Source organism: Chelon labrosus (genome assembly GCF_963514085.1).
Source record: "Chelon labrosus genome assembly, chromosome: 5".
In the NCBI taxonomy this organism is placed as follows: domain Eukaryota; kingdom Metazoa; phylum Chordata; class Actinopteri; order Mugiliformes; family Mugilidae; genus Chelon; species Chelon labrosus.
In genome coordinates this window covers 11,771,471-11,915,649 of record NC_140341.1, presented here as the reverse complement: position 1 = coordinate 11,915,649, position 144,179 = coordinate 11,771,471, and the positions used below count along the sequence as shown (strand labels likewise).

The 144,179-nt window shown below is 42.3% G+C and overlaps 7 protein-coding genes across 11 annotated transcripts; 5 read left to right on the top strand and 2 right to left on the bottom strand.

Annotated features, from left to right (window-relative positions):
- Nucleotides 1-40,940: 40,940 nt before the first annotated feature.
- Nucleotides 40,941-70,807, top strand: cmss1 (cms1 ribosomal small subunit homolog). Its single transcript, XM_084545029.1, has 10 exons — nt 40,941-41,329; nt 68,573-68,697; nt 68,931-69,002; nt 69,106-69,244; nt 69,343-69,402; nt 69,490-69,592; nt 69,682-69,742; nt 69,831-69,918; nt 69,998-70,086; nt 70,531-70,807. Exons 1-10 carry the CDS (start codon nt 41,281-41,283, stop codon nt 70,612-70,614), a joined length of 870 nt encoding a protein of 289 aa, XP_084401155.1. The 5' UTR covers nt 40,941-41,280; the 3' UTR covers nt 70,615-70,807.
- Nucleotides 44,331-56,636, bottom strand: LOC311488712 (filamin A-interacting protein 1-like; the record flags this gene model as incomplete). The annotated part of the gene is made up of 4 exons (XM_084545563.1): nt 44,331-47,353; nt 54,610-54,788; nt 56,213-56,383; nt 56,544-56,636. 4 exons carry the CDS (start codon nt 56,634-56,636, stop codon nt 44,800-44,802), a joined length of 2,997 nt encoding a protein of 998 aa, XP_084401689.1. The 3' UTR covers nt 44,331-44,799.
- Nucleotides 70,808-70,980: 173 nt separating the features above from the next.
- Nucleotides 70,981-76,133, top strand: tmem30c (transmembrane protein 30C). 2 transcript variants are annotated; one of them, XM_084544983.1, is made up of 7 exons: nt 70,981-71,625; nt 71,853-71,969; nt 72,219-72,326; nt 74,457-74,547; nt 74,631-74,771; nt 74,850-75,062; nt 75,233-76,133. In XM_084544983.1, exons 1-7 carry the CDS (start codon nt 71,428-71,430, stop codon nt 75,418-75,420), a joined length of 1,056 nt encoding a protein of 351 aa, XP_084401109.1. In that variant the 5' UTR covers nt 70,981-71,427; the 3' UTR covers nt 75,421-76,133. The 2 variants fall into 2 exon arrangements, with proteins under 2 accessions (XP_084401109.1, XP_084401108.1); XM_084544982.1 differs by having other exon boundaries at nt 74,631-75,062.
- A 121-nt stretch (nt 76,134-76,254) lies between these two features.
- dcbld2 (discoidin, CUB and LCCL domain containing 2) lies at nt 76,255-94,591 on the bottom strand. Of its 2 annotated transcripts, XM_084544981.1 has the most exons (15): nt 94,236-94,588; nt 90,970-91,194; nt 89,739-89,876; nt 85,030-85,081; nt 84,873-84,945; nt 82,739-82,872; nt 82,601-82,641; nt 81,579-81,794; nt 80,353-80,477; nt 79,657-79,804; nt 79,452-79,565; nt 79,269-79,362; nt 79,141-79,190; nt 78,907-79,041; nt 76,255-78,215 (listed from the first exon to the last, which is right to left on the bottom strand). In XM_084544981.1, exons 1-15 carry the CDS (start codon nt 94,585-94,587, stop codon nt 77,830-77,832), a joined length of 2,283 nt encoding a protein of 760 aa, XP_084401107.1. In that variant the 5' UTR covers nt 94,588; the 3' UTR covers nt 76,255-77,829. The 2 variants fall into 2 exon arrangements, with proteins under 2 accessions (XP_084401107.1, XP_084401106.1); XM_084544980.1 differs by having other exon boundaries at nt 78,907-79,190; nt 94,236-94,591.
- Nucleotides 94,592-124,205: 29,614 nt separating this feature from the next.
- Nucleotides 124,206-126,669, top strand: col8a1a (collagen, type VIII, alpha 1a; the record flags this gene model as incomplete). The annotated part of the gene is made up of 2 exons (XM_084544192.1): nt 124,206-124,494; nt 124,583-126,669. The coding sequence occupies 2 exons, from the start codon at nt 124,206-124,208 to the stop codon at nt 126,517-126,519; spliced, it is 2,226 nt and encodes a 741-aa protein (XP_084400318.1). The 3' UTR covers nt 126,520-126,669.
- A 2,898-nt stretch (nt 126,670-129,567) lies between these two features.
- Nucleotides 129,568-130,208, top strand: jagn1a (jagunal homolog 1a; the record flags this gene model as incomplete). Its single annotated transcript, XM_084543999.1, has 2 exons — nt 129,568-129,656; nt 129,746-130,208. The coding sequence occupies 2 exons, from the start codon at nt 129,568-129,570 to the stop codon at nt 130,206-130,208; spliced, it is 552 nt and encodes a 183-aa protein (XP_084400125.1).
- A 731-nt stretch (nt 130,209-130,939) lies between these two features.
- On the top strand, nt 130,940-143,856 carry tfg (trafficking from ER to golgi regulator). Of its 3 annotated transcripts, none has more exons than XM_084544587.1 (8): nt 130,940-131,092; nt 133,047-133,260; nt 133,372-133,455; nt 135,456-135,602; nt 136,860-137,027; nt 137,185-137,262; nt 142,405-142,497; nt 142,588-143,856. In XM_084544587.1, exons 2-8 carry the CDS (start codon nt 133,077-133,079, stop codon nt 143,016-143,018), a joined length of 1,185 nt encoding a protein of 394 aa, XP_084400713.1. In that variant the 5' UTR covers nt 130,940-131,092; nt 133,047-133,076; the 3' UTR covers nt 143,019-143,856. The 3 variants fall into 3 exon arrangements, with proteins under 3 accessions (XP_084400713.1, XP_084400712.1, XP_084400711.1); XM_084544586.1 differs by having other exon boundaries at nt 137,116-137,262; nt 142,591-143,856; XM_084544585.1 differs by having other exon boundaries at nt 137,116-137,262.
- The last annotated feature ends 323 nt before the right edge of the window (nt 143,857-144,179 follow it).

Below are 144,179 nucleotides of genomic sequence, written 5' to 3'. Positions count from 1 at the left end.
TATGCTCCGCTTTAGGATACCACGGATAAAGACGTCCGTGATTGCAAGAGATAAATGTTTGTTTATAGGGTCTTGTTTAACTGGACTAAAATCTTACAGTAATACCGCACACAGACATGAAAATGGGTCAGGGGTGAAAAAGGTGAGATGGATATTACCCCTCTAGGCAGGTCCGGGGGCATGCTCCCCCGGAAGAAAATTTTGAAAATTCCATATTTTAAAGCATCAATCTGATGCATTTTGAGATGCATTTTTTTGCCAACCTGGGGAGAGCATTAAGAGATGGTGGACATGCTGTCACTTAACTTGTCTACTCTTCCATCATGATTGACAGCCAATACAATGTTATGTAATTTTAATACATTTTATTGGCAAAGATATTATTTATACAATATTTAGCTAATGTTAGTCTAACGTAACAGTAGCGTAGCTAATAATTTTCCACCGGAGCTTTGGCTGGCTAACGTTGCATTCTCTCCTGCTGTGTTCAATGACTCAATTCATCAAGCTGTAGCTAACGTTAACTAAGCCTATGTCAACAGAGCTCCTGGGTAACTTAGATATAGGCCTACCAGAAAATATAAAAAAATATTGAAACCATCAATCACCAAATTCAGTCAGGTAAATCGCCGAGGCCTTCTGATGGTGGTCTGCACGGCACCCCTTGTGTGCACGCTCTGGTCAGCACGAAGTGAACTGCTTGTAAACCAATCGGTAACGGTATTCCATTCGCGCTAATATTTCCATGCGCAACGTGGCATCATGGTTTTGCGTAAATATACACGCCACTTTCAACTTAGCCAACTAGCGTGTTATCTGTAAACACGCCAAAATGCTATTAATGCATTGGATAGCACGCTAGTGGCCATTGGCGTGTCATACATACGCAGTTCATGAGATCAGTCTGCCATGCACTCGCCCCCCCCCCCAACCTTTTTCTCATCAAATCACTTATTTTGGTTTCAAAACAGCGAATTTCGCCGAAAGGTGAGTGATTTTCATGTCTGCGCACATCTAAGTGTAAAAAAGAATGACATTTTATTTCTCTATGAATAGAAATCACATTTGATGTTAAGGATTACCCAGTGTGGGCCTCTATCAAGACAGAAACCATTTAGGCGTCGTCGTGAAATCAGGAAGTAATGAAAAGATGAAAGGCAAACGATGCAATTGTCAGAAAAAAATATATTTTGAATGTATTGTTTTATGTTTTATCCGACAATATGGAGACCTATGGGTGTAATTGTTCACTTTGCACATATTCTTCAAGCTAGTAGTTTGGGTGGTTATATATAGTTTCCTTGCTCTTGTGGCTGACAATTTACTTTTTCAAAGTCACAAGAAAATGTATATGTTAGAAAACTATTCCTGAGTGTCATCAAAGACAACAGTGAAGCACGGTTACGCTGCCATTACCCTCTCTATGGGTTTTGTCACATGTATATATTAAAGTAAGGCTTTGAAATCTGCCAGCAGACACACTGCAGCAGGAGGCCTTTTTGGCTTTTTTTTGTAAAAGCTATACCACCGTGGATCAGTATCAGCTAGAGAGGAGTGAAATTTAAGACTTTTTGTAAAGCAAAGCTTGAATGTCACAGCGAAATGTTTTTTCCAGTGTCACACGTAATGCTGCTCTTTCCTCACTCCATCGGGCAGGCCACCAACAGAAAGCAGCACAGGATGGATAGACAGACTGCACAGTGATGTCAAGAGAGGACGGAGGCACGTGTGCTCCCGCAGATGTGCCGGTAATTATGGGGGGGGATGAATAGTGATGTTTTAAGGGGAGATCAAGGCCAATTACAGTGATTTAAAGCAATGGAGCCGGGGCCCTGAACACACACCTTCTAATTACGAGGCGAAATCTCACATCGAGCGCGACAGATTTGGCATGTTTGCACAATCAAACAAAGGCTGCTGCATGATGTTTATCTTTCAATATTTAAAGGTCCTGATTCTGCTTGTGCTCGATAGTGCGTTCGCTCCGTGATGTGTTTGTTTCTGCCGCCGCTGTTGTCGCTGTTAATGACTTTGAAGGAGCTTGGTGATATATTTAGCCACTAATCAGACAAAATTAATCTAAAGTCATTTGGAAATTTTGTTGCCTTCCAGTAGCTTGCGGGAATGCATTAGATAGGAGTGCGTGTGAGGGAGTATCCACAAGAGGCCACAACAGGGATATAATTTCATTTGATTGCCACACTCATCAAGACCAAATGAAGATTAATGAACACATGATGGAGGATTGAAAATAATAATATTCCCGTTGTCTTAAGGGCTCTAATTTGTTTGAGAACATGCTGTCACGCTACAGAGGGCTTATTGGCATTTGCTAATGGACTGCTCATTGCAATGGAGACAAGGCTGGGGGAGGGGGGGAGGGGTGCTTCTGTACACACTGGTGAGGCCACATTAAGTGTAAGAACAGTATGGCTATGGCTATGTATGTGTTTTTAAACACTATTTGAGGCATGAAGAAAAAACCTAACAAAAGACTGTGTGAGCAGGAAAGAGTTAGTGCATGAGGGGGGGGGGGTGGGGGGGCGGCCAATTCCCTAAATAACTTGTCCATTGATCGCAGCAAGTAGATGCAGTATTGATAGTGTTGTTCGCCCAAAGGACCCAGATCCACTAATAATTAATTGCAATAGAATAAGGAGGCAGGGCGTCTATACTGCATTGCAGCTCCACACAGTACACTGGAGATACTGTGTGTAACAGTCCATTCAACCCTTTGTTCAATACTACAATTTTTTTTTTTCTAACAATAAGGAAACAGCTTTATTAATCGTCTGCTAGGTCGCAAAACGATCATGTAGGATGCATCTGCAATATGTTCTGTCAGTGAGTTTTACTATTTTTTTAATTTTTCTGTATTTTATGATTATGTACAAACCTGCACTGCACAAAAACCATGCTGTTCAATATTTAAAAAGCAAACGATGAACTGGAGACTAAGATAGGATTTGAGTTTGTGTTTGAGACATTTAACCTAAATTACAGCCTCAGTTGAATCTTGCTTTGGTTTCTTTCTTTCTTTTTTTTTAATGAAACCTACACACCCACCATCAACCCCCGCATCCTCACTTGAGGCTGGCACCAAAAAGCAAACTGGTTTTTGTCCACAACAGGGATATAATTTCATTTGATTGCCACACTCATCAAGACCAAATGAAGATTAATGAACACATGATGGAGGATTGAAAACAATATTACTATTCCCGTTGTCCCGCTAAATGTCGCCACCCATGACAACTGTACACATTTTTATATAATAATCCTGTTTAGTCCTGTTTAAACTGTATTAAGGATTATTTTTAAGGAAGTGACTATTTTGAGTGAGTGGTGGGTGCCGTCACAGGTCATTGAGCGATCATTCGCCTGCCTGGGCTCCACTCACGTTCCACATCTTTGCTCATGTTTGGATTAGCCAGGAGTCAGGCACTGCTAAAATAACAACAGCCAGAGCCACCACACTAAGCCTCATAACTGCTCTTCAGGAAAAACCTGTGGGTGATGTCCATCTAAAAAAGTTCCAGTGTATTTTGCAAATATTAGATATACAGTCAACAATGAGGTTGGATACAGGTTACAGGTCCAGCAGTGAGTTTAAAATACAGTCCTAATTTAAATAATTTATTAAAGCAGTTTCTAGTTTAATTACTGTAATTAGATGGGGATATGGATATGTTATGCAGGCTGTAATATACAGTATTGACTGTTGTCCTATTTATTCTTTAATTACACTGTGAACCAGTTTGTGTGGTACAGTGTTACCTTTATTTTTCATTTCTGGTAATGACCCATTCATGTTGTGTACGTTTGGTTGCGTGATTCTCATTATGCGCTGGCACATGATGTGTGTTTTTGTTGTCGACCGCACGTGCTGCAACTTGCGGGAATATAAGGAAAGCAGAGGCCGACATTTTCTCTCTCTGACCACACAAGACGCGTGTGCCGTAGCGAAAACCTGCCATCTTAAAAAAACAAAAAAAAAACAAAAAGGTATATCCCACAGACATGCATAACACTCAAAAGCGCACAGAACGTCTACCAAACCACCAGTTACGGTGAAATATGTCCACCGCAAACTACAAATGGAACTGTGCCATTTTAAAAAAAGTAGTCTGCACTATGTGTCCTGTGTGTCTGACCGACTCCCCAAGGTGACATCACTTTAATCCAATCAACTAATGTCTTGACTTTATATCTAGTAGCATTAATTTCTGACACAGTGGCATGTTGATGCATATTCATACAATTGTCTGGCTGGTAAAAGTCAACAAAACACTGGTAAATATTAGCTTCATGTTAGCGTTAATCTTGTATTTCTACATTTATTAAGTGAGTATTCAGTTTCCGTAGACTCAGTCCTGCAAATGTTCTTCCTTGTCCCCCGCCCCCACACGGTGATAGGTTATCTATACTGGAGAAACTGGAGAGAGCAAACAGGAGCAGAATAGTGACTTCAGCATGACACTGGCATTCATAAACCTCTCTTCTGTTTGTGCGTGGAAACAAATATTGAATAAAGTCAATAATGCCAGAGAAAGTGCCCGGCTCTGCTGTACATCAGCAGTGCATGTGTATTCATTAGATGCAAATCTCCAGCATTTACCAGTACAAACTCTCATTACACAAAGTAATGCCCTACTGAGAGGACTAACCTGAGACCCTAAATGGTTATTCACAGAGATAAGGTTCTGTATAATGGGCTACAATCAGTGTCTCCCTCATCTCATCTGTTTAAAGCAAGATTCAGTGTTTGAAAGAGCCACAGCTCAATAACACCACGCTTGTGCATACGAGTTATTAATAACAGTGTGCTCATGCTTTCAGCTCTTGCCAGCTGACACCGCAGCTACACAATGTCTTATTCCAAGCAGCGCGGTCCAAATTGAAAGTACGGAGATGCCTGAGGTTTATGAGTTCTGTCGCAGCCGGGGCCGGGGGGATCACGTCCCGACACGCAGCTCAGATGAGATGTGAGATTCGAAAGGAAGGACATGACATACCTATTATTTCCTGAGTCATCAAGTATCCACTCTAATACCTTCCGTCTGTCTTTCATCCCATCCCTCCTTTCACCCTCGCTGTGTGTTTAAAAATGTAAGCCCGATTCAGCTGTCATTTTATTACCTTTTCAGCATAAAATAAGTTGGAAAAATGAGGAAGACGTAACAAAGTGCGCAGAGCTTATCTGCTGGGACCCGAGTGCTGCACACGGTACAGTATCTTGCGCTGTGTTTTCATCCTATCCCAGCGGTGGGTTTCGCACAGGTTGGCTTAACACTTAAGCGCATTCACATTTATGCACAAAAAGCAAGATTTTCTCCCGCTACACAGGGGGATGATGCGTAGGTGGACCCTCTGGGCAATTTCTGATCCCTTGCACTGCCCGAGACAGAAAGAAAAGGTGAGAGAAAACGAAAGAACGAAAGAAAAAAATTGTAAGGAAGGTGATAAAAATGTCAGCAGTTGACATCTTACATGACCTTTGGAAATTCAGCGCCGTTTTAAAATAGACCCCATTGCCTATAGAACAGAATAACATTAATTAAGCTGTGTAGAAATCTATGTTTGAGCTCTGGAGGAGATGGACAGAACATGTCAGCACACTGGGCTTTATGCTCAGGAAGGCATTAACAACAGGATTAGCAATTAAGATATGCACAAAACATACTAGGATGCAGATGAAAACGAAAAGCAAAACCGAGAGAATGATATATTATAAAATATGACAAAAAGCTTGCACAGTGTTCTAAACATTTTAATATTAGAATAACAGTAAAAAGTTTAATAATTACTCTTTCCATTCTTACGTGACAAATGGTCTGATCATCGCATCATATTCGTCAGGAGGCTGATTGCGCCCACACTTGTTTGAACCGAAACCTATTTGTTGCGTGGATATATAGTGCGTGGGCTGAACACCAACTGCTGTGTGGCCACATCTCAACAAAGCTGCAAAAATATCAACCCTAATATGCTGCAACAAGTTGGTGGATGTTAATTTTAGGGAATTCAATATTAAAAGAAGATTGTAAAGCGCGGGGGGGGGGGGGGGGGGGGGGGGGGGCTGTGTGCCTGGACAGCGGACATGTTGTAATATGGGGCCATAAATTAGTTCACTACTGACCTGATTACTCTCAATAGACATCGCTGTTGGGAAGATTACTGGGGGAAAAAAGTAATCAATTACTAATTACTTATAACAAATTATTACTACACTCTGGAAGTCTTGACCTAAAAAGGAAGCCGTGAGATTCACGCATCATTTAACTCTGAACAAAGCCAAGGTGATTCTTTAATGTCAGCTTACCTCAGTAAAGAGATTTATGTAAGCATATGTAGCCAAGAGATAATTTTTTTTTAAGCATTCTGGTTTCTGTTGGTGGTCAGAGCAGATTTGATCAACCTCCAACTCTATTCTCATGTCTCAAATTTCTAGTCGGACTGAAGAAGCTGCCTCTCTGAACCTTTAATCTAATGGCGCCAAGCTAGTGGCTAGTGGGCTAGCAGCAACTAACACGGATTAGTGATTAATGATACCTTTGGTAACACTCATCAGGCATAACATTATGACCGCCTTCCTAATATTGTGTAGGTCTCCCTTGTGCCTCCAAAACAGTTGTGACTCATCAGAGAATGGACATGAGCCTTCTGAGGGTGTCCTGTGGTGTCTTTCAACAGGATGCTATTAGTGGGGGGCCTTTGGGTCCTGTGGGTTGAGGGGAGGTGCCTCTGTGGATCATCCCACAGATTCATGATCAGTTTGGGATCTAGTGAATTTGGAGGCCAGGTCAACACCTTGTGCTGTTTTATCCATCCTGCTGGGGAGTGTCATTGCTATGGGGTGGGGGTGGCTAGTCTGGTCTAGGTGCGTGCTACATGTCTAAGTAACATGGACATGAATGCCAGGTCCAAAGGTTTCCCAGCAGAACATTAGATTGTCACAAGACAGTTATTTACTTCTCCTGTCGGTGGTCATAATGTTATGCCTGATTGGTGTATGGAGTGTGTTCAGGTATCACTGATTTGTTTATTTTTACATTGCATTGTCACAATACGGTCAACGTTATTTACATTCAGTGGTTTTAATGTTGCGGTTGATCGATGTAAGCATGAGAAGAGTTTGATGTTCTTTTAATGTAGCTTTGCAGTCCTTTTGCGAGTTGCATCTCTTCTGTACTTACTATCTGTGTACATGATAGTGAATAACCTCTCATGTATGAGGAACAAAGTCAAACTTTAGAGTCTGCGATGACCCACTGCCAGTGAACCAGCCAATATTCCCAACCATGCACAATTAATTCACACCATCACACCTCAGGACTGGTGACGTGTGCTCAACCCAGGACGGAACAACAAAATACATCAAACCTGCTAGCTCTGTCACCAACAACATGTTGATTTGGATCCATGCCAACTAAAATAAAGAAATGTGTCTGCTTGGTTTGGCTAACTGACAACTGTGATTTATTTATTTATTTTTAACTCCCGTCCATGCCATGCATCCTGTCTGTCGCCTCTCATCCATCTCAGAGTGTCTGTTCCGGTGTGAAGGGGGACCCGAGAGAGTGGCAGGGGCATCTGAGATGTGGCGCGAAGATAAGGGTTATAGTGCTCAACAGACAGTGTCTGTCTCTAAACCTTTCGGCCAGATGGCCACTGTCTGCCAGGGAGACGGCCAATCCCCCAGGCTGCCACGTGCAAATTCACACACACACAGGAACACAACGGAAACAAATATGCTGCTGTAATTTACCACGCTACTGTATTACATATTTTGATTCAAAAACTTGACTCGTTTCACCAATAAAACAAGAGTGGAATACACAAACACACACACGCATTGCCTAAATGTCTGCTAATTGGAGTTGCCACATCAGTTGAGCCAAAGTTGAGGTCAAAGGTAACGAAAGCTCTCTGCCAGTAAAAGGCATAAAGACGTTTGAGCCATATGTGTTTTCTAAGGCCATATGCGGTTTTGTTGTCCATCCCATCGTTGGCAAGCACCGGCTGTGACATGGCTGCCGTGGAGCGCAAGGCAAGTCTGTGTTTGATGATATCTGCCCAAGACTCCCTTCTCTTCCAGGGGGAGATGTAACGGTCTGTGAGCCCCCCACATCCAGAGACAGATGGAGACACTCATCTTTCCTCCTCCTCCTCTCTCTCTATTCTCCCAGGCGGAGCTGTTCATCCTGCCCCAGGGAACATATGTGCTGCTTCAAGGAGGAAGTGCAAAATCTCGTGCGAGGGCCAACTCGGAGATCTGGCATATTTCCCAAGGGTCTTTTTATTGTCCAGTTGGACCTTCTGTCTTGATGGACAGGCTTGGATTCAACGGCCATGTACACACAAGGCCCACTGTGACCTCTTTTCTGTTGGCCACCTTCAATATGTCGGCACAGTCCTACATCCCAAACTGAAGAATTACAGAGACATTAGGCGTTTTTCAAACCTGGTGAAGATGGTGCAGGTTGCTGGCCCTTTTTAGATTGCTGTTGAAAGCCAATTACCACATTCAATATTCCTTTGACTTTTACTACAGAAGAGGATAATTAAACGCAATTGTCACCCACGTAGTGGGCTATTAAATGGCCCCACCTCTGCCAGTCTACAATGAGCTCTTCATTTAATTTTCTAAAGAAGGACTGAAAAGTACTGAAAGTGCAGAGCTACTGTCAGGTCCCTGTAAAGGTAATGATGAAGTTAACCTAAGAGTGACAACTACGGTGTAGCTTTCATTGTAGCTTTATGTTTTGTTTCTTTTGGAAAGTTTCCTAAATTAATTGGCCTTGGACTTTTTTTTGTCTTCACCTAAGATGTAATAATAATATATTCAGTTTTCAGTATGCACACCACTAATGTACGCGGTGATGAGGTTACTATTCCAATTATATGGACAATTATTTAATTTAGTTAAGAAGTAGGCCAGCGGAGAGCGTACAATATAATTCTATGGGCAAGTGATTGCAATAACCTTCGTCCGTCTATCAAGAAGAGACCATCAGACCTCAGCATCACTGTTATTGGTACACCTGGACCTGGACATTTGCTGAAGTGCAGATGATAAAGTAAATATCCAGCAAGTTTTTGGTTTATATGTTGCAGCTTGTTTTAATCTCTTACACGTTCAAAGTTTGCTCCTCCATGAACTGGCACAAGTTCAAGTATTTTTGGATTCTGAAGCAAAACATCTTGACGCTCGTTACTTATGGTATAGGTGCCCTACGCTGTTCATTCTGCGGATGCTATTCTGGCACGTTTCCCTGGTGGTCATGACAAGTTGCAAATTCGTTTCACTGTAAGTGAAAATGCCAAAAAAAAAAAAAAAAAGTAATGCAATTTCCGAGCTGCTGAGAATACTTCATAAGGTCTGCAAATCAAGCAACCAATCGGGGAAAAGGACGCTCTGGGATATTTGCGATAAGTCTGAATAACTGTAGCTGAACTTTGCTTTAACTTTTCTCCTGTAAAGTTGGCTGTAATTATGAACTAAAGTGTCTACGTGAGCGATTTCATGTGGTGAAGAACAAATAAAGTCCCAGGCCAAGTGCCACATGAATGAATGTGAATTTTTGTTCCTTTTTTTAAATGTAGTCATCACTCGTTACTGAAAAGCCTTTTCAGACTCTACAAAGAATACCCTAAGACCGAGAAAGCCACTACTAACATTATAATTTAAACGTCTAGCTACAAAAAGTTTCTTGAACCTGCTGCATATTAATGAACTCTGACTGTGAACAGATTCTGACGTCTTCATTAACAAGAAGAAAAGCTGAATCCTTTCTAAGTTGGTGAAAAATGCGGTAGCTTTTACTAAATCTGCAGTACCTGCTCTTTTTAAACCTACACAGGCTTTACCCAAAGAGAGAGATATATAGGTCATGCAGTACAATCACAGGACAGTATATACGTATCTGAGCACAGTATGAATAAATTAAACCAAATGTAGTCTCAATGTGTACTGAGATAAATTTACACCAAAACACACGAAGGCCAACTGTGTCATCGCTTCACATCGTCTGTGCCAGGGTCAAAACTTTACACTTGAACACACTGCAAAGACTATAGTCAGTGATCAAAGACTACAGTCAGTGATCAAAGACTACAGTCAGTGGCCAGCTAGGACAAACGTCTTCGTCTACTTGAGAGGACATAACTCAGGTGGCGGTAGTCTGTACTCAAAAAGGGAAAGGGGTAGACGTTGGCTATAAAACCATAATACAGAACTGGTTTCTCCTGAATCATGCCGACCGGTTCTCAGTTTCTTGTTTCCAGAGAGCCATTTCACTATGAAACTATTCACGTATTGTTTACATGAAACGATTCTGCCACTTCATGTAAACTCTCAAGGCTCTGCGGAGCCGATACCACCATCTGGTACAGATGGTATTTATACAGTTGTTGTTCCTCTCACTCAAGATCGCGCTTTCAGATGCTGTCTTTATGTTTGAGGTTGTTGTCAAGCAGCAGAATGACGTTGAGACGGATCAGATGGCTCCTGATAGTATTGTGTGACGAGAAGAAGCACAGAAAGAAAGCTAAACAGCTGTCTGAAATATTTTGCAGAGCACTGTACAATAATACACAAACACATTGCACATTATGAGAAATACACCAATTCGGCATAACATTATGACCACGGACAGGAGAAGTAAATAACATTGACCTTCTTGTGGAAAAATTTGGAACTGGTATTCATGTGGATATTACTTGTCCTGCCCACCTTGACCAGACCTGTTGCTAGACACTACAGGACACCCTCAGAAGGCCCATGTCCATTCTCTGATGAGTCACAACTGTTTTTAGGCACAAGGGAGACCTGCACAACATTAGGAAGGTGGTCATAATGTTATGCCTGATCAGTGTGTGCCTTGAATGTATCTCTGATGCGTACTATTCGACTATAAGGAGCTACTACATGAGTCAACAGTGCTATAAAGTCAAATGAAACTGGTAATAAAAGAGCAAACATGATGATGGTAAACCGAGGACTGACATGTGTGACCACTGAGCAGATACTGAGCAGCGTTGCTAGAGAAACCCAGAGTGTGGACCCGGCCTGGGCCTGCGTCGAGTACAGATCATACTAGTCATCATGGTTCATGACTGAATGTGATGCTAAGAGGGAGCAAGGAAAATTACCACACAGCAAATTAACTCGGCCGAGTGTGATTAAAAATATTTTCTGTGAAACTAATTTGCACTTACTGTAGCATAAAATTGAGGTTGCATTGGAACAGTTGGTTCAATTTTCAGAGGACCATCAGGACTTTTGAAAATTTAATGAGGATCCAAATTGCCTCTTTCTCTCTCGCTCTCGTTCACGTCATGTATTTGTGACAACCCAATGCTGTCTCTGTCTGTTAAAAGACCAAAGAGCCTTAAAGCCGCTGCACATTTAGTAGGTCTAATAGGAATTTAGTAGGTTTATATTTGTTAGTTTATGTGTATCCTTTTATACCAATAAGGTTGTATAATAAATACCGTAATTTCCGGACTATAAGCCGCTACTTTTGTCACTTGCTTTGGACCCTGCGGCTTATACAACGGATATATGGATTTTTACAGCTAACGGTCACCAGGGGCGCACTATCATGGAAGCGCAAGAGCGAGACAGACAGTTTGCGCCAGGTAACGAGAGCAAAACAAACCAAGTGAGCCCAAATGCAGTACGAGAGCTGCTTTTAAGTTAAAGGCGATCGATCTGGCTGACATTTCTGGTATAGTAGGCTGGTTATTTTGATACAGTATACGGCCGTGTTACTGCACCTTTACTGCTGTGTTGGCTGTTTAAGAAAAATATGCTGGTTATTTTGTTGAGCAGCCGGGTTACTGCACTTTTGCTGCCGTGTTACAGGCAAGCACTTTTACAAACAAATTAAATTTAGCCATTTAACGTTATTGCCTCGTCAAGCGTTGTAAGCTTTGTTTTTTGTTATACTGCACTACTACGGTACTATGACTGCAGGAAGTGCGCTAGGAGCGCACCGTTGTATTACTTGTGCACTGCACGAATGCTGTTTAATGTCAAAGATGTGAAAGTTTGATCGATTGATTGATTGAAAGATTTATTGTGTTTCTCAAATGTAAATAAATGGGACGCTTTGCGTTTCCAAACAGTCATTTCTGTCCTGACAATCCCCTCCGTGGTAGAAGAAACCCTTATGGTAATTAAACATTAAAACACCAGCGGCTTATAGTCGGGTGCGGCTTATAGGCTGACCAGGGACTGGGGTTGAAAATTAGCCAACTGGCTAGAAACCTTTTATGTAACACATCTACAGACATTGTTATGGCATTGACTGTGATAGCTATGTATGTAATAATGTGTGCTGCATTGTCCCTGACAAATAAACTAATAATAATAATAAAAATATATGGAACAATCTGTATTTTCCCCAAAATTTAGCTGGTGCGGCTTATATTCAGGTGCGCCTTATAGTCCGGAAATTACGGTACACATTTTACGATCAAGACCAAAATATGCAGTAATCCATGCACGGGGTGCATCAGACAGAAATAATAAGAAGAAAACGATTAAAAATGCTACCATGTCACTCTGTTCATCAGTCTTGGGATGTCAATAGACTAGCTCTCTTAGAGGGCAAGGTTGATAGGTCAGCGAAGGGTTAAATGGTGACCTTTTAATGCCACAACCACAGATTGCAGGGGATAAATTTTGCCCCAGTTGCCATTTGTTTAGAAACTGAAACTGCTGCATCATCCATCCCACTCACTTAATCTTGCTCAGATGGCATTCAAAGGGGAGAGGAGTAAAAAATCCATATCAAATGTAATATAATCTTAATGAATATGCATGTAATGAAAAACTGCCCTTGGCGGTACAATTCCCAGCCATCACCGCGAAAGTTTTTTTGGGGGGTGAAACGCCAGTAAACGACATTTTATGTTTTGGTGATCCACCAGTGAGACTAGCACTTAGTGTCTGCGCTGTACCGTTTCCCCAGTTGTGGCTGACACAAAAATTGGCCTACTTGGAGGGAAGGGAGTGGATCTTTATGAGCTCCTCATGATATGGCAGGGAGACATTACGGTGACGGGTGTTCTAACCCATTCTCCTCATGGTCATTGTATGGAAGAGAAATGCTAGAAGATGACAGCAGAGAGAGCAAGCAGAATATAATCATCCTTTACCTCCGCGTGGCCTCAATCGAGCAGAGCGGCCCCGTTCTCGTCCTCCGCAGACATCCGTGGTCCGTCTGAAATGACAGAATGAGAAGCCATGACTGACTTTGATTTGTTGGAGGAGACGCGAGTGCTTGCCTGCTAGGCTGTCTGCTGGCTTAGTCTGTATATATATATATAGAAGTGCAGAAAATTCACCAGTGATTCTGCCTTCTGGGGGGGTATTGATAAAGGCTGGTGCAGGCCTATTTTGCAACGATTCTGCAGAAGTCTGGTGACTATGAAAAACAATCAACCAGACAGGCTTGAGACGTTATCTTCAAACATAGGTAGCTAGCAACCTAGCTGCATTTAAGAAACAGCGACAAGATTTTGCAAATGTCGTCATCATTATTCCAAAGCACAAAATGAATTATACAACTTTTATCTTTGTTTCCATCAAGAGAAACTTCTGTTTCTTTAAAATGTTCATCATCTAAACACAAACACTGTCTGTGAACAGGGAGCACTGTCAGCTTTTTTCACTGAAGAAGTCTCCTAATGTGGTCGGGGAAAAAAAAAAAAAGATGCTGATTAGAAATATAAGCGTGAACCACAACAGTAAAGTTGCAGACTATAAAACTAGAACAATGAGCTTGCAGAAATACTCCACGGAGCTTAGGGGAACTGCAGAATTGTGTGATCGTGTTCTGTTGCTTCTTCATTACAAATCTCCCTCGAACATGAAAGTAGGCAGACTGTCTAGTTACTTACTGGGGGGAAACAAAACAATACTAAATAAGAGCACTGCCAGAAAGTAATTATGCAACTAGACTTCAGTCTGATAAGTTAGTGCTGATAAAGAAGCACTCAGCTGAACCCCAAATCTCAATCCATCAAGATTGAAAGATTGTTTCATGCATTCTTTTAACTGCTTCTCCAGAAAACTTAACCTACATAGTGGCCTTCTCAGATGACAGATGCCAAATAGTTCAGGAGCGTTTCCCTGTGGTCCCAGGCCAATCAGAAGAAAAGTTAGGGGGGGGAGCAGAGAAGAAGAGAATAATAAAGAAAGAACAGGCCCTTGCAACACATGTATCTACAGTAAATGCAGCAAAATAGGCAACAGCAAGGGACGAGATCACTCCCATCACTTAGCCACTTGAGTGAGGGGAGGGGCCTCTGTGGATCATCCCACAGATGCTTGATCAGTTTGAGGTCAAGTGAATTTGGAGGCCAGATCAACACCTTGTGCTGTTTTTCATGTTGTTTGAGTTGCTCCTAAAGCGTACTTGTGTGTGTGCCTGTGTCAGGCTGCATCCTGCCCGGGGATGGCTGCTGCTGCCATCAAAGAGTGTCATTGCTATGGGGTGGGGGTGCCTGGTCTGGTCTAGATGGGTGGTACATGTCTAAGCAGCACCCACATGAATGCCAGGTCCAAAAGTTTCCCAGCCAAACCTTGTATTGTCACAAGATGGTCACGGATATTTACTTGACCTATCAGTGGTCATAATGTTATGCCTGATCGGTGTATGCAGTGTTTCCAGTTTTCACAGATTTGTTTTTTTTATGTTTATGATTTTTACTTTATGGATATTAGTGAGCATAGGTTATCGAGTGGAATGTTTTTTGGGCTTGTTATTTTGATATGATTGATACTTGATTATTAAAGGAACAGTATGTAGGATTGTGGCCAAAACTGGTACTGCAATCACTTTCAAACTACTGTAGAACGGTGTATCCCCTCCCCCCTCCCCCCTGACTCGAGGTTGCCAGCTAAGCTGCAGGATCCAGCAGGAACGTAGGCTGCTACAAGGAGCTTCCAATGGCAAGTGACGAGTCCTACACAGTAAGTTTTCTTTTCTGTTAATAAAGTTTATGCTTCATGAGAGATGTTTTGCGAAGTAATTATGTATCGCAAAAATTTACTAACGGCGATTAGCCAGATATTTCGTAAAGATGTACTGTAATACCACATTTCAGTCGGAACATAGATTGTTTTCATACCCTGCTAGTGGTGCGATATAAAGCTTTTTATGAACGCATTTAGCACGGGCGACCATGGAAAATCCACTGTCTATATGTACGGAAGCACGGGGCTTTTAGCCTATACCAACAAACATGGTAGAATATAGCATCCAAAAGTCGAGGGTCAATTCCACGCCATTCCGGACTTTGTCACGACGTAGTTCGGATTCATAACGAGGTCTTTTAGGTTTAGTAACGTTATACATGTTTTATCCGACACGTTCATAGCTGCAGCTGCGGTAACTAGAGCAGAGCTGGCAACCCGGAAGACGAAACTCTACTGACTTCGTGATTACTAGATAGCTTGAGGGTGGCGCCTCAGGACAAAACACAACATGACAACATCAACATCAGTTGAGGGCTGCAACTTTCACTTTTAAATGACAATATCCTGGCCGGACCACTGTTGTCAGTGATATAAGTATTTGAAATGAACATGATTTCTTCATGTCTAGTGACATATCAGGGCCATTTTATGATTAATTGAAATACATTTCTTACATACGGTTCCTTTAATTTTTATCTTTGTAATCACTCTGTACCTCAACCTATTTTTAAAATGTGTGGACTAATAGTTTTCTCGTGTTTACCCTTGTTCATTTGTATGATCTGTGTTTTCCTAGGTTTTAAGTGTCTAGTAGTGGCTATTCAGACTGGCTACTTGTTGGTTATTTCCATTTTTTTCATATTGTGTAATCAGAATAACTTTCCTCAAAAATTAACATAGTGGCCAAATGCTACTCAGGCACACATGACAGCCTCAGGAATGGGTGGTCTGGTGGTGTGCATGAACAGGGTGGCCTCGGATGGACTCAAATCCCCGGGATGAATTGTTGCAGTTTGTCCTTGGTTCAGGGTTAATGCACCAAAATTCAATACAAGACAGCTGATCGAAGTTCAGCTCTCCCCGTCAACTTTTCTCTTACACAGTCTGAAAACTGTGCAGCAGGATCAGAAACACCTGATGCCAGATATGTGGTTGTGGGGTAACCTTGTACCTACAGTGAATGGGCCACAGGAGGGCATGTTTCTGCCTCGGGCTGGACATCTGTAGTTGAAAGGGCTGTCTTAAAGTGATGGATATGAAAGGCCTGGGCTTCGATGAGAATGTGTAAAAGCAGCTGTATCAGAGGGAGCAGAGTGCAAGGAGGGGAAGGTGACTTCTAAAAACTTATTCTTGCAGTTTGTGCGGCTTGGCTGATGCCGGCTCTAACACACCTTTATATAAAATCATCCCGACCAACTTTAACAATGCATAAAAAAAACGCTTCCTTCTGATTCAGTTCACTTGAACTACAAAGTGCATTGGAAAAAGAAGAACCTAAAAATCTTCTCCTTTCAACTGTACTTTTTGGTTATTCCTTAATTAAAAGTTTGTGCCTGATTTGTTTCCCAGATGCTGTCATCTGCTGAGGGGTTCGCGCATTATTTTGTAAAGCGTTACCACAAAGGTGTATCTCAACCTCTACTTTCTGGCATTAAAGGAAAGTAAACATAGTCTAAGATATTCTTTATAAGTCCCATATTTGATGTTGTGCTCGTGTAGATCAAGTCTCTTAATTGGATCTGTGTATATGCAAAACTTTTGGTAGTTCCTGCTGTACAGCTGGATTCTCATTCACCTACTCATACACTAAATTCTGTGAACTACAGCACCACTGGAGACACTGGCCTACCAATCAAGAGTTGCTCAGGGACACTTTGACAAGACAGAAGCAACCAGGGATTGAGGCAGTAATGCTGCAATTAGTTGTTGCACCTAAAGCTGATCAATTATTCTTTTTGTTTATCCCCAAACTCTGTGCATAAACGCTCATTTATCTGATTTAGACAACGGCCACCTTTACTCCTCTTCATCCAGGTTCACCGAGGCGACAAGAAGTCCCGGGAGAGCATGTGCACCATAAACCTGGAGCTTTTGCCTCTGCCACAGTGCGGTGACTCCCCAGGCCTCAGAGCTTCAGGCCTGGCTGATCTGGCGCTCCTTCTCTCCTCTGTGACTAAGTCTCTTCCACCCAAAGTTAATTTTTAATGACACACTTTGTTATGTGGGTCCACGGGGGGCCCTTAGTGGCTGTGCTTTAATAAAGCGAGTCTCACTGCTCTCTCCCTTCTGAGAAGGCTTCATTAAAGCCGATGACGGAAAGAGGTCTTTGAAGTCCCAGATTTGAGCCTATCCAAACTTTATATTTCTCCATGCAGCTGTCTGTCTGGAATTTTATGACTTTATTTTCATTTTTACATCAACTGGTACCATAAACAAACAGGATGTTTTGAAGGACAGACGCTGTGGCCCCCTAAGGGCCACTAACTGCAGTTATTTGAGAAGGAAGAGATACAGCATTGATCCCAATCGATAATCCATCACTGTCAATGTGTAGGATGTTATGTTGCAAGATGACTTCACAAATATTCAACATTTGGTTATTTGGAACTATATATACGCTTCCAGCTTGGGGGGCTAAACATCGTCTTCGTTCACAGCACAGCAGTGAATATCACACTGTTAAACTTCAGTTTACCACGGCTGTTAAAGAGATGACAAGATGCCAAACACATCCGCTATGTGAGAGGCACTGACAGTATAGAAAGACGGACAAATCTTCTATGTCCTCGCTTGCTTAAGGGGTTTTGAAGCTCAGTGTTGTGGCTCCGGATGTCACCATATTGGCAGCGCCCGACTCATTCCAGGTGAAGCGTGAGCAGATCTGACTTGGGCAGCAAACTATGACAGCATACACCTGACACTCATAGCAACCACACCTTTAATTATGTTGTTCATTTTACCATGGAGGGCTAAGGAGGTTAAGTCACCTTTGGAACAAGTCTCAAGTGGACACTGGAGGAACAGCACTGTTTTTGGTACCTCTGCATTAGCTTAATTGTTCAGCTATGTAGGTTGATGCTTTCAATTACATGATAACAGTAGAAGACACCAAATAAGAAGCCTCCGGGGCTTTGGCTGATGTTGTGGAGGCTTTCCGCGTCGTGTCTTGACCTGACCTGAATTCCGAAAGTTTCCTCTTAAAAAACTTAGGTGGCTTACCGACATGACGTGTATGTTGTGTCCCGAGTTTCTCCCCGAGAAGAAAACACGATGCCGTGGGGTGGGTTTCAACTCGTTGACGTAAATCCCATCAAAACATATTCCTCTGAATACTGCCGGAATTTTGCCGGCTCTGGTTTCGCCTTCTTTGGCACTTGTGCATCCGTGTTTTCATGGTTTTCATTAGCATTGCTACTACGCTGTAACCAAGACTCCATTGTTTTTGTTGTCAAGGCAGCAGTGATTGACAGGTGTTGCCCGTTGGCCATGTGGCACGTGCCAGGTTGGGTCAAACCATCTGGGTATGAGGGACATGGGGGTTTTTTGAGGATAATGAAATTTAATAGCCTACTGAAAATAAATTTCATTTGAACTTTTTTGCCGGCTCTGGTTTCGCCTTTTTTAGCACTTGTGCGTCCGTGTTTTCATTAGCATTACTACTGCGCTGTAACCAAGACTCCATTGTTTTTGTTGTCAAGGCAGCAGTGATTGACAGGTGTTGCCCGTTAGCTACGTGGCACGTGCCAGGTTGGATCAAACCATCTGGTATAAGGGGCATGGTTTTTTTTAGGATAATGACATTTAATAGCCTACTGAAAATAAATGTAATTTTATGAACTTTTTTGATAATTTACAATTGGAATATTTACTAAATGAATATTTTAAAAGCTTTTTGAATTGATGTTATTTATTCATGTTTTATGTATTTATTACTTTTTTTTTGGAGTGCCTTCAAGTACCCCAATTTGAGAATCACTGATCTAGACGATAGACTGTATTTATAGTCCAGCGGTGTCAAACATACGTCCTGCGGGGCAAAACCGGCCCGCCAGAGGATGTAATCTGGCCCGCGGCATGAATTTGCAAACTGCAACATGCGGAAATTACATCGAAGATTACTGGTATTTGGGAAGGTTCATTAAATATCTGGAATGTCCTATGTTCAAGATGGTTCTCGAACGCACCATTTTCTCGGTGCGTTAATGGTATGGACAGGTGTCAATCTGCTTGATTAGCCAATTAGTGATGTTCAAGTTAACCTACCGGGTAACCAGGTGGGTGGGACCGAGAGGAAAGAGACGGAAGTCACCGTTAAAACTTATTTCAATAAGCTATGTTTATAAGTTTATAAGTGTGATTTAGTTACGTGTCTGCCTGCATGGACTCTCAATTCTCCTTAATTGATGCTCAACCGTGACCACACTGCAGACTGTTGCTAGCTAGCTCCTCGTGCTAGCACTATGATTGACTTGTTCTTGGGAAACACTTGTTGCACCAAGCTGCTAATGACCTACTGGATGCTTATGAACATGGACGGAGCCTGAGGACATGTTTCTACACCACAGTGACGGGACACTGCTGAAGGAGGTGTTTGCCAAACTATATCTAACAGCATTCTGCATCCCAGGAACAGTGAGTACTGTTTAGACGCTGTCAGCTGGATTCAAATGAGCTCCAACATGTGCGCCATCTATTGTAGAATCTATTCAAAATACTTTTATTTTTTTTGTTTTTTTTTGTGTTGATATTATGCAGGTACTTTTGTGATAATGTATTTCCTGGTAATGAGGTAGGGAACTGTGGGGCTACAATGGTTTTGTTAATGTATGGGAGGCTGAGCACTCATGTATAGCTTAACTGCAGCTATACACACATCTCAAATTTAATATTTTAGTAGACCCGTCATCTGTTCACCTCCCATGCAAAGAGTGATTACTCAGAATAGTTTTGAGGTGGTTTACCCACCCTCCTGTAAAATAAGAGAACAGAGTGCTATATAAGTTACTGCTATTCCTAATTTGTCCATTGTTATTCGTTGAGCTCATAGGACTTGATGTTACAATCCCCAAGAATAAGCGCTTGGCTGGTGTAGAAAGGGTGATGATTCCATACCTGTAGCTTATCTGTTAGATTTGCTCTTGTGACTACATCCCGGTATGAAACACAGAAACACTACTCTGGGTAGCTTGGTGTCTTCTATTCCTAATTTGTCCACTGTTATAGTAAGAGTAGCGAACATAACTAAATGGGAGACTGCACTTTAATTTTTTTAATGAAATTCCAGGTTGTTCATCCGTAATTCTAAATATTTTCATAATGTACTTGTTCTTCTTTGCACTAAAACAAAGGGAAACATTTGGAGTTGTCGTTATTATACTATTATGTTACTGGTCCGGCCCACTTGAGATCAAATTGGGCTGTATGTGGCCCCTGAACTAAAATGAGTTTGACACCCCTGGTCTAGACAAACATAGACGAGAGACAATGCAGCAAAACTGGGCTTGGCTGAGCGAACGCAGCCATCCTAACTGACAGGGCATGATGTTATGATTGGGGATTGGAGCAGCACAGCCAGCAAGCTGTGGAGAACTGATTTCTGAACAGTCGGGTTATCATCTGCATTACCCTGGACGCAAAATGTGAAATGAAAGCATTATGTCAAAGTGTATGACTTTCTGGTTTTGCATGTTTCAAATCTCAGTAAGAATTGGTCAGTGTCCTCTTTTAAAACGAAGTAAATGAGATAAGATTCACCATCAAATCCATCTCTCACCAATCTGGGTACCTTCTTTGCACAAAACCTTCTGTGTTTAAGCTACCAGGACTGAAGGCGGTACGTTTATATCCTCTGTAGATAAAAAAAGAATCTGGCTCATCCTCAGCTGGGTAGTTCACAGTATTAGATACAGGTTCCAGTACCTGTTTTTAATGATGCAGAAAGAACTTTAAAGTTAAGTGGAGCTGCTAGTAATTGTTTTCTATCGCTGAGAAGACTTGTACTTCTGTTCCCTGCCAAAATGAACACCTGGCTTGTTGCTATAATAATCAAGGAGGGGGGGGTGTGGAGACTGCAGCTGTGCTATAGTTGTATTTAGCACCTAAATTAATAAATATCTTCTACGGTTCTATGCTGGAATTGATTAGACAGTTTATCGGATGTGTCGCCTTTCTTTTCTCCCATCTGTGGAAAGATGTAATTTTCTTTTCCCACACTTCTTCATTGAGAAAATAATTACACAACGGAGTGATGAGACAACAAAACGAATCCTATCAGTGAGCCGGGGGAGAAAATGTCATTTAGGGATTGAACGACCGCGTGGTCTAAGATAGCCAGAGTGCGTGACGGTAAGAACGTGGCGGCAACAACGGCAACAACATCCCTGAGCAAGGTTAGCCCATTATTCTTCATCATAACTTGTCTTTTGGTCGACTCTTTATAATTTCATGTAAATGATAACCAACAAGGGAATTACAGTATAATGAAGGAAACAACAGAGGTTATTTTAGGCATCAGTTGCAGAGTCTTGCTACTTTCTCCTATGGTTTGAGCACATTGACAATAAAGGAGTACTGCAGTATTTGTTAAAAATGTAATTTGTGCATCCTTCACTTAGACTGTATGGATCTACAAGGGAGATTGCTTGGTCACACTAGATCAGTTGCACATAAAAAAAAAAAAAAACACTCATGAAAACCACTAGCAAAAAGAAAAACAGATGTAAGATAGTTAAAAATAAAATACAAAAAAAAATAAAATAAAACCGTATAAGCAAAAAATATACAAGATTTGTTATACATAAGCATCTGTGCCTACAGGAAGCGAAAAAGCCTCATGATGCTTTTGGCGTCTGCTCGGTTAAAGTGATCGCTCACTCAGCCACAGAGTTTCACTTCTTCAGAGGGGAAAATATCAAATATGGAAATTCAAGTCAGCACAACAACTGACAGCTCTTTAAGTATTTACACTGCGCTGTCTTTTGCAAAAGGAACTCTGCGGAAGAATGAGAGCCTTTTTTTTTTTTTTTTTTTAATGTCTGGTTTAGGGATTGGCGATATGGACTAAAAAGTTTATCCCGATAATTTCTGGTATTTATCACGGTAACAATAAACATGACGATAAGTAAACACCAATTCGGCCTAATCATTTTGACTATAATGCATCGACAAGTTTTATCTGAGTTGTTGTTTTTTTTAACCGGACTCTTTGGATGAAGTCGATGCTGCTTCTGCATCCTTGCGCATTTTCTGGCTTTCTTCATATTCTGGTTTGTGCTTGTGTTTGAGGTGGTGGAACAAATTAGTGGTGTTACTGTCCTTTTTATGCACTATTTGTTTGCAAACCTTGCATGTTGTAATTTGCTGCTCCGCATCAGACTTTTTAACCCCTTCATGCCAAGTGTCGCGAATTCGCGACGCACTGTTTCCGTTCAGACTGCATCCGAAATAACGCATGTAATACTCCAGTGTCGGTTTGTGCACATGCCAAAAATTTCTAGGAACCTTTTGCAAGCACTAGTTTCTCGTAGGACCGGCCGGAGTGGTAAGCAAAAATACAAATATTTCATTTCTTTATATAATTGAAAAATCAATTCAGGCGTTGAGGAGTTAAAACCAAACCGGTTCCAGATAACGGAGGTGGAGCCTCGTTTAGGAATGAGCCTCGTTGCCCAGCGTATCTGCTTCGCCTTCCGCCATTGTCAATTTGTCAATATTCCATACGTGTTGGGCTGCGAGTGTGTCGCGCACATATATACGTCATCAATGGGAATTTATCGTTTTTATCGTGGGATGACATATTCTCACCGTGGGGAATGTTTTTGACGATATATCGTAAACGATGAAATATCGCACATCCCTAGTCTGGTTCATTATGAACCTCAATTTAAGAGACAGAAAATTAACTTGAAGAAAAGGGTAATTTGATTTTGATTTTCCAGGTAGTAGCTCTTTAGGGGATGAAATTCAGTTGCTCATCTTCTGCGAAACGCCTTAAAATGGAAAAAATATGGGACTCGTTTATGTCAATGATAGTTACGAATGTTAAATTATCCTGCAGGAGAATTTCTTTTGCTCTTTAATTGGTTAGCCTTGTGCAGAAGCTAACTAACTAATATCAGTAAATCTCTTTTTAAAAGATAATATCAGAAAGGATTTAATAATCAAACCATGAAAAATTTAAACACCACTTACAACAGGCAGCATGTCTCGTGCCGGTGGTGGGCTGCAGAGGCGGCGTTTTGTGTACTCTCCATTTACTTTTTGCACTCCCTCCTCACAGGAGGGGAAGAGCTGATTGCAGTGTTCTCCCTGTCTTTTTCAATAAGCCCAGCACTGTCGCCTCCTCAATGACTCAAACACGTGTGTGGAGTGACTGTCAACCCGCCAAGGCCCATTTACTCCAGCACACACCACATCCAAAATCCCTGGGCTCAGTCTGCGTCACAGCTCCTCCCTCAGCTCTCTCTCAGCTCACAGTCACGTTCTTTGAACTTTTGAGTCTAGCTCATCTCCGGTCTCTACCCTACAGCCCCTTTCCACTTCCCCGTCTCCCCTCTCCTCCCATTCGTATTACCCTCCGTGCACACCTTCCCTCAAGCTCCACTTGGGGGTACGTGATAACACACTTTGGAGGGAACCGCATTCCCCGTGAGCAGCCCAAAACTGTGAGCATATTCACCCCCGTCATCACAGCACTGTAGCAAAACTGCTGTCAAGCCGAGTTTGCCATGCTAATGTGGCTGTGGGCGACACAAGGCTGCCATTAAAACACAGTGATGGAGGTGTGTGGCGCGCTTTGCGGATGATGGGAGTCGTTTCTCGAGGTTAAAACGTGTCGTGCAGATCTTCTGAAGGAGAGGTTATAAAGATAATGCACATCAGCAGAGCATTTTCTCTTCTAACCAACAGCAGTTTGACTCCCAGCAAAAGGTAAGCACTGCTCGGTGCAGTGGCGAAATGTGAAAACACTCCAGCGAGCTCCACGTATTCCCCCTCATCTACCCTTTGAGAGAGAGAGATATAGAGGAGAGGCTTCAAAGGGCTCGATTGACACCTGGTAAAGCTTTGAACTGTGTCCTTGGACTGTCATGTGGAAAGACAGACACTCCCTTTAATCACCCACTTACAAACAGCATGTATCAAGACAGACGTACTCAGATCGTTCGAATGTGTCGGCACTGCCTCACTCACGCAAACACACCTCCTTCTACGGCTGCAGCCAGGAATGATGCTAGTAGCAAGGATTTTACATCTTCTAAATGGAGTTACTTCCTGCTAGCAACATGTTTTTGTTGTCTGCGAAATTAGCCGGACACCAATCAGCCAATTACATTAGAGGCAGGTTAAAGTTGTTGTTCTTTTTTATTAAAAATTTATTTTAAATTACATGTGGAAGCATGAAAGTGATTCCTCCTGTGTCAGTTTGCTTCATCTTTAATGTTTCGCAATGCTCCGAGATGGACGGTAGCCACTCTGTTTCTCTAGTGTGGGGTTAAATAAGTCAAACAAGACTTTACTTTCCAGTGGCATACGTGGACATTTTGGGAATATGATCATTTGCTTTGTTGTCAAGTACTAGACAAGAACATTAATTGCCACATCCCTTGACAGAAATGGGAAATAAGGAGAAACCGCCAGCCAATAAGTTAGATGTAACAAAGTCAAATTGTGGCTTTACTGGTGGTAATGAACTGGATTATTTCTATTTTTTTGCAGCAACTTCCAGTCTCTGCTTGTTGCCTGGCAACCTCACAGTGACGACAAAGACTCCATGAAGTTCCTGCATCCATGACCAAGAAGTAATCTGACAAATGATCACCTGCAAAGCCATAAATTGACATTTCCGGTATGTTAAACAAATGCTGTGATTAATTTGCATTTGTACAGTTTGTCACCAGAGGACAAAGCCACATCAGCTGCCTTTCTGTCTCCAGTCTTTATGCTAAGCTAGGCTAAATGCGCAAGTGCTATTGAGCTACCTTTCTTTAATTCTGACTTATTTTTCTTAACCAAAATTAATTCTTCAACTACAGTCTGTGTGGGCTTTTTGAATAACGTGAAATTAGAAATCTAAGGTTCAGCCACCTTTTCCCAGTACTCCTTAGACAAACCCTATAATTTGACCACAGCCTTTATCTGTCTGGGGGGGGGGGGGGTTCTCATTCCTCTCATCACTCCCAGTGTTTCACCCTGTCATTGCAATTTTCTCTCATTCCTTGGTTATTGTTGATATCCAATCATTAAACCAATCAGTCAAATTTCTTCCACACCCAAAACAATCGCGCATCGCTTCTGTTGAATATACTGCAATCAGTGGTAAAAGAATTTAAGTAGTAGGTTCACTGGTTTTCTGAACTGTCCTAAAAAAAACAACGTACACCTGTCTGTATGAGCACTGTACCAGGTTTTCCCCTGCTCTTTCATCTTCTTGTGCTTATCATACATTAAAAGTTCCCTTCCTGTAGTCTTTTCAGCGTATTCGTTGGAGGGAAAGTCCTTCTTCCTTGCAAACTTTTGATCAACAATCATGTTCCCTCTTTTTGTTAATTTCTATTTACTGCAATTCAACAGAAACCCGGGGATTTTATGGGAAAAAAATAATTGATTTGCTTTAGTCAGACTACCACAGCCTCGAAGTAGATTAAAATAAACCTGAGAATATTTTTTATCGGCCAGGTTGAGGCCATGGTTTGGACATGGTCCGAGGGAAAGATAGTGAATATAATGGTTGAAGGATGCTGAGGTTAGGGCGAGATGGAAGCAGATGATTCTCTGTGGCAACCCCTGAAGGAAACAGCCGAAAGGAAAAGAAGAAGAAGAAGAATGACTATGGATTTTATCTTACTTCAACAAAATACACTTTAGAAAGGGACCTGATTGAACAAGAGGAACATTTCTAGCAAGAAAAGCATGTCCAAATATGGACTTACCAAATAATTATTTTGATTTCTTAAAAAGGGTTTACCCTGATGAAGCCTGTACATCGATGGAGAGAGGGGAACAATAACAGAGGTGGGATTTTGGACGAGCCTAGTAGAAGGAGCCTTTGGACAGCTGGCTCTGATAAAAACTGAAGGTGAACGGATCAATCCGACAGTGAAATGACAGCTGGCGGCAGCCAAACAAGGAACGGCTTTAATGATCGGCTCACAGAGGTTGTGGCGGCATCTGATCGAAGAGGAAATAACGCACACCTTCTGCCTGCCGATTGACTCGGAAAAGAGGAAAAACTGTGAAACAACTTTTTCTTGTGAAACATAAATGGTAATGATCCTCTTAAAGTCTCTCTCTTCTTTCCTCTGCATCTCTGACCTACTTCAACTTTTTGATCCAAGGCTGAGTCTAGTTGCTTTCCCCTTGTTGAAACTGTAGAAATAGTGCAACTGTATAAAGACTGTGTTGCGCATGTTGCAGTCTGGGCTGTGATTGTGTTGCCTGTTGATATCCCCCTTTCTCTTTATTCATGTTGACATGTTTGAGGCTTACATGCGGCGTCTGTGTGTTTGCGTGATGTACAAGCGAAACCAGAAGCAGGTCAGCAGTGAAATCAACCATCAGATTGTTAGTGCGATGGAAAATGTACAATTGTTAATTCATGTCGCTGATGAATAAGTGATCGGCTCCAGAGTTGGGGGCCAGGCTTAAAGGCACGGGGCATATGGGGAATGAGGAGGGGCACAGATGCTCCTCGGGGCCAGAGGGCTGATAGGCAAATTTAAGAGGGACAGAGAGAGGGGAGAGGAGGCACGGTGGCAGGCATAAGAGAGGGGAAAGCGGAATACGAGCAAAGGCAGACATGCTTGCCCCAGCTCGGGTCCCACTGTGCAGAACTAACTCCATAACTTTGCCCTCGATCCTGGCGTCTGAAGTGCCAGTTCACCGCAGGGCTCTGCAGAGATGCTGCTTGAAGAAGTCTGCCTCTGAGCATTAACTCTGACCTCCAACTAAAGTAAACACCTCAAAGGGTAAAAACTACTCCACCTGTATAAGTAACAAGACTTGGGACTCATGGGAGGGAAAACAGAAAACATCAATGAATACACACAGTTATTGGTATTAAAAAAAATTCCATATACCCCTCTAAAAAATACATACATATCACACACATGCAGCAGACATGCACACACGAATGTTCACACAATGCAGAACTACCCCTGGAGCATTGAGAGGATCTCAGCGCCATCTGCTGGTGGCAACATGAATAAGCTGCTCCAAGGTGGCTTAGGGGAAGTAAACAAATCAGTTCCTTAAAATCATTTTCTCCATCGTCTTTGCCAAGCCTTCCTCCTTATTTTTAAAAAAAAATTTTGCACCTCCTCGAAGCCAAGAAACTAATCTGACGTGATTAGTTACAGTCGAAGCAGTGTGATATCTTTTATCATTCATCAAGACCTTCTATGACTCCAAAGAAGGAAGAAGATAGTTCTGATCCAAAAACTGATATCAAATCTTGCATGCAGTAACACCTGTTTTGAAAGTTTGATTGAGAAGTGGCAAGAATAAATCCTGGGTCGACACAATTAGGAAGTTTTCTGTCTTGTAGAATTTCTTGTGCTTTAGAATCAGTCTAACTTTTAATATTGCACAAAGGATGTATCTTCTATTTATTTAAACGATAATCAATACTTGGTGCATGTTGTGTCCTTCACCTGGTTTGTCAGATTACATTTGATGTTGCATTTTCATGATATTCAAGGAGGGGAAAAAAAAAAAGACATAGCCACACTGCATGATGTGTGCTTTGCTCTGTAAGTGTATTTCATTGTTTCTGTTGTTTTTAAATAAATATCCCAGCTCGACTCGAGGCAAGTTCACAAGCGACTTAATTGGCAGAGGTTGGTGCAGATGCAGCATGCAGATTATACAAGAAGCAGAAGTACCTTCTTATTTTTTAAGCACCTTCACGGCCCTTTTTTTCTGCAACTGCCTCCTGTTGATATTTATTGTTATCTAGGACCCATACTGCCTTTGCAATAACATGAAAATATATAATCCTTGTAATTCCTGTTTACATTTGCACTTTATTCACTTTAGTCTTACAGTATGTGTTGACTAGTCGACTTGTGCCATGTCTCTTTAAGCAGGAGGATGGATAGATAGATAGATAGATAGATAGATAGGTTTTATTTGTCACGTGCACAGTTATACATAGTACAATGCACAGTGAAATGTATTCTTGTAGGGGGTAGTTTGTATATATACACATTTACAGTATTGAGCAGCTATATGTGAGTAAAGTGCAGTGCTGCAGTGGTATTTAAGTCCGGTTAAGGCTCAGAGTTGAGCAGGCGGATGGCATGTGGGTAGAAACTCTTCTTCAGCCTCTCAGTCTTTGTCCTCAGGCATCGGAAACGCCGACCTGATGGCAGTAGGGAGAAGAGAGAGTGTCCGGGTTTGACTGGGCTGTTTCAGGATCTTCTTGGCCCTTAACCTGCAACGTTTGGTTGCGACTAGTCGCCGATCACGTGGGAATAACAACACGAACGCTTCCGAGAAGACAGGTGAAGAGCCCTGTCAGTCATTGCAGCAAACTAGCAGTGGTTCATCAAGTGTGTGGGAAGACTTCACAAGCCCATTCTACCGTGACGTGCAGAATATGTAAGTCAGTCCTGAAATACAACAAATGTACTGCCGCAATACACACTCATGTGAAAAGATCCAAGAGAATGAGGCTGCATGAATTTCATCGTCTAAAGTTATTAGACCTTTAGCTGCTATACACAGAAAAGGCTTCCGAGATACATTTTTTTCATCCTGGCTACATTATCCCACCTACATTATCCTACTAAGTGCTGTTAAATGCTATTGCCGGTGCCTATTTATATTCTATACATATCTGCAACGCACAATATTGATAAGCGTGTTTATAGTGTTGACGTGGGCTACGGCCGACAGTAGCCCGTCTTCAAGCTTCACTAAACTTGCAGAAAAGCCTCCGAAGCTTCTTTTGTGTGACACCCAACAATATTCAGGTCAAGAGTATAGATTTCACTGATACAAACCATTACTTTGTACTGTGTTTTTATGTGTGACGTAGTCGACTAGACTCGACTTTCACCACATATTAGTCGACTTTAAAAAATCGGAAGTCATTCAGCCCCTATCTTGCAGTCATGTTTACATCCTCGATTAACAGTTTTTCCTATATACTGTGTATTGTTTTATTTTTTGTTGCTTAAAGGTGTCTTGTCATGCAACATGCTGCTCACGTGTGTCTTAAATTGACCCCGGGGGACAAATAAAGTTCTGAATCTGAATTAGACATGGGAGGTCAGAGCTAAATAAAAGGGAATATTACTTGCTCATTAAGTAAAAGTAAAAGTCTAGTGGTTCTAATAATAAATGGTGCAGAACGTGGTACACACTTCTTCATGTGATGAAAAAGCAATACATTCTTTTTCAGTCAGTCATCCGGCCTTCTGAAACTTCCCTCCAGAGCCACATCAGTACAAAAATACAGTTGTTTTCACTCACCAAGTGGTTTGCGTGTGTAAAATTGGCAGAATGAAATCAATAAACCAAAAAAAAAGACTTAAAATGTTTGTTGCTCTTGCATCTTGAATCATCTCATGATTGCTAACATGACTCACTATATTATATAATTGGCTCAGTACAACAATAAATATGCTCTTAATAGCGGGGCTTTCCACGGGGATACGTCATAACAGGAGATCTTCAAATGACATCTGAGGTTACATAAAGTAATTTCCCTCTTGCAGAAGATTAAATGAGGCAAACGTCATTAAAGAGCTAGTGTGGGAGGCTCCAAGCTGGCTTTATTTATTTTTTTTACAAAACTAGACGTTGCACTATTTCTGGTTAGATTCTGCTGGCGGTGTGCTTTTCATAGTCTTATCGCCACCGACAGCGGAACAGCAGAATAATAAAATCTTTTGTGTAGCTACTTGTAAAATTCCCCTCCCAACCGCAAGAGCTTGTGGGACTTTTCCAGAGAATTAGTTCATGTGGAAATACACGACACGCAACATTTCAATGCAGACGTTTCAGATAATACTCGCAGAATATTTTGCGCAGGTAAAGTGGAGAACTAGATAACTCCGAATTAGCATATTGCAGATATCTGTACATGTAAAGGTTCTCCCATCTTCCCACAATTATGGACAAATACATCAGTTTGTTATCAATGAAAGCAGCCGTGCAAGAACTGATTATAAAATGGTAATAGGCTGTGAGGACCTGCAGAGAACAGTGACAAGACAAATCTTCTTCTAGGTAACATCTTTTTAGAAACCACAGCGTGGTCTCTCACAGCCACTATCTCCACCTAGATCAGAAAATGAACCTCTGCTGTATGTATAAAGGAACCCCCCTCCCCTTTCTTTTGCTTACACTCGTTCACGCTGGGTTATTGAACTAAGTGTAAAGAAACACACTGGTCTCCACCACTCTATGCATGAACGCAGCAAGATCTAATAATAATATTTGTGCCAGTATTTTGTTTTTGCCAAGGAAATTAGTTCATTTGTGCACGTGCTGCCTATATGAGTGTCGGCTTTTTCCTTTTCTGATGAACAGAACATGATTTCCTTGTGGAGAAGAGATTCTCTTGATAATAATATCACACACCGGCATCACACGCACATTTACAGAAGGGAGGAAGCGAGGGGCTAATGGCTTCTCCAAGGATGCGATCCAACCTAATTTGCACCATGCAAATTCCCCATAGATGACTAGTAGTGACTGCACCTACAGTACAAGACAGCCGTATTAAAGCTCTGATCATGCTGTGATCTGTTGGAAAAATACTTATGTTGCTCTCAGCGACAGAAGGATGTGAATGAAGGGGGGAGGGGGCAAATAAAAAAGAGAAGGAAATGGAGAGGAGTAATTCAGTGGTAGTAATCTCTTTGAAACCTGCACTATGACGTCCTATACCAGGCAGAGAAACGCCCAAATTATTCTTTTTCGTCTTTTATTCATGACCTGCGGGACATCCTGACTTGCCCTCTCACTGCTTTGCTCGCAGTCAATCTCTCTCTCCTCCCTTCTCGGCTCGCTTGCCTTCTCCTCATTCTTTCATTCCCGGTCTTATCATTCCTTCTGCAGCAAACAACAATCACTCTGCAGAGCCCTGCGGAAAGGTTTTTATTCATACATCAAGCTTTTTCTCTTAATTTTTGCTTTTTGGTGCAATTGCATAATTTGACATTCGTAGACCTTGAATAATTGATTAAATGAAACTGCTAACCGCTCACAGATGATCTTTAATAATGCAATGCGCTGTATTTTATATGTTTACTTGTGTCAAACTTAGCTTCCCTCCAAAGAGGCACGGTTGAGAAATTAGATGTTGCACTTAACGATAATTTCCTGACTCTGTGTCACGTGACTAGTTGCAAACCATTGCAACTAGTCTGAAGGCTCTTCTCGTACACTTTCAAATACGCAAATATTCTCATAAGTTCATGATCATCCAGAATGAATAACCTGCAGAGCAAATGATGAGCATTATTCAGGAGATGCCAGTTCTGTGTGACTCTTTGCAGCTCTACCTAGCCGTCCAGTTTCCTTTTCTGAATGATGACTACAAACATACAGAGTTATCCCTTTCTCGCAGGTGCAGAGCGTCTGTACCAGCTGGTTGTTGGCTGTAACATTCGCGATGTGTCTGGACCAGACACTGGAGTCATATCACAGTCACCCTTTTGTTACTGATAGTTCTTTGTGTGACTGCACCTTTAGGATGCTAGCAGCCTAGCAGCCTATTCATTTTTGCACCATAGTCTAAACTAAATTTTGGACCTATTTGTTCGAGGCCACGTATCTTTCTTTAAGACCTGTCTTGAAATCTCTTCCAAAATGGAGCATTAAATTTGTACAGGTTCTACGGTTGTATAGTGTCGCCCAAGCTTTGTGAAGCAATGAACTGTGAAAACAAGAACTATTCTCTTCTAGAAAGAACTCACAAAGGTAATAAATGAACAAATTATATTTCTATCGCATTTTTGTAATCGCCTTGCAGCTCTCTTCCCAAGTTACGAAGTGATCGTTACACTTCCGACAGCACCCCCTTACGAGACAGGAAGAGTATACCATTTCATTCCATTAGCACAGCTTGTAGTGCATCATCTTCCTGTGTGCTACAACAACTCGTTCCAATATGTGGTGGAATAAAAGCAGCATGGTGGTATAAAATTCAACCACTGTTGACCTAAAGTTAGTTCAACTTGGAGAGCAGTCGCATCACAGTGTCCTCTGTATGGACCAACAAAGTTGATATTTCAGAGGAAAAGTTGAAGTTAAAATCCTTTGTCCATTAGTTGTGTGTTGAAGCAGCGCAAGCTAATACACTACATCCTAACTTTCCGACTACAATTCACGGGTGAAGAGTTCCACAACAAGGAACATGAATTCTGAAATCTGTAACAATGCAGCGAGTCAGATTTGTGTAAATGTCAACTCTCTATTGTTGACAAACGATCAATAGAAGCAGACATTTGAGGCATTTGGTCTTTTCAAGGCCTTAAGTTTAATTCAATAACATTCACACAGAGTTCCTGAGCAATTGCTATTGACGGCTACTGAGAGTCTGACAATGAGCTTTAACAGACTGCTCAGTGGATTTGTTGCTTCTGAAATGCATCGAGTAACACTGTTAGTGTTTATGGGTCTGGGTCTAATTCTTTTCAGCACAGCTTGACACCGCATCTGATTTGGGCGTGAAGGCGAGTGGGTTGTTGTTTTGTACATCAGACTTCATTAATGCAGTATAATAGTGGCCACTTCTACACAATTTTCATTACAGAAAAATGCACAAAAGCGTACTCAAGGTAATATTGAATGGTAAACAAAATATCCAAATAATAATCCCAAAAAATAGATATAGTATTTATTGAAAGTTTATGTCTTGTTTTGTTATTTTGCAAGAGGTAAATATAACGTTACATCCTTTGCAATCAGTGGTAACCAATTCATTAGGAGCCTGTCTCCTAGATCTCATTTAGCTAAGAACACAGGTGTTGGTTCATATTCCAACTGCCCCGGCCTTCCTCTGCGGGGTCACATAACGCCACGCAGGTAGCAAGGTCTTATTTGACAGGTGCATCACCCAGAAGTCCCCTCTCACCTTGTTCTGCTCCTCTGTGCCCCTTCGGTGATGTATGTGTTGAAGCAAAAATATGTATGTGTCACTAATCTCCCAGCTGTGCAGCTGGCCCTCAGCCCTTTCACGCCATCACTTCTGCAGCAAACAACAATCACTCTTACCATAATTAGAGCGGGGACAAGATGTCCTGTCATTCTTCCCACACTGTAGCCTCTGCTGTCTTAGGCATCAACAAGCTGCGTCCATACACTCAGAGGTCTCACACATGAGGACTGATACTCTGTTCCATCTGCTAGAAACAACAAAACAACACTTTTAAGCATTCAAATGCATCATTACTTGAGAACAAAGGCCTTTTTTTATATACTAATTATACTAGACGGCTGAAAGTTTTGATAGCACACTTTTATTCTCTTCCTCTAGAAAAACACGATATAATATATGATAAAATGTACTGCAATTTAACGGTTTTCTCTTTACTCACATAACGCTTCTGATCAGATGCACAGTATGTAATTTCAATTAGGGATGTGCTGAACATTGTGAGCCAGTTAAGCTGATTGTGGTTCAAACTGAGTTTTAAGAAACAAGGTTTTAGACTAAAGAAAAAATGAACAAATCAAGAGGTAATTCAACAAAATTACATACACAGGCGTAAAAGCATTGAAACAACAATGAAACTATAATATACAGGAAGATAACATTTGCCCAAAGTGTAAATGGTCCTGATGTTATGCTGTTAGCAGTTAATGTAGCTTCAATCTGTGATGAGGAATGGGCTAAAGAAGTTTGTACGCTTGCTTCTTTTTAATTCCGCACTTAATTTCTTTCATTTTCAAACTTTTAGACTTTTAAAGATGCACAAACCCTTCGTAACGTAACACACAGGATTTCTGAAGTGCAGTTTGGAAGCTCAGTACAGGTGGTACAGGAGGTCTAGCTGTCGCCATCTTGCCGGAATCTGACTCTGCCTAATAGGCGGTTTAGGCTTCTGCGTCAATTTGACGACATAGGCGATAACACAGAGTTTACGAGACTCTGATGACATAGCTGACGTGCACCTCTCCAGAAATGTGGCGTCACGCTTGGTAGTAACTTGTTTCTGCTTTAGTATTTCCGGCTGTTTCTCCATCTGGAACACATCGAGGAAAGGTTAACTGGGGAGGTTCGGAAATACAAACATTTGCAAACACTCGTCTTTGGCGAAATTTCGGTGGAAGTTTCTGTCGCCATTGCAGGAAGTGGAAACTAAACTCAACCCGACTGGCAAAAAAGATACAGCGCCGACTAGCATTGTTTTTACAGAGCGAGCCAGACTGATGAATGCACAAGTATAAATGGCTCGAACCGGCGTTGGCTACGTGCGTAGGTTACAGTGTCTATGTCCCGCAGTACCTCAAATGAGCCTTAATTAAAAACAATGGGCTAAACAAATCTTTGTCCCAGGCTGCAAACATGTTGTAAAGTTGAGCATTTTGACATAGAGGTGTATGGGCATTGACTCACTATTGGAGTTAGTCTCAAGTGGTCATTTTAGGCTCTGCAGTTTTTGACACTGTTCTGGCTTCGTTTTTTTGCCCTTGGAGTTGCGGCTTGCTTTCTACCCAAAAAATGCTGACTGAGACATTTTATCAGATAGATTAGACAATAATAGATTAGTGAAGTTTCAATTTTAAATCTCAAACAAAAGAATAGATACTTTTTACTTAGTTTAGCTTTCTATTGCAAAACATGGGGGCAGACGAACATCAATCTTTTTAAAGATCCCAGCCGCAGTTTTTTGCATTTGGTCACATGAGCAACACAAACACCTGACAGCTTGTCATCCGTGGTGATATCATTCGTCTGAAAAGGTCTACAAGTCCCTGTCTAACAACTCTGAACCTCTCATGTTTTGAAATCCCAGCACCTTCATTCGAAGATTCAGTTGGACAACATGTCATGCTGTAACCTCTAAGTCGTTGTGTCTTTCTCCGGCACACTTTGCGGAGTGTGCGTGGGCTTAAAACTCCCATCGGGCGCAGCAGCCGGATCCATGTGGTCAGACAGTTGGCGAGGTTGACAGAAACTGGGACCTTCGGGATAACGATGCCTGCTCTGAGATGCCTTCTGTCTTACCTCTCACCCCCCTGACACATCTACAGGAGAACATTCGCTTGTTTATCCCATCTGCGGCCACAAACACGTGATCAAACACGGACAGACCTCTTCTGTCATATAGAAATGTAATACACCGGCATAGGACGATTAGAGCACGTAGTGAACATGTGACGTTTGACATTGTGAAATGTGTCCAATGTCAGACAGATATCTATTTATCTAAAGGTCCTTCATCGTTTTCTATTTAAACAAACAGAATAACAGGAAGCGAAAGCAACAAATTAGTATTTGCCAAATGTTTAGAAAGCATTTCCATACGAGCCAGTCTCAGCCAGATGCTCATAAATACAGTTGTAGCTCTGCATGGGTTATGTGCGGGGGAAGTTTTGGAAAGCTCAAGGTCGCTCGCTGTTTGTTTTTACTTGGCTGCAAAATGGCTGTCAAGCCACCGACTAACTTGCTGACCCCCCTGTTCTGGCGGTGGCATGCGGACACGACAGTATTTGATTTTATATTCATTCGAGTCATCATTTTTGTTTTTTAAAAATGAAGAAGAGCTTCACTTAAATAAATTATTCTCCTCGGGTTTAATCAAGGTTATTGCACTATTAGGCAAATAATATATTCATTAAAAGCCACCATTATAGGCTACAAAAGACCATTACAATGAATCCCTTCTAACAATTGTAATCTATTAACTACTTTGGGTGGAGGGAAAGCTGATAATCTCAGTGGAAAAGTTAAGAAAAACTAAAGGAATGATTGTCAGTAGCCAAAACAAAGGGGAATCATTTAAAAGAGTCAGAGTGCAAATCTTAGGTAAAAAAGAGACGGTCTATTGTTATCACTGGAAATGTGCAGCATGAGAACAGGTAGGAAATAGATGCCTTTGTGGATGTGTGGTAATTAGCGCTGAACTTTTCAAAGCCATAATTAGTTTGCGTCCGTTCTCACTTGCTTTGTCCCTCCTCTCTTTCTCCGTTATCAGTAAAAGAGAAGGAGATGGCAACCAGAAATAACACTTCCTCTCCTTGTGATCATTAAAATGAGAAAGTGGAGGAACAGCTGCTTACAACAAAATAAACACATTAACACCAGTGCTCCACAGTGTGCAATCACAGAGGCCCGAAGAGACAGCTGCCTGCTTTTAATTACAGTAACGTTCATCTTTTTTTTTTTCCGGATTCTTACAACTTTTTACACTTTTGTTATCTTTACTTAGATATATATATTTTTTTCCATATTAAAATAATAAACATTTGTTCTGAAATAATGTTAGAAGAGATTGGGGGGGGAAAAAACCTATTTGAAAGTTTGTCAAACTCACTTATTTCCTGTCTTGGCAAGAGTTAACAGCTACAAGTGCGCTACGCAGGTGGAGACATTTATACTTGTGTGCTGGTGTGTCAGCATCATTCTGTAATCACCCGGTCAGAGCGCTAGTCTGCGGCCCGTCAGCTGTTTTGAGTTCATCTGTGCTTCTAATAATGATTACTGGAACAGAGCAGCTCATCTTGGAGATAAGTCAATAACATCTGAAGAACAGTTTAGTTCGCTTGTCCGGTCACTGAGAGACGTGAACAAGGAAATGCATTTCAGACCAAACGCAGCTGTTGTGGTATGCGTCATCTCGTCATCCAGTTACATTTCCAGGGAGGTGAATGTGAAGCCACAGTGTAGGCTGTCAAGCTAACTAAGCAATTGTTTGGGCCACGTTAAAAAAAAAATGAGAGAGGCCACATTTTGGCATATTTTGCAATGATAATCAAATGATACACATACAACACATTTCGCAAGTTTGGACTGGGCGGATAGCACACATCCTTGTCGCGGCCTCCCAGAACCTAGGATTGCACTGGCAAAGTATACGGATCTACCAAGCTACAGTTTACCAACAGCATAGATCTGATCGCAGAGCTATAAACCTGGCTTTTAATTAGAAGATTTACTTAACTTTCATTGCACGTTAAGTTAAGCATTAGCAGGTTAAAGGTCCCGTAGGCAGGATTGCGAAGATCCAGGACTTAGCCAAAAAATTTGAACATCGACAACTTCTCAGTCCCTCCCCCCTTTCCGCTAAAGCCCAAACGGTCTCGCAAGCCCCTCCCCCCACAAGGGAGAGCTGTGCACGATAGAGCGCGTGCATATTGGCCCTGGAAAACTGTGCACGAGCAGAGAACCGAGAGAGAGCGAGTAAACAAACTAGCATGGAACACGACGTAAGAACAACAAAATAGTTTTTATAATACCATTCGTTATTGCTAAATAATTTGACCTAAAGTACAACGATACGCTATGAAATGCGTGTGCGTGAGCAGTGATTGACACTCTGTTAGATACACCCCTGGGCTTGATTGGTGCATCTGAATATGGAGCGTTGGATGTCTTGCAAATCGCGCTACAGGCTCTAGGTGGGGCCAGAGGAGCCGAATTTTTTTTTAAATGACCTGCTTCATGCAATTATACTTGAACATAGGGTCAGTTTCAGCAAATATGACAGAAAGTTAGTTTTATAAGGCTTTCCTACTGCACCTTTAACACCTATCCTGTTTCTTAAAGCTACAGCACAAAACATCGTCTCCTCCTGATGACAGTGGAACTACATACACTAATACTGTCCATGCATACGTATAATGTACGCCTAAAGTCTAAAGGCCCTTCATCAGCCAGCATCCAATTAGGAAAAATCCATGTTTGCCTTCCCCCCTTTGATGGCTTCCTTGTTTAGACTGTAACGGCATAGTCTAACGTGTACCTCCCCAGAAATGTAACTATGCGTCACGCCGACACAGACCACAAGAGCTGTGCTTGGTCCACTTGGTAGTATCGTGTTTTGCGCTTTAGTATTTCCGGCTGCTTCGCCATCTCCACAATTTTCCAATTGATTGTTTCGGATCAATAAAGACGGAGCACATAGAGAAAAGGTTAACTGAGGAGGTTCGGAGATACACAGACTGGCAAAAAAGACACAGCTCCGACTAGGGTGGCGTTTTTACAGAGCGAGCCAGACTGACGAGTGCACCGGTGTAGTCTACGTGCGTAGGTTACGCCATCTATGTCCCGCAGAGGCATTAACCGCACTTAATCTTAACACAGAGCTCCGCCATTTCTGACTGATAGCTCTTTGAATTCATAGAACCGTAGTGACATTTTTAACTCCATCGCTACAGCTGCTCCTCTCTTCAGCTCAGGCAAACGGTTATTGCAGGTTAATGTAAAATGCATTGCTACCAGTGCGTCTACACAGGGATGTCTCCACAGAGACTCTTGTACACCGCAAAGGATGGAGAGATTTACCAGGCGCTGGATAATTAGCATAATCAGTTTTGTATGAAGTCCTTCGGGAAGGGTATGAACGTACACACTATAGCTATAGCCTCCAAAACTCATTTTGTCATTTTTTTTTTAGCTAGTTTGTTTGCTCCATTCAAAAATCAAAGTGCAAACGTTAACAATGTGTGGCTTTACTGGGAATATTTGGGATTATTTTGTTGCCAGACACATCTTCTGTGGTCACGTTAATATGCTCCTAGGGATTCCTTCATACTTAACAGGCAGATATAAGAGTCGTTTCCATCTCTGACTTTCAACAAGAAAGGAAACGCGAGCAGATTCCAAAACGAACTGCTGCTACTTTAATGTACAACCGAAGAAATAAAACAGCAGGACATTTTGCTTTTGAAAATTGGAAGCACAGTTGAGCACGGCCTAACTGAATTACTGCAGTTTCCTTTGACATTTTTCCACTGTATCCGTTGGACCTTTCCTTTATGTTCAAATGTCTGGCACACGCCGTTTTAAGGATTTTAACAATGTGAGTCCTCCCATGTATTCAGCGCTTGCCACAAAAGGCATTTTATATTTTAACATACAGGTAATCCCTCCAAGTTTCTCTGGGGTCTAGGAAAAAGGTTTGTGCTATTTTGCAGCACATTGTTCCTCCTGGAAATGCAGCCAAACAATGAACAGAGAGAATGATAAATGAGGAAGAGCCCAGTGTTTTACAGGAATGATTCTTAATTACACACAAAGCTGCCATTTAGAGTCCATTGTCCTCCCTGAAAGTTGGCAGACCTTAGTACGATGTGTTGACTGCGTCCTTCCTCTCTCCTTATTTGTTTTTCTTCCCCCTTTTTTGCGGGTTACACAGCATCACCCGTTCTCAATCCTTTATAATTTCCACAGTAATCAGTCTGTTCTTTTTTGTGGCAGAGCTTTAATCAAACATCTCATAGTCTCGAGCAGCCAGAAATGTGTTATTCTGACAGAAAAACAAAAAAGCATGCAATTACTCCCAGAGGACCTGTCCCTCCTCTCTGCTACAGCTGCAGGAAAGAGGGCACTATTCCAAACGCATCCTCCTCCCTCTTCTCTTTCTCCGTTTCTTCTCGGAATACAAGATCACCAGTCCAAACCGTAATGACGAATGAGGCACATAGACGTGTTTCGTAACGTGCACAATGCAGAAACACCGAATTGAACAGTAGGTCGCTGCTCTCTTCCTCTACAGAAACATCACCTTGTGATTAATAATGAGGGTTTATCCTGTAATTGCCTGTGTCGTTTGTGAAAAGGTTAGCATTCGACGTTTATAACCTAAATATAATGTATGGAGGCCTTTTATTTGGCATCTAATTAAATGTCAATGAGGACAAAAGTAACTCAAGCAAAGTGACGTGTCTTTTGTCATTTGATGGAAATCTTTTATGGTAGGATACTGTGCATAGAGGGGGAAGGGGAAGAAGTGGTGCTGTGTGCATGTAAAACTTGAATTATTTTTCAAACGTAGTAGTCATATTTAGCCTCAACCATCCCAACAGTGCTAATCCATGAAAATCTATTGAACGTGTACTGAATGGTAACTGTCAGAGCCTTCAGTGACAATAACGACACACAAAGATGCTTCCTACACAGTAAAACAACAAGGAAGACCGTCTGCAATTCTTATTTTGTGAGGAAGACAAAATTAAATAGAGAGTCAGATCAATATCTGCTGTCATCTCTGCGCAGGTTTACAACGTTCTTACCAGGTAGATTTTTCAGAGCATCCTTAAGAACTTGCCCCAGTCCAGATTTATGCTGCCTCAGCTGCTTCTCTTTGTGAATCAGAATCAGAAAAAACTTTATTGCCAACTATGTTAGTACATACAAGGTATTTGCCTTGGTGTTTGTTGCACACAGTATCCATAAATAAAACAAAATAGCAATAAAACTGGCAGTTTAGTCCTGGGTCTCATTGTTGTGGTCTGTCCACCTCTCTTACTAAAACAGCACCTTGCAAGTTCATGCTGGGGGCCCGATTAGACCCTCTGGCGTATGTTTGACACCTGTGATGTAAAATAAGATTAGGGTACAATGGTTTGGTGTTTATTTGCTGTGATAAAAAGTAAAAACTGTTTCACCTGAAGAGTTATTATTATCATTATTATGATAATATCAAAGGTACGCTGTTATTGATGCAAATAGTAACACTGCATAGACAGAGCTGCATCAAAGAGCTGCATTATAGAGCTGCATTATATTTATTCTATAATATAGTTTCTATATTTTATTTTATTTTATTTTATTTTATGCGTAACAACAACAAAGCAAATTCCTTGTATGTACAAACATGCTTGGCAATAAAGTCTTTTCTGATTCTGATTTCTGATTCTGAAGAGCTTCTATATTTTCACTTGATTGTCTATAAAAATGTGTTACTCCAAGATATGTTTTGAAAAAGCACTTTGAAATCCTGCGATGGTAGGTGCACTCTTTAGGACATTATCACAAATGGAAATACTACATTTTAATGAGAGTAGATAAGACCAAAGAAATATTGATGGGAGTAAGTTTGTAACGTTTACTGTCCTGATATCGGGAAGGTGAGGTTACTTGTCACAACATTGTGTGTATAAATAACTGTCTGTGATGGCATAACCACATATCTATACTATATTTAACTCCATCTCGTGCTTAAATTACGACAACAAGTCAACAAACCTCTGTGTTTAGTCTATTTTGTGCCACGGTGAAAACGGTTTAAACCCGTAAAGTGTTGTTTTGAACGAGCTGCCAGTGAACACACCGCCAGCACGCTGTCTTAGCGGTATATTTGGATTGGCCAGTTTACGTGCTCAGGAAAATGGGGGACGACTTGGGTGACGAGTGGTGGCAACACGAGGGCAATTCAGGTAACATGATGAACTTCTACGTGTTTGACTTCTGATATATCTAAAACGTTTGGATGTAACCTAATAAACCTTCAGGTTAGCGTGTCGATGTCGCGACACATGTCGGTGCGTTGACGGCAAGCTAACGTTAGCTAGCCAGCAGCGGTTTGTAAGCTGCTGGCTACTTTAGCTACAGCCTTGCAACATTAAATGACAAGTGGGGAAACTCTAAGTGCCTGTATGTTGTTTGTCTTACCTCTGATTTGTTAGAACACGTGAAGTAAAGCCATGTTAGCCTTGGTGGAGTTGTTACTAGCAGAAGTGCTGTGTGAACACGTGTGTGTTTATCATGTGTGTAGCTATATGATTTGTTCATAAACATTAGGGTCTAAGTAGTGGCTTAAACATCGCCCTCTGCCTTCCCTTGAACCACACAGTTAGCTGTCTTTTTGTACACATAACTTTCAGTATTCTTTCGACTGTGCCCATGTTTACCTCCATACATCAACAGAGGAAGCTCCCTGCGGCTACTTTCTTGCATATCCTCATGCACTTTGCATGCCAATAGAGGGCAGTCATGTCCTTTAAGGATTATTGACCTGATTGAGTTGGACAGCAAAGCGTTGCAAGCGGAGCAGGATTTCTGGAGGCATTTAAAAAAAGAAGTTTATTTTTGAGAGTATTCAGACATAAAGTCAAAATGTCACATTTCCTGTCTTCCTCAATCTCTCGTTTGGATGCACATGCACAACACAGTCATTTAACTACTTGTGCGTATAGACACTCACTTGCCAAAACATTAAGTACACTAGTGGACAAAAAAAATGCTAATATAACAGTCCTGCACAACATTGCTGTTGATAATGTTCAGTTAATGTTGAAAGTGGGTAATTTAATGATCATTTTTTTACAGGGTGTTGATTGTGGTGCTGTTAAACTGTGTTGAATTAAATACAAAAGTGATCCTGTTGTCGATAGTGCTAAGAAAACGCAGCCTCATAGATTCAGCTCAGGAGTGAGTGCATACATTTTTACTAATGTTCCTAATTAACTGGCAAGTAAGTGTATTTATCAAAGTAATGTAAGATATTGCACAGACTCCTGCTGCCTGAAACGTTTTCTATTTGTAAATGTCAGTAATACAAGTCCTCGTACTTTATATTAAAATTAGTTGTAAATATATGCATGTGTGTACAGCTGTTAAAACCTTACAGTTGTCTTTATTAGCGTTTGTTCATATTTCTCTTACAGAACCCTCATTTTCAAAAGTCATCTGCGCACACAAAAAAGTCACTGTCCTGTCATACACTTTTGCGTTTTCTCTTATTATTTTGCAGTACTGAACTTGTAGTTGCTGGCATCTTGGAGATTCTGAGGTCATGGGGTTTTCCCAGCAGGCACTCTGAGAAGTTTTCCATTTTTCAGTCCTGTATTAAGAGCTCTGCTTCTCCTGTTCGCACAATATCCTTTGGTCCTGGGAATCCTTGTTGGACCGGTCTGATTAGAGAAGAAAGAAATGACTGTCTGTTAGGAGGGGATTGCCTGATACTTTTACTATTCCAGATTTATTATGTGAAGCGTTTGTGTTACACTTTGGCAGACAAACATGTGACTTCTATTACAGGCTTGAGGTAACCAGGCACCATAGCCGCACCATGCCGTGCTTTAGCCATAAAATAGTTTATTTGCTGACAACATTGGCCCATCTTAGAAGAATTGTTCAACGCATTTTAAATTTGTACCTTTACGTGATCACTCCTTAAAACCCCTGCACTTTTTATAAAGAAGGATTTGTGCGGCTGATTTTGTAGGCTGGCCCCTTTTACCCTCACTGACATCTCATCTTACTCGCATTTGTATCGTGGAACAGCTCGACGGAAAAGGCTGAGAGGCTGACAGAAAATTGACATGGCAGAAAAGGAGAGCTGAAGTCTGTTAGATAGAGCATGGGATTGACTTTGAAGTCTTAAGAATGTTGCAGAGATTTGCAAGAACAAGTATGTCCTCTGTGGAGACGTGTCCCGTGGCCAAATGCTTACACTGATTCTCACGAGGACTTCTGTCAAGCCCAGATTGTCATCGGTCGCCTCATCCCACCTTGCCAACCGGTGATGTCAGGGCAGTTAATGCTCCTCCGCATTTGTCATCATATGCTCGTTATGTCGGCTCTCTGCCAGCCTCGCCTGCCACTAGAGACATTATGGCACATCTCCCAATAATGTCAGCTAGTTTCTTATCTCGGTGACACAATTCACTGTGACTTTCATAACTCTATCTAATTTATTGCAGCTATTTAACATCCAGTTGGGGTCTTGGGCCATTTATCTTTGCCACATTATATAACTGTACGTTTTATGAGGTGGCGCTTTAAAAAAAAAAAAAAAAAAAATGCATATAATGCTTGTCATGTTAGATTAAAACAACGAAGGCTGATAATATTCAATTAAAACCATGAATGGGTTGTGTCTGAATTAATTTTGTTAACATAGTTTACTTTATGTTTGGAGGTTATGCATTTTCTTTTGGAGGCTGAGACAATACACTCAATTTCTCCAAAATAAACTTTTCTTTTCTGTGTCTTTTCTGAGTCCAAGCATGCAGTGATGCACACTCATGTCCTTCGTTTGGAAATTATTTTATTTCCCAATATCTTTTGTAATTGCATCCTTGCCTTTTAATAGTCTGGATCGTTACCCTCATCTTGTAGTCCTTACAATGCAGTTTAAATGGTTAAAGTTAAATAACCATTATGACAAGAACATCATTAAAAAACGTTTTTGTTGGTGATACCCATACAGCTGACCGGTTTTGACGTTGGTACTTTCCTGTTCTTTTTACTGTTAGCGCACATTAAAATCTGCAGTTTTAACGACTTTTGCACAGTGTGTCCATGGATGTGTGAATTTGATGTAAGAGCATTTGATTTTACATCAGTTGTCAGGTTCAAATAAGTTATTCTCAAACGAGTGGGACTCTTACAAATTTCTACGTTCATAATTATTTACTGAAATTAGAAAATGTGTTTTGTGGTCCACTCACCATAAAACCTGAACAGCCCCATCACTTCTCTGGGTTTTAAGTTTTATTTTAATTAGACCATGCTCTGCAAAAATATAAACCTTTTCCTACCCCCGATAATTCATCAAACCAGGATTCAGTGTTAACTAACTTTCCTTATTCCAGCTATTTAGCATTTAAACAGCTCACCTCAAAAGAATACAAGATGAACGAATAAAAACAACACAAATGCTTTTAATGAACAGAAATAAAACAGAAATGAAACAGAAAATTATGAAAAGCACATCATACATTCGGTTGTGATGATGTTTTGCACAGACACATGTCAAACAGGTATTTAAAGACTGATAAATTCATCTAGAGACACATTACCTCGATCAAGTAGTAAGTGCGTCCAACTCTTGGTTCTTATCAGAATCAGAATCGTTTTTATTTGCCGTTTAGTCTGGAAATGTGACTGAGTATAATATCACCTAATCACAAAGGCCACTTACTGTAAAATTTGAGGAGTGTGATGCTCGAGAGTTAGCTGGCGATATAGTGATGCTACTTGTGATCTTTCCAACACCTTTTACGTGACAGCCATTTGCAACTACTTGAGTCCTTTGTTCATGTCTAAGATAGTACGGCCCAACGGGCTGTGGGGCGCCGTTGGTCACACCATTCAGAGACTGGATGTACGGGCTCCCCAGATGGATATGGATCTTATTGTCTTCTGTAGTGATTATACTGGGACTTGTGCTGGCGCTGTTGGACTTCTGATGTTGCCAGCTGTTCTGCCTCTCTGGAGTCTTGCAGAAGACGTCTTGGTTTGTGGCGTCTGTTGGTTCTGGGGAGCAGGTCCTGACTGTTACGATCTGAATGGGAGAGCTGGTGTGGTCAGGTGTGACAGAGCGTGATGAACTTGGACTTAAAACCCTAGGGATGGGTGTTCCGTTTGTTGGGGAGATGGTGCGGTCAGGGCTTGAAGAGGGACTCTTGGTATTTGGGGCAGACGGGCCGGAGTTCTGGATGATGGTAATTCTTTGCTTGGGCGACGCTCCACTCGTTGGGATAACTGCTGTGCTGGTGTAGGATGTGGTTGCGTCTCCGGTGGGGCTGCTAATCTCAAGTGTGGCTGTGTTGAGTATATGATGTGGCGTTACTTTGATGTGCAAGGGCTGCCCTGGAGGGTGTGTCAACATCATCACATCCCCGTTTACGGTTTGATGCATATCAACTCCTGAGTGGCTGCTGTACTGGCTTATGTTGTTATTTGCACTGTTCAAGCTGTTGACGAGAGAGCTTCTTCTATTTATGACTTCAGGGTTGTGGTTCAGGTCCTTGTCTCCATCTTCATCTCGTCTCTCACTACTGTGCCCGCTGTAGTCGAGTACCGCGCTCTCTGCAGGTTCAGTTTGAACCTCTTTGGTGGTCTGAAGATAGTTTGAAAAATGTTTGTTGGCACCGCTTGTCAGGTTCTTGATTTGTCTGTACCTGTCTAGCTCACTGGTCAGTTCCTTTATCTCCCTGGCCAGCTCTTTGTTCTTGGCTTCTTGCTGGGTCATGTTTCTCTGCAGTGTGGACTGATCCGACTGGACCCTGCAGATAGATTCCTCTGTCCCCATCAGCTTCTGGAGTTTTTCCTTCAGGGTCTCCACTTCTCTGGTTAAGAGTCTGGACTTAACCTGTTCCTTCTGAAGACGACAAAGGAGAAGGTGCTCCTGGTTGACCTCTTGCTTCTCTGCCTGCTCGTACTTGGAAAGCTCCCGCTTTGCCACCTCTAGCTCCTCCGATAGAACTCGGGACCTCCTCTGCTCGTCCTTGAACCTCCTTTCCAGGGACTCGAAGTCCTCTTCCACTTTCATCAGTTCTCCCTCCAGCGCCTCCTTGTCCTGGAGTCTTTTTCGCAGTTTATCTAGCTCCTGCGTCAGTTCTTTAACTTTGTTGTCCTCTGTTTGGAAGGGGTGGGCAGTTTTATTTGGAACAGAGTTGCATGTGTACTTCTCCTCTTTTTCTTTCCTGTTTTCCAAGACCTGTAACTTTTTCTTCATTATTGTTATTTTACTGTGTAGCTCTCTGTTCCTCCCCTCTTCTGCTTTCAGTCTGTCCTTAAGTTCATCCTTTTCCCTCGCTATGTCCTTAATCTGCTCCTCTAAATCTGCCTTTGACCTTAGTGTCTGCTGCCTCTCCTCTCTCAGTATCTCTGTCATTGTTGCCAAATTATCCTGCTCACTCCTTTTGCTCTCCTTCCTATTGAGTTTTTCCTCTGCCTGCCGGAGCTTCTCGCCCATGCTCTTTCTGTCGTCCACCAAAGCTACAGTCAGTGACCTGAGCTTTCCCAGGTCCTGTCTGATCACCATTTCGCTCTTTTCCAGTCGACTTTCAGCAGCCTCCAGCTCTCTCACCCTAACTCTTAGCGTGTCAAGCTCCCCAGACAGCATCCTGCTAACCTCTTTTTCTCGCTCCAAACTACCCTTCAGAATACTGCAATCCTGTTTGCTTTTGCCTAGAGCCTCCTCTATCCTGTCCAATTCACTGATTCTACAGTTGAGTTTGTCCACCTCAACCTTAAGGCTACGGCAGTGGCTAGTCTCCTTAGCCAGTCTGCGGTCAAGGTCTCGACACTGGTCTGCCATGCGTATCAGCTCCTCATCCTTCCCTTCCATTTCCACCACCCTTCTCCTCAGTACTTCCACCTCTGACAGCAGGCTCGGGGCAGTCATGATATTCTGGCTTTGGTGGAAGATGGAAACTTGACTGTGCTGCTCCACCCCGAGATGGAGGGATTTGAGCCCCTGCTCCACCCTTGCACTGGGCTTCTGAGCCCAGACCTCCTGCTGGATATGGTCAGTGATGGCAGTCAGTTCTTTGATACGAAGCCTCTGCTCCTCCAGAAGATTGCTCAAACACTGCTGCTCTTTTACAACGAGCGCCGCAAAGGCCTTCAGCTCGGACAGCTCCCCTTTCAGGATTGATGCTTCCCTTTCATTTTTTGCCTCCTTTATTTCGTGATATTCTCTCTCTTTGATAAGCAGGAGCTTGAGTCTGTGCAGAAAAAGACAAAAACACTTGTGTCAAACAGAGGCGATTGTATACTCGCTCTCATTTCAGATCCAAGTATATGTTTTGTGTTGATACTTAAACTTCTTGAACACAAATAATTTCTCAAGTTGTGTATTTCTTGTATAAACATTAAACTGAATTTGAATAACAGCCCACTCAGACTTATACAAAAGCTAGCATTACCCTTTTTTTTTTTTTTTCTTGTACACACTACATGTGTGTGAATGTAAAACACAAGATGCAAATATGTCCATATATTTCTTTGTTGTTGTGTGTCTCTCTCCAGACAGCAAACATGCTGTAGGATGTCTTGACTAACAGCAGATGGTCCCTTGGCAGGGAGCGTTTGTTAATTAAGGAGTTGTTCTACCCTTGAATACCCACAACACTGCACCCAATCACCCTCCTTCTGTGCACCTTCAGTGCTACCCGATTTCCAGCTATGAGAGGCAGGAATTCCCCCCACTCCCCCCGTTCTTAAAGTAATTACACACAGGCTACTTTTACCGAGTGTTCCCTCAGATGCATGCCGCCAACGTACAAAATTTAATTCATACTTTGTGTCATATCATTTTTTTGCATGATGCAAACTCTTCAAACTGATCTCTCATCAAGGCATTTTTACTATTTGAACTTGCTATTAGTTTCAAGGGAGTTGGTTTCCACAGTGTAGATATTAACTTTCACGTTTTATACTTTAGATTTTATTTAGTTGTTTTATTTAATGTTCAATGAATAGCCAGTGGGAAGTTGCTGTTGATATGTCAATAAGATCTGTGAGAAGATCATTTGTGAGTAGAGCATTTGAACTTTCTCTTACGGCTTTAATGTGTGTGTGTGGGTGGATTAAATTAGCAAAATGTTAATGGAGTGGGTGGTGGGTGGAAATTAAAGGAAAATATTTCAGTTTAACTTGTATTATTAGACTTTTCCGCTAAACCTCAAATTCTTATGTGTTTTTATTTTTAATTTTATGCAATGTCTTGTGAAAGCACAGTATTGCACAACCCAAAAGCTTAAAGTTTAGATGCAATCAGTCTTCAGAGTAAAGGTTCAGTGCGAGACCTGGTTTTCTACTTTTAAATCCAGTACTTTTTGAATTCCTCTTTTGGTTATTTGACGTTTGCTTAGCAGTAGAAAATATATATCTCAATCTAGTCCTGTAGAATTGACCTTGCCCACATCAGCTCATCTTGCAGTAAAAAGCTTTTAAGAGACAAATGCATTCCTCCGTGTCTCCGCTCTTTAACAGTGTTTTGGTCCTACCTGTGCAGTTCAGCTGACCCGTGTCCTTTCTTTAAAAAATCCTCAGAGAATAAGTTGTCTCTACTCCTTCACCTCTCCCTTTCCCGGAGACCCCAGTGATGTGGACATTCCATCAGGAAAACCAAACATTATGAGAAGTGCTCTGCACACCGAGTCTCACTCTCAGTCAGTGGCGCCCATTACATCATCAGCAAGTCCTTATATGGGACTGTACAGGCTCTACTGCCATGTGTGTGTGTGTCGGCTCATGTGTGTGTTTTCTGGAGTTCAGCCCATTGCAGATGAGGTCATTGTGTAGCCATGCCAAAGAGGCTAATGGGAAGGACAGAAATGTGTGTGTGTGTGTGTGTGTTTTTGTGTGCGTGCGAAGAAAACTCAATCTTTAATCACAATTCAAACTCCAAAGGGTGACTCTTCCAGTTTGCAGGATTAGTTTTAAGCAAACATGTTAACCATGGTACATAAGTGACTTGGAATGTCTCAGGAACTGCAGCTCTGCAGCTCTCCTACAAAGCGTGCATGCTGTCGTATATGCTGCGTGTGCATGCGGAGCCCCCATATGTTTTAAGAAGAGAGACATGTTTTGTGAGTTGTAGCTGCTTTGCCTGGGGCCTGATAACCTGACTGGGAGATGACATCATCAGTTCATCGGCTCTCAATTACATCCATATGCCTCTCTCTCTCCTCCCTACACCATTTCTACATCTCTCTCTTTGTCGTTCATTCCCTCGCCCTGCCTTTTTTTAATTTTAGTTTATGAAATTGCATATTTTCTTTTGCCATTTCTCATGCTGTCATCCGTGGCTTCTATTGCCATGTGTTGTTTGGTGGTGTTGACTGGAGTCGGGAATGAGGGGTTATACTCTCATTATTCTCGCTGCTAGCTGGTCTGGTCTGTCACAACAAGAATGACAAAAATCGCGACCGAAGCCCTGATGTTTTAGCTTGTCAGATGATCGTTCTAAAAATGCTGCAGGAGACGCACGGAGCCGAACGTATAAATATAGGTCTGGTCATGTTCCCCTCTGGGAGCACTTATTCGCACTATGGCTCCTAGTTCCAGCTTTCACAGGGAAATAAACCTCTAGTGGTATTTCTTTCTGTCAAGCAAACCCATGTAGGCCCCAAATAAAAGAAAACTATTCCCCCAGTGTCATGCTGCCATCACACAAGAATTTGCAAAACAGCCAAAAAGGTGCAATTAAACTTCACTTTTTAGACGGTTATTTTCACAAGCCTTTTCTCACCACGCGTAAATATCCAGACAGTTTGTTCATATTCATGATATGCAGTGAAGGATTGCGCAACAGTGCCAAACATGTGTGCAGCAGAGGAGACTAATGCTAATTGCTGTGCTGTGTCCTATGCTAAAAGAAAGGCTCGCCCGCTAAAAATCCTTCAGATGCACTTCGGAGACAGTAACAGGGAGTCGAGCACACGGTTTAAAAATGTGCAAACAATGTTTATGCAGCGTTTGAAAGTTTCTGTCAGCTCCGTCTTCAGCAGCTCCAGTCTAACGCTACACATTTTATGGCGGCACCATTTTGGTGTACAGCAAAATCAGTCATCCTTGATGAATAGTCGCTTACAGTGCCAGCTAGTGATGTAGAGTCTGTGTTCTGAGCCTGGTTGGCATTCACTTTAATCCCTTAATTGATACGGGACAACTCTGGGTGCAGGTTTCAAAGCCAGTGATTGCTGTTGTTGATAACATTTCATCTGTAGTTGTTTTTGGTATGAAACGGGGGTTTCTAATGTTGGCGCTGCCATTGTTGGGGAAGATTATGTCGTGTTGAAATTGTGTGAGAGCATTGCTAATGCATTATCCTGAGAGGCCTGTCTAATATCACTAGTTTACCCACATTAAAATAAAGTGTAGTCTTTGTGAATGCAGGGTTAATGCAGGTCTGTTGTATTAGACTTATTGGTTTTGGTGAAGTGGACTCAATGACACAAGAACAAAGTCTGTACTTTGCCGCCTACAACCATCTCGAAGTCTGAGTAAACAACTTTAAACTTGATTGGGTGACTCATTAGTGGATATTTTAAATTGCCCAGTCAGTGTCAAGGGATAAATAATGTAACACAAATAGCAATTTATTTCTAAAATGTTCATTGCAAACTTATCTTTAACTCTAAGTAATGTTTCCCATGCTGAAGATAAAGAGAGGCTGTTTAAATACTACTGAAGACTTCCTGCCACTGCGGCCCCTCTCTTAATGGATGTATACAAAGCATTACACTTGGAAACTCATTATCATCTACATTCCCTAGTAGCTGGCAGATCAGAGGAGGGTGTGGTTAATGAAACGACTTTTTCTCCTGACCATTTGGTTCTTTTGCAAGGAAAAGCTCGAGAGGTGTGTGTGTGTGTGTGTTACTTGAGATGCTTCTCTTGTTGTGGAATGTGTGAGAGAAAGCCTCCTCATTCCTTCCAATTTTTGTCCACTGACCAACTCCGAAACCAGAGTGTCAAGTAAATTCAAAAAACACCCTCAAACCCTGTTCTAAGCAATGCTAGAGAGGCTCAGAGAAATGGCACATGGAAGGAGCAGAACTAAAAGCAGCTGAGCAGGTAATTTAGACTTCCGTCTCTTCATTTATCAACATGTTTCATATATTTGAAGGTATGACTAAACTGATCTAATTTTCCTCAGTATACCTAATAAATTGGCCCAACAGCTTGCAATCAGAGATTCAGTTCTGCTCCAAACTGATGCACTGCCAGACCCCTGTGCTGATTTATGGACATCTCCTGACACATTATTGGCCGAGCAGGCAGATGGTGGATGCGTTTGAGTGGTAGGAATGGACAGAACAGCTGTGTGTTTCCGCTAGGGCACAGCCAAGTCTACCGTGTCCCTTTTCTTTGAACACAGTCGAGAAGATGTTTCCTCCACCGTGTTTAACCGGGTTGTTGATTGCTAACCATGCTGCTGCTGAGTCTCTATAGACGACAGCGTCAGTGTGTATGACTCTTGGTCGATCTACAGCTGTGATGCAGACAGAAATCTCTCAAAACCTACTTGATACATACACCAATCAGCCACAACATTAACACCACCTTCCTAATATTGTGTAGGTCTCCCTTGTGCTTCCAAAACAGGTGTGACTCACCAGAGAATGGACATGGGCCTTCTGAGGGTGTCCTGTGGCGTCTTGTAACAGAATGTTGTTAGTGGGGGCCTTTGGGTGCTATGGGTTGAGGGGAGGGGCCTCTGTGGATCAGGCTTGTTCCAGTGCATCCCACAGACACTTGATCAGTTTGGGATCTAGTGAATTTGGAGGCCAGGTCAACACCTTGTGCTGTGTTTCCTGTTTTTTGAGTTGTTCCTAAACTGTTTTTGTCAGGCTGCATCCTGCTGGGGAAGGAGTGTCATTGCTTTGGGGTGGGGGTGTCTGGTCTGGTCTAGGTGGGTGCTACATGTCTAAGTAACATCCACATGAATGCCAGGTCCAAAGGTTTCCAAGCAGAACATTGTATTGTTACAGGATGGTCAATGTTATTTACTTCTCCTGTCAGTGATTTTAATGTTGTGGCTGATTGGTGTATAGCATGCAGTGTACGATCTGAAATGTCGCTTACTTTAGTTTGATCGCTGACCAGTGCAGTTCAGGCTCTTTTCAGATCATCTTTTCTAGATCATGTGCATTTCTTTCATACATCTGTAGCACTTACTGATGATGTAGTGATGAGAAAGCCACATCAGTTCAGGAAATGAAAACATGATTGATTCAAAAGTGCTTTGTGGGTGTTGTGTAAAGCCTGTGAAGGGTTTGTTGTTCGGAACCAGAGTGGACAGATGAGATCATGGACGTCTTTTGTGTGCTGAACATGTGTGTGTGGTTAATGCTGAGATACTGTCAGCCTTGTGACATACTGTAGGAAACACACACACACACACACACACAGGCTCAAAGCATGTTCAGACAGTTGAGGTTGGAACAACCAGACCAACCAGATTGGCATTGTGATGTGTAGATGTAATCATCCACTGACACGCAACGGGGATCATACTATAGCATAAAGTGATTATATGGCGTGACTGGAATTTACTGTATAATTTACAGCTAAAAACAGGTCATCTGCTCTGCACATGGCACCTGATGGAGCTTCTTTCTCAGGGAAATGAAAAAGGGAGAGCGGTGCAGATTTTAAGCCGGGCTGAGTGGCTCTTTTGGCTCAAAGCATGTGCTTTGAAAAGAAACAGAGAGGGAGATTGAAAGATAGTGGAAGAGGATTTGGAGTAGGAGTGGAAATACGTCCAGTTAAATATTTAGGCAACTGCAAAGCAAGAGGCAAGAGAGACAGGCTGGAGGAAGGAGAGCAAAGGGACGGGCACATCACAATGTGCCTTGTGTTTTATTTTTGTTTTGTTTTTTTACCCTGTGGTTAAATGCAAGCACTGACTCAGCTCAAACTTAAGAAGCCAGATTGTAGTTGGGAATGTAAAGAACGTGAAAACAAACTTGTGTGCTCGTCTTGTGCTGCGTACAACAAATATACTGGTAAACAATTAATCACTTAGCCAATGAAAATATAAGGAATTGTGAAATTCTCTAAAGCCTATGGTTGAGAATATCTTAAGAAAACACTGCAAAACTCTTAAAATTAAAAAAGATTTTGATGATGTAATGTTTGGGGTCTTTGCTTGAAAAATTATATTTAACATTTGTCTGAGCTGATGCAGATTCATTTTCTGTCAACTGATGAATCAATAATTAACCAAAGGAAAGATGAGGACAATAGCAAAATGGTGCACCTGTTGATGTCTTCCCCAGACCAAATCTAATATTCACAATTGCAAATTCTTTGCTCAGCTGACCGTTCACATTATGAATTAAAGCCTGACGTTTTAGATTATGTCTCTAAGCAGAATACATAAAGAGAGCAGGAGAGGAGATGAAAAAAAATAAATGTTATGTGCTCAGGAATGCCTGAGCCACACAGGGTTCACACCACACCACAGACATGCTGTCTACTCATGTATTAATCATCATTAGGCCAAGATGAACCACAGCGCCTTCATGTGTGCATGTTTAAGGTTTCCACATTGTATTTGAATAGACAGGATTCTAGTAAACTTAATCACTCTACTGGCATCGCTATTTTTGGTCTTTAATTGCATGTGTGCTTGTGGTGGATCAGTAAAGCGTTTTCAGTTTGGCACACACATGCAGACAACTAGTCTCCTTCCAAGGCTGCAAGCCCAGTGCGGGTCCAGTCTCTAGATTACAGAGTGCACTCTGGTGGTACATGAGCCGAGACAACCAGGGACTTCAACAAAGCGGCGCTGCCGTGTGTCTAAAATTGCATGGGAGAAAGAGTGGCGATCCTCATGTCAGACCTCGCTATACCCTTAGGCCACATCTAAATGTGCTCTCTGTTTGGGAAGGGAATCTTTCTACCCGCCAGCAAACCCTCGGTCCATTCGCTCAGTTTAGAAGAAGACTTCATCCTGTGATATGCGGTGTTGTTGAACTGGGCAGCAGAGTGCCAATTTAGACTGTACATGTAATTGCATGTGAGTGCATGTTCATGTGTTTACAAGGGAGAGTGAACAGAGCCAGGCAGGCCGCAAAGTCTAACCAAGTCCAGGATGTAATGGACTGTGTCTGAGTGGAGTAACTCTAAGTACCGTCTTGAGGTCACATACAATGTCTACTAGAGATGCAGCAGCCAACAGTGCCTTTGCTTTGCTCACTCACTGAGCCATGAAAAGCTTTACAGACCAACATAGACTGAAAGAATCCTGCACAAGTGTACATCACAGAGCTCAGGTCTGGCTTGTCCCAATGTGCTCAAATACTTAAATCCCTTATCCTCTCCCACGTTAGCTATAAGTCCTCATCTCTTTTACATCAGGAGGGATTAGCTACAACACAGGCTACCAATTTTGTGGGAACTACTAAATATCAATGTTGTCTTTTCTTAGGCATTCATTTGAACCTCTGAGAACTGTGGCACAAACCTCTCTCTGTCCTGCTGCAGTATAGTGCCAAGGCTGTTGCTCTTCTGGATAAAAGCCCTGTGGCTCTTCTCCTGCTCCTCTAGCCTGTGCAGGGCCTCACTGTGGGAGTGGGACACCTCCTGAAGGTGCTCCATCATCTGTTTAGAGGAACGCTTCTGGACTTCCAGCAAGTGACTGAGCTGAAGAGAAAATGTGGTTGCATGTCAGTAAATCTTGACTTGTTGCAGGTATGCACAAAATAAGAAAAGTGTGCATAGATTGTAAGGAAATGTGGCAAGTGAAACTCTTGTTATTGTAAAAGCTGGACACCAGTTGGGAATTTGAAGGACCATTTCACCCGTATTTCATAGACTGTGTATAAATATGGACGTGTCCCCACTTCCTTGCATTGGGCAACCTGACGTTATTTTCACTAGGATATGGGCGGCGCTATTTTGCAATTTTGGAGCCAGACTCTAGCCACTCATTCTTGTGTTTGTTTGTCTACCTCCACCAGCTACAAAGAAATGTTGGATTATAGCCTGTCATTTTTTATTTTTTTTCTCCAGCTCTCACAATCCTACGGGACCGCTTCACGGAGCGGTTGGCATGTCAACTTGTAGTGATTGTGGTGTCACACCCTTTTACTACAGCATGACAAACTAAAACAAAACTTATATGAAAAATAGACATTTGAACATACATCAGTATTTACGACGGAGTATTAGGGCCACATTGAGGGGGAAAAAAAATCACAAACTTCGAGAATAAAGTCGGAATTTACGAGAATAAAGTCGTAATTTCTGAACGTTAGCCAGACAGCATTACCGCGACTTCTTAAACAACATGTAACGAACGTTAACCTGTAGGTTAACTAAAACCTAGGTTTGCTCAGTGAGCAGAACAGTTTAATACAGGTTTAGCCGACAGCAACCTTACCTGCTCACCTTTTCTCGTCTCGACCTACTTCCGTTTTACTTAGACTTTTTTCTCGTAATATTATGACTTTATTCTCACAAATTCCGACTTTATTCTCATAAATTCCGACTTTATTCTCGAAGTTTATGATTTTTTTTTTCCTCAATGTGGCCCTAATACTCCGTCATAAGTATTAAATATATATATAATTTTTTTTATTTGTAATTTAAGGGTTTTAGTTTGGCCCAAGTCCCATCCACTAACATGGAGGGGGTGGAGCTTATGACCTGTACTGCAACCAGCCACCAGGGGGAGCTCTACTTGCTTTGGCTTCACTTTTGAGAAGCTGTTCCACTGTCCATCTTTATACAGTCTATGGTCTGTAGCCATCCATATAGTTTGGGCTTCATGTGATAAGCTTTTGAGATTCAAGAGTAAACAGATTTTTTGCTGCTGCATTAATAGAATAGAATTCGCTTTTAAAATCTGTTTTAGGAAATAAAACTTTTTCCTTCCATTTACAGATTTGTAATCCTTGCAGAAGGATGGATTAACTACATGCAACACCTGTAGTGCAAAATAACAAATTTGTGCAATGATGCAGTGGTAATAGATGCTCTTTTGTCAGACACTAATGCATTCATCTCATTAAATTTGATTATCCGCTCCATATGGTGTCTGGTTTCTTACTGCCGGCTCTTGGTACCTCAGCATTTGGTTTTTTGTACACATCCTGCAAGTGGTCCTGCTGGGCCCGGAGGGAGTCTCTCCGCAGGGCGCGAAGCACCATCTCACGTCCGCCGAAGCCGTAGTGAGTCCCCAGTAGACCCGAATCTGTCTTCTCTGATTTCAAAACCGCAATTACCTCATCTCTGGCCTGGTGTGAGAAACAATGCAGACAAACATTGGCACTAAATTACCTTATGACGGCTGCACTTACAATAACACTTTCATTTGTGCGTGTGACTTGACTTTCACACGAGCTAGACTCGAATACAGAATGAATGTGCATGCGAAGAGTGAGCGTATTATCCCACCTGTAGTTCACCCTCCAGAATACTGAGCAGAAACAGCAAGTCATCACAGGACAGGCGCTCCCTTGTGTGTCTGCCCTCCCGCCTCTCTCTCATCTCGCCTCTCATATTGTCCTTTATATCATCTCGACTCCTAGAAACCATTTTACTGCTTTTACCGAGGGGGTTGCGCGATTTAAAGTCCACCCAGGAGGAACCGGTGAACGAGAAATGATCGGAGGTGGCAGCTGAACATTGGGGACAAAGAGAAACACATGCTTCTGATCAAAGAGGTTAAACAAGGCAATGCATTGAGTCTTTACAGCACTAGTGTGTGTGTTTTGTTTTTTTGGGTGGCTTTCATAAGTGATGCAATTATATAAGCCTCTGTGGGCTAATCCAAAGTCAGAAGATGTCTTGTCATAACAGTTAGTGTTGCTGAAACGGATAGGCCTGCGCTTGGCATCACTCTCTGTGAGGCTTATGTCATCTCATAGTCTCACTCTTAACACATTTACAGCAACCACTGTTAGTGATGCGGACCAAAGGTTTCCAGAAAGTAGGACTGATTGATTATTGACCGCATGAGCTAGATAGAGTATGTGTGTGTGACATATGTGTGTTGATGAAGTAAATGACATGAGCTAAACATTGTTTTCCTGCCAACTTTCTCCGAGCTGATGTTCTCATCCCAGAGACAGAAAGCAAGCAGGTTTATATTAGTGAAAAATGATGTCATCTCTCTAGTCTACAGCTCTGCTTTTCAGTCCAAGCTCTCACCGTGGCCAAGAACGCCTCTTATTCCCTAGCTGTTGATCGAGTTTCAAAAGATAAGTAACCGAAGGGTCCTCGAACTTGGAGTGTTTTGAGAAAAAGCAATTAACCGAAATGTTTTAACTGTGCATGGATATTTATTTTTTCCAGCACAGCTGTTACTGAACAGGAAAACAGTGAGACTCCCTCCTTCTATTTTTCTCAGTAGCTCTTTCTCTTACACAAGCACACATGCACACAGGCGGGCAGGGCGGGATCTGCTTGTTGTCATCAAGGCCTGAGCGCAACCTTGAGTCTCTCTAAATAAGATGACCACTGGTACATAAGGGACAAACAATGTGCCAGATAAACAAACCAAACGGAAAGCAAACGAGTTCACTCTGTAGCCAGTAATATCCCTCAGATACTAAATCCTTGTGGGAGGGGAAGCTAACTTAAAGGATGGCGTCCACATAAGAGTATTTTTTCTCTTGGCCTCTGTGGAAAGAAAGAGAGTAACGTTCTCAAACGCCCTCCCTTCCTCTTGATACCCTCTCCGTATCAATCAGGAAGAGCGATGAAGCTGTCTTGGCTGTCTCTGCATTCCTTAACTTGTTTTCAGCTACAGGAAAGGACGATGGAAACTCTTAACACAACTGCTGAGGACGTGATTTAGGTGAGACTTACTCAGTCGGCATATTCACAAAACCGAGTGCTACAACATAAAGGGCTACAAAAACATCTTCTTTTGGTTCGGCATTGGTTGTCCAGAGGCCCAGATTTGAAGATAGAAGATAGGTGAGTTAGTGGACTAGCGAGAGACCTCATTAGTCAGCTGGAGTATGTTTAGCCCCGGGTCAAGATGCAGGAGGGTTGATGTGAGTTGTTGGGTTTGGCATGTATTTTCTGTGGTGGCCTAGGGTCTGTTTTCCTTGGACATGAGTGTTGATACATTTCTTTTCTCTTCCCGTCTGATGGTGCTTTCGGTGCGTGCAGTCATACAGTGACACGTGCTGCCGTTTCCTTGCCCATGGCCCTCAGTTGACTAATGGTGATGGGGTCTGAACACCTTACAAATCTCTCTTTCACAGACACAGGTGACATGAGTCAGACTGTGTTCTTTCTTCAGTGCACACAGTGTCTAGACAAGCACATGCTTCCTGACGTCTAAGCACACTCCCACACAATACCGGCCATGTGAAATTAACTCAAAACTTAAGTTCTGGCTCAAAGCCAGAGTCGGCCTTAACAATGGTTGCCAGGGCTGCCCCATGGAGGGCTGTCAGCTGGCAGGCGGCTTGGCAGCTTCACATGTGGCTGGCCGTCTCTGTTTATTTATCTGAACACCACCCTGGGCGGCGTGCCTGCGTCACTCCCGCCTTGCCCTTTCTACTCAAAAGGGCACTGGCTGCCCTCGGAATACACCGATCAGGCATAACATTAAAACCACTGACAGGTGAAGTGAATAACACTGAGCATCTTGTGACAATACAGTGTTCTGCTGGGAAATGTTTTGGACCTGGCATTCGTGTGGATGATACATAGACATGTAGCACCCACCTAGACCAGACCAGGCACCCCCATCCCATAGCAATGACACTCCTTGATGGCAGCAGAATGCAGCCTGACACAGGCACACACACAAAAATGGTTTAGGAACAACTCGAAAAACATGAAAAGCAGCACAAGGTGTTGACTTGGCCTCCAAATTCACTAGATTCCAAACTGATCAAGTATCTACGGGATGCGCTTGAACAAGCCTGATCCCCAGCGGCCTCTCCCCTCACCAAGGTAATTGGTGATTCTAAAATGGCCGTAGGTGTGCATGTGAGTGTGAATGGTTGTCTGTCTCTCTGTGTTAGCCCTGCGATAGACTGGCGACCTGTGCAGGGTGTACCCCGCCTCTAGCCCAATGACAGCTGGGATAGGCACCAGCAACCCTTCACAGGACAAGCGGTTACAGAAGATGAATGAATGAATGAATGCCTAATGAGCTGGCAAGTGAGTCTATGGCTGTTAATGAAACACTGAGTGGACATATGTGTACTTTTTTTTCATACATATATTCTGGTAATTTGGCAGAAATGTAACATGAGGCTTCCATGTCTGAATAATGTCACTGGTCAATTTTGTATAAAAGTTACAAATGTTATTTAGGTCAGACCTTGTAACATGTCTGCATCACTTTAAACACCGACAATGTCTGAATAAGAGCACAGACAGATCGGCATGTTTAAGATGGTTATGTATAAGTGGTCTTGCATTTACCTGGCGCTTTTCTTCTCAGATTACTCAAAGTGCTTTAACAGGAACAATGACACATCTACCCATTTGTTCACCCAAGCACACACATTCACACTCTGCTGCCTACTGAGCCACAGCCGGCCATAAATGTATGTAGGCCGTAGCCTGATGTGCGCCTCTTCAGCAATGAAACGACGCATCATAGCGACGCACACCACAAGAGCTGTGATTGGTCTGAAATGGTCATCCACTGTCCTTTTGCCTCCTACACACAATCTACTCAGACGTCTGATCTCTTTTGTGCGTTGCGGTGATTTCAGTAAAAATAACTATAGAAGCAAAGCCAGTGCTTCAAGTCGCTGAGGTGTTGTCACGCCGGAACTCTAATTGACGTGCTGGTCCTTGCGATGTATAAATCATAGTCTGAGACGAAATCTTGCATTGATATGTCTGTTTATTCTGTACCAAAACGTGGATCAGTATAACTTGAACAAATAATTACACACCAAACGCGCACTACAGTAATTGTCCAAGACTCCTGAGGCTTAATTCTGCTTCAGCGGGTGGAACACCTGACCTGGTAAGGATAGGTTCCTATTTATAGCCACACCCTTTCAATTACACCTTATACAAAATCCCGTCATATATGTGTTATGGCTCCTACAGTAACAACACAGTTTAACTTCAGCTCCAACGAGAGCTGCTCTGTTCCAATTTGCAGCAAATTGGTTTAAAATACACAAAGAAAGTCAACATAGCTGACCGGCGTATTAGCGTCGTAATTACACAACGATGCCAACACATCAGTGCACAAGTATAAATGCTTACACTGGCATTGCTTGCTACAGCATGGGCTCTGTGTAGATCCTTTGCAGGAGCTATTGTCCCAGACATCACATGACAGCACCAGAATGTTGAAATTCATCTTATGTCATATTGTAAATTTGATTTTAACCAGTCTCGCATACAAGGGAAAAAAAGATCTAATCCAAAGTCTGTTGTGTCGGCTCTCTGCCCTCTGGCCCTTTATGTGTGAGGAACCCTGACTCTTGTCAACAGTTTTACAGATGTCTCTTTTATAACGTTGCTGTGTTTGGCTCCAGGGGAGATTTTTGTTGCAATACAACCTGGCCCATGGCCCTTAGGTAATTTAATTTCGAGACTCCTGCTTCAGCTATTCATTCCCGCCCGGCAGCTTATTTCCACTTTATATCCACCTGTCATGGGAGGCTGGATCAGTGTGTGCCCTGGAGTCATCTTTGGCCTCCAGTTTCCAGGGTCAAGTTGGCACAGCACTCTGTAATTCACATTCTGTACGGCTGATGTAGGGTTTGGCTCGGAGCACAGCACTGCAGGCTCGGTTGCTAAGAGTGGCATAACAGAGAAATTACACTGTTCGCAAGCCAGCTAGCGAGAGCGGGAGATGTTGAACAGTCTATAAATTTACTTTGTCACCAGCAATGCCGCTGTTGTGCTTTATGATTATGAGTGTGGTTGGGCTGCATGTATTTCTAAAGGCTTTAAACACTGATGAGTTTAGCATAAGACGGAGAGCACTGGATGACGAGCACCTTCGCTGCAAGTATTATAATCACTCTCTCTAATGACTGTCTGTGCCTTATTTAAAGTGTTGGACTATTGAATGACTGTAAAGCTGATTTGAATTGATAGTGGGAAAGAGAAGTTGGGATTTACTCTGGTTAATCTATGTATCTCGTATGACATTTGATACCACAGGCCTAGTAATTGTTGACTCTTATTTACATGGGTTAATGGTCAGTCTTTCAGAGCTTCATTTATTGTGGTGTTGGTTTAGCAATAAAAACAATAAGGAATTAACTAAACCCTTGTGACTGCATGAGGTAATGTAGGACTGTGTAGATTGGAGTTTTACCGTCTTAAATAATGTTATTTTCTGTCAGTCTTTCCAAATAATTGTAGTATTCACTGGGCTATTTGTTTTCTATGGCGTAATCCTAGTGGGTGGTCTTTTCCTACATTTTAGTAAAAGGTCCGTAAATCAAATGGTTACCATAATGGTGGGAAAGCAGAACAACAGCCATTTGGCGGTCAGCAATGTCATGAAACTTGGTTTACATTCTTTTGCTGTGATGTAAGTTGTTTCCTCTAGGACTTATTTGTGGCAGAAGGTCGGTCACTGAATAATGACAGTGTGAAATTCTACTCTCTGTCGTTGATCGTACATACCTTTAACCCCCACGCTAGATCTGATAACGGATGCAAGGTCCCACTTGTGTTGAATTGTTGAATACACAATGAAACCTAAGACTGTTAAAGATATCCATATCCTACATACCACTGGGAATATAGAAGCTCTGTTTCTCTACACTTGAAGTTTATCCACCATTTATTGTGTACATGTTGCAGATATTTCTTCTCTGCCTTTAACACATCTGTTCCAACACACTTGCAGTAGTGGGCAGCCGCCACGTACAGCACCTTGGGAGCAGTTGTAGGAGTTAGCAGCTGTGCTCAAGAGCACTTCAGTCGTGGATGTTGAGGGGAAAGCGCTGCTTATTCACTCCACCCACATACATTTTCTTTGAGTCCAGTGATTGAAACCAATGACCCTACAGTCCTAAGCCCGCTTCTCTTAACTACTAGGCCACTACTGAGAATAGACGTTTCAGTCTGGATTTATATTTTTACATCACACTTTTATAAGTTGCCTCTCAGACCAGGACGGACTTAAACTCAAGCTTTCTGTGAGCACAGACATTTAATAGGCGCATCTGAAAACTGTGAAGCTCTGAACATACATCATTCTGCACAACAAAGTTCAAATATCCAAGAGAAGCACTGGCAATTTACCAAAACGCAATCATTAAGAGGAGCAAGTTTAAGCAATAGTTTAGCAGGTTAAGTACGTTTTTGCCAGCTACTGTACGCGTTACGTAAGTTTCAGTGTGCAGTCAAGGTGAGACAGTGATTTCCTTCTTTAGTTCTTATAAAAGCTTAAAAGCTTTGGGTTATTTACATACTCTTGTGTCTCTGATTAGCACCTCCTGTGGAGCATGTTCAGGCGCTCCTATCAGACTCTGCCAGCCGCAATTGGCCTCCCTCAAACACGTGCATGTTAGTGTTTCGAAGTAATTTTGAATGTTAAACTATTCAGATAAATAAACAAGGCAGAAAACGAAGGCTGTCAAAGAGACGGTACAATTTAACGTTTTGAGAGGTCTTCATTGGCCGTTTCTAGATTATAGACGATTTAGACACGTGTAAACGCTGTAAATGAGAGTTAGCTAAAACGTGGCTGTACACATGCGTATCCACCACACATCCAAAACACTGTGGACCAGGCTCTCTCAACATCAAACCTGGTTTCATGTAGCAGAGCTTAAAGGTCAACTAGAGCTGCCTTCATGCTGCTGAACACCTGGTCTTTGTGAAGGCAATAAATACCAGATTATGTGTGTAGCTGGCAGTGATAAAAACAAATTACATAAAGCTGATAGTTTTAGGTGAGCACTGAGCATTAATGATCATGACCAAGAGGTGGGTTAGTGTTCTCTGGAGTTTTGCAGCATATCCTGGTTTGTGTATCCAAACTATGGTTGCATGAGTCTTCAAAGCTTTATTGTGCATCTAGTACTCCTCCTGCTGGTGATACATTATCACTGCATTAAAGCGCGTCAAGGCTGCGAGACTTGAACCGCCCAGCCACTCCTTGATGGCAGCAGCCATCCCCAGCAGGATGCAGCCTGACACAGGCACACACACAAAAACGGTTTAGGAACAACTAAAAAAAAAAAAAAAAAAAAAACAGCACAAGGTGGCGACCAAATTCTCTAGATCCCATACTGATTAAGTATCTGTATTAGTATTGACAGAGGCCCATCCCCTCAACCCATAGGACTCAAAGACCCAAAGGAACAACATCCTGTAGCCAGACACCACAGGACACCCTCAGAAGGTCCATGTCCATTCTCTGATGAGTCACAACTGTTTTGGAGGCACAAGGGAGACCTACGCAATATTAGGCAGGTGGTCATAATGTTATGCCTGATTGGTGTAATGACAAAGAAATTAATTTCCTCATAAACCCTCCAAGAGCAAGCAATGCCAAACAACAGCTACAAGCTACCCATCCTTTGCCAAGCTTGTAAACTGATATTTACTTTTTTTTAAAACTCTTTATATCAAGTACTTTAACAACGAGTACCTGAATATAAAACTGAAATTTTAACGCAGTGGACTGAATGGGTCCGAACTGAATTTGTAACCAGAGGCTGCTGTTCTTTATCGGCTGCCTCCGTCGTTTCCACTGTTGCCTGCTTGTTAATTTTGAGCATGCAGCCTAAAGTCCACATTGATTTAACAATAACACGTGCTGAAATTGTGGCTTTACAGAGGAAGCTGCTGGCCCCCAAAACCAATAACTGCTGCACCCGCTCGCCCGCCCGCCCTCCTCCCCTCCGAACACCGAGCAATATGTCTTGAAATGATTTATTGATCGTTAAAACATGCGCCGAATTGATCCGATGGATGAAATTCTATTGTTCTTTCGTAGAAATGTCAACATTGCATCAGAAAGGTCGCTTGTTTCTTCGGGGATGGCTGCTCCTGTGTGTGATATAACATGATTGGGCTGCAGGAAGATGAAACGTCTTAACTGATTGGTCTTACCTCCATTGAGACTAATAGAAACGTCACTGAGCAATTCACGGCGACACAGTTTCATGCAGCTGTGTGGGAACGCCGCCAGTTGACTCAAGTGAGCACATCACCCCTTAAACGCTAATGACCAAATGTGGGTGCCATTTGTCTGCAACTGAAACAATCAACTGTTTCCTGGAACCAGTCGATTGATCCTCATTACATCCAGCCAGCGCCATTGACCATCCATTAAAACCAGTCACCTCTATTGATCGCCCATTAAAGATTCCCGGGCAGCCCTATTTCCGCGCATGCGATTCCTCTCTGCAACCATTGACTTTTATTGATCTATAGTTATCTGAGCTGTAACCTCATTGCCTTGCCCTGTATGGGTCTGAAAGCATACACTTCTCCTCCTCCTGGCTCCACCATCTGGAGCGACTGTAGAGTAGGGAAGATATTGACCTTCTCCTGCCTGAACATCTGCTCTTTTTTTTTTTTTTTTCAGGCAGTGCTTTAGGGCTTACTTTGATTTCCTCGCTGTCTTGCATTTAACTCATCTGCTATGCCTTGAACTGTCTCAACATCTTCGTCACAACCTTCCAATTTTGACATCGTTTGTTGGTTCTTGTCTTTGGTTCCTAGGTGAATTGCTAGAGAGCCTAACAGTAAAGATTCAGTGGTGGAATTAAATTTGTGCTGTGTGATGACGTTTATATTTTCTAATCTGCTAGTTTGGCATCAATCTGTGCATGCAATACTATGCAGGAAGTATTAATCTTGTTATTTTGACCATATAAAGACATATCAACACAAAATCAAGAAAAGCCTGAGCAGTCCCAGTTTACTTTTCTACTTTTTTAGGATCATTAGTGGCTCTAAAGAATGTATATCCTACTAAAACATTTACTAACAAGTGTTTTACACCTTATAACAAACACTTCCTACTCATGAGTTATGTACATCCTCCTCAGCTCAGCTTTGCTTGTTATTTAATGTTTGTGATCAGTCATTAATGTGTGACTTTCATCATGCACTTTAGAGTCTAAGTCAGATTTAATTAAGGCATTTGCAAATAGGATGACAGAAAGTAATTTTCAGCCTTCTACTTCTAATCTCTAAATGACCTTGTTGTAGCTGTAGAGTTATTTTATATATATGTGTGTGTGTGTGTTTCATAAAGTAAAGCATTTATGTTACAATAATGATAAACAGGATAATCTAACTGGTTAAGAATCACACCTGGATTATCAGATATAATAAAGCACACATAATTTCACTTTTTGGGAGACAAGCCAGAAATATTCTCTATAGTTGTGTTAATGAACAGCATGTACACCAAAGTTAGATGCATTTTCACTTGACAGGACTATAAACTATTATTATCACTGCCAAGAAGCAATCCAAGTCTTTAGGACGACTGGACGACTAACCTTTGCTGCTTTTACTTTTCACTGCACTTAGTACTTGCAGCTATTGCCTCGCATGTAAACCTATTTGACTTATTGTCTCCCCAGGTTTAATTAGTCCAGGTTTTAATCCTTATAATAGAGGTGAATTAAGACTTATTTGTAGTTGTCATTGCGTAAAAATAATTAAAAGTCATCCAGCTCGAATAATTCATTCCACTGAAAAGTCATAGCATCTATGATTAAATGTTAAGTTAGCATCGTGCTTCATGGAAATCATCTCTGATGCACCACACCGCTTTGTGGGTCCTTAAATTTCGACACAAAAATATGTTTCTTCCGTTGTACCGAGTTTAACAGCACACTCATAAATTATCCACAGAGCTCAATCTCTAAATAATACAAACCAAACAAATGCTAAATTAACCACTCACGGGCAGAAACGGCATCAAGTAATTATTTAACCAGTCAGTTTGTCTTTGTGTCACTGTCGAGATGAGAAATGTGTTTGAAGGGACAGAGTCGCTGCCGCCTCAGCGCTTTTTCCACTCGTCTCAAGGTTTGGTTAACTTCAGAGCCCCGCGGGCTTATTGTGGAGTAGTGCACGCCTCATTGAACACAGAACAGCAACGTCAGGTGATTGCGTTTCGTGTTATCAGCTGGGGCTCGTAAATTCTGCCTGTGGACGGTGCAGATCAGATTGAAACGGTGAAATAATTGCAGGATTAGTGTTTTTACAGTCTTAACAAATTGCCTTGCTGATTTGAACAAAATTAACCCATTCTGTACTAGTAGGAGACAATTGCTGCTATATGTTTAATAATTAAATGTAATATTTATCTGTTTTATACTCGGAATTGCTTCCACAATGACTTTAATGACAAGTAGTTCTGTATAGTGCATGTTTAAAGCCCATTGTGTCGTAAACTTAACAAACTCAAGGCCAGATCTTTACCAGTACCAAAAAAAACACTTACCTGCTGTAGGACAGGTCGACCACTCTACTCTCATTTATAAGCCTGGGCTTGGTTCCATGGTTATGGTCCATTTGTGTCCAACATCATGGCCCGAAGTCCTCCTCACCTCTATGATCAGCTTCCCTCTCCCCTCATCCTCTCTCCTTTTATCTAGAACTGTCCAGGATGAGTGTAAGAGAGGGACTGAGGAATGGTTGGCCTGGGCCATCAATAGTGGGGGTGGTCTTGCAGCAGAAGTAGTAGATGCCTGCACAGATGAATGTACCAAACAAGGACGAAGGTCTTGTGAACGGTGAAATGTAGAAGGGGTGTGGTAATGGAATGAAAGGACGAAAAAGACCCACGAGGGAGATCAGCATCCCCCATACATCCTTTGTATTGGATTTTCTTTTATACGGCTCTCAGCTGTTAATGGCTGCAAAAAAAAGAGGTGTAAAAAAAAAAAACAAAGAGAGGGAGGTTGTGATAATAGCCGCTGTATAAATTGATTTTGAGATGCACAATTAGAGGACATGGAAGAAAAAATTTGCGTCAGATGTTCTTGTGTGGCGTGCCTTTAGGGAGTGCTCTTGGCCTGGAGCAGCAACCCGCTGTGGCAGATCAGAGACGAGCTCAACAACGTTACACGAGCTCAGCAGTAGCCCGTGCAGCTTCGTACAGTTGCATTTTATTTAAGAGAGCAATATAGCTCGAAGGCATTTGGAGTTGCATAAGATTGCGAAGCTACATGAGAAATACATTCTGGTTTCTGTGGATGATTCGGAAAAAAAAAGCAGCAGTGAGGAGCGGTTAACGGCGAGGCTACTGTATACAGCAAATGAAATTACATTAAAACTTGTTGTAAATTATTGTTTAAGTCAGTGTTGCACAGGAATGCATGGTGCAACAGTTGTTCTCAGTTTGTCTTTGTGGAGACAATTTCAATCAATATTCTTTCAGTCTGAAATAAATATATTGATCAGATAAAATGAATGCATTTACATATCCCAAAAGATCAATCAGAATAAAACATCCTTTCCTTTCATCCATTAGCATCCTCAAAGTGGTTCTGGCAGAAATATAACAAAAGATGTGCCGTCGCAAACTTAATGTCTCCAAAAAACGCTGTCTCTTCGTCACGTCACCATACGTGGACAAACGTGCACAGAAAGAGTTTTTTTATTCCAAGAGACAGAAACGCTCATATGAAGAGTATGCATGGTTTATCAGGCGCTAATACCCGCGTGAACATCACCTCGCTCAGTGCCATTAAAAATTCCTTCTGATCGGACCAGTCTGCTCTGGTTGAGGTGGTTACATGAGACACTTTATATTCCAGTTGGGTTATTTTTCTGATTATTAGTGGAATATTACTCCTGACCACTGATTTAATTCTTCCTTTCTGTTAGTGGCTAATTATGTGACTTGTGATTTGACAGTAAGTACTTGTGTGAGACTCTATACAGATCAAGAATAAGCACATTTCTCTAAAAATCTCGTGAATGTCCAGTCGTCCAAGCCTGACATCACCGTGCTCCAACTTTGGCTTGTGAGGATTTTTAGCTTCGTCCAAAAAATAAAAATAAAAATGGCGATGTCTGCGTGTTTGTTCTTTGATTCTGAAGGACCTCTGGAAGTGGCTCAAAGTAAAAGCACCAGGAACACCCATGAATTCTTGAGTTCACCCTGGCATCTGTTTGAAAAGGGTCTAAGCATGACCTCGTAGCATGAGACGAGAGGAATGCACTGAGAAGTGGTAGCAACGGGGCAGGCTAAATATAACCAGATGGTTGGTTTTGACGTATGCGCATTGTAGTTTGCCTCAGGTGACGTTTGTGTATTTCTGACTAAAACGGAGAACACTCAGACTTGATGCGTAACCCAAACAGTCTGATAAATAATGAGCAGGTGCCAAATCATTGATGCAGAGGTCAAACTGAACAGGCATGCTGTTTGTAAGGAGCAAATTCACACAATCAGACTCCGTACTAAGCTGTGCACTGAATGTTCATGTACTCTAGTTTTTGCAGTTATTAATGAGGAAATCCTCCTTCTGTTTATTTTTCTCCAGGTGCATCTGAGGCAGAGGAGGAGGCGCAACAAGAGAAACAACCAACAGAAAAAACAAAGCCAGAGAAGAGGAAGAGGGAAACGGAGAAGACGGTTAAAGCCAAGAAGAAGACCAACAGGGAGCAGGTTGTTATGTCCTTTCTGTGTAAACTTGTCATGTGATGCTGTTAGACTGAGCGACGCAAAAAAGACGATAGTACAGTATACAAACTTTAAATAATTTAACCAGTTTATACTTTCCCCCCCTTATTCAGTATTAATTTCTTGAATTTACAATCTAAAATACATTCAAAACACAGGTTATTACTATCATATATAAATTTGCCTGAACTGTGTGATCTGCATGTACCGTTTCACAGAAAGAGACTGTAATTCCTCAGAGGAAAGAAACTGAAGAGGAAAAGGCGACTAAACCCAAAAAAAAGAGAAAGGTGAGATTGGCGCCACCTGCTGCTGCGAAGAGGGACGACAACTGTTCCATAGACTAATCGTGCAGTGGCAATCATGGTGCTATATGTCTGGTGATATTTTCAGAAGAAGAAAAAGACCATCACAGATGTCCTGGCCGCTTCCGAGCCGAAGCCAGGCTGTCCGGCTGACCTGCAGGATCTGGTCACGCAGTACTTCTCGGACAAACGCTCCGTGATCGAGCAGGAGGAGCTCAAATTGCAGAGTGAGTCGGGACAGGCGTCCTTTAACTTTCAAGTTCAGTCAATATCTGCTGATCTGTCGTCTCACCAAAGTCGCCGTGTGTCCCCTTGCATCTTCCAGACTCCTGTTTCCTGACGAGCAATGACTTGACGCACAGCCTCTCCTCTTATCTCAAACAGGGTGAGTGGAAAAATAAATAAATAAATTGCTGTTTATGTCAATGCACACAGCATTTCAGTTGCATTTCTTCTTTTTGTCTGTTATTAGTTTGTCCTAAGTGGGCAAAGATTCAGAAGCAGCACACAGAAAAGGGCTCTGTGGTGATGCTCATTGTCTGCAGCTCTGCCCTTCGAGCCATTGAGCTCATCAAGTAAGTAACAGACCAGTGATGTTTGCTGACTTTTTATATTCCAGTTTTCGAATTAGAATAACATGGATTTGTTCTGTTGTCGTTCCCAGGCAGCTGACAACTTTCAGGGGTGAAGCCAAACCCCTGAAACTCTTTGCAAAACATATTAAGGTAGTAGATTTGAGGGTTAATCATAGTGATGCATTCACCATGGTTTGAGCTTCACCGTGTGTGTGATTTATTTTTTGTCTGTGCGCAGATAGAGGAGCAGGTGAAGCTGCTGCAGAAAGGCGTCACACACATTGGAGTGGGGACACCGGGGAGGATCAGCGCTCTGATTGAGAACGGTGTGTGTGGATGTCGTACTCCTGCCGTTTTAAATTTAAAAGCCATTTGTTGTCTTCTGACTCTGATTTGGTTCCTCAGAGGGTTTGAGCCTGCAGTCGTTGCGGTACCTGGTTCTGGACTGGAACTGGAGGGACCAGAAGCTCAGGAGGATGGCGGACGTTCCTGAGGTAAACTACTGCCCCCTGCTGGGCTTAAACTTGGTATTCTATCAACTAGGACACAGTCGGCTCAATAATCTGAGATTAATGTTGATTTGTTTGTTTCCTGTTGTGTTTTGAAGGCAGGAAGTTTTTCTGTTCTTACCTTAAATCTCAGTTTAAGATAAAAATTGAAAATGTTCTCAAACAACAGCTTCTGAATTGGTGACAAAACAAGAAATGAGAAGCTGTCACCATATGCTTTAGGAAATTCACTGGCTTTTTTCTCTTTTCAGTAAAGTTGGAGATGTTTTGCGTCCAAAATATTAGCGATTTAACAAAGTATACAGATGTGATGAGGAATTTAAGCTTAATTTTAACTGGAGGAAAACAAGTATTGCTTATGAGATGGAGGATCTTAAGGTTTTTATACTAGTGACTGTACATCACACATCATATTTCTGTTTCTTTCAGATCAAGCTGGACTTCATGAAGCTGCTGGACAGCGGCATCCTGACCGGCTGTAAAGAAGACAAAATCAAAATTGGACTGTTTTAACCAACATAAAGAGATTTCGCCGTGCGCTTATAACTCCTTGACATTTTAAAGCGACGTACTTTTGTCCCTCGCGACATGCCGAGGGGCCTCATCCTGTTTGTTTTCCCTTTGTGTCAGCGTGAATCCTGTGCCGCGCTCTTAATATTTTCAGAGTCTGTGTGACATGCGGGGCGCTGTTTGTTCGCTCTTGTAGTCCAAAACAATGTTGGGGGGGGGGGGGGGGGGGGGGGGTGATGGATTGAATAAACGGATTCAGAATTGAAAGCCACATCCTTTTGTTTGTTTACTCTGACCTTGGGAAGTCCCTCCTACTGAGAATGTGAGGTCATGAGTTTACTTGGCCACCAGGAAGTCCCATTTACCATAGCATCCTTTTGATAAAGCATTTTAAAGTAACACGAAGCAGCTCAAAAGATAATAACCTGGGTGTTATCAGTCACAGCTGATTAGAATAAAGACATGCAATAATCTTCTGTATCATTCTGTAGAGAAGAAACAGTCTGTTTATGGAAGGAAGTGGGTCAAATGAATAAAAAAACAACAAAGCAGAAAGAGGTAGTTAAGTAAAGGATTGTGGTTAATAAGTAACAGTCCACAACGGTCACCCCCACCCTGCAAAGCCTGCTGGGAAAATCTCTTGGCAAGCAGAGCGGTGTGTGTGTGTGTGTGTGAAATGTATGTGTGCAGGGAGATATCGCTGTCATAAAAAAGAAACAGGAAAAGAAGACAGAGCAGCGCCTGCTCGCACGCACTTTTTGAAACCCCCAGCTCTCTACCGAGTTCCTCATCTGTCTCCGGCTGAAGGCGCCTGTCATGGGCAAAGCGAAAGTCAAGTCCGGGCCCCTGGCTCGGAGGCCTGACAACTCGGCTTTTAAACAGCAGCGGCTACCTGCCTGGTCTCCCATGCTAACAGCTAATACCGTGCTGCCTTTCTTCTACCTTTTGGCTTTGATGTGTATGCTGCTGGGAGTGTGGCTGCTTCTTACTGTACAGAGCACACAGGAAATGAAGGTGAGTCGAAGCCACGCTTCTAAGTTCTCGTTTCGGTGTATAGAAGTGTTTTTGCTGTGAAATACATAAGGTGTGTGTTAAGAGAGACCTAGATAACAGTCAATGGCCCCTGTGTGCCATAAAAAAAGGGAGTGACGGAGAGAGAGAGAGGAAAGATCCAAGGTAAACCTGAACAGTTTATTCTAACTTGATTCTGCTCTTTAATTCACTCTCTGATGTCTTTTCAGATTGACTACACAGAGGCTGGGACCTGTGATATTTGCTTTGAAAAGCGTAAAAATGCGAGCCACGCAGCGGAGCCATGCACCTGCACAGTGACCATCAGACTTGACAAAGCATTTAAGGTAAAAAGCCCCTTAAGTCTGATGACACACCGTGGCAAAGCATCTGAACGCAAGCTTTTTCTAGAGGCGTAACTGTGGCAGAAAGCTCTCAAAGAGCTTGTTAAGTGGAGATGGGTTAAGACTTTTCAGTCAGCTGGCGTTAACTCTCGATACCCAACACATCTTTTCATTTCCTGTCTTTGCTATGAATCTGAAAAGTCAAACAAAGACAGAATTCAGCCCAGTATTTGTTTCCTGTTTCTGTCCCAGGGTGACGTCTTCTTCTACTACGGCCTCCAGAACTTCCATCAGAACCTCCGCAGATACATGGACTCAAGAGACGATGCACAGTTGGTGGGACGGACTGATAACCTAAAGGTATCTCCACTTACTTTTTTATCATTTAAAAATACTTACACTAAGGTAAGTGCCCTCTGACTGTTGTTGTCATGTCTAAAATACTGATACACATCAGTCCACTAAGCTTGTTTAAAATGAGAATACGTTCTCTCTTAAAAGTACTAGATTGAACAACTCTTGAAAGCAAAAAATGTAGTTTATTAACTTTATTTCTTAAGTTATAGTAGTACTATAAATAGACAGAATCAATCTACATACATATATGTACATATGACCATATGTGGGGCAGTGTAAAGGATCCTGTATGATGACAGTTGCCTTTAATTTAACTGCCTGTACTGTAGAGATCTGATGTTGAAGGCAGGGCGCTGTTTGTTCTTTTCCATCCATGACTGACAGGCTCAAAAATTTTTGATTTGACAACTTTGAAAGGAAGTTTCAACATGACGTTGTGATGTTGAAAGTGACGACTGGTTCAGCTGAGCTGTTCAGCTGAGTTGTTAGTCTTTCCTAACATTAAAATCTGTAATTTCCCTTCACAGAAGAAAAAAAAAAAAAGGCATTCTTGGTAATGGTGTGAAACCTGGATCTTTTGAGGGATTCGGATCATTCTGAGTCACTCACTGCTATGAGCCGGGTTGTGCGAGTCACTTGACTCACTTGACCCAAAATGGCCCGATTGCGAAAGAAAGTGTTTCCAGTACATTCACTCGTGACATAATAAAGCATAGTAAACACCTAAGAACGGATTATTACAGTTACCTGTTATTGCCATTTGTGATACATAGCCACTGAAAATCCTATCAAGTATCTTACATAAGCCTAAACCTAAAGCTCAAAATTAGGCTGTGCAAAAAAATAAATGAATGAGGACAGGATCACTACGACGAAAGAATATTTTAATTTCTTATGGTTTAAAATGTATGTGGAGTGGATGTAGAGTAGGCTATTAATTCACTCACAACATTGGCTCCAGTGAGATTCAGTATCATAACGTTACTTACAGTCTAGAAGGAAACAGACTTTCTTGTCTGTGATTAAAGGTCTAAATTTTAAAATATGGTTATTTTTTTTCTTTCTTTAGACTGGCTGTAGGCGACAACAGATTAAGAGCATTTGTGTTTTCTCTGAGATGAGAATGATCCCTGAGTCGGTTAAGTTTTGTTTCTTTCTGTTTACTCCCTGCTCTCGGTTATGCAGGGACTCGCGAGTAGCGAAATGGCTGAGTGCCTTAGTTTGCTAGTAGTCGAGTTGAGTAGTACATTTTGTTTCTAGTGAGATGTAAGATGTTTGAATGGTGCCGTTTATTGATTATAAATCAATCAAATGTGGTAGGACTCAACTGAGCTGGTTAAATAGACGTCTAGATTCATGATTTTTGAGTCTACTTTGGTGGCCAGTTCAGTGAGCTTGTAGACTCTGGAGTCTCAGTGTTGATAAAAAAATTCATGTATCTTTATTGTCATTGTATGAGCGTACAATGACAGGAATGCACTGTTACTCAATCAAAAAATACATAGAAAAAGTGTATACAGGTATTAAAAGAAGAAGTGTAAAAGCAGAAAATGATACCTACACACACATGCTCTCAGACAAACACACTACATATCCACTCTTAAATACACGAGCATTGCCCTCCTATGCACTGCAGCCATTATTGCACATTAGTGCCCATAGGAAAGGGCTGTTATTTAAATTGTTTCCTGTTAATGTGAAAAGAACATGTTTGGTCGATTTACAGGTATTTAAAGGCCCATAGTTTCTCCACTAAGTATCGAGTACTCTGACAAGATATTCATACCGTAGATCTTTTCCACATCAGACATCTTCACGTTCACAGGCACAAGTAGCGAGCTATGGCCACATTCCACTTATAGAAGGTCCTGCCTTGGAGCATGGTGGTTCACTGTCAGGTGTTTTTAAAGAGGACGCACCATCAGAATAGATTTTTCTACTGTGACAAATCAAAATATCTGACATCTGAGTTGATACTGATTACTGTGCAAGACACTGTTGACATGTTTTGTGATCAGATATTTTGCATGAAACCCCTCTGCAGCTGTCAGATTAAATGCAGTTGCATTCAGGTAAGAACTAGCATAAAATTGAAGTAATGTATTAACGGTCAAATGTCATTTTGTTCCTCAGGCCCCCAGCCAGTATTGTCAGCCGTTTGCAAATGATCCGAATGGACGCCCCATTGCTCCCTGTGGCGCTGTGGCCAACAGCATCTTCAATGGTAATCACCACTAACAACACACACCTTCAGTCATCACATCCTTCCTTCACCTTACCTCTCACTGGCCTCTTGTGTTCTCCCAGACTCCTTCACTTTCAAATATCAGGGTTCCCCCCATGTTAAGGTTCCTCTGTTACGAAAAGGCATCTCGTGGTACACGGACAAAAACATCAAGTTCCGCAACCCGAGGAACGGCAACTTGACGCTGGCCCAGGTGTTTGAAGGTAAAGAGGGGGTTCATTTATTCGTGATGCACGATGTTAAGCGAAGTGTCACTGAACATCTTTATGCCCCCTCCAAAGGCACAGCGCAACCTCTGTACTGGCAGAAGCCCGTGTACGAGCTTGATCCACACGACTCGAATAACAATGGCTTCATCAACGATGACCTGATTGTATGGATGAGGGAGGCAGCGTTCCCCAAATTCAAGAAGCTCTACGGGGTTTTAAATCGAGCCATTGAGCCCTTCACTGACGGGCTTCCAGCAGGGGATTACAACATCGATATATCCTACAGTATCCTTTCACTGCTGCTTTCATGTGGCTCACACTCGGTTACGCTATTGTCTTTCTTTGAAACATAAACATACGGAGAGGTGCTTATTTTAAGACCAACGGCAGCTTGTTTTCCATTAAGCTTCAGTCTGTGATCACCTGTTTTTAGCCTTGACCTCCTGCCCCTTCAGACTTTCCTGTGCAGTACTTCCGAGGCAGAAAGGAAGTGGTGCTGACCACGCTGACCTGGTTTGGAGGTCAGAACCATTTCCTGCCCATTGCCTACCTAGTGACCAGCAGCCTGATCCTAGTGATAGCCATCCTCCTCACGGTGGTCTGGTGGAAGTTTGGAAAGGACGGGAAGAACATGGAGGAGTGAAGGTGGATGGAGGAAAAAAAAAACAAAAAACTCATAAAGCAGATGAAGAGTAATTGTGCCGTTTCTTTAAAGAGACGAGAAATCCTAAATGACGGGAACACTGATGCGAGCAAATGAAGGATAAGGAGAATGCTAATTTGATACAATTTGATAACAGCATGTGGAGGAAAACTCAAACAGAGCCGAGTCTGACATCTGGAGAATTACTTTCCCTATCGACTAAATGATCCACATGCGTGACGGCTGTGATTGTGACGAGGCGGCTCTGAACTACAGCTTGCGAAAGCTGGGCTCGTTAGCGCAGGGTACTTATTTACTTGCTGATTTTACTTGATAAACGTTTTTTTTAAATACGGGCCATTTTTGCTCAAGTACTGTCGATATTTAATGTGATATTTATAATAATTATTGCATTTTGAAATGACTCAAATGTGACGACAGTGGTGTTGAGGCTGTATTCAAGATGTAAAGATGCATAAACACCAAGAATCTAGAGGCTCTCAATCTGTTGTTTTTGCTGATCGCCGACATGTGTTCACCACCAAGTGCTAGTATTAGCAACATTTGCTAATACTAGCACTTGGAAGTTGGTGGGAACGTCATTAGTTTTGCAGTCATAAAAGGACTGGACAAAACTTTACGATGGCATTTTTCCATTGGTGATTACTTCAGGCGGTGCTAGTGTTGTTGGAGTTTGCCCCGAGGGGAACGTGATCACAAACTCCATTATTTGTCGATACCTCACTCCAGATGTTTATCACTATGATTTCTTTCCCCCATAAAATCACTTGTAAATATTTCTTTTGATGACAGCTGAAGATTTGTAATAAAACATTTCCTTTTTAAAAACTCTTTATTTCTCTTTATACAATCAGTGAGAGCCACATCAACAACCCCTCTGTGACCAGGGAGCACCAAAGCTCTGTACACTGGCAACTGAGAGTAAACGAAGCATGACGGTGGCACAGCTGTTAAAAAAAAAAAAAAATAAAATACCCTCAAGTGAGGTCGGCGTTCTTTGTGTCTCCCCCATCTGCTCTCCCGCCACCAAGCGTTTGGTCGGGTCGGTACCACGGGCGGACAGGAGAGGAACGCTACAACTACGAGCCACGTCATGAACCAGTCCAAAAAAAAAAAAAACAACACATTGAAATATGGAAACAGCTCAACGCACGTACAGACACCGATGCACGAAGATACAAGGAAGGAACACCCTAAATGCGTTAGGACAGATCAAACACCCCTTTTCAGACAAACACCACAGTTCACAAATAAAATCAGAAAAGTTCAGGACAAACACTCAAACTGTTAAAACGATCACAGCTGTAACATGTATACTATCGCCTATCTGCGTACCTTTAATTTTGCATCATCTAACTCGGAACAGACCCTACGTTAAGACTGCTTCAATGTTTATTTGGCTAAACTTGGCACGATTGTGAAAGTCGGCTCCGTTGTGAATCAACATTGCATAAACACACACACACACAAAAAAAGAAAAGGCAACATTTGGTCTCTGATACTACAAAGAAGAATTTTCTCTTTGGGATGTTCACTGGATTGATTCCGCTCGATAAAGTACTCTGAAAAGGATTTAGCAAATATGACTTATGGTCAGTCAGATGTTCACAACAACACAACACCTGATTCATTGATGGGCTATGAATCAGGGTAGCGGTGGGGTATTTATTAATAAGATTCTCTCCCTATCAGCAGGATGTGAAATAAAAATAAATATCAGTAAATCATTTGAGTGTTAACAGGATTGCAGTAATGGAATTACTAGTACTATACACAATTTCAAGTCATGCCTTTAAAACAAAGTAAGACAAAAATAAAAAAAACGTACCGTGGAAAGCAAAGAGTCTCTCTACAAAGGAGGAACTCTTCAGCCTCGGGTGTTGGGGTACTTGATGCAACATGCAACTAATTCAGTAAGAAAACCCTCAGATCTGAATGTAAATCATCGGGTACGTTTCAGTATGTAACAGGATAACAAAAGACAAGAAGTGAAATCACAGCTTTACAGGATGATGCAGGAACTACTAAGAATCACAGAACAGGGACAAAGTCTTTTTTTTTTTTTTTTATCAAATAGTAGTCAGCGTTCTCCTTGTCGTCCGACTCTCACGCCTGGCACAAACACATTCATCTTTGTGGTTTCAGTGATAGGACTGTGATGGCGCTACACAAGCAGTTTGTGGCCATGCAGAAACGTTTTAGGCAATACAGACATCTCCAGATGAATCTAAAGCTAAGGTAGTGTTCATTCAAGGCTCGAGCCCAGGCTCAAAGGCTGGCAAGGTCACACCTCCTCCTCCTCCTACAACAATAACCCTCTATCTTTGTCCGCTGTTTTTTTTTTTTTTTTTTGGAGGGGCAGATTAAGGCCACGTGCACCCTGACTCTTCAGCTCTGTCCTGTTGGCTTTTGAGTGCTACTCTGAGGCACCTGATAGGTCAGATCCTCAGTGGCCTGTCCAGTGGCATTTTTAGGCGTATCATACGCCGACCTCCCCGACTGACCACTGTCTGTCCGTGCGAGCAGTGAACTGGGCCCGGAGCCCATGAAAGCGGAGCCTCCCGACAGGTGGCAACCCATGTCGACCACGATGGGCGTGGCGTATTCGGATCCTGAAGCAGGCAGCGGCTCCGCATAGGCGTGGTAAACATCCGGTGAGATGGGGGCGTCGTACAGGTCCGGGTCCGAGTATCCCGGGTCAGGCCCCTCATCTGGTTTAAAGGTTGACCGTGCGCCTAGCGTCGTCACGCCACTCACCAGCGGCTGGGCATATTCTGAAATGGAAGCACATCGTAGACCATTAATGGGCAACTAAGGGAAGCTTAAGACTTTAAGATGTCCATCCCAGAACTTTACTCTCACAGGGTCCTGCAGTATCAAACAGGAAACACACACACACACACACACACACACACAGCTAGGAACTAGCTGGTGAACATAATGAAATATTTAGCAGCTTTGCAGGAGTAGTTTAAAGGAGATGACATGTCAAAGTCCACAACTTTTTTTTTCTACTTTCCCAAAGGGGTGAGAGTGAAAAAGAGTGTTTAAGGATTCTGTGAGGAAGCAGGATACTCGCAAAATCCTTGAGATTATACGACTATCCATCTTGCCAGGCTTCAACAGGGATCAGTGTACTTTGAGGAAACTGTTTTTTATGCGCCTGTGTCAGGTTGCATCCTGCTGGGGATGGCTGCTGCCGTCAAGGAGCGTCATTGCTATGGGGTGGGGGTGCCTGGTCTGGTCCAGGTGGGTGCTACATGTCTAAGTAACATTAACGAATGCCAGGTCCAAAAGTTTCCCAGTAGAACAAGATGGTTGTGGCTGGTCAGTGTATGAGCTCCACTGGTCTACTTTAAATCCTTTGGCTTTGTTGAACTGTCACTTAGCATACGACTAGCTTAGCTGCAGTGTGGAACTAATTAAGTCAACTAAATACTGGGAACCGCGCGGAGCAGCATTTACCTGCAGGTTCAGCATGTAGTCTGGGTACAACGCCTCTCCCCGCCAGCCGGCCGACTTCACTGCTGCTGTACCGAACCGAGTCGTCCATATCCACCATCTTGGAGGGCAGCAGCTGCTTCATGCTCTTCCACCAGTCTGCAGCGGATGCACAACGAGATGAGTTGCACCAACTCACAAAAACAAAAAAAAAAACAACACACACACCCAGACCTAAAGACGAGGGTGACTTCATACCTGTGCGATCCCAGTGAGGAAGATCGTACGTCCCTTCGGAGCTTTTTTTCCTGTGCAGGGGTGAACATAGAAGTCGTGAAGGAGAAAAGGTTTCAAAGGTGTTGCGATGAGAGGAGAAGAATGCGTACCTGTTCCTCCAGTGCCAAGCACAGACCACAGTCAAGATGAAAGCAGTCAGGACCATGACCAACACGGGAACCAGTACTGCCGCCAGCGCCACATCTAAGAGCGAAGACGCTACAATAAACACTCCAACTTAAGAATCAACCCATCTTATTTATTATTTTTTTTAAATTAAAAGTCTGTCATACCTTTACCAGTGTGTGGAGGCATGGTGGTGTTCCTTATGTCTGGGGTGTGTGTGGTTTGGCCAAGATGAGGTGGGCGCTTTGTAAACGCAGGAGCCGGACTAAAACGAAACCTCACTGTCCCGCAGAAAAACATATAAGCAAAAATTACATCTTAGATTCGTGTCATTTAAAATACTATTTCTGTCAGTCATCGGACTACGCTTACCTTGAGGCGCTTGGCAGCCGAGCAGCTCCAGCTTGAGCGCGATTCTCTGGTGCCACGAGGTGGGATTTATCCTCACGAACCGGGCCTCAATCGGAGGAATGAAGTTATTCCTCACCTCGTGCAGGTAGTTGACGTTGCCTTGGAAAATCTGCCACAAGATCAGAACAAACACACACAGATCTAAACTTTAATTGAGGGGGAACAAAAAAAAAAGAAAAAAAAAAAAGACGTTAATTGGAAGATTCAGTTTGTGTACACATGTGCTATAAGCAGATTATTTTTCCAGCTTCTCAAGCCAACGACTACTTTCCTCCGCACAATAAGAGCCTGTGAGAATCCCAGCAGAGAGCAGCCTGTCGACAGCAGCTCCAGCCTCTAACAGCTCGGCCGCTAAATCCATATCCATTCATTATTAATGCCCAAGTGTCCGGACTTGTCCACCACAGCACTTAACTCGAACCACTTGGCTGCTCTCACTTCCTGCCATAAACATCTCGTAGTCGATACCAGTTGCTATGGAAACAATCCGTGGAAGTGTCCCTGCAGCCTTCTAAAGTGACATTTTTGTCCATTTGCACTAATTTCAAGGGGGGAAGGGGGAAGGGGGGAAGGGGGGAAGGGGGGGGGGCAACAACATGAAAGCGGATGATGTAGCTGTTGAGCGTGCAGGGTTTATTGACTGGGTGCGTGCTTCACCTTGTCTTGTGTAGAATTCGCTTCCCTGTAGCTGAACCACTGCTTGCCGTCGTGACTGCACAGGACTCGGTACGCTGAAACGTAGTATGGGTAGAGTCTCAGGGTGGAGCCTGTGGTGGTGATGCCTGCATGGACGGATGGATGGACAGAGGAGATGATAAGATGGTGACAGAGGACAGCTGGTTAGGCTGTGAGCTTAAACAACACGACAGGGCAGAGTCCAAAATCAATCACCATTAAGACTGCATTACATTTACTGTCTGTCTTTTTATTTGAGACGAGATGCTGCGTCGTAAACCTTCTTCTAGGAAACGCTCAGGTCTTGTTTTGTTGTTCTTTAATTCATGATACATATCCTTCCTTGGTGTGTCACTGGGCACTGACTGTATATACACCGATCAGGCATAACATTACGACCAAAATGCAGCGATCAACTTCGCTGCAAGTCTAACATGTCCCAGACCCTGACTGGAGCCATTGTTATGAGATGATCTCAGTTAGTCACTTGATCTGTGAGTGCTCCTAATGTTTTGGCTCAGCAGTGTATATCAGAAAAAGATGACCACCAGGCACCTCTGTGATGTGATCAGGCATAACATTACGACCACCTTCCTAACATTGTGTAGGTCTCCCTTGTGCCTCCAAAACAGTTGTGACTCATCAGAGAATGGACATGGACCTTCTGAGGGTGTCCTGTGGTGTCTGGTAACAGGATGTTGTTAGTGGGGGCCTTTGGGTCCTATGGGTTGAGGGGAGGGCCCTCTGTGGATCATCCCACAGATACTTGATCAGTTTGGGATCTAGTGAATTTGGAGGTCAGGTCAACACCTTGTGCTGTTTTTGTGTGTGTGTCTGTGTCAGGCTGCATCCTGCTGAGGATGCCTGCTGCCATCAAGGAGTGTCATTGCTATGGGGTGGAGGTGTCTGGTCTGGTCTAGGTGGGTGCTACATGTCTAAGTAACATCCACACAAATGCCAGGTCCAAAAGTTTCCCAGCAGAACATTTAATTGTTACATGATGGTCAATGTTATTTACTTCTCCTGTCAGTGGTTTTAATGTTGTGGCTGATTGCATCAGAGGAGTTTCAAAAAAGGCCAGTTCAACTTTTGTGTCGTGCGAGTGTCTGACGTCTTCTGGTCGTTTCATCTCTGACTTCCATTGAAAATGTGTTTCTCTCTCACTGTTAGTGTAAACTAGGGTTTTTTTTGTGTGAACGGGTCTTTACCTGTGATCCTCTTCACCCTCTTGAAATCCACCTGCAGCCACTGCTGCTGGTCGCTCTGAGAAGGCGCCCAGGGCAGCCCTGCCTTTTTAAGCCGCGCCCCCGTCGGCGCCCACACATTTTGTTGACCAGTGCTGATGCTCCACTCCCACGCCGATGAAGCGTTGAGCTGAGTGTCTGCAACAACGCCCGACTCCAAACCCAGCGTTCCATAGCAGCCTGAAAGTGAAATGATCACCTTCATTAATATCAGAACACAAGACATTAATAAGGATGACGTCTCATAACTCAGTCTAGATGTATGCTTGGCTTCTTCTGCATTAATCTACAATAAGGATCAGACAGTTCACAGAAATCAGCTTTGAGCCAAGAGCATGTAAACTACAGCTTGTTACATGCTCCTTGAGAAGCAAGAAGTTTGTTCTCGCTCCTAGGGCTGCGAGAGCAAGAAAAAAGTTCGTAATTTATACTTCACAAGAAACTCTAGTGCCGAACTCGGGGGAAGTCCTCATAGCGCCCAGCATACGTAACACAGGCTAAGCACTGTGGGAAAGGCGGGAGTCTGGCGACGAGAGGCACTTTTCTTATTATTTTATTTTCGGATGTCGACCAGTCGTTTTGACGACCGTGACCGCCGTGATCGTGGCGGTCATTCAGCATGCACCCACACACAGCATGGGGATCTCTATCCAGGATAGATTAGCGGTCATGGAGTCTCTGAGCTCCCCGATGCTAATACATCGGGGAGCTCAGAGAGTGGCCGCTAGCATTTCTGCTTTTCTGAATTAACCACGCCCACTTCCAATCACAGAATAGTAACCAGACACCGCACGAGAAGAATAGTTCTGCCCCGTTGATGTGTCGAGAACAAGCTGTGAGAACTCCCATACGAGGAGTAGCCTTATGAGGTGATTTACTCCAGTCTATTGTTGCACATATAAGAAAATCAAATTAAATGTAAGACTTTTATAAGAGAAGAAAAATATTTTGGCTGTTGATGACGATCTATAGGAAAAATAACTCACCGTTGGTCTTAAAGGTGAAGAGGCTGTTTGACAAAGTTCCTCTGAGGAGAGACATGTAAAGAGAAAGAAAGGATCAACACATTTTTCTTAATTTTTGCAGAAAACTGAGTCTCAATATCCTTCGATAGAACCTCTCACCCAGTGGACGTGACATTATTCGCCAGTGTGCCCTCATAGTGAGGGATGCCTTTGCTGCTGACCACGCTGATCCTCCCTCCCGCGGCGTTGGACACCACACCTGCATGGACAGCTGCCACGCACAGAGGAGAGGACTGCAGAATGACAGGAGGAGGAAAAAAAAAAAAAAAAAAAAAAGGTTTCAGACTCTAATTATGAACCTTTCTAGTTGCATAAACAGTCCCAGGAACCACATCTGAGAAGAAGAGGCTGATAAAAGGAGAGGCTTTGTCTGAAGCCCATTTTCTGCATGATACAAGACAACAACTGTGTTGTTCTTTGTAATTTTCTTGGAAGGAAAATATATAGAAGAGGGAAGAGAGATCAACAGGAGGTCAAGACGGTTATCTAGCAGAAAAACTTTCTGTTCGCCGTTTTCTGGTTATTTCGTCTCATTAGACTCGTCTGGAAGTCATAACTTCAACCAGATATTCCTGATAATTCAACTCGTTTCATTTAAATAACATCAACTTTCCGCCCGCAAAACCTTTGTGGGAAAGGAAAAGTTCGGTCTGGCTCGCAGGGAAATTAATCACCGTATTGAATGTGTTGTAATGTGAATTACCCCTCCACAAATGAGGAATTTGAAGGTTAAAATATTTGGCCCGTGGATTTTCTATGTTCCTGAACCCTTCCTGATAAAATTCATTAGGTGCAAGATTACCGGTACGTATCGATCTAAATAAAGGGTGCAGTGCTTGAGCAAACGCTGCCCATTTGTAAGTGATTGTGAGGGAAGAGGCAGTACCGTTTTACAGCACCATCCCTTAACCTTCAGTCAGAGGCAGATAAAGGCAGCCTGATGTCACTTCTCCGCACAGAAGATACTTAAGTGGCACTGACGGTAATGACTCACCGAGGGCCGCATTCCTGTCCAAACCTGCTGCCACATCATTGACTAAACCTGAATGCACTCTGGCCACAAGCCACGTCCGATGAGCAGTTGTTTGAGTGAGGTGGTATTTCATTACCGGGAAAAAAAAAAAAAAAACCACAGTGGAATTCACAGCTGACGAGGGAGGGAGGGAGGGAGGGGAGGAGGAGGAGGACGGGGGTGTCTGCGTCAAGCATGCTTAAAAATGTATTCATACACACATGCGCGGCCGTCAAAAGGCCGCCACAAGTAATCAACACTTTCCTTGTAACTCTTACACTTCCCAAAAACACACACCACATCCTTAAAGAGAGCCGTACCAAACCGCTAACACAGAGCACTGCTCCAGACCACAGCACCATGCCTCCAATAGAGGAAACCACACTAACACACACACACACACACACACATCTGTGATAAGTGGCATGTGGAAATATAAAAACAGTACAGTACAATACAGTACAGTACAGGACCCTGAGGCAGAATTAAGAGAGATAAAGTCAGCTGCAGGATTGTGATCTGGGTGGGGCAGCTAATCCTCGTGGGACTGAAGCCTCCACACTCACCATCATGTTCCAGTTTATTGTCTCACACACACACTCAATAAAAGCCCAGGATCTGACACACAAAGATCTAACACTGACTCAGTCTGCAGCTTTTTTTTTTTTTTGCCTCTCCAAAAACACGCAGCTCCGCTCTGCACCCTCTTGCAGCTGGACTGGATTACAGGGTTATTATTGTCGGCCAAACTATTATCTCACCTCCCTTTCACCCGCTGACCCTGCCCCTCCTCTGTTCCTGTGGGGCGCCTCGCTCCCCGAAGCACACCCCGACGCTCCTCCCTATCCTCCCATCATCCAGTAACACCACTCCCTCCCTCTCTCCCTCTCTCTCTCTCCCTCCTCCTGCAAAATCCTCAAGCTCTAAACATGAGGTCATCAGCCAGAGACTCGGCGCCCATGACCTCACGCTCAGCAGGGGTGCTGTGAGGTCATCAGTCCAGGACACGCACACACATACACAGGCCCATTTACAGAAGATGTAATGATACACAAACTTGCGGGTCGGTATTCGAGAACCACAAAAGACGAGGCCTTGAAAGGATGAGTAAGCAAACGCTGGTTAGTGGGTGGTTTGTTGTGGGCTACAGAGGGGATGGGACCCATGACTCATCTGAATATGAAACCCCTTCATGCACATGTGTGTGCTGTGTGCACTCACCTCTCTGTATCCATTAGGTATGGTCCCAGAAATCTCCTCTGTGGATGTCAAGCAGCCAGCTGGACAGTATTTACTGAGAGGACAGAGACACACGCTCAGTGAGTATCTAACGGTTTGATCACTGCACAAATATCTGCACAAAGCAAACACTATTTACCTGAACTCTGCCTCAGGGAAATCCGTTCCTTTGTCCAGGCAGGTGATTAGATCTGAAAAGGCAAACGAACAGCGTCAGAACTGGTTTCTTTGCTCATTCCCGCTTAACTATCTCCCCCTTATTTCTTTCGGTTTCTCTCTTTCTTCAGATAACGATGCCCTGTCTTTCTCAGCCACCCATTTCATAATCTGGTAGTAATGAACTCAAAACTACTCCAGTAAGGGACTTCCCAATTGGCCACAGCGAAAGTGCAATTACTTCTAGGGCTGCAGCTAACAATTATTCTCACAATTTAATAACCTGGCAATGACTTTTTTCATTAACTTAAAGGGGAAGTACTGTTTTTTTACAACCTGGAACTTATTCCTAGCATAAAATACGGTCGTTTACTCACCCAAATAAATTCTGTGTCATTTGCACTCGTTTGGGAAATAATTAGATCAGCGTATATCCATATAGTGGGAGTGACAGGGCACCGAGACGCAGCCTCTAAATAACGCATTATCTGCCACGAAACTCGTTCATTTCACCAATATTTTGTTATGATACGCTAGTGCTATTCCCCGTTGAGTCCGGAGTTACCTGTTATCTACATGTCTTCTGACCTGGACGATGTCATCTCTGAGGTCGGCTTGTTTACCTGTAATTTGCTACTGCTACGGTTCGTCCACAACCTCAGAGTCGGAAATATATTCAGCCATGTTGCAAAAAAACTAGCAGTAGCTAAACAGTATTTCCCCTTTAAGGCTTTAAAATAAACTGTCCAAACAAACTAAATTAAAATTCTATCTTCGTATTGAGATGCTGGAACCACAGAGTGGACTATTTTTGCAAGAAATATGGTTTATAGCTGATTTAAACTAATAATTATCGAAGCTCTAATTATTTAGAGGAATGAATGATTGTTTATAAATCAATTAATCTACAAAACTGACTTGGTGACTGTTGCAGATTTGTCTGCTTTATATAATTTTATGATGGATTTGAAGACATTATTGTGGTGAAATTCTGCTGACCACATTTCCCTTTTTTCGGCATTTCATCGACAAAACAAAGACAACTGACAGACTGACTGATGACGGATATAATGGCTGAAAATCTTTGTTATATTTATTGAGAACTAAATTATAAGGAAGACCAGGAGACTGCAGCCTTGTGAGCAGTTTTGCGAGGAGGCTGTACTTGCTCAAGAGTCAGCCGTGCTTTGAGCCAACATGTCAGCGTGGGACAATGTGATTAAGCTGAGTTACAATGCTAACAACGTTCCCCATGTTAGTTTTCGGTATTTGATATGCAGTCATAAACACAGAAGCCTTGCGGTGGCACATGAGAGGGAAAGTCATGGAATCTCCAAAACCTTTGTGATTCATCCTCAGGGAACCGTGAACATTTGTAGGTGATTTTTATTTTAGTTTTTGCCGGGACGGCTAAATATTGTCTATCCCACTTTTCCAGAGAACATGTTTAAAATATTTAATTGCTTCTTTTGTGCAAAAACAACAATTCAAAACGTGCAGATGGTCAGTTTATCATCATTTGTCCTGGAGGACAAATAAACCCAGCGATGATTCACGTCTGAGAAGCTGGACCCACTGAATACGGGGCAATTTTGTTTGTTTTCAACCGTGAACGGATGAATCACATCAAAGCATAGTGTGTGTGTGTGTGTGTGTTGGGTGTTGACACGAGTGCTTTAGTGATGAGGTACGGTGCTTATGTCCAGTAGGATGACGTGTAAACCTTGTGGTGATGGTCAGTCTCTCTGTGTCTTGACCACATTGTTTAAAAGAAACGTTTATCGGCTAAACCGACCAGTGAGTCAAACTGACAAATGCCTCCAACCGCTGTAGGACGGTTGTGCAAACTGCACGCCCACGCTCATCTACACGAGCGGTTACATGACTAGAAAACACAGCAGCTCTTCGGTGGAAAAAGTGTCTGGATGCGCTGACGGTCTGGTTTGCCTCCCCGCGAGATGACTACCAAGACAGAGCTATTACTCTGCTCCACACACACACGCGTCACTGCCTTCCTCTTCTTTGTGGCTCCTGGTATCTGTTTATCTGAAGCCTCGGCAAATGTTCCACAGGACGAAGCTCGTCTCCACACACTGAACTCATGCAGCAACGACATCCTTACAAAAGAGATAATCCACCGGCTTCAAAGAGGCTGTTATTTATGCTAAAGCCTTCTGAGCTACAAGGCTGTGAAATAAAACAATACTCGTCACTTTGTTATCTCAAATGTAATAGTACTTGTTTTTATTAAGTTTACTGAGTGTTTTGTAGCTGCAGAGAGTGAAGCATGAAACTCCCGTGTTCTCCGAGGCAAAATTACGGAAAATGTTGGCTCAGCCTTGCATGACAGAGTCAGCTCTTATCAGAATATGAGTCTGGGATTCATCATGGGGCGTGTTTCAACCAAAACAGAGAAAACAATACCTCTGCACAAAATAGGATGTAGCCCTTCAACCATTCAGAACCACTTTCTTGTAAACAACAAGTCTGAACTCCACGACACACTGCCGTTACTCTTCTCTCTAAAGCCCCGCCAAAACGATTTGATTGGCTGAGCAGATCTTCGCCAGGGCACAACCAGTTTCCAATGGAGCGACTCCAGGCTGAGCCAGGCTAGGCTTGGAGAAGGCTATCTGACGCAAAGTAATGCAGCGATGAACCCTATCCCAGCTGTCATCGGACGAGAGGAGGGGTACACCCTTGACAGGTCGCCAGTCCGTCGCAGGACTAACACAGAGAGACAGACGACCATCCTCTTCTCAAAATTGTATGCCAGGCATTGTCTACTGTGGATACTACACCAACTGTGGATAGGTTTGGCAAAAAAACACTTCCCTGGATTAGTTAATCAACAGAAAGTTGGGTAAAATTATGAATTTATGACTAAAAGTGCAAATACTGTCCTGCCTGCGCTTCCCAAATGGTTTGTATCTATTGTAAATTACACATTTTTGACTTTATATAAAGATAAGGACAAGAAAATTGTTTTGTTGGGAAATTGTGATGCTATTTTCACCATTAATGGACTAACGAATTAAGGAAAAAACAGCCAATAATGACATAAAACGACTGAGTCGCCGCCCTAAATGCACCCCACGCAAGATGCTTCATTAGATTTCTTGAATGTAGTCCGTCTTCGTATTCTAAAACAGGACCTAACAGAAGACACAACCTCTGAATCGCCGAAACGGTCTCGTTCACCACAGAGCGGACGACAACACCGCCACTACACCCTATAGCACCCTATAGCATTATCAATGGAGGAGCCAGTGAGTGTAAAGCCAAACCACATTAAAGCCAAGTTTAGATTATTTTCCAATGACATCCATTTATTATCACATTTCTCAAGTAATAAATCACGCGAGAGAACAATGTGGAAGGAGGAGAGCCTTGTAATAAAACCACAAATATATAATTAACATCCTCAATTGCTCTCACTTCCTCTTGCCTCTCGTTTCTTCAACTGTCTGTGTTCTCCTTTCTATCCCTCACTGCTATTTTTTTTATTTTTTTATTTTTTCTGCTGGTGCCACACGTCTCTGTTCTCTCATTTAGGGTAGAAAAAAAATAAACAGACGATTTGAGACGACTGCCCACAAGCACCAACGACTGGAATTCCAGCCGTGGGGGTCTGATCAGAATATACCATTCACAGCGGGGCAGCTCCTTATCTCTGCTGTGTGTTTAAATCCGTGGCTCCCAGTGGCGAGCAAACACCACATCGTAAAAGCTTCTCCCGTTTGTCCTCGAGCGCTGCCGCCACAAAACCGTACACACTGTTCTCCATTCAGCTCCGCTCGTCTCGATCCTTTATTCTTTTTTTACGAACTGTGCAGACACTGTTTTCTCACAGTGTAATTTGAAATACACTAGATCCTTTTGAGTAATACACAATTGCCGTGATGACTGTTTGTTTCCTGAAATCTGATTTATGGCCCAGACACGCCAACGCGACATCGGAGAGCTACCAGCATTGAAGGCCGGGCTGTGATGCCGCCTCACAGAGTCTGGACCAAAACGTGAACTCACCACAAAGACTACAGCCAACGGGCAACTAGTTCTGTGCCTGCATGAAAGGAACGAGCAGATGGTAAGAGTCTGCATTTGTATTTTTAACAAAAACAGAAGCCGGAAAAGCTAAGATTAGCCGATTACAGTTGACTGCTGTTGGAATCGCTGTCTCTTTGCAGCATATTGTGACTTTACGACGTTGTTCTGCATCATAAAAGCGGAGATGTTATCTATCTATCCATCTGATTTTTGTTTCTACGTTAAAAATGCCAGTCTGGACGCTAAATTATTATGCTTTGGTGCAGACCAAGAGCAACAAGCTAACACAGTGAAACAGGAACTTCTGCAAATTAGAATGAACCTTGTGAACACTTTCTCACTGGTCAGAGAGCGGGATATTAGGTTAACACACAACAATGATAAGTTGCCAGCTCTTAGATAAACCCACATGTTACAGATCTAGTCTTTCCAGGACAATCTAATTACTTGAGGACTGTAAAAATGCAGAATGAAACAGCTGCGACTAACACAAACACACACACAGTCTCCGAAGCAACTCTCACCCCGAGGGCCAAAACAAACTTGTAACCAAGCTCGATACTGTTAAATCACGTGGCTGACTATCGCCGCAGGCCGCAGGCCCAACGGATGAGCAACGGATGTGAGCGAGCCGCTCGTCACCTGTGTGTTCGGTGGTGGAGTAGGACAGGTAGAATCCACGTCCAGTGTGGTGGGTCCCACTCATGAACTGGACGGTGACCTGGTGGCCAGTGGACTCGATGAGCTCCTTGACCTCCAGGTCCAGTCCGCAGTACTTTACTGTTAAACAGAACAGAAAACAGACACAGGACAAAGAGAGTGGTTAGTTACATAAAGCCGTTTAATTTATCTTAACAACAATGTGTGAACAATTATTTATACTGGAGAAAAATGCAAAAATAATACTTGATCTATACAATCTACAGTTTATTATGGGACAGGTTGAAACTATGGAAACATGAATGACAATTTGATATCTCACAATACAATTTTAAAAAATTTGCCCGAGTTTCTGCAGGAAAAGCTAAATTTTAGTAGATAAGATGCAAAATAACATGTTCCTTTATCATACCGCCTTGTATATTGTCACCTTATAAGACCTGGGCACCAATAAGCGGCAGAAAATCACCGTCCAAACGCTAGCAAATAAGCAAAGTTAACCCACGCAGTTAAAGTTAGCGGACACTGAAATGACCAAAGCTGTATGAAAGTCGATTATTTCAGCTGCACCTCGAGGCCCGGGCCTGCACACATCTCCAATTAGTTTAAAATATTCCACCCTTGGCTCAAAAACAGTGGCTGAGGTCAGGGAATAAATAAAGAGGTTGTAAGAGTTGTTTCCCAGCGTAAGCGGCTCCCATCTAATAACCGAGTTTCTTGTGGGCACACGGACAGTAAACGAGCTAATTAGATGCGTACAGTTTGGGAGAGACCTGAGGGTTGTGCTAAAAGTAGCTCATACGACGTGTTGACCAACACAAGGCTGAAGGGAAAATAAGTGTACAGTCACTCCTAACGGCGAAATGCCAGTCAGTCATAAAGAAGGTGAAGATGGTATCATATTTACTGAAAGTCTTCTTTCCAGTAAAATGTAGAGTTGTATTCAGTAACATAAGAAAAGAAAGCTAGAGAAAGAAGATCAAGCCCTGACTCACTCTCTTTTCACCTCTGGACACGGGCCAATCATTACACAGAGTGGGTGTGAATGTTGGACCGTCAGTTTTAGAAAATTGCTGGACATTGATACCAATATCCAGCATCAGATAGACGTGAGGAGGAGAGGCTCCAAACATATTTACTGGTGTCTTATACCGAACCTAACTGGATTGCCTGATCCGATGCGTCATTTAAACTTTGCAGACATTCCTCTCACCAATCTCGCTCCTCTCCGGTCCGACGCCGTTGTAGAGGCGGAGGTAGTTGACCTGGCAGTCGCTGTCTTCTATGTCCAACGAGGCAAAGCGAAAGTGGATCCTCTTGCCGCGGGGCACGCTGATCTCCCACTCGCACACCGTGTTGTTGGGGTATGTCCTCGGGTACCCCAGAGAGGACAGAGTCCCGCTGCTGGGGCCGAGCACGCTGGGGCCGCAGCCATCACCTGCCGGGCAACGCAAACACACACGTTCAGGAAACACACGCAGGGCAGGAGGCGGCGAGGACAAACACGAAGCAAGAATTTTGTTGATTTAAGTCCTAAAACAACAGAGCAATTTCACAAGAACGATGTGAGCAGGAAAACCTACAAACTGTGGAGGGGGAAAAAGTCGATGCAACCCTTGGCAGAAAACAAAACCAATAATGACTTGAATGTGGATATCCTACCAAGACAGTTGATTAAAAGTTATATTTACTATGTTTATGAACTTGTTTAGGGATGGCAACTGGTGCTCTGAATCAATTCTGATTCACAGGGTCCCGATTCAATTTGACTCGATTCATCAGAGATGTCTCAATTTCCAAATAATTTTACTTCAAACTAATGTTGTCATTGGTTCCAGAGATTTGATCCCATCAGCTTTCAGTCCTGGCGGTGCTCTCACTCAGTTGGATATTATAATTTGGATCTCCCTCACACATGGGATGTTCTGATCTGAAATTGGGAATTCGGTGAATTAATATTTTTTTTTTTTAAATCCCGTCCTAAATTTTTAGCCGCTCATCTTTGCAGATCACGTCAAAGCATGTTTTAGGTGACTGCACATGCTACACCAAAAGCTCCAGTTTGTACTTGCTGAAGTCACGCTTCAGATCATACTCCTCCAGTCAAGCCAGCCCATTTGCATATTCAGTCTCTACGTGGATCAGATACATAGATAAATCTATGTTTCCTGTAACACCTGCCGCCACATCCATGTTTAATCAGCCAACTGTTCTTTTAAACAAATCCTGCTCCTCTTAATCTCCCAACATATCTTTAGTTACTGTGGTCTAATAGCTGAATTTAAATTCATCTCTCCCCAGCATTTGTTACCAAACATTTTTCCTGATGTTGCCTTTCCTACTTCAATTGATAAGGTTGCCGTAGGGTTTGCTTGTAGTGACTCTTCCTTGTAGAGCCTGTTTGTGTGTCAACGCAGCACCACTCCTGGGTCAGCTAAACCTTCCCGAAGCTTCTTTGCACCAACAAACAGGCTCCGCTTTGTCTTTCTGGCCGTTTTCTTGCTTTTCCAGATACTGACCTCGACGGTTTATCTGCCATTTCTTTCCCACATAGTAAGCTATATTCTCTCCATGTCTTGAAAGCATCCATTAGCATCCTTCTCACATCCAGTGGTTGTTGAGTGTTGCCAAAAGGTGCAGAGTCAGGGAGTTTATCCCGTTATGTGACTTTCATCCGCTGACAAATCTTGACCTGAGTCAGTGAGTGAATCAGGGCCTAACGGGTTTACAAGTGCAAAGACTTTTGTGTATCACCATTGGTGTATCACCAAGTTAGGGAAACAAATAGTACTACAGCTTTAACATTTGAAGAGACCACTGTTGTTTACAGCAGGGACTGCATTTACTCATTTGCACCTATAAAATCCTGTACCACACAGACTCTTGACTCTCGGCTCAGCTGTGAACGGTACTCTGCTTCATATTAAACGCAGATACTAACATATTTTTGATAGGCCAAGACCGTTGGACCCCTAAAGGTATTGTAACTCCATCTAATGCGATTGTAAACGGACTATCTTTGGTCAAACAAAACATCTGATCAGACGACGTTGGGCGTTGATAATGCTCAAGCTTTATTGTAACTGAGAAATTGAGTATAAGCTTTACACACCAAACAATCAACTACTGAAGAAACTGAATGACCCTTATACCAATAATAAAAATAATTGTTGGTTTACTGTCCTGAGTATAATCTAATGCAATATTTGGATTCTGTGCCGTCGTTAGAATTAAGTTGGGTTGAGCTTTTACAGACGATAAAAACGTCTGGCTGTTAATTTGGCAGCTGAGTATAAAGTAAATCAAATATGAGACAATTTAAAGACTCTATAATCCAATAAAAGAAAAATTACAACCATATTTTTGTAAGGATGGGTGTGTTTTTGTGCATGTGAGGGGCTCCGAGCTGTCAAAAAGCAGAGACGTTGCGTCCGTCTGTTGGCGTTGTAGGGCTCATGGCTCGGTGATAACACTCAGCAGTCACGCTTCATGGTGCTAAGTGGATGTTCTGGGGGTCTGGAGTTATGCAAGAGCCTCTCGGAGGACATTAACCAGATGAACAGGACAAAAACAAAGCTGCTCCGCTCGCTCTGACTCACACATGCTGCTGAACAAATGCATGGTATTCAACAGGCGTTTATATTACCCCTCACACACAAAAACAAACCTTAGCTCAACTCTAAACTAGCCCTAAACTTCAATATAACACCTATTAATGAGAAATTACAGATTATCTGAAATGCTCTGACAAACTGTGTCCACGTGTTTACAGCAGTAATTGTTGGTTTACTGTCACTGCAACCCCCACCCCCAATCTCTGACCACCTGATGTTAGCTGGACTCAACAAAAAACTACTAAATAATAGTATTTATCTTCAATAGTGTATAAAGTAACCTGAGTTAAATCAAAATGTATTAAGTTTAAGTGTTAAATTGACCGTGAAATTTGGCTACCTGGCCCGAGAAACGAGGCCACGAGCTCCCAAATGTGCTGTTGTCTCAAACAGACACCTCAAAGCCAGACTCCGTTTAAAAAAATGGCAATTTAAATGTTACTAGCTTAGGGGGAAGCACCAACAACTACCACCCCGTGGGTTTAAATTTTCAGGCACACCGTGTAAACCTATATGTTGATTCGGCAAGTATTAAAGGCACAAAGCGACAGCTATTCTTTGACAATCTCAGTTTTTAGGAACCGGTTTGCCTGGTTTCGCCACCAAAAAAAAAAAAAAAAAAAAAAGTAGAAGAAGAAGAAACACCATGACGAGCGGTAAGCGGTGTAAACCAGGCGTAACTCCACGTACACACGGCCATGTAAGGTAGCTTTAAGTGCGGCGGACAAAAACAATAAACACTAAACAGGGTTTGTGTTTACACTTTTCTTTTTTCTAAACAAAAATAATAAATAAAGAGGCAGCATGGCCGCATGTTTCTACGGAGGAACTCCTCCAGTTGTCACCGCAGCTGTGTGGCACAAACCTTTCTGCGCTCGACAGCCCTCCGTGGTGAGAATGATGAGAATCGACAGGACGAGAACCCCGGCCCCTGTCGGTCCCCTGCCCACCATTACCGCTCTGCCCATAGCAGCCTGCAGTCTGAATGCATAATGCTCGCTTCGGGACCGGCCGCACCGCTTCAACCTGTAGCGAGGAAATCGGAAGAAGCTCCTTCCAGACAGAGTCGGGCGTCCCACTTCCCCCCGAGGATGTCTTCTTTCTTTAGCGTCTCCTTTCACGATCCAGTGGTTTGCGACACTCTCACTATGGAGGTAACTGCTCCACACACACACACACACACACATACATACACACATACACACACACACACACATCCAATCTGTGGAGCTACTTCCTCCACCGAGGCTCCTCCTCCTCCTCCTCCTCCTCCAGATCTGGATCTGGGATACCGGAGTCCCCCAAGTGGTCTGAATGATCCCTGTCCCTGCGGCATCTGATCATGAAAACACGACTAAAACTCCACCTAGACAGCAGCCAGCACACCCAATAATCAATGATTTGTCTTCATCTCACATGTTTTTGTTATAAAGGTGCAGCTATACTGCAGCTACTGAGGGGAAATATGAAATAAAAACAAAAACAGCTTAACATTAAAGTCAAATTTCTATGTTTTATGTCCTAATGTATTGTAAAAAGTCAAATAACGTTACTACAACAAAATAAATACGACATATTTAGCCAATTTCATTGTTCTTAAATCCATCAAACTATTATTTTTTTAAAAATTAAATGCACTCACTTGCCAGTTTATTAGGTACACTAGTGAAAACAAATTAATTCTTATATAGTCCTGCACTAAAACCTCCTTCATGGCTGTAATTACATTAAGTTTATGTTGAAAAGGCAAAAGAATGGAGGTAATTCAATTGTATGATAATTTTGGAGGGTGTCGTTAATGGTGCTGTTTGTTATTTAGCTTAGCCCCCTGACTAAAATGCTTCTGTCAAAATAATAGGAACAGATCTGGATCTGGGATACCCGAGTTCCCCAAGTGGTCTGAATAGATAGATAGATAGATATTTTAAGTTATTTAATGAAAATACAACCATAACTCCACCTAGACAGCATCCAGACCACCAAATAATCAGTGCTTTGTCGTCATCTCACATGTTTTTGTTAGAAAATACTAAATTCTAGATCACAATGAAGGTTTTAAGTAAAATCTCTGGAGAAAATAGTTTTTAATATAATAAAATTAAAGTAATTATATTGAAAAAAAACACTAAAAAAAAACTCAAAAGTCAAATAATGCTACTATACAACAAACAATACGACATATTTTGTCAATTTCACTGTTCTTAAATCCATCAAACTATTGTTTTAAAAAGGTAAAAGCACTCACTTGCCAGTTTATTAGGTACACTAGTGAAAAGAAATTCACTCTAATATAACAGTCTTGAACTAAATCCACCTTTTTGACTACAATGATGTTTAGTCTATGTTGAAACAGCGTAACAAAGAAGGAAATTCAACTATAACCTTCATGACACTAAGATTTAGTGTGGGACTGTTATGTTAAATCTGTACCTAATGAACTGGCCGGGTAAACAATATGACTTTCTTTGTCTCGTGACTCTATTCTTTAAATGTTATTATAACTTTATACTGGTGTGTTGTTTTGAAACATTACTGTCGTATTATTAAAGCAGCTCTATATATATTTTAAATCACAACTGTAATATACAGTATATGTGATATATTTATATGTGTTTCAACATGTACGACTATGAGCCACTCTATTACAAATTTGCCTCGTGCCCATTATAAATTTGTAAAGTACGTATCGTGTCACCTTCTATTATTAGACACTCAGTTCGTAAAACAAACAAAAATACAGTGGTAAATGAGAATGACGTTACATTAAATATTTGTGTTTTTCACAGCCTGCACCGGTGGCACAGGTGTATTAACAACGCCTGCATTCCACTTATGGGAGGTCCTGCTTTTGTAGATGCCAGGGCCTACTAGGTAGAGCTTAGCCACTCAATAGAGCTTAGCTCATCATTTAATGTACATGTGCTTTCCTTACAGGGGCAGGTCAAAGCGTACAAGCCACCTTTTTGTTCTGTGATCATTTTAAGCACTCCTATAATTTTCAAATCAAGCTGAAAATAGAGGAGGGAAACTCCACCTAGGCCAAGACCAGGCTATCCTTCATGTGGTCACAACCAACTCCAGGTGTGAGCCGATCCTAAGAGTCGTTTGAGTCGTTACTAAGAGTGCCAGTGTCTTGCTCTGGAATAAAACATTCAAAGTAAACGAAGAAACTAGATGACGGCAGAAAAATTAGAAACTAGATGAGTAAAATAACAAAATCCCACAATATTCATTCAGTAAATGTGCATTACTGGTAGCTATGTAGACCTTGTATTGCTCATTTCTGGAACTGTTTATGTTTTCTTAGAAATAAACATCTACATAAGCTAATAAACATAGCGTCTGCTCTTTATTACGCTATCATTGTATAGTCTGCACAGTAGAGACTCTAACTGGGGAAGCCCAGCTATTAAAGTGAGACCGAGCAGAAAGATATTGATTGCAGCTGATTCATTACAGGGCGGCATGCATCATAAATCCAGTCTCTGGCTGGTTGTTTTCAGAATATCTGAGTATTATCCACTTATTGTTGTTCTACAATACACTCTGACTTGGCGACGAGCTTGAACGTGATGCAACCGACTGAGTTACCAATGGTAACGTGTAGCAACAAAGACTGTTTTTGCCTGTAGCCTGTGAGTAATGTGTTGGATGATTCAGAGTTTTCTTTTTCTTTTGTGCTCTGGATGGATACTGAGTGTGTGTGTGTGTGTGTGCAGACTGTAGACAGATGTCGGTGACGGTGTGATAAAGTATAAACAGCCAGATAGTCACTAATTCTGACACTGTCCACTTCTGCATTCTCTCCCATGCATACCTCTCGCCTCCGTTTCTCTCTTTCAAAGTCCCTATTTGTGTTCCTATGAGACTCGGGGGGGAATTCCAACATATTCACAGTGGCAGGCTTGTCAGGATGGAGGGACATTCTTACAAATTCCCCTGAAAGTCCAATATAGAAAACATACTATGTGAAGATTTGTGGGACGTAATGATATAATATTGTGGAATATCCCTGCACCAAACACCAAATTGGCTTCCAGTTATCCATTCCTGATTAAATGATACGCACTGAATGATTCGTCATGTGTTCATACATTAGCGAGCCTACTCACCTGTAATATAACGACTACCATCAGTGACAGTCTTCTCCCTCTGTGCTCCTGTTCATTCTTATAACACGTACAGTATGCTTTATCCAGATGTATGAATTTATCTGCTTGCTTATGGTTTTATCTTAGTGCTCCTTCTTTGTTTCTGTCTCTACCCGGCTGGCCTCAAGCCGACGCCCCCCGTCCCATATTTGCTGCTCAACGTGTCTTCCTGTTAAAAGCCTTTCCTTGCCATCACAGACTTAGTGCTTGCTCTGGGCCTTTTTTGCTCCGGGTTCTGTAAAGCATCTTGAGACCGTTTTAATTGCTATGGATGCTAAATTAATTAAATATTACCTTTTTTCACCATAACATGAGATAATCCTTTTATTTATCCCACAATGGGGATAAATGCGGCTCGTGTTAAAGTTCATCCCTGACTTTGATACGACTCTTTGTGAAGAAAAGTGTTAAAGAGGCAACTATTCCCTTTGCTGCTGTCCTGGTTTGCACATTTGAAGCTAATGAAATACACTTTCTATACCCTCAGTGGTTTATTAAGTCAGTTTCCTGCAACAGTTCTGATATAAATTGTACAATTTCAACAATTAACCTGCAACTTAATGCTTTTCAGACAGTGTCGATCAAACCTGAACACAGATATCTCTTTAAGTTTAGAGTTTATTGGTATATCTAGTCGTATATGTTTGCTAATCACGTCATTCAAAGACAAACAAACCTACAGTATCCTGCACAGAGACTCACAGTCAGTGTTAAAGCAAAACTCACAATGTTGTCATCATAAACAGATGAAGTGCGTCATTTTCTTCTACTGCCATCAGTTTATTAGCATAACATTACAAAAAGGCATGAGGTGTCAGTAGTGAATCAATGTTTTTGAGCAGCTGAAGAGATTTGTTTTTTTAAAAAAGGGAAGATTTTGTATTGGAAGATCAAGTGGCCTCTGCAACAAATATCCAACACTATAAGCTCAGCCCTTGTTCCATTTCCTGAGACATGCCTCAGTGTTTTCACACTTGACATTGTTGCGTAAATAATTCTGACACAACTCTGGAGCTTCCGCCTGTAAGATCAGATGTTTCCTTGCTTGGTATGTGATTCATTTTTTCTTGGATGTGAATATATTATGTCAAAGATCTACTGTACGTCTTGTCAGCAACATTCAGATGCTCCACCCTGCAGCTAGTGGTTTCTGAGTTTGTTCTTCTATCTGAGGTTTTACAAACCCCCCTGATGGGAAGCTCAAACCACTGAAATGAGATTGCGCCACTTGGTGGTCACCTAGTGTGATAACATGCTGTAACTTCACCATGAAATCGTCTCTCACTGTCTTACATCTGGATGTACATTTATTTCAGTAAACTCTTTGTATGCAGTTGCATGTTAGATAAATGTAAAAATAGTAGTGTGTTTAATGCAAACTAAAATGTCACTTCTATGAGTACAGACCGGTGAATGGGTTTGATGCCGACTGTTATTTCTTTCCATTCGTTTTCCTCGGTGGGAGGACACGGCCTTTTGAGGACAAAGACAGTTACTAAGAGATTAGTCATCACATGTCTGTACGCATGTCTGTACCTGCTTCAACAGATCACATGAAGAGAGCTGCTAAACTACTCACAAATCACTGAATCATCGTTATTATATATGCAGGGCGAAGCTGCATTATTAATACAGTATCTCTCGATGCCTTAAATAGTTTGTCAAAGATAAACCATCTCGTTAGCATAGCCTACGTCAAAGGTGTCATTGTAGCGTGTTGAAACCTTTTTCCTGCCTCAGATTCCACGTTTCATCAGCACACACAGTCAGAAGTTTATTTGAACTTCTCATGACATCTAACAGATAGAAGGTAAATGTAATGTGTTCAAACCATGTAATCATACAGTTGAAGGGATCAGATAAAAAGAAGCACTGAACAGTACAATTAAATGTCTCAACAACAGAAGACACTCTGGTCGTCGGTCTCTTCTTGTACTTGGAAATAAACAAGCACAACCTTTAAAAAGTATAAACTCGAGGCTCACCGGCGCAAGGTTATAAATGATATTGATCTGAGAAATTAATGGAATTTCCTGCAGATGTTTTAAGTCTCGGCACGTAGCTGCTCTTGCCCACTGAACTCAAGAAGGTCAGCAGATGCAAGGGAGGCCCGGTGGTATTCGAACACACTCAGATGTAAAAGGAGCGCTGGACTTTGAAGAATTCAACCAAGGTCCTGGCAGTGACCACGGGGTCACGCGTTTCCATGGTGACACCAGCTCAGGACTCTTTCTGGTTCTCGCTGGATAAATCCATGATGATTAAATTCAGACAAGGGATCTCAAGATCAAATAAGGTTGATTTACAGGATAAAATCAGTGGTGAGCGATGTGTTTTAATGTGCTGTTACCAGTCATTTCTTTTGTCTCTAAACATAAAGTAAATGCATTACTTCCAATCGCCACTAGGAGTCAGTATAGCGCGAAGACAAGTGCAAACGAGCATGTCACCTGTACATAGTGTTTTTCTTTAACTCCTCATTGACTGGCCAAAAACAAACAATAATTCCCAAACGTTCTCACTGGAAGTGTTCTAAATGTGTGCAATACATATAGTGATCATGTTGCCATTATTTATTAATTACTGCACATTATTTTGAGGTACAGTTAAGAGGGTTGGTTAAGAAAAGGAATTATTAGACACTGCCTGGTCTGTGCAAAAACAAACAAACATACACTGTGTAAAATACCAATAACTATAGGAAATAACTATAAATATTAAGAGTTACAGGATCAGCATTTGAGTTTATATTTAGCACGCTGAAGCATTATAAGCCAGCAACATTAGATACTCATTCATTCATCTTCTGTACCCGCTTATTCCTGTTAAGGGTCGCGGGGGTCTGCTGGAGCCTATCCCATCTGTCATCGGCCGAGAGGCGGGGGTACACCCTGGACAGGTCACCAGTCCATCGCAGGGCTAACACAGAGAGACAGACAACCATTCACACTCACATTCACACCTATGGCCAGTTTAGAATCACAGGGAGAACATGCAAACTCCACACAGAAAGGCCCAGTCGGCCCATGGATTCGAGCCCGGGACCTTCTCGCTGTGAGGCATCAGTGCTAACCACCTCGCCCCACATTAGATACTCAGGAGAGTAAATTAAACTTGTATTGGGTGGGGGCGTACCAGGCCTACCAGTAATGCCCGATAACTCACAAAGGTCCAGAGTCACAGAGTTGGAGCATTCTTGATTTTACTGGGTGGACTTTCTATCCACAATACTGTAGCATCTAGAATAGTGTAATTTCCAAATCTAAATGTTTCTCACCTGAGTCTGAACCTTCACCTTCAAAACAACGAAATACAGTTTTACAGTGAGGAAAAAATAGCAGCATTTTAAAACAGTAAACATTAAACAATAGTGCAAATGGTATCCACGTTAGTGCAAATATGCCTATTGAGTGTAGGTGGACTGGGTAATAAATATGGGGGTTATTGCACAGTAGTCTAGGAAGGAGAGGTTGAAGGTGTGAGGGATTTGACGGCTTGAGGGTAGAAGCTGTTTTTCTGGATTTGATAACTCTGTATCTCTTCCCAGAAGGCAGTGTGGTGAACAGTCTATATCCAAGGTGGGTTTGGTCCCTGGAAATGTGACTGGCTTTAATACTCATTGCTCTTACTCTCATAAACCATTATTGGACAATTTTAACTTTGTAAAATGTCTATAATATAATTTCTATTCTCTATTTTTCATGTGTTTATATGTAGAAACCATCATCAAGACTCTTTTTAATATCTTACCGTCCGTTCAGGAGTTACCTCAAGACGTACATTACTTCTGTTTGTATTTAGAAGACTTCTGGTGATATTTTACAGCACCACTGCACACATGCCTCAACTCACAAATGATTATTTCTCTCCCAGCAGATTAATGTTCTACATGATGGATGTAGCTTTGACAGACAGAAGACACTGTGTGTGTCTGTGTTTTCCATCTACGTGTACCTTTGTTTGTGTGCATGTGTCTTAGTGTTTACGTGAACACGTGTGAGTTATGTGTCATCCTTCATCCATCATCAGACGCTGAGTAGAGGAACAATACGGCTTAAGTATGTGAAGGCCTGTGGTGTTAGCGGTGTGGAAGGAAACGTGGTTTCTAGTGACCGGTTTGCTCCGTGGTTTTTGTTCCATTAAATAAACACGTACGACTTGATGAGTCTGTATCCCGCCCAGGGCTTTATGGGAGAACGAGGATGGTGGTCCACCACTGTAAGACCGCTAACCGCAGTATCTGTTCACACCACAGCATCCTGCAGTGGGACAGTCAGCTACCATACAGTATATACATAGATCACATAGCTTCCTCCTCAAACAAATAAGACAGCTTATGGAAGACATACCAACAGGGGTAATCAGACCCAGTGCACCGATGTTTGTCTTTTTACCTGGAGACTAAATAATCAGCAGCGGACCCGCCCGAACGAGAGGTGACTGTAAATGATGGGTGTCATTTGGTCCCATCTTCATTTGGAACAAGAAGCTCATTCAGCAGGATGTGTATACACAAAGACAGAAAACAAAAGAGACATTATACAAGGATTTATTCTTTACTGTATGTGGTGTAGTGAGTTAAAACAGGTTTAAAATAATCTAAAAATCTTTCCGGTGTCCGGTTTCTCTGTGTGTGTGAATAAAGTAATATCACTCTGAAAAACAAATTCTTACACTTCTTAAAAATAATGAATTTACCTAACTTCATAATAAAACCTGATCTAGGCTCTGTTTCTAAATATCAACGTTTACCCACATATCTAACACAAATCTTCTTGAATCTTCTTTCAGGACTTGTCACTCTACTTCCTACGGATGTGTGCGCTACCTCTGGGCTTCTCTTGCGGGATATCAATGCAGCTTTTAATACAATACATCACTGTATACTTTGCATGGAACATCAGTGTAGCGTCGCATGCCTGACTCTCATGTGGTTAAAGCTTTACTTATCTAAAAGGATGCAGTGTGTTTTCTATAATGATGCTGCACTAAATGTTTCTGGTGTGAAAAGTGGAGTGGAGTACCTCAAGGCTCTGTTATTGACCCTCTGCTCTTCTCTTTTTACATTTATCCTCAAAGTTATCAAACTGTCTGAACACTGAATGTATGTTTGACAGCCAAAACCCTCTGTGTGTGACATTTGACCCTGCCTTCTCTTTTGATCAGCACATTAATACCCAAATTTTCTGGCTTCGTAATATTGCTAAAAAACTTATTTTTCTGGCCATGACTGATGCAAGGACTCTAATCCATGACTTTCCGAGGCTTTGTTCAAACGTTTGACTGCTCTAGGCACCAATTTCAAGGTGCTTCACCTGCTATTTGACTCTTTAAACACATCTCTTTGCCTTACCTAAATTATTGGTTATACTTGGTTACACTTGTTATGGCTTTGTGCTTTCCTTGGCATGTCAGCCTCAGTCTCGGTGGCTCTACAGTTAAATCTAAAATAAAGTCTACTCTGCCCTGCTGCTGAGACATCCAGCTGTGTCTATCTCCCTAGTTTATCTTCCATATTTTCTCTTTCCATCAGGCAACTAGGCCCTTGCTCTCTTCTTCATCCTCCAGGAGATTCAGCATCCAGTTCTTCATTGTGGCTCAGGTCTGCAACATAGCAGTTGCTCAAGGGTCTAAATGTGGTGTTTGTTTTATTATGCACAGGTTGCAAAGGGTCAAATTTAAACATTTAAACATTATTCTCCAATATTAAAGAAAGTCACTGGTACTGAATAGAGCAGGGGTGTCAAACTCATTGTAGTTCAGGAGCCACATACAGCGCAATTTGATCTCAAAGGGGCCGGACCAGTAACACAATAGCGTATTAACCTGTAAATAATGACAACTCCAAATGTTTTCCTTTTGTTTTAGTGCAAAGAAGAAGAAAATTTAATGAACTGTACTATTACAAAACATGTAATGAGCAACATTTCTTAAGAATAAGAAGTGCAATTTCTATTTAGTTCTAGGTCTTAGTGTTGTGTTATATCCATAACTCTTACTAAAACGGTGTAAACGCTAGGAATAACAGTTACAGTTAATATCTTCAATGTAATTTTTGCACTTTTGCATAAAATTCATCCCGCGGGCCAGATTGGACCATCTGTCGGGCCGGTTTTGGCCCCAGGGTCGTATGTTTGACACTCCTGGTATAGAGACTCGTTTGTCTCTTCTGTTCATCTCTAACCTTCTCCCTCTTGCTCTTTTTTTTTTCTTTAACTGCCTTTTTCTGACCTCTAACTATCCTCTATTGTTTATTGCCAGCAAAGCCAAATGTGTGTTTGTTCATCAGGGTTATGCACACCGCTGCCTTTTCAGCAAAGACATACCAGAAAATTAACATTCAGTCGCTGCATGACACAAACAATAAAATCTGTTACTCAATCCACAACACACATTCAAGTAAAAGCTTTACAATAAAAAACAGAGAGAGTTTAAAGTGTTGAATACACGTGAAGTGAAACGATCTCACCGATTTTTGCCTAAATATTAAAAGAATATTAATGAATCCAAACATTTTCTTTACAGCAGTCTCAGTTTTTTCTTCTTCTTCTTCTTCTGTGTAATTGTGGGTTAGTAGCAGTTTGTACAGTTAGTAGAAACAACCTGTTGATCGATGCTCAGTGTGTGTGGGCCCTGCTTGACCTCTGACCTCTCGTCTGATTTATTGTTTTCTCCAACCGAAGGGGTATATTATGTCGGTCGTGTTTGGTTCTTTCCTGTATTAGTGGTGAGTACTCACATGCAGCTTATACACATGTCACAATGTGATGACCAATTGCATTTATCTGTTTTAATCAGATATAGAGTATATCTTTGAGGCTGAAGCTTCTGGTGTTTTAATAGATGTTTCATTTTTCTCTTCATTAGAGATTTACATGCCGTGTTTTTTTGTTTGGATCTAAGTCATGGGTTGAGTTTGAAACTTTTGAAACTGAAACAAACCTATTTTCTACCTAGGTAAGTTTTAAATAATACCCAGTCTTGGTTGAAGGCCCGGAGCTTTTCCTGCAGCTGAGATACTTGGACCTGAACTGAGCTCGCTGCCTGGTTGCTCAGGGTCCTCTCTCAGCTGTCTGGACACATTCCTTGTCCAGGTGCTGTGTATTTTCTTTTCATTCTGCACGAGACACCCCATGTAAACTTCCCCAGCTATAGTCATTCATTTTTCAAACACTATAAAAGGTCTCATCTCTCTGGCAGCTGGCCAGGCACATTTTAAAGATAGATTAAAAAGATCGTCTGCTAATTCAGCCAGCTCCAGAGAAAAAGTAAAAGGGAAAAGTGATTTATTTTGTTCACGGGCCAATTGTATAGGTGGTTCTGGTGCTAATTTTCATGGGGGGTATTTTATGAGAGTTTCATCTTCCAAGGCAGAGCAAATAAACTGCAATATCTGTCTGACTCTGAGGTTAACAGCTCAACTTATATGAGGACTTTTAGGTCAAACTTCCTCGTGTTGTATATGGAGCATGTTTGCATGTGTATGTGTGTGGTCTGATATTTGGACATAACTGTTGGAGGGTTTTGATGCCAAAGCTAATTTCATAATATGTAATAAGTCTTCTCTGAAATGACACAGCATGTTTTCTGTAGTAATGCTGATACAAAATATTCTGATGTGAAAATGGAGTACCTCAAGGTTCTGTTATCGGGCCTCTGCAGTAACTGTTTTGGGACTTCCATCTGATTTTACAATATCTATTAAAGGCTCAGAATCAGAATCAGCACCATACAGTTTCACTCTTATTAAGGAAAAAACGCTGCACTGTTACATATGTATATTATTATAAATTTTTGTACAAACAAAATAATTATCATATACTTGGTAACAGACTGTGTACGCCACTGTTACAACAGGGACCATTAAACAGCCTTAATTCCACGTTACCAATTTGTTCATGTAGGTAACATTATTTCCCAAGAACAGGCTAAAACAAGGGCAACTGGACTTCAACTCTAACGGAAGAAGCTACTTGGATGAGTGGCAAAGCCTCTTAAAGGAACCATACAAGTCAAGTTGAATCTGTTTTTTGGATATAATATGACATGCAGGAATTCCTGTGAAGTCTGTGTGCATAAAAAGCCCAAAAGGCTTAATACACGACTAGTATATAATATAATAAAATAATACTCTGGCTATGAAAAGTAGAATAACAAAGTTTTTTGGGCGAAAACCAGATTGTTTGTTGGATGTATCATTCAGGTTATTTTCTGTTATTTTGTCTCTTGCAAGATGTTTCTCTCCTTTTGAGTGCAACAACTTCATAAACACATTTTTCTACATTTGGTATGAAACCTATTTTTAAAGCTGTGACTTCTTCCATTGGTTGCCACGCAAGAGGCCTGGCCAACTGTTTTACTCCCATATGTTGAATCCCAGAATGCTATCTGTTTGTCCCGGGTCAACACCGAGTCCTATGAGCATTCCTTGCATATTAACACCTCACTGCAGAATACCCTTCCCATGATGCATTTCAGTAAACACCTGTGTTTATGGCTAAATACCCTTTAACCTGATTGTGGATTCTTCTGCATTATAATGAAAGCAAAAGGAGTCTACGACAGGAGTGTCCAAATCTTACTTCGTATTAGAGGAAGCTGACTTCTCTTGTTTGGCATAACATCCGACCTCTGACCTTGCTGCACCTAAATTCTTGTGTGTATTGGATGACACGCCTACACCATCTTCAGAAACCTCATTAGTATTATTAATATCTAGCTGTGGAATCACCAGAGTGAAACTGGAGAAAAGCCAAAGTCAACAGCTTCCAGACATCGGCACAAGTGCGACTACATTTCCCATAATGCAGCACACATTTTTCTGCTTGATTAATGTCCATGTTTAACAAAATTTAGTACATATATGGGCAACTTTGCTGGAGCATCTATATTTTCAGCAGCTCCACTGATTTACGTCTGTGACATATTGTCGATATTTCCATAGAAGTAACTTTCTCAATATTAAAACATTCTTTTTGACCATGTTTTTCTCTCCATGTCTCTGCCGGGGCACTGTAATACCTTTAACTAGTTTTGCGAAATGTTCTGAGCCTTTAGACCACTTTTCAAAACCTACATCTTTAGACTGTAATGCCACTTTTCTGTCCCAAGCCAAGAAATCACTGATTATGGTTAAGCCGCCTCTTCGTTCTTATCGTACTCCTGCAGAAAAGTTCACCTCTCCTCATAGAAAATGATGAAACATTCTTGTTGTGCCACCAAATGTTGAGGTGAGGATCACGCTTGGGGTCAGAGAGGAGATTTGTGCCGAGTCTGACAGACAGTGTTGTCTGGGAGGCTTCACTCAGAGACAGAACATCTTCTTGCCTTTTAAATTTTTTTCACTGACAGCAGAAACGCACTAGAGCAAACAGTTAATAAATCAGAGTGTGGGCTGTTATAGCTAAAAACAGTGTGCAAGACTTGGCACAAAGCTATGAAAACTATTAATCAAACAAGGCCAACGTTTTTTTAAAAAAAACGGCTATTCGATCATGTGTGTTTGCTCATGTCTGACTGAACCCATGCCATGAATCTCTTTAGTCTAACAGAACATGCATTTGACTCCTGAAACATATATTTACCTTTCTGTCTAGTCTGGTACCATACGTGTGCTTTTTGGCCCCATACCCTCAGCTGTACAAGGTGTAAATATGTTTATCTGTAACTCACTTGTTTCTATCACTAACCTACAATCTGACAAAAAATATATATAAATATATCCACGTGACAGCAATCTACAGACTGTCTGGCTCCATCTGACATGTCATCCAGAGCATCATTCATATGTTCAGTGTGTTTGCCAAGCTGCAGATGTTGGTGAATGGGAACACGGCTGTTGTGCCACAAAGCAACTCCAACATGTTTTGGATTATCCGGTAGAGGTGAATTTTACATTTCTATAAATATTTGTTCATGTAACAAAGCTGGTCCACGAAGGCCAGAACAATAAATCGATATTTAAACATCTTAATCTCTGAGGAAACATAATTATTTACTGTTTTCGGTCAGTATGAGTCTTATATATAGTGTGTGTGTGTTAACACTGCATTAATATGGGATAAAGGCAAACAAAGACAAATTATATGTTTACAGCATCCTCAGAAGAGCCAATGATTGTCATGTGAGGGTCTGTGGGATGAATATACTCTACTGTGTCTGTTAAACATCTGTGAACACAGACCTCAGCGTCCATGTTTGTGTGCTTTCTAGGCAATTAAGTATTATTTAGTTCTGAAGTATACAGAAAAACAGGAGTCGAAACGGTTGTATTGACTTAAATATAAGACATCTTTTTGTTGGAAATGGCCCCTGATGAACAGTGGTAAACCTGGTTTCTGACTACGTGTGTTATTCCCCACAGCCTGAAGTAGGCAGACATAAATCTTATCAGAATATGAGTCTGGTAACACTTATGTGGCGTATTTCAACCAGATTTCAACCAAAAATACATCTGCATACAACTGGATGGTCAGTGCAACACAATCAACTTCACAGCGCTCAGTTTACGTGGATGACTGTGCCACTCTCCTGTGCCTCACCACAAAAAGCCCGTCCTCATGATTTGATTGGCTCAGTGGATCTCTACTGGAGCATAATCACTTCCCAACGGAGTGGTTCCAGGTCATCATTCCCCCTCAAAAATGTTGTGGGCTGGGAAAGTTCAGCTGTCTTCCAGGCTAATCCTGCCGCTCCAAACTAGCCATAGGGTCATAGGGTAGATAGAAGGAGATCCCTGGAAGTTGGTTGCTGAGTATTTTCCATCCACTGAAGGGCCTTTAAAGGGTTAAGGGGGTTCATGGTTGCTAAATGACAAATGACGGTACGCCAAACAATTACTTGATTTGACCTGTCCTGATGATGTGCCCCTGTCAGAAAGGAGATGCTATTTCTCATCAGTGAAAATCAGTTTGCTTTGTATTGATTTGTATTGGTGGAAATTATTTTTGTCCAGCTTGCTTACCAGTATTGTACTCATCCACTCTCATGTCTGACTCCTGAAGCGGTAAGAGGAGTTTTTACTGACTGAGCTTCTCATGTTTATGTTTGGTAAATGCAAAAAGACTGGATATAGAATAAAACGTCTCGTCTAGACGCCTAGACGTCTAGACTCTGTTCAAAGCGTGCAGTTATCTACAAATCAACTCTCATTATGTTCAACATTTCTCCTCAAGTGCATAAATAGAAACAGACATTTTATTGAAAAACAACACATCCGTTTTCTCAGAGCATATGTTCAGCATCTCTGACTGTAGCGCAGGTTGTCAGGTCCATGAGCAGAAGTTTTGGTTTACGTACAGGCTCTATGGGGAAAGTGGCAACCTGATATAATCTTAACTTCACTCTTTCTGTACTGCGTTCCTGTAATCCCGAAGACGGGTTCCCAAGCCACTCTCCTATGTGTTTCACTCTTCCTTCTAACTTTAAACCGACCTCAGCTTCCGTGCTTAACAAACGGATGTGAGATTGGCATAAATCTGCGCATCTCGTTTTTGGGATTAAATTATTCCTATAAAGACGTCACACGTCGTCACATTCTTCATGGAGCTTAAGGCACATGAACTCGCTTCATTGAGTTTGTTCCTTCAAAATATTTTTTTTCTGGATAAACCACTATTTTTATGAGGGCCCATGAGAAAAAGAGCCTTTTGAATGAGTTTCAACCCACCGAGCCACCTCATACCTTGTAAACCCATCTCTGCCGGTGCACTGATGTCATCGCTGGTTAGCCCTGGGTGAGAGGCTGGAATGTTACAGCCTGTTGATTGAGGCAAAGGATTGTGGGCCAGGTGCTGTGTATGTGTGCTTTCTAACATGTGGAATGAAGAGACCATGGAGGAGGGAACTGCGCATGTGTTTGTGCATATGTGTACCGCTGCAGCACTTTATGTGCATGTATGGGGGGCTTTGCCGCGACACTGCTGTGTGAAGACTTGTCTAGGCACAGGCCAGCTGTGAGCGGGGGAGTATGTGGGCCGCCTGTACACTCACAGCAAACTCTCAAAGCTAAACAAGCCTTTTGTGCACTTAGAGGCACAGATACATGTACAGTAGGATTGTCACCAGAATATTTGTGATGCTCGAGCGAGTAGACCTTGGGTTATAATGACTGGTCCTGGTGGTCTGGCCCAACCCCCCATGGCAGCCTCCAGTGTCAGACACATGAGATATTTACTTTAACTAAAGAGAAGAGAATTAGCTGAAATATGGGCACTTATGGACTAAACCACAGCAGATGACTACCCAGTGAGGAGTTTGTCCTGATGCTTTGTTCAGGAGCCTGCATCCTACCTTCATCGCTGCATGACGAAGTTGAGCTTGCTCCAATTTTTGAAGCAGTGAAGCGCCAGAAAGGCATGTGTCTGTCATTACAACGTCAAAAAGTGATCGATCAACACTTCAATGGCGACTCAGTGACCATATAGCTGCCAGACTTGGCCATTTTGTAGCAGGAAGCAAACCAAAAGCAAGACAAGAAGCCAGGAACATAAGGAACTGAACAGGAACATAGACGAGGGGTGAATTCACAGATGAACAAAGGAAAAGGGGCAAAAACACAGGAAGTAAAGCAAGACAAGAAAGATCAAGGAAGAATTTTACAAAATAAAAACAGGAAATACAAGGAAAACCAAACAGATCACAGAAAATATTAAAAATTCAAAACCATGACTTTTGTAAGGTTGCTACTTGTCCTCATTTGTACTACCAGCAGAAATGCCAACGTGGCATAATAGCCGGCGGGTGGTTGGTATAGTAGCGTCATTTAGATTTGTGCAACATATAACATAAAAAGGCCTCTGTTGGGTCCACATCTATGTATTTTGTTAATTTGTTAAGCCAACATTAAGAGCTGCTGTTTGGACGCTAATGTTTAAGTGAGTGTTTACACTATTTTTCTTTAAATTGACAGTTGCTGGTGCTGCATTCACATGTATGACTAATCAAAAGGTTCATCCAATGCTGGGAAAATACCTACTCTTAAAAAAACACACATAATTTTAAGTGCAAATTCCTGTAGTGCCGACACACAGTTATAAGACCCAATGAAAAAGCTCCTCCAAAAGCGCTGTATGTGTTCAAGTAGTTTGGTTTGTCCTTAACCCAAATACTTTAATATGTTTAAACAGTGTACATATGACAGACGTCTAAGATATAAAGTGAGGGCTGTGGGATTTTGACCTTATTGGAATGCCTCTCTACTCATACCCACAAATGGAGCGCCGGGTGGTGGTTCAAGTCCCTGGGAGCTTGACTGCTTGAGCAAGAAGATTGTTTTCTCAAAAAACTAAATAACAAACCCCTAGCCTTGTTGGTGGCGAGGGGGGGCATTTTTAAATGACACAGGGGACTCTTAAAGCTAATGATTTATGGGTAAGCCCATGGTAGGGGGCAAGGAATAAGAAATACCCACCCTGAGTGCAGCAGGTGTGGGGTGAAGACTGCGACAGTGTGGGCACCTCAGCCGTGGACATATAGTAAATCTGTTAGCGAGTCTGTTATGTAGGCAAGTACTGAACATTTATTTGACTACCTGAACATAAAATTTTGTGGATCATTTAAAGAGTTAATCACTAGAAGAGGAAAAAAATAAGAAGTCCTTCGTCACAAATCAAATCCTCGAGGCGGTGATATGATCAGCTGCTATGCTACTCAGCATTTTGGTACACGGCTATAAGAGAAATACTGAATGTTTTCATGCCTTTTTACTCTTTATGGAGTCCCAAAAGTCTTGTTTTCATAAAATAGAGAAAGAAATATCTCCCATAGCAGGAAATAGTGTATATTTTCCAGTTAGATTTCAGTGCAAATCCATTTCTCTCCTTTAGCATATGCATCTTGAAAGTACTCACCAAGCCTAGATACATCTATGCTACAAGCTTTCTAAGGCTGGGTCCCCAAACAAAATCATTTAGGAGATAGAATGCTTTCCATGTGCTAAATATTGCTCATGGTGCTTGTTGTGTTTTGCAGGCGTTTGATCAAAAACCAAAGTATGAGACAAAAAGTTAGAGGTCTTTACAAACATTCGTGGCAACGCAGGAATAGCTGGGACGTGACTCGCGACACAGCTTGGAGCCTCCTGGTTTAGCTCCGTTGTTTATGTGGAGGGTATGTTTAGTGTCACCTATAAGGTCAGGGAAGGACGGTCAAGGTTCACAGCTCTGGGCACCGGGGCGAAAGGTCAAAATAGTAAAAGTCAAAAAAAGAAAGAAGCCGATCACGCACTTGTTGAGAAGCATTGTAAGACCCTGATTTACTCGGTGTGCACTGAAAGGATCCCCCCGCTAGCTGAGTGACATCATGAAGGGGTCAATATTAGCTCAGTGTGAGATCAGAATCTGGCAGAAGGGGTACATATTTTAGGGCAGCACTTAAGAGATTAGTCAGCATTTTAAAATGTTGAAAAGAGAAATTTTAAAAAGAGAAAACAATCCATCATTGACGAGGAAGTTAATGTAGCCTGATGATCCCATGTTGGCGATGCTGATTAATAGATCCCTTTTTTATTATTTTTTTTGTGGGACTTCCAGCAGGTCCAAATTCCACAGCTCCCTGTCCGTGTGGATGAGGTGACACGGACACTTTTTAGATGTTTGCTCCTGTTTGCACTGCAAATTCCAAGATTGCCTCATGGCGAAGAGGGAAGGAGTAAGGAATGCGGAGGCCTTACAAACCCAGATGCCATAAAATCATCTGAAAATGCGACCGAGCTACGGGTACGGGCAACTCTTAAAGTGTTAAAAGCGGATTCTTAACACAGAGTTGCCACGGTGACAGGCTGGCTGACGCTGCTTTGCGACTGTAAAATGCAAACTCGCCGCACTGCAAATATTTAAAAATGCATCTGCAGTTGCCATGTCGCACTAGAGGCACGGACAATAAGTTGTTGGGATCCAATTTGGGTGGAATATATGCACCCACAGTTTGGAGGCCACAGAAAATAGTCAGTGAAAGTTACTGATCAAGTACAAGTGAATATCTACAAGTTATAATCTGCCGTCCAGCTCCCTTTCTGTCTGCCGTCTACTTGTTTGGACTACTAATAAGGAGTATTTATATAAGGGCCAAATTAGTGTTTTTCTTCAGACTCTATGTTGTGCTCGCCTGGAACGCTTCAGCAAAAACACAAATACCTAGTGTAACTCTCATCAGGGGCTCTGGACAATGTCATGCATAATACGCATCATAAACTTTCTCAGGGCACAGAGGAGGCGTGCCAGCTGGTGGGAAAACAAAGCCACTCTATCTTATGCCCGGCATTCGAGTCTGTGTTTGGGTAAGTGCGCACCAAAAAAATGTGGGGGGGGGTAATGTATGTGTGTTTGTGTGTGCATTCTTGCTGTGTATTGAGTACTGCTCCTGGTCCCCCAGACCAAAGGGGAGACAAATCATCCCACTGTGATAATAAGGTGCTAAAGTGTCCTTCCTAACTCCATAGCAGGGTAAAAAAAAAATCGTTTATTTCACAGTCCATGTTGCCAGTTTTCTTATGCAACATTTCTCCTGGATGTGCTGCACATGAAGTCTTGTATAATATTTTGTAGCTCTTTTCAACTTCAGTGACGTGTCATAGTTTCCAGGCAATGATTTTGTAAAAGTTACGTAAGGTTCAGGCTTCTTGTGAGAAATATTGTCTTGACTAAACAATCATTTATGTGCAAAACGTTTAGCTACTCATACGTTATTTTAGTCCCTTGTTCTTGTCATTAATGGCTATGAATGCAATTGTTTCTTTAGCAAGTTGGGTGCAGCACAATAAGCGGTGCACGCAGACATTAACATTGGAGTTGCCTGTTGAATTAAGGCCAATATTGTTTCTCTTTTTTAGCTCTGTTTTGGGTCTCCACCAACTGTTACAGGAAATATCTGGCTGGCTTAACTAGCTAACGGCTAACTTTAGTGCACAGCAGGGTATTTGAGTGTATTCTCCTGCTTCTGGAAACAAAACTTGAACAGAACAGAACAAAACTGTGACACAACAAGGTGGCGATCGGCCGTGAGGCAAAGTTGACGCACAGGCGAGCATCTGTAGCCTTACATTTTACAGTGTGTCCTGCAGGGTTGGCTCTATTCTGACTCCTGTTGGCAGCTTTTTGGCCCGTTGATCGTGATGAAACTGCGGCTGCACCTCTTCAGTGGCACAGCTAACTCTGATTGGTTGTTCATGAGATATGAGTCAAGTGGGGTATGGATATGTAGATCGCAGCTCCGAATCAGTACACTGGGTCTACTTTCTCGTGCCGCAGGATACACAGACAGGAACAGGTGCAGGCCGTATGGCGGGAGGCAGTTGTGAGGCCCATTGAGGCTTCATTAATGGAACAGGAAGAGAATTGAAGCACGAGGGCAAACACACACAACTCATTACCCCCTGGCTATCGTGTACCTTTCACACCGCAACTCAAAGTGTGTTTCTGTGTGTGTGTGTGTCTGTGTGTGATGCATTTATTGCATTTATATTGTGTGTTTGTGTGGGGCGGGCTGAGAACAATTACAAGCTAAGCTCCTTAGAGATAAAAATGGCGTTATAGTATTTGGACTCAAGGTTGTGGGTTAAATTACTTGTACAAACACCACAGCAGTTAAAATAAAGATGGCCTCATTAATAAAAGGCCGTGTCATTAGAGCCATCACAGCACGACAATACAAGATTATCAGACTCTTATTTTACCCTAATATCGTCAAATTTAACAGCCGTCAGCTACTCAATCACTCCTAAACCGGTAAGCTGACTAAGCTGACACTTGGCTGTTGGAGACGCAACAGGACATCCGCCCTTTTACACCTCCGTGTCGCTTTGGAACCGCACGCACCCGCTGTCCCTCATCCACACATTAAATTCACCACCAGCGAGGACACACCGCTGCTGCTCTTCTGCATCTAACATCCCACGAGCAAAGAGCACAGCGGTCTGAAGGAAAAGGGAGCACACACATTCACAGCAGAGGAAAAGAGTCGTGCTGTAACGTACAATACTGTATATACTGTATGGATTTAGGCGGCTAGACACGTCATAGTTACTAAGTTGTTATAAGAAAGTACACAGGTGTCAAAACTGCCCTGGAAAGTCGTCTGTCGTCAGAGGCCCACAAAGAACCACTGAGAAAAAGAGTATTTTTAGTCCGAGGCTGTGACTGAGGGATCCTTCGAAGCACTCATCACGCAGCTTTTCACCACATTTACTGCTGACTTAAGCTTTCACACTTTTACTAGAATAGGCGTAAAAGCAAGGATGTTATTTTTCCCCACTTTTTTTTTTTTTCTTTATGATGAAGGCAGATCTTAAACTAACACTGATTCAGGATGATGCTCACGCAATTCAAACCAAAAATCACGTCATACAGACTTTAGTAAGTTTACTGGACACACAGCGGTGTGAGAAAGATAAATTTGCAATGCCAAAATAATTGTATACTACTGTATTAACTGTGTATTAACTCATTCAGTATTATAGCACCAGTTCTGATATTAATGTATAGTGACCAAAACCATGAACTAATGAAGCATGTACCAGCTGTGGATAAAAAACTACACTTAAGTTGCTATTAAGTGTCATTAGTGTAAAAATAAATACCGTGCAAGTACTTTGATGCAAATATAGTCTCTGTAAATGTTAAATTATGATCTGAACGTGCATCTCTATGTGTACTTTACAGTTTTTTTCCCACGTCTCTGCCAGGACAGGTGATCTGAAACAACCAACTCCAGTGTTCTCATGTAGAATAATGAATTACATTGCTTTTTTTTTTTTTTTTTTACTGCATTCAGTGGTCAGTATATATATTTATATATCGCAGCATTAATGAGGGAAACATTCCTTTTTATCATTGTCATCCACTGTGGGTGCTCAGCGGGGGGAACTGTGCATGTTTTGCCACTATAAATTATGGCATACATTTTTTGGGAGGTTATATTTATTCTCAGTCAAATTCCCCATCCCTCCATCTCTGCTTCCACCATCCCTCTCTCTCTCTCTCTTTCTTTATTTTTCTCTCTCTCTCTCTCTCTTTCTCTTTACCACCCACCCCAGTGACTCCACCCTGCAGCAGATAAAAGCTGTGTCCACAAGGTGTGCGCCTGTTATGAGCACATATCCCAGGGTTCCCTCTGTGTGGTTGTCTGTCCGCCAGCAATTCTGTCTGTGAGTCTGACTGCAGTGATTATTTCCCCCATAAACGGCCACTCACAAAGGTAAGGTTCTCACTAAATCCTGCTTTACACTCACATTTGATTTTAACCTTATATCGGCTGTTTATTAGTTTGATTCAGGCTTGTATTTTCATTGCATGTTGCATGCACGTTGTTTTATTGCCTTCCCTAAATTTTCTGTGGGTTCAGTTTCAGTTGAAATGTCTAACAAGTTAATTTAAATATACTTTATTGTAATTGCCAGGAATGCACGAAGAAGATAAAAGAGCTTGACTGGTCAGAGTCAGGGCTGTTGTGATTTGACTGATCTCTTAAAGTTTTTTTTGTGTGTCATTGAAGGCTGTTGCTTGCAGCTGTGAGGTCTGATAAGATGCATACATTTAGACCTTTAACTAAAGAGTTTTGCATCATTTCCGCACATCATCCTCCTCCTCCTGCAGAGGAGCGTGCTGAACATCTCCTAAGTTGGTGCTTCAGCAGCATCCTCAGCAGAGTGAGCTATACGTCCGACTGTGAGAGAGCCAGTGCTGAAGGCAAATATCCGTTCAAATGTTTAGTGTGCGTGCGTGCGTGCAGAAAGTTGAAGCCAAACTGACAGATGAATGCAGTGGGGCCAAGAGCAGCAGTTTGGTGAGAAGAGACTGCAGAGCAAACAATGCTTTCGGCTCGAAGCAGCTCTCTACCAGCCTGATTTGCTTCGTAATGCTTTCCTTCTCTGACAATGCTCATTGGTTTGGTGGCTTGTCAGTCAGACTTTATTCTATTCTTAAATTCAGGATCACGCCTCTGGAGGCTTAGTGTCCAGTATGAGGACGTGATGTGAAGTTTAGGCCTGCGCTAAGGCTATAGCTCAAATATAATATGTGGTGGAAACAATCTTTATTGGGTTTTTAGAGCCATTGGCTACCATCCTTATAGTTCTGTCCTGTAAACTGATTTTTTTTTTTTTTTTTAAATGCATGAATATGGTTGAAAACAGTGTTGAACAATTGTTGGGTCATGTGAATTAGCTGTGAATCTGTGGCATTAGCACATATCAACAAAATACATGAAATATCATATTTCTTGTGGTGTTTTAGTTGTTTTGTTTCATCTTATTTTATTTATTTTTTTTATCACCAACGACAAATTGATCCCTCCTAGTTATTCATATAAATCTTTCTCTCATTCTGCCTTCCCTTCCCCTCTTGATTTATCTTGCTTTGCGTTGTTTAAGATCAGTGTGTGGCCTGTGTCCTGACCTTAATGTGAAGGGAGCTAGAGAAGATGACGCCTTAAACTATAGCTGGCCCTGCGCACAAAAAGAAACCTTTCAGAGACAGTGTTATTCGACAAACTTCAGGAATGCCCGGGACAAAAGGACAAAAGAATGCTATGAAAACCAAGAATGATGGTTGAGTAAAGCAGAAGGAGGAAAGGAGTAAACATTTCATGTCATTTAGCTGCACAGCTGTGGCAGTGTGTGTGTGTGTGTGTGTGTGTGTGTTGAGTAGCTGCGGGTTTGTGTACGGGGTTTGTTTGAATGAGAACGTTTGCAGCGTGACTTGAGGAGGTGTTAATTTTACAAGGTGTGCTTTGTGATAAAAGCTGCGTTTAGGGAGCCGAGGAGCTGCAAATGTTTTTTTTCCCCTTGCGCTGAGAAACCACAAGCACCACCCGGGCCATTACCGAGACTGAGTACGAGGGTTTTGCTGGCTTAAGTATAAATTTGTAGATGGTTTGCGGTGCAGAGAGTGGTTAGGCAAACATGTTCAACGGGATTTAAACACTTTAGTCAGGTTGCCATTTTTGTAAATGTGGAATTAAATGTAATTTAGCAGAATATTTTCGGTGCTTAACGTTTCTTTTTTTGTATAAACATACATGCACCTATGAGAATATAGCCCTCCTCCCTTGTTTCATCTTGCCTGGACTACTGTGCACTTCTGTTGCCTGGTCTGTTAGCACGGTGGTTTGAAGAAACACACAGCCTTGTCCTCTGACCTCCACTGCAGTCTGCAAGGTGAAAGAGTGGCCTCAGGTCACTGAAACAGGATGTTTCAAAAGGGAAAGAACAGGGCCAGTGAGGGGAGGAAGACAGACGAAGATAGAAAGAGTAGATGGTGCAGAACAGATGTAGATCTGTGCTCACGGAGACACAGGAAGAAAGGGAGATGATGAGAAAAGTCTACCTGACAGAAGAGAGAGAACAGACGGATGAAGATTGGAGACGGTGACAATATTTCCATCTTTGACTAATGCAAGATTAAAAGTGCTTGGGAAGAAGGATGTGACTGTCTCACCTACTTATGATCTGTCACTGTGTGTATATATTATGCTTTTGTGAGTGTGTGTGAATGAGTAATATGCACCGATCAGCCACGACATTAAAACCACTGACAGGAGAAGTAAATAACATTAACCATCTTGTGACAGTTCAGTGTTCTGCTGGGAAACTTTTGGACCTGGCATTCATTCATGTGGATGTCACTTAGACACGTACCACCCACCTAGACCAGACCAGGCACCCCCACCCCATAGCAATGACACTCCTTGATGGCAGCAACTATCGCCAGCAGGATGCAGCCTGAGACAGACACACACACAAAAATGGCTTAGGAACAACTAAAAAACAACAACATGAAGAACAGCACAAGGTGTTGACCTGGCCTCCAAATTCACTAGATCCCAAATTGGTCAAGTATCTGTGGGATGAGCCACAGAGGCCCCTCTCCTCAACCCATAGGCCCCCACTAACAACATTCTGTTGCCAGACACCACAGGACACCCTCAGAAGGTCCATGTTCAATCTCTAATGAGTCACAACTGTTTTGGAGGCACAAGGGAGACCTACACAATATTAGGAAGGTGGTCATAATGTTAAGCCTGATCGCTGTATATACAGTAGTCATGTACTGTTATTTCAAAGCAAATTAATTTCCTTCTGTACATTTCCTGAATACAGTTGTCACCTTAATAAGTTGTAAGACTTGGACTGTTTTTAGCTAAATTTAAAAGTGCGTTATTCCATCGTGTTTGAGGTCTAATGTTTTTTGCTGCTGCCTTCCCTCCAGACTGTTCTGATAAATTAGAAGAACCAAACTCATTTCGTCATACTGTAACCTTGTTATTTCTTCACACATTCGTCCAGGTTTTTGCACAGCTGTTGTGGTTTTAATGAGATTTCTGGAGATTGCAGCTTGTGTAAACCGCAGTAGCCAACACCTCCATTTCAGCTGGGCGAGGCTTGACTCAGCAGAAATGACCAGCTTACGGCCAGATGATGCCCACGAGTCCTCTCACATTGCACACCTGATGAACAATTTACTGAGTTTCGTTTATGTAAAATGTCAAAATGACGGACATCTGGAAGTAGTTAGGGAAACAGAGGCACACAGATATATATTCAAACATGTACATGACACAATGTCAGACGACTTTGAGGCGTGCTTATTTTTTAAAGTGTCTGGGCCTGGCAGCACATGCTGAGAGCTCAGTGGTGTATGACCAGCTACATGTGATTTTGGCAGCAGATGCTTAATAACTGGAGTACGACCGCAGATAATTGTTCCTCCTTGTCCCCACCGGGCTGTTGTCTGAGGGGTTAACATGTTGGGTGAGTTTGAGTGACATTTAGGGAAGGTGATATCACGCGTTTAAAAAAAACCTCTATGAATATTTGAACTGATTTATTACTTTATTTGTTTGAGAGCAACAGATTAGAATTTGCCAAATATTCCACACATGTAGCAGCAAGAGCAAATCTATCTATCTATCTATCTATCTATCTATCTATCTATCTGTCTATCTATCTATCATAACCAAACTTCAATTTACAAAGTGCTTTTGTTTATGATTAGTTAGCTTGTGTACAAGCTAGCTTTAGCCTACCTACAAGCTAACAGAGGCTTTAGCTGTGATTTAATTTTGACCAATGAGCAAATGTTAGCATGCTAACACACTAAACTAAGATGGCAAATATCATAAACCTTTTTCAGCCATCAAATATAAGGACACAGGAGGTTGTGTACAAAAAAGTGGCAACTCCAATCGTAGGTTGTGAGAACGCCGCTGCTAGGCAACTGTTGGCAACTAGAGGCCACCGAGGCTAACAGTTTAGCAAGCTAACGACCAGGATGAGGCCACCGGGAATATCAACATTTTGTTCAGACAACATTTTTTGACAAAAACTATAATAGTTTTGTACATGTTGTGTATTGTGTCTCCTGAATATGGCAAATATGACAACATTTGAAAGCTGCAATTGCATTGTGAGCATGTTAGCATACAGATTTTACCATTAAAATACAGCCTCACGGAGCTGCTATAATAGCCATAAACTCTTGGTCCTGATACCTGTAGCCTACTGAGCAATAAAATATTCAAATGCAATTTATATTCTTAGACAATATAAATTACAGTAAATGTTCTGTTAAAGATTTCTTGTTCCCTCTCCAGAAACTCTAAAACGGTCCCGGGTTGTGATCAACTAAGGCCTCAAGCACGTGCCATCGAACATTATGTTGTGAGTCTTGTCAGAATGTGCAGTATCTTTTCCTTTCCTTATAAACATCCCAGTATGAGACGGGTGTGACCTGAATGACACATGGGTAACATATGCCTGTCATGAAAATGTAGAACATGCTTGTTGTTCCTGTTTAGTCCCTGTTACAAAATTACCACTTGTCAGACAGTCATCACTGAGGGGAGTCAAACTGTTTTACACCAGTGCATGAAAAATTAAACTGTAAATCCTCCAAATGTGAGAAACAGCTCACGACGCATTACCCACGCCATAACGACTCTTAACAGCTGTGAAGCATTTACATGCGACTTCATGTCTGCCATATGCATGCACACAAAGGGATGACACTGGCGCTCTGCTGCAAGAGAGTGAAACAAACTCCTTTACAGTCGCTTTGTTATGACCGACACTTCTTCATTAACAAGTTAAAACGTGGAAATTGCTGGTTAACGTTGATGTCAGTGTCTGAAAGTGCACGAATAAGTCGCTCGGGAGGCAACACCTATGCAGAATAATGTGTCGGAGAAAAGCACAGCAGGTAAAGACAGAAGGTGTTTCCATCGCTCGGGCAGTTGTCGTGGCGACGAGCTGGTGTTGCTATGTGACACTGAACAGACCCTTGTTGTGCGGCCCCTCTGATCTTCCAGTCGTAAGTTTTGCAAGAATATTTCCACCACTTTAAAAACATCTAGGCACACACACACACACACAACCATACATCCACATACTGACACCAAACTGGGACGTGCCTGAAGTCTAGTAAAACTGTCACATTTATTTTCTCAAGCTTTTTTATGTAGACATGAGGTTTGAGCTAATGTACACCACAGTATACAATATCCATCACTGAGATCACAGAGGAGCCGTTCCTAATTGGCTAAAAACTTATAAAAAAATTGTGTTTCTGTTATGTCATTACATTTTTATATGATTTACATTTCGTGTGAGTTCTGTGAATGGATTTTATGCAAGTCAGAGAAAATGCGGTCATCACTGTTGGCAGGAAACTCAGAGGAGGCTGTTTATCTTTTCTGAAAATATGTCAAACCGCCCTCACTGCAAGCTTTTGCCATTAAGATATTAACAGAATTTTAAGAAAACCTAATGTTTTTGGGGTCAGATCAGGCCTAACACAGTTAACTTACTGGGATGTAAACCCATGTGCACACTGTATGTACAGGCGCATAGGTTTTCATACTTGTTTGTAAACCCTTTTCTTGCAAATCAATTTCTTTCATATCCTCATTAAAAGCAATACGTTTGAGAACATAAAGCTTCTCTCTTATGTGGTGGATAGTAGGAAAGAGTGACATTAGATAATAGGTGAAAGCTTCAAAGCCCTCTTAAGTTCTTCAAAAGCCTTTGATGGAGTTCTTGGCAATCGTGTGTCTGAATATGTTAACCTGACAAATGTCTCAGCTTCAGTGCACCTCTTTGTTCTCACTCCCTCGTCCTGCAGCACCTCTGAGAGGCCCTTTCGCTTCACTAACAGCATGCAGTCACACATACAGAGTGTCATCCATAAAGTACACTGTGCTCTTTGAAGACGATTAGCCTCATAATGACTGTTCAAATGCTCAGATGTAAATATTAAACACCTGTCTACACATATTGTTAGTTAGACTTTATCTGTCTGTGTTTCCTTTCCTAAAACATCCACAAATTGTCTCTTGTCAGATGTATTTTTTTAAGCCTTTTCTTCCAATTCTTCATGTCTAATTAGCTTCCATATATTTATATCATCTGTAAATCAGGCTGGGAATGGCCTAACGCTCAGCTTGTGCCATATGTTACAGTCATCGACATTATAAGTAATGTCTGCAGACCTCACAGATTCATACTGTTGATAAGGACACTGGGAACAGACCAGAGCTTCCACCCGGTGCGCCAAAATTTGTCCAGGGTCTTGTTGAAGAAAGTCAGCGGCATTCCTCTGGACTCTTTGGCATGTCTGGCTTCTGTCGCTGTGGAAACTTAGTGTTCTTCCTTCAAAGGCCAGCTCTCATCAGGGGAGACAGTGGCACGGCCATGTCAAAATCACCAGACGACTGAGAAAAGGTCAAAGGGCTGAAAAGATGCAAAGAGCCAGCGATGGAACAGACACTGATGATGTGGTTTAGGATGTGAAATAGGAGAAACTACAGATGTGGCGGCTTATAAAGAAACTGTTTGGGGAGTTAGCGCACGAGATGCATGCACTGAGACTGAGATCTGAATAGAACAAGCAGACACTGAGAGGAGCAGCTGAAAGCCTTATTGATGTTAAGTGTAGCCAAGGAAAACCACTTCGTCTTGCTCCTTTACTGACCATTTAAAGCAGAAAGCTTAGCGGTTAAATAATGCATGTAAGACTTAAACTGGTGGTCTGAACTGCACAGCCGGAATGCAACTCTGTTTGCTCAGAAATGTACTTGTTGGACAAGACATCTGATTGATGGAGCTTTAAAATAAACGGATCCTTCCTCAGCAGAGTTAACCTGAGAGGATAAGTAATCTTTTGAGGCTTGTGGGAGCTCTTTGCATCTAGGAATATTTATTTCCTGTCATTTTAAACTTTTTTTGCATTAATATTGAAGTTTTTTTATTTTTATTCTCGTGTCAGGGCCTTGCAGTAATGCAGCTATGACAAGAATGCTCTTATTAAAACACCAGTGAGTTAGCTCGGAGGTGGCAGAAATACTTCACACACTTGTAAAAAGAAAGAAGAAGAGTGAGTGTTCACACAAATACTCTCTTGTCACTCAAGGTTGTTTACTCAAACCATATAAATGAGCATCCTCATGTAGGCCTTAGACAGTTATGAGAATGTCAGCATGTGTGTAATAATAATCAGTGAGATGCCACCACATTGATTCACATTTTACAGCTGGTGCATCAGGTGCAAAGGTGCGTCCTGCTTTTATTTTGTTAATTATTTGTGGCAGAGGTTTTATTTTCTATATTTAGATTTAAAGAGATGATGATGATCACATGGTGATAGTTAAGGTCAATATATAGTGGAAATAGAACAAAAATATTTAGTCATATTAAGTATGGCCCCCTCTTGTGGACAACTTAGGGAAGTGCTAGCATTTGAGTGACATATATTTACCTCACCTTGCTTTTTGGCTGCCTGCAAGATTTAAATAGTGTGATAAATAGACAATAAATTACAGAAATACATGCATTTCTTTATTTTTTTGTAACTTGAACATATTTGTAAATGCCAGAGTTGGGCATAATGTTTGAGTCAGACTTTAATGAAAGGCGATTACAGTTACAAGTGTGGAGTTATTTAAATATTGAGCATGTGGTGGTGTATTATTCATAAGAGGTTAAAATTAATTTTGTAAAGCTCATTCATATCCATCTATTTAATTTTTCCTTCAATTTATTTTAAGACTGTATACTAATGTGAAATACACTCAATAAAAATAAATAAAAAAATCTACCTAGAAGGTTCGAAGGACCTTCGAATCCATGGGCCGGCTGGGCCTTTCTGTGTGGAGTTTGAATGTTCTCTCTGTGTCTGCGTGGGTTCTCTCCGGGTACTCCGGCTTCCTCCCACTGTCCAAAGACATGCTCATTAGGTTAATTGGTGATTCTAAATTGGTAGGTGTGAGTGTGAGTGTGAGTGTGAATGGTTGTCTGTCTCTCTGTGTTAGCCCTGTGATAGACTTGCGACCTGTCCAGGGTGTACTCCCGCCTCTCGCCCGATGACAGCTGGGATAGGCTCCAGCAGACAGAATGAATGAATGAAAAATCTACCTAGGTCAGCCCATGTTTATTCTGTTTACTCCTGAATAGAACAGGATAAATAAACCAGTTTTCAATCCATCATGTAGTTCCAGTATGTATCCAGCAGAGGGAGACAGACTGTGGTCTCTCCCGGCCTGAACTTAGTAAATGGAGATGTCCACTTGACTGCTTTGGAGATCATCCTGATGTTACAATAGAGGCTTTACTGCCAGCACACCATCGAACAAGATTTTATAAAAGCTGCAGCTTTACCTCATTTTTTTTTTCTCTACTTCCCATGCAGGCCTTGGCCATGCCTCCCCTCCCTGCTCCCCTGTTCCTGACGCTGCTGCAGCTTTTAGTCCTTACGTATGTGAGTGCTGCTGCATACTATGGACACAAGCAACACCCTCAACCATACCAACCAGTGCAACACATTCAACACATGGGCAAAGAAGGCTTTCCACAGCAACAATACCATGGCAAAGAGATGCCCTACATGCAGTATCCCCACTACAGGAAGGAGTTACCACAGATGCCCGTGCTCAAGGGCAAAGACCATGCTCGTAAAGGGGGCACCTATAATGGTGGCCAAGATAAAGGTGAGAAAGATCTTTCAAGAACAAATACATTTTGTTTACGTTCTTATCAAATTCAGTTCTGCTTGAACATTTATTTTATACCTCACAGGTCAGACAATCCCTAGTGGTGCTGAAGGAATACCTCAAGGCGAACAAGGACCAGCTGGGCCACCTGGCCCAGAGGGACCTGCAGGACCTCCTGGACCTCCAGGGGTCGGACAGCCAGGACCTGCAGGACCCCCTGGACCTCCTGGTCAACAAGGAGTGCCCGGTGTTGGAAAACCAGGTTTGCAGGGACTGCCAGGCAAGCCAGGAGGAAATGGTGGGGCTGGGCCTCAAGGAGAAATGGGCCCTAGAGGTGAAGAGGGGCCAGCTGGACAGCCAGGGCCTCAAGGTCCCCCAGGACCACCTGGGCTTCCAGGAATAGGTAAACAAGGGGCACAAGGATTACCAGGTCAACCAGGGCCCAAAGGAGAACCAGGTCACAAAGGCCTGCCAGGACTACCAGGACTACCAGGACCCAAAGGAGACAAAGGGATGGGCCAGCCGGGCCAGCCTGGTCACAAAGGGCTACCAGGGCCCCCTGGACCTGCTGGCCCAAGAGGGTTGCCTGGTTTTGGAAAACCAGGGTTAAATGGGGCACCAGGCCCCCTAGGGCCACCAGGAGAGAAAGGGCATCTGGGAGAGCAAGGACCAGCAGGACCCCCCGGAGAAGGAGGACAACCTGGCCCACCAGGTCTACCTGGTCAAGGAAAGCCAGGTCAAAATGGCCTGCCAGGACAGCCAGGCATGCCTGGTGGGAAAGGTCATCCAGGACCACCAGGTTTGCCAGGAAAGCCAGGACTGCCTGGATTTGGTAAGCCAGGACTCCCAGGACCTAAGGGTGATAAAGGTATGGGTGGACCACCTGGATCTCCAGGACCAAAAGGAGAGAAAGGTCATGGAGGACTGCCTGGTATGCTTGGTCCCCCTGGCCCAAATGGTCCACCAGGTCTTCCAGGTCCAATGGGACCCCCAGGGGGTTTAGGTGCACCTGGTCCTAAAGGGGACTGTGGAGAAGGAGGACCTAAAGGGCTTGATGGAACCCAGGGCCTTCCTGGTCCTCAAGGATTACCTGGTAAGGATGGCCTGCCAGGAGATATTGGAGAGCCAGGACCAAGAGGTTCACCAGGACCAAGTGGTCCAAAAGGAGGCGAAGGCCATAAAGGTCTTCCTGGTACGCCCGGTCCTCCAGGACTCACCGGGCCAAAAGGACAGGGTGGATTACCTGGTGAAGTGGGGCCTCAAGGACCCAAGGGAATCCCAGGAATGGATGGGACAGCAGGACCAATTGGGCTTCCTGGTCTTCCTGGGCCAAAAGGAGACACTGGCACTCCTGGTCCACCAGGCACCGTAGGTGAGGGGAGTCCAGGTTTACCTGGTCCCATAGGACCACAAGGAAAAGAGGGCCCCTCAGGACCCTCTGGACAAACAGGTCAGCCTGGCCCTCCTGGACCACCAGGTGCACCTGGAACACCTGGTATGTCTCCCGATTTGGCAGGAGTTCTCTCTGAGATGGGCCCTGGATTAGATGGTGTCAAGGCCGGAAGTTATGGAAAGAAAGGCAAATATGCAGGCAATGGTGCAGAAGTAATGGGTCCCAGTGGGTTGGAAATGCCAGCATTCACAGCAATAGCAACAACTCCTTTTCCACCTGTCGGCACTCCAGTCATCTTTGACAAGCTTTTATACAATGGTCGCCAAAACTACAATCCTCAGACAGGAATTTTCACCTGTGACCTGCCTGGCATTTATTACTTTGCCTACCACATTCATTGCAAAGGAGCTAATGTATGGGTGGCTTTGATGAGAAACGATGAACCAGTGATGTATACATATGATGAATACAAAAAGGGTTTCCTAGACCAAGCATCAGGGAGTGCAGTATTACCTCTACAACCCGGGGACACTGTGTTTATTCAGATGCCCTCAGATCAGGCCTCCGGACTCTATGCTGGGCAATATGTACATTCCTCCTTTTCTGGGTACTTGTTATATCCAATGTAAAACCACAAACTGAACGAAGAGAGAATGTGAGAATGTGATGTAAAACCTGAACATAAATTACATTTTTAAATGCAAAGTAAACAGTTGCTCTTTACAACAAAGATGAGAGGACAAGAATAATTGGTTGACGGAAGTTGTATGATCTGTATATACAGCAGCTTTTAAACTATAAAGCCCTGTAGCCGTTTGATTGAGGGGAGATGTGTTTTCTTTTACAGTTTGGAAGATATGAATGAATGTACAAACGGCATCCAACGAACAACTCAAAAATGGCCCCAGATGTATTTTTTACACACAAATGTGCCATAAATTTGTTATTAGGTACAAACACATGAAGGGAACATGTGACGTTTATGTAAAGGACAAAACAAACTGTACAGTGTAGTTACACTGTTGTAACAGTGTCAAATTTAGCCTGTGCACGTCTTCAAAATTGGCAGCTACACCATGTGACGAATAATGTGAAAAACTAAAACATGAAGACGCACATTCATTTAGGCAGGAAATGTATATTTTTTTGCATGAATACATTTCTATAAACACCGCTTCTCTCTGACCTCTCTGACCTCTTGAAAATGATAACGCAGATCACGGCAATGTCTGAATTAAAGCAGTTTGTACATGTTTTGTTATTTTAAAGGTAAACACATATCTATTTGTCTTTTTGGCAGATGTTAGAGTTTGGGAGAAATGTTATCCTATTTCGAATTTGCAGTGGACTGATTGTCAAGCTCTCGTGTAGATTTACCGAACAATTATTGTAAATGCTAAATACTATATGTGAGCGACCTAAATAACTTTCAGTTACAGTTATAAAATTATATATTCAGAAATCAAGATGTGTGTGAAGGGATTTCAAATTTCAGGTACACCTGTTATCTGTAGGTGATGATTAATAGCAATAAATGTAGAAGAACACAAAGCTTAGGTTGTCAGAACTAAATAATCCTAATTGAGAAAGTATGTTGGTGACTGACTTCTGCTCTTGAGTGACATTCAAAGTGTGAGAATGTAAAGTTAATTTTATGTTTTGATGTTTCCAGATAGGTTTGTGGGTACACATCTGTCAAGAAACTATTTTTTGTATAAAACACTCACTCACTCACATATTTGCAAAATTAATTTTGGATTGTTATTTTGAAATCTTCAACAGTGGGATTTGTTTAGAAGTGAGATAACCATGTCATAATCCACTGCATCCTTGGTGTGCTTACATTTTGCTGTATTACAATTAATGGACTGAAAGTAAATGTTGAATGTTGCAGCAATTTATAAAAACTATTATGTCAGTAATTTATTATTTTTACTGCTGATCATCTACATGCAATGAAGACAACGTGAATCAATATTTAATGGAAAATAACCATGGTGCTAATATTGTCGCTGTAACCAAATACTGTGTGTATTTCTGTTTTAAGTTTGTAATTTTTGTCCGTTTTGTTTTTTTCTAAATAAAGATTGTTTAATTACAAAATGTCACCATCCTAAACTTCACAGAGCGCAAACCAGACCTGAAGCTGGTGCATTAACAGAAAACGTATTGAGGCTCATCAGTCATCACGTATTTGACACTTCAAGTCAAATGTAATATCCTCGTGTTAAATACACTTTATGAACTAACTTGCAAGACATCAACACTCAAATTCTAGGTTTACAGCATCCCCTCCAGGATGACCGAAAAAAAATTCACATCTAGGACATTAATACTATAATTTATAGGGTAATAACTCATTTGAAATTAGCAGTAAAACCTTTCATTTTAGCAACTCAAGTTTAAGGAATAAGACAAGAAGTGTATAAGTTGCCTTAACCATATAATTGGATTTATAATGTGCACAATATGAAACTACTACCAGCTCATATTGTAACAAGTCAGCACCACAGATCTCCCGGTGAGCGTGTGTGCCGGTCTTTGCTAATTTATAGCACACTAATACATATTTCACATAATTAATAAGACAACATGAAATAATAATAACCCTTTAATTTATCCCACAATGGGGACATTTACATTTTTAAGGACAGTGCACAGAAGAGTTGCCAACGCACAAGATGTTCTAAATGCTAAAGCCTTAACATCTAGGAGAATGCATGTAATAAAAATCCCCATTGCAAATCTTTTTCTGGTAGACAAATCCTAAAAAATACAAAAAGAGAGAGACATAGACTCCCGTTCCTTAAAATAAAAAAAAAAATAAAATAAAATTAACACAGCGATGTCAAAATCACACAAAGGATTTCTTCTTATAGGGCGATTCATTCAGAAAATCTTGCAGTCCACAGTAGCAGCTCAAACCCTGGACCTGGGTGTGTTGTGAGGACAGATGCTGATGCTGCGATGGGAGGTGCCTACGGATGGTTGTGCGCATGCGCAGACCCGATTGTTCCCTACGTTCATCGCATCTTCTGCTGCTGAGGCGAATTTAAACAACGAGTTTGACAAAGAAAGACGGAGGAGCGGTAAGCATTGACGGTAGTATACATTCTGTTTGGTATCAGCACTCCTTTGTTATTGCTCAGTGCTAATAAAAAAACGACGTTAGCATAACTTACAATACGTATCTGTTCAAAGTTAATGCTGAATGAGGCTGGCTAACAACAGCAGCTAACGAGCTAGCCTGCTTCAAACCAACCAGAATAATCTGCTTTAGGATCATGAAACATGACAATTAGACAACAGCCTGTCGTGTTAAGGCTTATTTTATTTAATTATGCTGCTGCTTTATTTTTTTTTCTTTCACCTCAGTGTCTTTCAATTACACCTGCTCTCATAATAGGATAGGAGCAGGTTAAATGTGTAAAATATCAGCTTAATATGAAACAAAGAGTAAAATGATTAGTTTGTTTTTCTAGTAAAGGAATCATTTGAATCTTTCGGATGCCAAACATCAAAACATTCTCATCTTTATTTGATGGTACACTAAGCATATTTAAATATCCTGCATGTCTATTTATTTATCATTATTTATTAATTGTTTTGCGACATTTTATTATCCAAAATTTGATCAAAATAACCCTTTTTCTGTGTGTTTATAGGTTAACCTCAACATGACTTCACGTCCTGGCTTCAGAGCTTCTGCTTCTAATGGGGGTGACTTTAAACCCAGAGAGAGGGTGGCTCCACATTACCAGATGAGGCAAGTAACTTCTGTTTGGTATGTCTGATATTGGTTATTGCTCGTGAATGCTATCTCTAAACAGCAAACGCTTACTTTTTGTTTTGCAGTGCCTCCCTGAAGTCAGAGGTGCGGAAGCTAAACTTGGTCCACCTTCTGGTCTGGCTACTGGTGGCTGCACAGGTGACTGTGAGCCACCTTAACCTGGTGTCACACGACACAGTGTCCATGCCGTACCAATGGGAGTACCCCTACCTGCTCAGCCTCCTGCCTCTGCTTTGCAGCAGCCTGTCACTCCCAAAGAACAATATCAGTTACCTGGTCATATCCATGATCAGTGCGGGGCTGTTCTCAGTGGCACCTCTTATTTACGGTGGTATGGAGATGTTTCCCGTTGCGCAGCAGCTCTACCGCCATGGAAAGGCCTACCGCTTCATTTTTGGCTACTCTGCAGTGACTGTCATGTACCTCATCATGGTAATTGCTGTTCAAGTGCACGCCTGGCAGTTATATTACATGAAAAAACTTCTAGACTCATGGTTCAACACCACTCAGGAGAAGAAGAAGAAATAATGGAGTAAAGAAAGCTGCGACTGGGCAAATCAGTTTTTATCTTTTAGAGTCTTATTTATGTTTACTTATACAGTCATTATTATTATGTAACATCAAACTTTAGCGACCACTGTTCTTTGACTAGAATTATATGTACAATTCTTATTATCACAAATATTTATTTAAAGTAGATCATTAGTGTTTCGCGCACACAGTCGGGAGTGGCATCAAAGCAACATCAATAAACATTCAGTCACCTTGCACCCTATTGAACGCTCAGTGAAATGCTGGCTTTCTCAGAACATAGAGTTATGTAACTTACTATCAGAACAATGTTGTTATCTCTTTAAAAATGTGCCCTGCTTTGAACTGTAGAGGAACGATAGGGCTGTTCCAGCATATACATTTTACATAGAAATTGCTACTGTACGTGTTCAGGGAACCAGGTTTGAGCTGCAGATCTGCTAATGTTGTCTCCATCATTAAGTCTACCTCTCATGACATTATTCTGTAAATGCAGTTAAGCCATTAAAAAAAAATATAAAGTTACATCAGAATATCTGCCTGTATTTTATGTTTTTTATGTATTCTCCTTCAGCACCAGGACGCCAGCTTATTATGGTCTGTGAAAAGGCTTAAATATGAATTGTAAACCAAATAAAAACAATTGAATTAATCCTCATGTCGTTGGTTTAAATGCCGTGTTTAATCTTTAATCACAACGCACTTTGTCCCGGATGATCTGCGCATGCGCGTAATGAATGCCACGTACTGGTTGACGTTGACAGTCCGGACAACACTTCCTGATGCTGGTCCCCGGCTCTAGCTAGGTTAGCTAACAAATTTGATTTTCACGGTTTGGGGGAAACCTGTGAAATACAGCGTGGTCACGTCGTCTGATTCAGGTAAAACAACTTACTGGGTTTGGGCTCGTGTTTTATTTAAATTTACTTTTTACTACACAGTAGTTTAATAAGCTATCACTGTCTTGACTAAGATGCTGCTAGCTAGCGAGCTATGTAGTTAGCGCTAGCTGGCGACGCAGGAAGCTAACGCTATGCTAGCTCGCCCAAACAGGTGTCGAGCCTGCTTCACAAGAAGTTACTAATAAAAACAACTGCAAACTTGCTGATACATTCACACGTTAAATTATTTATTGTGTTACCAAGCTATGAATGTTCATTAAAGCTATTAGCCGATGCTAGTACAAGTTACACGGGAAACCGAATTTTGCTGACCCATTGCTGTAAAGTGAAATTAAAACAAGCCACATTACCGTAACTCTTCAATTATTAAATAGGAAATTTATCATATTATTGGTTTTAGCTGGGCTTGTGTAGTTTATACTGTCACCAGTGAGAAAGCAGTGGTAAAAGGGCCTAACATACGTTAACAGTGATAGCACACGTAGTAAATACGGCCACTGACAGATGACTGTGCGTTTGAGACTTGTATAACCAGCGTAAGATACGTTATAATTAAAGTGACATTTTAACGATTTAATGATTCACATTCTCCTGGTATTAATTCATTAGAGCCAATCACGACAGAAATCATTTTGCCGTTTTACCCCATTTATCATAGCTGTATGCTAAACGTTAGCTACCATACAATCCTTAGCATCCAGCCAATTATTCATCTGGCTCTGACAGCTAAAGCCTTAGCATTTGTGGAAATTAAATTGACTCTTGTATGTAGTCCAGCTTAAAACAGCAGCAGGTAACGTCATAGTTAATCCAGCTACATACGATAAGAGACACGTTAATTTAACTCTTTCCTTATTTGAATGCATTAGATTATTGTAGTTTTACTCTGGCATGATGATTTGCATATCTGGGCATACAAATCATCATGTTGTGATTTAAAATGGGGGTTGAAAGCCTTTCCCTCAACAAAATGGTTGATATTTTGGGTCAAAGTCTATTAGGAGGTCTGTAATTGCATATAATAGTCGTCGCCACCTCACTGGGTAATGTTTGACCCTTAGACTCTGCAGCTGAATGCAGTGATATTGTTACTGAGAAAGACAGTTTGATTAAATCCTTAAAGCCATGGGAAAATCTCTCTTCTTCTTACTGTATTTGTCGATGTCTGTGTAATCAAGACGGTGAAGATCAGTGACCGTAAACAAGAGCTGCTAATTTAATCATACACTTATTGTCCTTGGTTTTAATGTAACAACTTTCACAGCGCCCTCCTCCCCTGACCTGTTAACCTACTTACACAAACCCAGTCTTTTATTCCAGTCCTCATAAAAAAAAACATTCATTTATTTTTTATTTATACAGTGTATAATGATATATTTTGTTCTGTTAAGATAGATATACATGTGATTGCAAATAATTGAAACTTTCATACTAATATAGTGACTATAAATAGTGTTTTTTATATAAAATGCAATACATACAACTTGACAAAACATCCACATCATCCACAAATCCACAGTTTCCTAGAACCAGACCGTGAGTCCCGTCAAATGTATAGGAACTGCTGTAATCCTTTCCACAGCTTGCAAACCATGAACTCTATTATTAGAGTAGCACCATTTTTATCTTACTATTTCTGTGTCTTCCACAAATTTTCATTTAAGTCCTACAGAGATCACAAGACAAAAATACCCGGAAGATAATGTTAGTGACTTAAAATTAATTATGACCTCATAATTTTCTAATTAACCACAGGGCGCAGCACTCGTCCTACCGCTTGTACAACTATCACGCCACTGTGCATTTATTTGGTTTATTTATTTTTTTGTTATGTAGGCTGCAATTGAACATGACATTCAAGAAAGAGAGAGAATGAAAACTGGGGCAAGACGGATGTTGTACTTAAAGCTGTCACTCCTCTGTTTCCGTTAAGTGGTGGGAGCAGAAGAGGTCGGACGGCACCATGAACGGCCAGCTGGACCTGAGTGGGAAGCTGATAATCAAAGCCCAGCTGGGCGACGACATCAGACGCATCCCTATTCACAACGAAGACATCACCTACGATGAGCTAGTCCTGATGATGCAGCGTGTCTTCAGGGGCAAGCTGCAGAGTAACGACGAGGTTACCATCAAATACAAGGATGAAGGTGAGTCTGGAAACCTAAAAGTCTGAATGCTGGCAAGTTCCACTTAAATGCAGCCTGCGATTGGGAGTATGTGTCGTACAATGAATCATCTGGTCGCTTCCTCATTCACAGATGATGACCTGATCACCATCTTCGACAGCTCTGACCTCTCCTTTGCCATCCAGTGCAGTAGAATACTCAAATTGACTTTGTTCGGTAAGTCATTAAAGCATTTCCCTATTGTTGAGGAATTTGTGATTTGTTCTGCATATATTTAGCGTTTCATTACAGCTGTTACAGCAGCTGGCCACTGGAGGGCAGTCCAGCTTACGTTTCATACAGCAAACCTCAGCTCTTTACTGTCTGCACTCCCTTCTGACTAATTTGGGTGGAATCTCTGTCTCCTAGTGCTGGTTCAGAAAATAAACAACGTGACAGGTGGTAGATTGATATTCTCCCGAAAGCCTTTTGCACCAGTTATACTGGTTCCTCCTCGTAATCTTAAGTATGTACCAGCCCTGTTAACGTTGACATTCACTTGCTCAAGAGCAGAACACCAACAATCAGTAGGTCTCACCCTAACATGTTACTCGATTGTTTTTGTCACAAAGTTTTATTGAAACTGCAGGTGTTTTGCAGCATATATTACGTTATTTGTTATTAGATATAAATAAGTCAAAGAACTAAGTAAAGTAAAACTTGTCTCCCATCGTTTGACGTCTCAATTGCTTGGCCTCAGAGTTGAGATATTGTTTAACCTGGAGCTCACCCACTTTGCGTCAGCTAAGGCTTTTTGTTTCTATCATCACTACAACAAGATTAATTTCATCCCGTGGTCTGTTGTCAACACATGGCTGCTAGTCTCTTCCCGCACGTACGCCCTCTAACCCACACTCTTTAGTTTTGGATTTGAAACGACAGCATTGAATTTTGTTTTATGTGCTCTGCTCTCTGTCCTCCTTCTCCTCCACAGGGCCTGAAAGAGTTTTTTTTTTCTCGTTTTTTTTTCACTTCTTAGAAATCAAAGCTGAGCCCTGGCTCATGTCATGTCATGACCTCACGTGGAAATTACACTCTCCAACGTGTGCCTCAGATTCAAAGGCAGAACGAGTAGCTGGAACCTAACGACGGCCTGCGTCTCAGCGCTGTGCCTCATGACACCGTGCGTCTCTGTTCGGCATTATCCAGTCAAACAGAGAAACTAGTGTGAGAAAGGAATGTACAGCAAACTGCGCTGCCTCGCGCCGAATCTTTTGCAGTGGAAAAATTCTCTCCTCAGTCAATTTGCAGTGGGATAATGCGCGGCTGAAAGGAGTTAGAGGTGCCCACGTGGAACAATGGCTTGTGATTATGAAGCGCACAGCTCTTCTGTCAGTCTGGCCGCTATTGTGAATGGTTTTGTGTCGTAGAATAAACCGTGTGATGGATGATCTGTGTAATCCCTGGTATTTAAACTGTGGAGCCAACAGAACTGGGACAGATCATTATTCATGACATCCACATACTTATTGTACAGCTGTTCAGGTACACACTGAGTTTACACTTCTGATTATGCCAATGCTCGTTATAACACGGAGTTGAGCTGTTACTAATCTTACCATTCATTTTGACTGTCAACCAGTGACATATTTCCAGTCAAATGGAGTGACCAACATGTTGTGAATGTTTGTGGTCGTATAGGAGCTCCAACTTTTTGCCACAATGTGCAGTTCAGATGTTTCTCTGGTACAGTAACAGTACGTTGTCAGCTGTTTGGCCCTTACAGAGACTTTAAATTTATAATTTGTCTATAGAGATTTAAGTGTTTCTAAGGTTATGGGCCAATGCTTTTTTTGGGTTTTCTTGCCACATTTGGTTTGGTTTACCATCTGCTGGGCTGTTGACACGTTTGTGCATGGTCTAACCCAGATATTCCAGAGTCCGCGTCTGTGACTCCCATCTAGACCGTGGTCTGTGTCAGCGAGCGGTTCCAGCTCAGGACAACATTGCCCCACATGGGAATAAATGACATACTGATTATGTTGTGTGGAAATGGATTAATATTTCAGTTTTACAAGAATAGAGACTGTAACAGAGACTTCACACACGACAGGAGTAGCCTCTGCGGAGAGATGAAGTGACTTTGCTGAACTTCCCACTTCCTAAATCTAAGGGATTTGTTTGATATGCCCACCTGGATCACCCTGATCACCCTCTCTTCATCTCATTGTCTGCAGTGAACGGTCAGCCGAGGCCTTTGGAATCCAGTCAGGTGAAGTACCTGCGCAGAGAGCTCATCGAGCTCAGGAATAAAGTCAACAACCTCCTCGACAGCCTGGAGCCCCCCACAGAGCCTGGATTAGCTGCTACAGCACCAGACAGCGGTAAGCTTCTCCCCCCCGATGTTATCGTATTGCAGATGTGCATTCACTTGCCAGTTCGTTAGGTACACTAGCGACAGTGCTGCACTAAATCTCATCATGAAGGTTATGATATCCAGCATTTGTTTTAAATTTGTTTAACTCAACTAGGTTTTCATTTAGGAGGCTGCGGTTTGTAGTACTATGAAATTTTATTGCGTTATTGTGTCGTATGGACACATTTTTATTATTTTGACAAACCCGTTTTAGTCAGTGGGCTAGGCTAAATAAAATATATTTAAATCCAGTTTAACAGCACCACAAACTGTCCTCCAGAATGACTATACAGTGCAATTACCACCTTTCTGGGGCAGTTTCATCATAAGCTGAACATTATAACAGTCAAGAAGGGAGATTTAGTGCAGGACACTTATAATGTAATGGATTTATTTTCATCAGTTAACCTAATGAACTGGCGCTCGAGTCTATATCGGTATCGGTGCATGAGCTCTCAGATGTGCATTGAACCAGAAGGTCAACCTCTCTTTCTGTAGTTCTTATAATTTTTGTTTTTCTTTTACATTTCACACCATCTATATAGAAAGTGTCTTGATCTCATTTTTGTGCTTTGCGTGACCTCCCTAACAAATAACAGTACCACAGCCTTAGTGCCAGAATAGTAAGAGCTGTGTCCCACAAAGACACTGGCACCAGACTGAGACAGTTTATAAGCGTCAGCCACTGTTAGAATAATTTAATACGTATTTTTGAATGAATATTTGTCTGCAATTATACACTTTGTTTGTGGTCACTCCCACCCACATGTCAGGCAAAAATAGGCCCTTCCCTCATCATCGTAGCCGTGTGACCAATGGACCTTTATAAACAACACGTGCAGTCTTGGTCGCAGGCTGCTGTAGGATTCATTTGTCCACTTCTGAACAAATACAAGTCATTTTCCTGGAATAACAGAGTTAAGTAGAAAATGATGATCTTTAGTTTGCAGTCTAGTACCACTCCGAGGCAAACAGGTGGATTTGATTTTTGAGACAAATGCAGGAGAATAATCAAGGGTTTTTTTGTTTTTTTATGAGCCTTTGGCAGTTTTTATTGTTAAGTCTTCCTCTTATCTCCGTTTATATTACATGTTTTTGTTCGTGCAGTAATAACAAGTCTGTTTATAATCAGCCCAAAACGCTGCAGGCATGCATTTCATTATTACCGTATTTTATCTTCCCTTTGTCTCCCTGGTGCTTGACACGTTTCTGGCTGTGTTTGTAGAATCAGTGGATGGACGTGAAGGAAAAGTCGTGGCAGCAGATCCCATGCTGAAACATGCCACTCCAGTCAGCGCAGCGAGCATGTCGGCCTTCGACCCGCTAAAAAACCAGGACGAAGTCAGCAAGAATGTCATCTCGGCTTTCGGACTCAGCGAGGACCAGGCTCCAGGTATTGCAGAATATAAACGACGCTTTGTGTGTTTGTTTTGGTTCATTGTGTCGCTGTGGTGTAAGGTGAGCGTTCGTCTTCTTGGTAGCACCCCCGGCAGTTGCACCAGAGGAGCGCTCAGGAACCCCTGACAGCATTGCTTCCTCCTCATCTGCAGCCCCTCAGCCAGGAGTGCCCCCCCAGCCGCAGGCTCCCTATGCCGGAGTGCAGCAGGGACCCCCAGCTAGCATGGACGGTGAGTCACACACACACGCACACACACGCACGTTTACAAAAGCAATCTCAGTGGCATTATGTCCTAATGAGCACAGGGAGTCAGAGACTTTGCAGTGTGGGTGGTTGTATAATTACAGGTTTTACAGTGGTGCAGTTAAATTAGATAATTTTCCTATAATGCCACCAATATCTCCTTAACAAAATATCACACACTGCTAGACAGTTTGCTAGTTTTCCAAAGAGTTGTTCAACTAAAGAGTTTTTATTTTTATGCATGGCACAAAGTGCCCCACAATAAAAGCTAAAATGTCTAGAAATACACCCAGGTGGTGGTTTATTAGGCACAACAGTCCTATCAGTCCTTCTTACACGAATGTTATTGTGTTGATATAGAGTTAGAAAAGTTCTTCACCTTGATGGGTGTTCTGGAGGATGTAGTCTGTGGTGGCGTTGAACTGCATTGCTCTGTTCGTAGATGATGTTTCTGTTATTCAGCCTACAATCTTTGATGGACATAGAATAGAGTAGTGGGGGAAAAAGCCAGATTTCAGGCCACTCTCGACTGTTCCCACATTTGAACTGGGCTCTCGAAAAGAAAGGACACACAGCCCGTACTCATCTAGTATTGTGTACTAAATAATGTTCATTTCATTACTTGCTAGTTCATCCCTCATTGGACTGTTTGCCCCTCTGTCGTCAATGAGCTGCAACAGACGAGATTAGGTGGTTGTTTGGATCTGAGTATAACAAATGGAAGGAACCCAATAAATAAATACGGTAAAGAATTAAAATTAAAAAGAACAAATCGGGCACGGATTGAACGTACTCGTCTTTATTACGCTTTACAGTTCTCCATCCGTATTTAAGATAACTGTATGCGCTGTGAGGTCCTTTTTTTAAGCAGTCGGATCCGTTTTTGCTCTTGAATCAACTGTTTTTTTTTTAAGAAATGACCTCGTGGTTGTACGTGGTGTAACCTTAAACACGGTGTAAACACGAGTATCGAAGGAATTAATATTTATCTCACTGAGAAGAGGCCTTATCACGGCTCTCCCTTGTGTTTAGTCATCGACGCCAACACGTTTGATGCGAACCAATGACCTAGATAAAGATAAATGAATGTAAGAGCAGGCATTGGGTTGGGGAAAAAAAAAAAAAAAAACTTGGTCCGACTCCAACGATGAGGTCTTACGTGCCAGTCTCCCCATTACCTTTATACATAGTTCTCACTTAACATTTATTGACCCATTTAGTTTTTGTTTTGGCTAAAACAGGTGCAGCCCCCGAGGTGTAGCATTGTGTTTGTATTGTTTACCACATTGCCATTCCTGTGAGTGTGTTGGACTGTTTGTAACCTGTGGTGGTTTGACCCAGATGAATGTGAAGCTAAAGAAAAAGCCTCACGTTGCACCCTGTGGGGGCTCTACTGCTGACTGCTGACTGCTGACTGCTGACCACACCTGCAGCACTGAGGAGCAGCACGCAACGCTGCGTGACTTGTTCGACTGGTAGTTTCTGGTTCGGACTGGTTGCGGCAGCGGGTCGTACCCGCGGGGCTCAGTAAGAGTTTTAGTTGGTCCCAGACGGAGGACTCGGTCGCACGGTTAGCCAGCGACACATAATGTTTCACGCCGACTGCCAACTTAACAGAAAGCAGCTCATGCTTCATTTTTTCCTCCTGTAACAAGAGCGGTCGGTACATTTTCTATGTCAAATGTGTAACTTGTTCTTCCTGACCTAAAGTTCGACTAGTTGCTAGATGTGGTGATGTTGGGATGTCACGTTGGAGGTCTTGATTCATCGGTCAAAGCTCGTACATGGGTAAATAAAATGTCAGCTTGGTTTAGCCTGTTGGTAAGAATAAGAGAACGTGTTTTTGTGGATCATATTTATTGTTTTGTCATCGCTTCAAGCCGTTCGTGCTCTGTCGTCGCTATATCTGCAACGGTTGTATCCACAGTAGCATCACAAATGAGTGTCAGATATATCTTTTATTAATTTATTGTCACAATACACCGCTAGATAAGTTAAATGCACAAGACATACCTCTGACCAATCATTTCAGTGTTTCCGTTTATGTGCACAGGTGCAATTTGCCCTTCCTTACTCTCGTAACTGACTAGATATAGTGTACAGGTACATGTGTCAAAGAACAAACAATGTTGTGGTGGTTTTTTTTGCCCCATTGCTCTCATAAAGCATGTCTCTCCACTAGTTGGATCCCCTCTCGCTTCTCTCCCTAAACCACAACTATTCCTTTGTATGGGCTTAAAAACCACCATGTGATGATGATGGTGTGTGTGAGTGCTAGTTAGCAAAAAATAGAGACGTCTGAAGGTGATTGTGGCTGATTACAAGAATCACGTTCTCCTAGTTGAACTCTCAGTCGTATCGTAAATATTTGAAACATCTCATCAAAAACTGGTCGGCCCAGTTGTGTAGTTGTTCAGCACTGACGCCACGCAGCAAGAAGATGCTGGGTTTGAACCCTCCAGCTTCCTCCAACAGTCCAAAGACAAGGCTTGTTAGTTCAGTTAATTGACCGTAGTGTGGATGATTGTTGTGTAAACCGTTACAGATAAACCCAAATAGTCTGAAGCGCAGTATTTGATGCAAGGAGACGAGAAAACATCCTTTCTCCTTTGAGATCAACAAATCAGTTTTAGTACATCGAGTACATGGAAGCTGTTGTTTGATGCCATCATCTCGTCCTGTCCTGTGGCAGGTTGTTAAAGACGTAACCAAGCTCAACACGGCAACAAACAGCTGGTTTGCCGTGTCTTCTCTTCCAAGGCGGCAGATGGTTGGCCCTTAGAGATGCTCTCAACCCTTTCCTCAGTCTCTGCCTTTTATCTGTTTGCAGACTCTGTTGTCGATGCATCGAGTCGAGTTTATAAAAGGTGTTTAGCGAGATTGGACGCCAGCGGAGCACGTGTGGCCCTAAGCTGGCTTTCAGTGCAGGTTTAGGTTACCATAATCAGATCTATAAGCACATGGTAAGGATTTCCTCCTGTTGTCTGGTGCTGACGGACCCTTGGCGATAGTTTACGTCTGTGTAAAGGAACTGTAAACACGTGCGTATGTAAGAGCGGCTTGGACACTCGCATGAGGCTCTTTATCAGATGGGCAGGCGTGTGTTTGGTGTGAAATGTTTATTTAAAAAATGGGACCTTGTTCCCATGACTCCTTCTTGAGGCATGTGGAGGGGTCAGCAGGACTACAGCCAAATGCTTCTCATGCCAGTGAAAATCTTCTGACTGGCTGTTTTTTTTCCTTTTCTTTTCTTTTGAAGCCATGCTTTAGCGAAGCCTCAGTCGTATCGGTGTCCCCGATGACCGACCTCTTGGCTGTGTTAGAGGGAAATGAACCCCCGGGCCAAAGGTCCAACAGCCACGCATCCCTCCGTCGCTCTTACGTAACACTCACGATGGATTACAGATGAGGGGAACAGGAAGAGCAGGAGCTAATTTCACACACACATGCCTCCTCACGTAATAAAGACCACAGTGCTCATGTATAAGGTGCTGTCAGTAAGGTAACAGATGGTTGCCACATCACCTCAACGTCTGTAAAAGGACACCGACCACGATTCCTTGAGTATTTAGTCGTTATTTGTCTACTGCACCAACGTCAGGTCCTCGCAGGGTAGACGATGCGAAGGGGAATCCATTAATTCTTCCTAATAATGGACACTGTGCCTGGGTGTAATCCTGATCCCTTTACTTTCATAGTTTTTGCATTCAGAGTCTAATGTTTTTCACAAGCAATAATTCAGTTTTCCTGGAAACGCAAGAGAGTTTGAGTACAGTTTCCATTACCCTCCCATACAACTCTAATGCAATGGAAACATCGCTTCAGTAAATAGGACGAACCTTAGACGTGACGCGACAACGGGAGACTGCTCCCCGTCTGCTCAGCTCGTTGAAGCCCTCGGCTCAGGTATTGCGTACCGTCGGCTGCAGCCTGAAGTGACTCGTTGAATAATGAATGAGCGCGGTGAAAATCATTACAGTAAGTTGAGACGGATAAGTGTGAGCCCTGCTTCTTAGAGCCGGTGTCTGACAGTTGGTGTTTTTGACTTCTTCTCTTTTGCTGTGGTCAATTATTTTAGATGCAGGATGAGCCACTGTATTGATTTAGACCAGTCATAGAAGAACTAGACATCCTGTACACCGTTAATTGTTCATCTACACTGTAAATTAAATGAATTAGTTGCTAAAACTTCTTGAAGGACACGTAGTTCTGTCAAGTGAGCTTCAGACTTAACAGTATAATCTCATAAGCGTTCCCAGCAATCTCCTTTCTGCTCTGCACAGTTTTAGATTCTCAACAACTATAAGGGCCCTCCCAAACAGTGGAAAATCAGCACCAGCTCCTCGAGCGTCGTCACCTCAATTATGTGCCAGGCGCGGAGATTCAGGCCTTGTTAAGGGAAAACGCCGGCTTGCCAAGTCTTTGCATGTTTGCGGAGCACTTAAGCATTCAGAGGAAAATTTGATGAGCAAATTAAAATAACAAGGGAAAAATATTTGTAGGGTTTTAGAAAACCAAAAAAAGATGTGTAATGGCATCACTGTCAGGCGAAATGTGTTACTGATTCTTGGCCATGTTGGTGTAACACGACGCTCCGGGTTTCCTTGGATATTCCTTGAAGACTCTTAAGATTTACTTTTTAAAGTACATGACTGAGATTGGCTGGCTGTGACCGTTCTCCGTGTGTGCACCGGTGAAGTCATAGTTAATTAAAACGCTGCAGGAAGTCACCGGCACGTAAATCTAATTACGTCTGCCTATAGTGTGTTTACATGTGCTCGGCCTGCTGCATGCTGCTCCGTAGCTCGGAGCCACGTCTTTACGTGTAACGTGCAGTAAAGAGGTTAGAAACAAACAGTTGTGTCAAAGCGGTTGCAGCTGTTTTCACTGACGTGCCACTCTGTCCAGATGCACAGGTGTTTCCATTAAAACCTGTTTACATTTAGGCTTGTGCGTGTTTGGGGCAAATTGGTCGTATCTCAAATGTAAATGCAACTCTGTGGTTTCAAGGTGTTGAAATCCATCTCTCCAAGGCACATAGATGATCTTTTCTCCTCCCTGACAGATGTAATAGACGGCTCAGATTTGTGTGTTTGTGTCTTATTCTTGTTTGTCTCTGCCTCCTCAGGTCAGGGGTACCAGCAGTACCAGGCTCCAGGTGGATACCCGCCTCAGCAACCAGGTGCCCCACAGCAGCAACAGTACGGTATGCAGTACCCTGGTAAGAACACATCTGATCAGAATTTGGAAAAGGGTCCAAACTGAAGTCTCCTTTTGAGAGTGAATTAATAAGTCTCCCTTCATCTCTCAGCAGGATACAACCCTCAGACTGGAGCCCATCAGCCTGGGGCCCATCAGCCTGGAGCCCATCAACCTGGCCCGCCACAGCCACAGCAGCAGCAGCAGTTTCAGAACTACGCTCCTCCCTCCACCCAGGCTCCGGCCCCAGGTCAGGCCCCAGCTGCAGGTTTCCAAGGTGGGCAGCAGCAGCCCCATCCATCTCAGGCAGCCCAGCAGTATCCACCAGGAGCCTTCCCTCCCCAAAACTATACCTCCCAGGCCTCCCAGCCTGCTAACTACAGCATGCCGCCCAGCTCCCAGCCTGGCCCAGGGTATCCATCCCGCCCGGGATTCACCCCGCCTCCAGGCAGCACCCCTCCACCCGGAGCTGCTAACCCATATGCCCGTAACCGCCCCCCTTACGGCCAGGGCTACACTCAGCCAGGTCCAGGGTACCGGTAAAAGAGGATAGCGGATGTTACTGATCCTAACACACCCGAAACCTCCCCCGCCCCCCTCCCCATATGTGGCTCCAACTGTTTGAAGGGCGCAGGCACTGCTTTGCACCTGCACCCTCACCCCCTTACAAATATCAATCCAAATACGAAACAAGCAAAACCCCCTCCCCCTCCCCCTCCGAGTCTGATGGTTAGTGTTTGTACGCTGTCTCTCCCAACACACCGCTCCCTTCTGGCCCTGGTGAATATTCCTTGTGTTTTTACCCCTCTCTCTTCTCTCCTGCCACCCCCTGGCTGTCTGCTCTGCCCTCTTGTATCCGTCATTGTAAACAAAAAATGTACCCAGTCTGTAAGCACACACCTGGGAGACCAAAACGGGCTGTTGCACAAACTGTCCACTTCGTTTTTTTTTCATGGTAACGCTTCATTTTTTGCGATTGAGATCAAATCTCAACCGGATATCCTGACTTTACGTAGATTCATTCATAAGACACTATCTCAATGAAAGTTACCCATTAGTCTTTTTCTTTTTTGCTGTTTCTGATCAACTTCACCACCATGTCTGTATTAACGATGTGTCAATGAAACCGCCCCATGTTGGGAACACTAGCTAAGTGATGGCTTATGGGAGGTGTAGATCACCCATGTCATGAAGAAGGCTTCTTTTGTTTAGCTTCTTATATCACCTCCAGTAAATCTTGCTATTCCTTTTTCTCTCTTTATCACTGGTTTTTACTAATATATCAAATTCCACCTTCAAGTGAGATTAGTTGTTTATGTATAAACTGTAACATTTTTTTTTTTTTTCTTGAACCTAATAAATGATTGAGACCCTGTTGGAATCCTTTTGTTTTGATATTGTGTTTCTTTTGGCACCACGCTGTCTCTCGCTCTGGTTTGTGACTTCATGTCTCTGTTAAGATTGGCTCGTCTCTTCCTCTTCTCCCCGACCCGGATTTGGAAAACTGTGGTAATGCTGGTATTCCTACTTTGTTTTCCTGCCTGTGGGTTGTGGTTGGCTGGGACACATGGCATGGGAGTATGTGGTTGGTCTTTCATGTCAAACTGTCTCACCAAGTGAGAGGAATTGAGCGTGCGGAGTTATTAAAGATCATTTAGAAGCGTGCTTAATATTGCTCTAACGCTCGTCTGCCAAATTCAAATC

What these genes read in the sequence shown, in the direction of transcription:
- cmss1 (XM_084545029.1), top strand. Translation starts at nt 41,281, where the DNA reads ATGGGGGACGACTTGGGTGACGAGTGGTGGCAACACGAGGGCAATTCA. An exon ending in CGAGCCATTGAGCTCATCAA is followed by an intron (nt 69,593 to 69,681) that starts GTAAGTAACAGA and finishes TGTCGTTCCCAG; the next exon opens with GCAGCTGACAACTTTCAGGG. An exon ending in GGATGGCGGACGTTCCTGAG is followed by an intron (nt 70,087 to 70,530) that starts GTAAACTACTGC and finishes TGTTTCTTTCAG; the next exon opens with ATCAAGCTGGACTTCATGAA.
- tmem30c (XM_084544982.1), top strand. Translation starts at nt 71,428, where the DNA reads ATGGGCAAAGCGAAAGTCAAGTCCGGGCCCCTGGCTCGGAGGCCTGAC. An exon ending in AGAGCACACAGGAAATGAAG is followed by an intron (nt 71,626 to 71,852) that starts GTGAGTCGAAGC and finishes ATGTCTTTTCAG; the next exon opens with ATTGACTACACAGAGGCTGG. An exon ending in CAACATCGATATATCCTACA is followed by an intron (nt 75,063 to 75,232) that starts GTATCCTTTCAC and finishes CTGCCCCTTCAG; the next exon opens with ACTTTCCTGTGCAGTACTTC.
- dcbld2 (XM_084544980.1), bottom strand. Translation starts at nt 94,587, where the DNA reads ATGTGTGTGTGTGTGTGTATGTGTGTATGTATGTGTGTGTGTGTGTGT. An exon ending in CTCCACCACCGAACACACAG is followed by an intron (nt 85,082 to 89,738) that starts GTGACGAGCGGC and finishes TTGCCTTTTCAG; the next exon opens with ATCTAATCACCTGCCTGGAC. An exon ending in GAGGGTGAAGAGGATCACAG is followed by an intron (nt 80,478 to 81,578) that starts GTAAAGACCCGT and finishes CCGTCCATGCAG; the next exon opens with GCATCACCACCACAGGCTCC.
- tfg (XM_084544585.1), top strand. Translation starts at nt 133,077, where the DNA reads ATGAACGGCCAGCTGGACCTGAGTGGGAAGCTGATAATCAAAGCCCAG. An exon ending in CAGCGAGGACCAGGCTCCAG is followed by an intron (nt 137,028 to 137,115) that starts GTATTGCAGAAT and finishes TCTTCTTGGTAG; the next exon opens with CACCCCCGGCAGTTGCACCA. An exon ending in GTACGGTATGCAGTACCCTG is followed by an intron (nt 142,498 to 142,587) that starts GTAAGAACACAT and finishes TTCATCTCTCAG; the next exon opens with CAGGATACAACCCTCAGACT.